The sequence below is a fragment of the Falco peregrinus genome, chromosome Z (assembly GCF_023634155.1).
Source record: "Falco peregrinus isolate bFalPer1 chromosome Z, bFalPer1.pri, whole genome shotgun sequence".
Lineage (NCBI taxonomy): Eukaryota > Metazoa > Chordata > Aves > Falconiformes > Falconidae > Falco > Falco peregrinus.
The window spans coordinates 36,703,314-36,830,182 of record NC_073739.1 but is presented as its reverse complement, the minus strand read 5'-3'; the positions used below and the strand labels follow the sequence as shown (position 1 = coordinate 36,830,182).

The window sequence follows — 126,869 nt, the reverse complement described above, 5'->3', positions numbered from 1 at the left end:
TACTTACAGAAGAGAGAGAATCATAAAAAGCAGATGTCTTTTTTTTTTTTTTTTTTTTTTTAAGTCTGACATTTAAAGGCAAATTAGTAATTTAAAGGCAGTTATTTCCGTGTGAAAACTGATCTTGAATTTCCAAACAGGCAAACCAAGTTTCTCCTTAACAAAGCTGCTGAAACATACATAACTGTAGCAACTGACATTACTTCAAAACCAAGGATGAATCTTCATATGTGGAGGAATATGGTGAAGAACATTTCTATTTATGGGTTTTTCCTCTTTCGTACATCCTTAAGATGATAACATCTGTGATGCACTGTTATCGTACTTTTTAGCATAAGAATCTGCAAAATTTGAACATGGAATGATCAATCAATAAAATACAAAAATGTTAAATGTGAATATGTAGCAGCGTTCAGATTGTAAGTTTGCAAGCCGCTTCATTCAGGACCACATTTCACTTTCTTATTCTGCCTGCAGAAAAATCAGCAATTATTGGGAATTTACTCTGCTCTAACCATGCTGATTTAAGCTCACAACCATATGCACTATAATAATGAACACACTGGACTGAGTCGTTTTACACACATGCAGTTGCTGGTCTAAAGGACTAGATTTGACTTGTTCTGTTTAACTCACTGGCTGAACACTGAAAATAGTTGGCACAGATTTTTCTCAGGAAATTCAAACTTACACAAGCAGAGGAAAAACACAGCGAATGAGATGCTGCTGTGTGCAAAAATTCAGCTTGGGTAAAACTTTAAACCCTAAAAATAAACCTTGTTTTCAGTTCTCACAAATAGGCTTTTCTATTCAACTCTGAAGGTTTAAAGCAGTTGTTAATCATGAACTGTACACAGTACTAAGCAGGAAAGCATACAGTTATTTCTGAAACACGTTATTTTGAGGCTATATTTGAATCTTCCATATTTATGTGATGAGAGTTATGTCACAAAGTTAATCATTCCCAGGATGCTAGCGTTCAGGGTAATGAAAAACTTCTTGTGCAAGCAGTCATTAATCAGTGAGTATAACATTGCATAATGCTTTCTGAAGCATGTGTTATGTGATCAGAGTACAAGGCTGCATAATACAGCAAAGTGTTTATGCCATATGCTGACCTTTTCTGAAGCAGAAACGGAGCCATGTGATGCACCACTTCTGCCAGCAGTTGCTTATTGCCAATAATTAAGTTTGATGATATGAAGAAACACAAACTTGTATTGCTTTAGAGTTCTAAAAGGAAGAAGCTTTGAAGTTTCTGGCACTGTAAAGCACAAAGATGGCCAACTTGGCTTGGATACACTACCGTTGTCCATTATAGGCACCGCCCATCAAAACTGGAATCAAGTGCCCTGCTCAAGTGGTTACTGGCATTTGTGTAAAGGAAAACATGTGCGTCGTTACAGACTGCTGTATTATCCAGAAGAGCATAAAGGTCACAGGAACAAAGCAGCCAAAAGCATGCTTGGTACCTCAAATCTCAGAACATCACAATAACATTTGCAGTTCTTGTGCAATAGTGCTAGTAAGCAGCTATTACTTAATCTCCTACCAGTATTACACAGAAGTATACTTGCGAAACACTTCAGATAAATATGCTGTAATTATATGAAATATAAAAACATGTATAAGACAAAATGTTTTTGTAACTCTAAACACACGCACCTGTGGAGATGTGGTTTTAATGAGCTATTTTAAAAATGGAAACAATGCTTTAAAAGCTTCTATGAACAACCCTGAAACTATGTGCTGCAAGTGGAGTGGACATATAGACATACATTTTATATATTATGCATATACACACACAAAGCGTAGTCAAAATTTCATCCTGTATGCAGATACTTTGTGCTTCTCGGTTGGCAGAACCAGGCTGCAGAGCTGGAATAACCAGATTCATACAAGTGCCTTAGCACAGCCAACCATCCTGTCAGCATAGCTCTGCCACTGCTGCTCTTACATCACCTCCTCCCTGGCTTGCTAGGGTTTCCTTCTGCCTCACTGAGGACAGACTGACTACTTCGGGGAGCTGGTACGGAGAGGGGCAGCCAGGTTCTCTAAGTATTACCACCTGTTAAAAACAACTCAGTTCTGTCATGGGATCTATGATACGTCACCGGTGGCTAAAGTGATTTTTGATACCCCTTGCTTACTTCAAGGAAGTATTTTCAAGCTTAACTAACAAACCTCAAGAGTAAAGCAGCACAGAAGCACAATCGCAAATGCAAACAACTCAGGCTACATTGATGCAGGGACTTTGGTGCCCAAGTCCAAAATTTAGATTCTCAATGTTCCTGTTGAGATTTTACTGCAGGAAGTCACAGTCCTGATGATATTAGGCAATGACAATTAGACAGTGCTGTAACTAAGGCTTTTCCCGATTTATGAATTAAACCTTCCACACCCTAAGGAGTCTGAGTAGGCATCTTCACACTTGGCCGACAGGACTCCACACAGTACAAAGAGGAAGCCGGGGATGAGAGGAGTGAGCAGGATTCTCATCCTTGCTACAGCATCTATTAAAAAACCCACAGTGTGATACTTCCTCTGTGAGGGACTGCAAGACAGGCCTTCTCTCTCTAAACTAACAGGCAATTAGTCACTACCTCACCATCTCAATAAATTAACTTGCAGAATAAGTAATGAAAGTAGAAAAGTTTCATCAGGAGTGACTGAGAGCGTCCAGTGACCAGGTCACTCTGGTAAGAGGGTTTGGTTGAGGTCAATGAAGTGAAAAGACAGAGCAGAAACTCAGTTGCTCTGGTATTTCATGAATCCTTCAACTACTGAGCATTAGAGAGGCTGCGGGGCTGCAGCATATCCTCTTCACTTTTTCAAAAGAGGACTGATTTCAGCTAAGATTTGTAAAAAAGCATAAGAACCCAAAATGAAGAATGGAAATTCGTTCTGCACGAAGTCAAAAAAAACACACGTCGATGTGTTCATTTATGAACTGGCAACCCTTGTCATTATGCCATTTTTGTGGCTCCTACCTCCTTTTGTATGTTACACAGATAGTCCAGGAATCAAGTTCAGATGTTATGATCTCTACTACTCTATTAGGGTATAGAACGCAGCTGCTGTCACCAACCAATACAGAAAAATCCACTTTGTGGAGCTGCTCATGAAGATATTAGAAATGACCGTGCTGAAGTGGACTGTGACTTAAAACCCACAGCCCAAACACACTTACAAACCATCTCTCCTATCCATGCTTCCCACACCCACTGCTTCTTAGAAGTGTGTTCCCTGGCTCTCTCCTCCTTTCACCACTACTTGGCAGAGGAGGCTGGCCAAGAGATGACAACTACAGGACAATATGAACCACAGATTGAACCCTGAGTGGTCACTAATGGGGATACCTAGATATATTTACAAAAATAGTTCAGTTACAGACCAGCTTCAAGCATGCAGATGTATTATTAACATTTATATGCAATGAAAATACAACTTCCACAACTCTATCCTTATAATTAAATTTCAAACTTTTTCTAAGCTGCATGGAAAAGACACATTCTTTAAAAATTTGTACAACTGGCATCAGATTTTTTAACATGCTAAAAAGAATTGAGCCAAAGATGATATCACAAAGTTCCTTATGCTTAAGGGAAAATGTTAAATCAATTAGCACTTGCTAGAATAAAGAAGCAACAATTTGATGTGTAAGTTCCTTAAAAAAATAACAAACTTTTCATGTTCTTCTGAAAGTGGTTATATTATGCAACAAGAAAACTGCAACATACTCTCATCTCTTTAATGTTACAAAAGCTTTATGAGCATATGCTTCAGAAATTAGAATCAAAGAGTAGTAGCCACTAGCCAGAACTTTGAAGTTTACACACACACGTACAGACTATGCCTTAGAGGGTTAATGTACTATTTTGAACTCAAGTACTGCACTAGGACTTAGCTTTGACACAGAACATTCACACCCTCTGTAATAAATTCTTTTGACATACTTGCATATTTCTTCCCATGTGAATGAGTGTCCTTGGAAGAATTATCTACTAGATAAAATGTAAAGATGAAACCTAAGTCTAGACTTATTTAAGGGGGGCGGAGACTGATCTTACGATCTACAACAGTTGTTGATTAATGAGCTGCTCATGATTGCTGTAGGCCTGTCCAAACTGCAGAAGCAAAAGACTATAGAACTGGGAGGAATGTGCTATCTGGATGCCACACCTCTGTTGAAACTTAGAACTCACTTTGACTTCTGCTACATTTATTCTAGTCTCAAACTACCAGATGTGCCTGACCAGATACATGATAACATACGTGTGTACCCTCACTACCTGACTGAAGCTTCTGTGGCAGAATTTCTGTGTTCTTCCACACGGTTAAGTATGGCCACTTGTAGCAGTCACGGTACATGCTCTGTGAGGTTCAAGATTTTTGCCTGTAAGTGCTCTTGCACAAACAAATGCAAAACTTCCTGGAGTAGAATAGTACTATCACATCCTGAGGGGTTTTGGTCTCACCTGACAGTATGAAGAATTTTATTTATATGTACACATATGCATGTACATGACATGTCAGTATACACACATATATATTACAATGCATAATGAATATTTGGATAAACGCAGTGCATTCTGCATAACTAAGGAAGCTTCTATTAACTCTGTTCCAAGGCTGAAACTGAATATGATTTAAATCTACAATAAAAAAGGTATGCTACTTAATCTTTGGTGATAACACAATCATTTCTGATTACAACTTTCAAAAACCTTTTAGCAAATTTTAAAAAACTTTTCTAACTTCGCTTACAAAGTATCAATTTCTTAAAGTGAAAACAACTTGTACAAATTCTTTAAAATGTTCCCTACATTTCCCTGGTGTCCAAATTCCAGGCCCAGAGAAAAGAAAAACCAAGAGGAAAAAAAGGCACAAACAGAAAAACTACTCTTTGTAATCCCTCAAAATACATAAGAGGAATTTCATTACCTTTAGCTGAACACATCTCTCCTTTTGGTTTATCTGTTTGCAATTATGCTCCTTTTTCTCATTTTGGAGGTGGTTGTCTTTCTAAAAGTGTGCAGAAAAAGAACATCTTAAAATAACCACATCATCATGATCATTATCACACCTTGAGTACACTGACTGTATCAGCCTCTCCAGACAAAGAAGCTCTGTGGCTTTTCAGCAGTGTCATTAGGTGCAAGAAGGCTAAAATCACACAAATGAGACATGAAAGTACATCTTGTTCAACGCCTACCACACAAAACACCAGTGGCTTTCAATTATATTTTTTTTAATTGTAAATAAATTCTCTAATCTCAGTGGACAACTTTTCAGAGATTGGCTTGCATGAAAAAACGATACAAAACCTAAGTTGGTGACAAATTAGTAGGTTTCAATTATTCTCGTCACTTTGCATCCATGGGTTGATTTTGGTATGTGAAGTGACACTAGTAACAAACACCTTACTTTACTCCCCAAGTCTCCCAAAACTAGATTCCAAGTAGGACGATATTCTGCCCTCTCCTGTGTTACAGAGATCTGTTGTTTTTTGTTCTGTACAACAAATCTGATTATGGTTAGATCCATCAAAGAGCAATGACTGAGGAAAATATGAAACCAATGCAACTGATGCATCCTGATGTTTACTCTAAATGCAGCTGGTTAAAAGCAGTTCTAAAAGAGCATTGATATGAACACTGGTGTAGGACTATGAGTAATTGCACAGACTGACAGCATTTCAACAATTTGGCACAAATGGCTCTGCAAATCACATCAAAATCTTCCACAGCACAACATCCTCCAAGTGCTCTTAACTGTATCATTACACAACCTTATACTACATAAAACACTGTATTTCTTCATAGCAGGTGAGCTACTCAAAAGCAGTGAACTGACTTAAGCCATTCAGACAATTCTGAAAACTTTATCCAGAAATTTGAGTAAAACTGGTAAGAACGTGAGTTACTTCAATAATACTGAAAAGAAAACAGAAATGCTTTCAGAGATTAAAGGCTAAAATGTTACATGTTATATAAGGTCACACTTCAATTTCTGCACGAAACTGAGAATTTCTAGGCAATTTAGTATACTTAAACTTGCACTTACATTGTTGAGAGGTAATCAGCTGAAGGTAATGGACCTACCTGTAGTATAACTTTTCAATATCCAACTCAGTGGAGGAGTGCAGAAGAACTCACTATCCACTTGAGCTCAGCAGGAGCAGGAGAAAGAACTGTTTATGCCTAGGGACAATGAGATAACCTTTCAGGAAACCAGCAGGGACCAGGGCTCACCTACCCATGAGGTACTGTGAATAAAAGCATGGCTTTACTAGGAACTGAAAGAGCAGAGCCTAAGCACTTGAAGGAGGATTTGCCAGATCATAACTTTTGTAAGGAAAAGTCAGCCTTTACAAGACAATTTCTGTTACAAATCATCCTCTTGTGGAAGCAGAATTCTAATATTGCTATTAATCACAAGCACTGCAGCCACTGTAACATGTCACTTGACAACAAAGACAGTACATGACTGACAGATCTTTTGCTAAAATATTGTTCCTTTAGCACTACTTCAACATCACTAGAAAGTACCTTTAAAAATTGTCCTACTGGTACTCACTTGGTAATAATATTCAAATTGTTGACTTCAAAGGGAGTCAAATTGCTATGACATGACAGTAACTTCTCCTGAGAAAAGGAATGGAGAGACCACTGTGACAGCAAAATTATATTCTGAGATCAAAACTACTAGTTAAAGGCACAAATCTACACAGTGTTATGCCACAGTATTTAAAGTTATTAGATTTTTTTAAATAGACATTCACAGAAGCTACTTAATCAGTGCTTGTTGAAAAACAGAGACAGCTCAATAACCAGACTGTGTATCAGTTATGGAACAGAAACCCATCAGCATAAACAATATTTTTTCTCCTATTAACATAATTATTTCCTACTCAGTAAAAATGAAAATGACATGTTAGCATTTCAAAAACATGAGAAAATGACCCTCTAGGCTTTATATGACTATCAAAACAAGCACCAGTACTTTATTTGCAAATTATCATGCATGAAATGATCGACTCAGCAAGTTTACCAGTCAACAAAGTGTGTGCTCTACCAGTTATAATCAATTTACATGTAATGATATGTCTAAATAGGAATTTAAATGAGTTCTTGTTATTTCATGTTGATCAGCTGCTTTATCATCATAGATATGGACAGTGACCATAGCTAATGTTGCAGAAACAGCAGAGCACGCACAAGTTTCGTGAGCCAATGGGCACCAAACACGAAGAAATTCGTTTTCATACAAAAAGACAGCCTCTGACTGCTAAGCCACATTTATTTTCCAGTCAAGTTAACAAAAATACTTTCCAAGATGTTATTTCCAGGCATTTGCTATATATGCCATGTCTACAGCAAATATACAGTAGGAATCACAACAGCTTTCTCACCTCATAACTTACTGTATATTTCTTTCAATGTATGAAAAGAACCCTGAGGCCACCACAGAATTAAAGAACATTTCAGTATCATCCCCATTGTATATAAATATACAGTATTAGGACCTGCAAAAGGAATATTCTAGAGATTAAGAGAATTCTAGTTTCTTTAACAGCGTATTAGTTGCATCCCCTGCATAACAATCTTTAATACAATCATCAAAAATGTAAAATAACTGGGGCAAGTGAAATAAAGTTCCTTCTCATCAGACAGTGCTGATCAGATGACATGTTGGAAGAATGCTAGGCAAAGCCAGGTGTAACATACAAGAATGCAGAATGAAAGGCTGGCCTCGGAAACATCTTCATTTAAAACAATTAAACGAATATAATGGCAATGACTTCATCAAAAGGACACCATTATGTACTGAAGTTCATTTCATTTTACTTAGTGTAAGTCAGATAAATAAAGCGTAACATTTTCCGAACAATAATCCTTTTCATTTCCCTTAGCTTTATTAGTAATGTACATATCCAGGTAGAATACTCAAATATAATCTTTACTGATATACAGAACCATTTTAATGCATATTTGGTACAACTTCCTATTTTTGGTGTTCAGTAGCTGCTTTTGTTTTGATAAAATGATACAGCAGATTTATACCTAACATCACATACAGGTTTTGTCTATGTAAAGAATTTACAGAGCATTTTCAATTGTGGAATGCTATGTTTCATACATATTAAATTTTTAAAATGTTGCATGAACCTATGACCTTGCAAATACACAGATCAACCTTCAGAAACTGTAATGAGCATGAGTTGTCACATATTTCTATCGGGGCCCAGTACAAGTATGGACACATTCAAGATGTAACATCAGTATGATTTGCTTTTTACTTTGGTGGTTGTGATACTCCAGGTGCGGATGCAAAGTGCACCTTAATGGTCCTCAGCAGTAATTTTATCCCCTGTATTTTAAAGGCATCAGCTTCTTTTATTCTCCCTTGTAGCGAGGAGGTCTCTTCTCCTTAAATGCAAGAAGACCTTCAATTCTATCTTTTGTTGGAATAGTCTGCAATGAGCAGAGCAGCAATTCATTATTGATACCAAAAACAATACCAAGAAAAACATTTTCACACAAACCCTATTTGTTCAATGCATCCAACATGCAAAATATAATAGAACAGAGAAATGAAAACTAAAATGCCTACTCAGATACAGGAAAGTACCAGACACTTCAATGGCACAATGTAAGGTTGAGAAACAATTCAAGAGAAGGAGTATCTTTTCTCCAAGCAGATGACTGTAAGAAAGTCTTTAGGGTTTGTTTCTGAGGTTTTGGTGTTGGGGTTTTGTGGGGTGGTCTTTTTTGGTTGGGTTGTAGTTTTTTGGGTTGTTTGGGTTTTGGTTGTTTGTTGATTTGGGGTTTTTTGGGGGGGAGGAGGGTGGCACAGGTAGGTTATTAATCAGATCACCATATTTTAAATAAGCATCTAATGCTGATGCTTCTACTTCCACAATCAAAAACTTGTCTCAAAGTCCAAGAACACACAAATCCAAATACATCATTCACATGTTTTTCTGGCAAAGGAGTTTGTCTCAGTTTTCTTTTGGTTAGCACATATGCCATTAGTGAAGTGCCCTTCACATTATTTCACATTAAACCAAAACAAACCAAAAGCAAGGTAGCTCTTGGATTAGATGCATGGTAGCGTATGACCAGCTAAGTGTATGGCTGGTGATGCTTCACTATGTTCATCCTAACTGTCTTGGTAGGGAGATATTTTTGTCCTAAACTACACCACCTTCCTTAAATTCCTTACAAAAACAGAAAAAGTAGAAGGAAGGTCTAAATCACAGAGCAATTTCTAGTTGAATTTCTGCATGTTTCATAACAGGCACCAACTTTTCTGGGGTTTTTTGCTGTAATCATAGTTACATACCTGAGCGTAACAAGCTTCCTCAATTGCTAAACCCGTTACCAAGTCGACCTGAGGAAAAGAATACAGTGTTTCTTAAAACCATATTTTTGTACCTTTATTATATATTATTTCCTGAGAGCCAACTGAAATACTGTGTTTCTACACACCACTACTAAAAGACTTTTGCAAAGTTCTTCTACACTACTTTAACAGGGAAATGTTACACTGCCATGGGGTAAGAGTGGTTAGTATTTCTGTTACAGTTTCCTTATTTGGAAATACAATTAGTATGTAATACACTGTCAAAACAATGTATGTTCTTCACTACAAATCATCTGGACTAAAACCCATTAGGTACTTGCACATTTGTAATCATTTCATTTAGTACTGGGGAAAAGATTTAATGTACTGCATGATATTTAAAAATCGTTTTGAAACAAGTTATCTTCAAAATGTCATATAAGAACACGATGCCATGCCGTAAAACAAACATATATTCAAGTTCAAAGTGATTTAAAATGAAGAAAGGAAGTCAATGGCCATCATGCAACATTACCTCATTTCAGTAACATGCTTTTCCTTTGTGAGCTGGTCCGAACAGCTGAGAAGGCTGAATTGTACCACTCACTACTACTCTGTCTGTCTTGAGCATCAGTTGCTACAGAACTTAACAGCTCTCCACATGGCCACTGAAAGGACTGTGGCAATGCACCACAAGTCATTTGTCAAGGGGAGATAAGCTATAGGATAGATTACCAAAGGAAGCTGTGAAATCTCTGCCACGGGAGGTTTGTAACAGCTTGGATGAACATTTTGCTTGATCAGTTTTGATACAGTAGGTCTTGCCTTGGGGCCTCAAGGTTGAATGACATGATCATTTAGAGGCTTTCTAATCCTACTGTCCCTAATTCTATAAACATCGTGATTTCAAACTTTCAGTCCACTATACTTGGTCACTAGATAACGTGGTTTGTAGCATTTTGAACCTTGGGTATCACTAAAAGAGATCTTGAATTACATCATTACTTGCTGTGGAAACCTAACAAATACACTCTTTGCACAACAGCATGTGAGCTTGGTTCTCAGGCCAAAATTTACTGGTCATATGCTTTGCTGAACTAAGTTATATCAGTGGTTGCTTCTGAGACTTTAAGAAGACAAGGACCATTCTTAAATTTGCCTTCTTGGATTCAGATGTTGCATGTGCTGTGCTCCCCTTGCCTTCTCCTAGGTTGAGCTATAAGGTGTCCTGGTGCAGAGCTTATGCATGTGCTTAACTTTAAATATAGATAGTCCTGCTGAGCTCAGCAAGATAATTCACAAGCCACAAGTATAACACGTGTCTAGACGTGTTCAGGGTTTCAGAGCTAGGTCAACAGTGTTCAACGAGTGGCAATCAGAATCAGCTATGAAATCAGACTCCAGATATAATTTTAACACTCACCTCTATTAAACTATTAAAAATAAATTACATGCCTTTTGGCCTTTAACTTTATTAGTTACTAAACACTGAGAGCACTGACAGACTTGACAGAATATGACTTTGAAGGTTTTTTCCACCCAGCATTTGAAATACAACTTGTTCATAGTAGTTTATGTTTACTTTCTAGTATTAATAATTAGCAGAGTGCATTACTCCTGGATAGACATGAGGTTACTAAGCCTTGTTACAGAAATCAGCATCAACACTAGTCTCAGGAGTCTGAGGCATAAAAAAAAATTCCATTTCATCTTTTAGAAAGTTTTGACCAAATAGATTTTGAAAGACTATATAATGAGAAACTAAAAGCAGTTCTAAGAAGAAAAATCACAACAGTAGACCTGTTGCCAGCCAGACTTCTGCTTACTCTTACAGGAAGTGCAGATCCTTACCTCCATTCCCTGATTGATGGCCAGTTTTGCAACTCTCATTGCTACTGGTCCCTAAAATGAAAGAAAAAGCTTGCTCACATATAATCAAAATCTACAAACTACGCAGTGAAGAGCCTGCACATCAATGTTCTTGTATTGGGATCCTCTAGACTTTGAACTTTTACTAAATTTATTGTAAACAGGTCAAATATCCTAAATTACATCCCTATAGTAGACATTTGCTTCCAAACTAATAGTTTCAATATTGAGTGCAAGTATACTGTTTTCAAAAGAACCTAATTAAAGTAGTGTGTTTGGTTTATGTTTCAAAGGTGCTGAGCATGACCACTTTTGTCAAGCTTGCTCAATTCACTTCAAAACAAGGCTCAGAACAGCCACCTTAAGAGACATCATTATAGGCCTTTGCAAAGTCGGTCTTATGTCCCTATTATCACACAATGGAGACACATCAAAAGATGTGATAATGAAATAAAACTAACCGATGCAGCTTCAAACCTAAAATATGGTACTGCAAAGCCTGCACTGGTCAAGTGATGACACTCTTCTGTTGGTTGGGATGAGGTACCCAACCAAGAGAGGGATTTCTACCCTCCTCCTCCAATGTGTCGCAGAACAGTGAGACGTTTTTGAGAACTGTCTCAGTTCTGTGCTTATCCATCAGCATCAGCTTCCGAATGCTCAGACACTGCTTTAGGGAAGTGGCTTGCTGCTCTGGGAAAAGCCGAATGCTTTCTGAGCTGGTTTCAATGCAAATTTTTAACTATAAATCAACCTTCCAGAATCATTGTATGCTAAATCTTTTACTGTATTTTTCATGCTTGCTTTTCTATAAGGGGATTCTAGACACAAATAACCAATGTTAAATGCCACATGTAATCTGTAGCATTTTTGATTTTCAATGAAAAATTCTAGCTGTTAGACGTGTGATCCAATAAAGTGGTTTATTAATTATTTTCTTCTTCTGTCTCCTATGAATTTGCTATCTGGGATCAATCACTTGAAAAGCAGGTTTATCAAAAGCTCCAAATTCACATTCCTACTCTGTATAAACAGCTTGCAGCCTACGACAACAGGGGAACAGGCAGCAATCAGCTAACACAAAGACTCCTGGAAGGGCCATACTTAAACTTCTTACTAAAATTTTCATGTTCTAAAGCACAGGAATTCAGCAAATCCCATTTCAATTCTTTCAAAAAGGACAGAGAGAGGATGTCACTTTGAATGAATGATAATAAGAGAATGATTCTTTCATCGAGCTTATACACAAAGGACACAAAGCAAAATTTCCATGAGTAAATGGGTTCTGCTTTAACACTGAAGTTACATTTAGCTTTATGTTTTCAAAACAGGAGTTAGACTGAGATACATCCGCTTTCATGTGAACCTTTTTGCCTCTCTTCTGAAGTGTTCAACAGCAACAGAATAACCTATTGAGATAATTGCTTTACTAAAAAAACCCCACATACACAGTTTTTTCATTCAAAACTTGAAAGCCATAATATGCAATACAAACACAGACCATATCATGATGATACTAAGACTGAAGGAATTTTTTTGCTTCACTATGAAGTAGTTACCAAATAACACCACTCAATACATGACAGAGAAATCTTCTAATTGCTCTCCACATACCTAGAATGGCTTTTTAATACATAACTTAATGACAGTTTTTCTTGATACACCTGGTTCTTTTTCAGTTTTAATGTCTGAAAAAAACTATAAAATAATTTGTTTTACCTGAGGTAAAAATTCTCTTGCCAGAGCTAATGCTCTTCTGTATGCAGCATCCCCTGCTTCATTCTGTTCTACCACATGACTAATCAATCCTATTGATTTTGCCTCCTCACCATCTACAATACGCGCAGAGAAAATGAGTTCTTTTGCCAAAGACACTCCAATTGTGCGAGGTAATCTCTGTGTCCCCCCTAAAGTTTGGAAAAAGAGAAAATGCAAGTATTAGTTTCCCACCCATTTATATCACAAATGCAGTTGCCTTCACTCTTCAGTTCAAATATTTTCATTTTTAATTCCATAAACAATTGTATGAACATACAGAAATTAAACTATCATACAAAGGCATTCCTAAACGCCTGCCTTAGTTCTGAAACTAAACAAATAAATTGCTGTTTTTTAGAAAGACATGTAAATAACTGAAAAGAGCAATATTAATATTCTCTTCCATTACAGACAAGTTGCCTTATTCCTACCAGCTAAAAGCTGAAGGAAAGGCACTTGCCAGTAATTACCATATTCAAAAACTCAGCTTCTTTTTAAAAAAAATTAGTGTTTTTTTATTATATTCATCACCACTTTAATATGAGCACTTCTAAAGAACTTTTTTTTTAACAAAAAAAATAACAAAGCAAAAATCAGCTCTAACAAGACTGTAATCCCTGCTAAAATTTGCATATATTAGGGACAATATTTATACGTAAGCTAAACAAGACGTCTTTAAAAAGTCGTGGCTTTGCCCTTTTTTACTTCCATATTATTGTTGAAATCTTAAAATTTGATTACAAAAACTAGAGGACAATGGCAGGTGTGGATCAGCAGAGAAAGGCACCTAAGTTTAGGTAGCTTGTCTTACTGTGTTAGAAATTTCTTTGGCAGATCAGCACTTTCAGAAGGTCAATAAGCAGTAACTACGTTAACCAGGCATGAAAAAAATGCTTAGTTGGAGTAACAATTAACTTTCCAGAACGGACAAATGACGAGAATGTAGAAATAATTATTATCAAAACTGAAGAAGTAGACTCAAATCACAGAAGCAGATGTTGTTATGAATTAAAACTCTGGAAATGGCCTTTATCCAGGAGAAAGGACTTTGAAAATATACAAGGTCTACCGTTTTGACATGGATAGGAAACGAATATTCATTTAGGACATTCATTTATATATAGGACATTCATTTATATAGACAATCTGTAAGTAAAAATCCCCTTCAAATTACTGCTTCTGAAAGAGCATGATAATAAATTCGAATACAAATATATGTATATAAGCAAGAAGAATATTTATAGGAGGTGTTCAAAGGGAGGTGGTACAACACTGGATAAACACGTCTTTAACCAATATGAAATAGATTAATTTCCACTAGATATGGCATACTAAGCCAGTATTTCATTGAAACCATTCAGTTCTCTTACCGATGTTTCCTGAAGATACTTTAAATACATCTCTGAGACAAATAAACTCACTGGAAACGAACTAAAATTTTATGATTCAATGATACAGCTTTCAACTATTGGTTTTTATGAATCACAATCTCCAGTGCTACTGTTTTCCCCCCCAAAACCTGCTTTTGAACATATTACATCACACAAAAATGCAGAAGGTTTAGGGGATTTCTGACTTACACTTTTCTAGACTATTACAGAATCATGATCTATAACCAAAGCCGAGATACATTTTCTGGGCTGAAACTGGAGGAATTAAAAAAATGCTTACACTTGTAACAGTTAAAATAAAATCAGTAGAACAACATTGGTACATACAAATAATGTGATATTGTCTACGGTCCTAACCACTCTGACAGGATTTTAGCAACACTGTCCTAATGGTCAAAGGCAACAAGCAACAGCAATAGGAACTCCTGCTGAATCAGTTCTGCTACTTGTACAACTAAGCCAATGACAGTAGGAAAATTTTGATAAAAATTTAAAGAAAGCCCCTACTCTAGGGCATTTTCATGAAAGGGGCGGGGAGAGGGGAGATTAAAAGAAAACCCTTTGTAAAATACTAGAAATCCTGAAGCCTAAGTCTTCTTATTAGCCTTGACTACATCACTGGTAAGATTCACAGAGAATGACCAAAGCTGTAGCTATCAACCTTCGTATCAGAAATACATGTCATAAAAATGTGAGCTGTGTTTTCAAGAAGTTTGTGGCTTCTGATACTGAGCTGTACTGCCATCAGCACAAACATTTACTGACTTTTTTGTTTTGAATACTAAACATGTCTTTTAATTTCTCACCCAAAGAAGGTGTCACACCCTAATCAACATCTATCCTTATACACATTTTAAGTGTACATCAGAATACAGCAATGTGTACCCTGAATCTCTTTAAGAATAGTTTAGTCATAAATTATCCCTTTCACCATAGTAATGGAATCTAGGAAAGCATCAGGTTTGGCTTCTGATTAAAGAAAACTATTTATCCAAATCATAAGACCTGAAACCATATGAAGATGAATTTACTGACTCCACATCATCTGCTTCTTCTTTCCTTGCTATGCCTAGTATTTTTTTTTCCTCGTAATTATCTCTCTTTACTGTTTTATCTCTTCCATTACTGCTTTTACCAGGAAATGTTGAAAACAAAATTTAATTGAGCAACAATATTTCATAACTTTGACCAAACAATGGATATGTTTAAGCATGAAACAGTGTTTATAGATGAGAAAAAAGTGTTCTTGCCAGTGTCTTACACAATAGTGATTAAAGGGCAAAAAAAAAGCAGACTATAGTCTATGTTGTTTGGCTGCCTCCTACACTGCAAAGCCATTAACCAGAGGAGCATATTCTTTGATTAATATTCACAGAACAGAAGCCAACAGTTCACTGCATCAATCACATATATTCAGTAGTAGGAATAAGATATATGCACGCAGAAAAGCAGTAAGACTCAATTAATCAAATGCAAACAACACACTAAAATACATCCAATGCACCAAAGTTACATCCATTTATGAAGAAAAGACAGAGAGTATGCTGCAGATAGATGTTCTGTTTTGGTAATACACAAAGAACATATAATGCCTGCCAACTACAATCAGAGCTAAAGGAAGTAACACCCAGTCTTCAAAGACATTACTTAACCAAGGCATTTCATCTAAATGTAGAGCAGAATTTGATGGAAGAATAGTTGTTTCATCTTTGCAAATTTAATGACATGTTATTTCAAGGACTAGTGATCTGGTATTACTCACTGTGTTGATAAAAGTATTTGACATACAGTTGCAATGTAAATGTGTTCTTATCTGGGATGGCACATATTCAATGTTGTAATAATTGTGAACAGCAGTTTTAGATGACACTAGTTCATGTGAAAAGAGTAAATACAAGACTGCTAAGTCCTGGTACAAAAACTGTTAAACAGCATTATTTTTATTTAAAAATTAGTTGATTTTGTATGAATATTCACTTACTGTCAGTAATTCATCAATTACAAAATATGTACCCAACTGGTTTGGATTAAGGGAATTACGTGATAAATTCCCAAGAGTATATCCAACGAGATGAAGCAACTAGCTTACTGGAAATAGATTCATCATTCTGGCAGAGAATATCTACAGTCAGTAGTTTCTCATAGCTGAAGGCTCTGTCAAAATATACTGGAAAAAATCCTGTTCTGACAAAAAATCCAAACTTTAATTCAGTAATAATCCTGTTTATCAAGTCAAGTAAAAATGAGCCCTTCTATCCTACCCTTTCTATCACGAGTTTTGTTTGATTCACGTTAGATTGATTTAACTGACAAGTTTCTAGATTTCTTTTTTTAAAGACTACTGTGCATTTCTAATGTTTTATTAATAATCAATGGTGAAATCAGAGCCTGTCAGCCACAAACTTTCTAATGACTCAAGTCAGTCAAGAAATGGCTCATATGTATCCTTTATCCTTGTGATGCCTTTGCAGAAAGCTACAAGAAGTGCATTTTCTCCTTGCCATTGAAACTCACAGAAATATGGAACGCAAAAACCTGCTGTTCGTAACACCAAACACTGAACAATATGAGCCCATAAATAAACTAACATGGATAAAGGTATTATTTTAATGTAATACTTTTCAGTCACATAAGTCATGTTTCAAAAGTCTGTATTTTCCACTTTTAAAGTACCTGCCTTCCAACGCTAAGTTAAGCATCTTTCAAAATACTGAACACTCTACCAAGACAACATTTAACACCAAGTTTCCAAGACATTATTTCCCAGATTAGCCCTTGACCCTGCAAAGTTGTACATGTTTTAGCTGACTTAAATTCAGGTACCAACCTTTATGGGCTCAGACATTCCAAATTCTTTCAGAGAGAAAAACAGGAAGAGCCCTTCACCAGCACAAATTGGACAATCGACTAACAACGGAAAGCAGCTTAAAACAGACAAGATATTAATGAAGATGCAAGTGAGGGGGTGAAAATGGGATGGAGAAGAAATGAAAGAAAACATTATCTCTACAAGGGAAAAAAGCATTGAGATGACAAATAGGAGGTGGTAGGCGAGTCCATTCTCATGTGTGGCCATATAAGTAGCTGCTTGGAGGAAGACTGGAGACCTGAGAAAAACCTAAGAAAAGCCTGAGACAATGGCCTAAGGCTGACTCAGAGGTTGCCCCCGGGTCTGTGATGACTGAGAGGGTAAGCTGTCTGAGCAAGTAGCAAGTTGCCAGAAGGCCTCATGGAAGTTTGGCTTGCCATTCAAGCTGAAGAACGCCCTGCAGGAACATCAGACACAGCCCTGCCCAAGGTCAGAGGCAGGGTGACCTGCTACCTATGCCAGCCTGGCAGTGGCAAACCCCAGCCAACTTAATTTGCAAATCAGTCCTTAATTTTCAGTTTCACTCATCTGTGTCTGTGGATTGCTTTATTTTAAAACCTATTTGAAAAACGCCAAGAATATACCAAACCACCATGCGTGGGTAGTTTGAAGGTGGCAGCTTGAATGAGAAGAATGTAGTACTTGGCCTGAAGATGTATGAACACTTAAGATGCATGACAGGAAGTGTAAATACCCTTTCAGAATTCACTAGCAGTTAAATAATCACAGCTTTTGTACAGAAAGATGAACTCTTTTGGTAATTTAGAAAAACTAATTTATTTTCAAAATAAGTAATCCTCTTGTAGACTGAGAAAGACAGAAGATGGTTTCCCAGCAGACGGCTGCATAGATGAAATGAATGAAACCAAAAAATGCATTGGGAACCTGATTTTTATAAAATGAACTCCAATTCAAAAGGGATTCTGTATCCGGTGTAAGGAGCTTACTCCACATTTCTCTCACAAGTGATATAATTAAGGTATAAAGAATCACTAACAGGCTGAAACTAAAGCAGTGGTTAACTCGACCTATTAAATACGCTCATTAAGATGTAGCAAGCTTTCTGAGACAGCTGGGATATAACAATAGACAACAGAAGTGGGGTAAGGGAGCACTGCAGTCAAAACCATGCAGCACAGAGAACAAACGAAGTTACACAAGAACAAGTAGTGCATATGTTCTCCAAGTTCAGGTGAAGTTCCCCAACTTGTCAACCACCAGGGGTCTTGAAAGACCCCAAGAAAGATCCCCAGGACTAAAGTGTGCATATACAAGTGCCTTATGCATATGTAAATAATTTCGGGAAAGTAGTTATAATACGTATTCAACTTCAAGGAAGTATGATGAATATGTATGTTTTGTTGTAATAAATTGAGGAACGCTGATAGATAGGTACCCATGATTTGAGATGCTAATCTGTGCGCCCTGTGCTGCAATGAAGAATGCCTGCCTTCTAAACTAACAAAAAGAACTCTAGAGGGTTATATTTCTGCTGGTTTTTCGGTATCACAAGCATGGTACAACCAACTGCATGGACTCCACTGTCAGACTAAACACTGCCTGGCAAGCACAGATCTGCATTACCACCTGTGGACTCCCAAGACATCAGCAATGCACACACTGACAATCTGGCTTATTTTTTTTCAAATTGAAGTATTTGAGGAAGAAAAAAGAAATGCCTAAGGCCATTAATCTACTTATTAAGTTTTACTTAAATGTAAACTAATGCAACAAGCATGAGTGCACATAGATATTTTGGTAAGGCCACATGCCTTCCTATTACTCCAGATAGGAACTTGGTCTTATTGTCGTTTGAGAATGCAATGCTGGAAAATAAATTTAAATGACATTCAAAAGTACATACACATTAAAACATAACTCATTGCTGAAGATAGAAATTAATGACCTAAGAGAAGACATTTTCCAGTTACAAAATTACACCCACACATTTATGAAGTCATTACTCAGCTGTAACAACAGGTAGGAGATTTAGACCAGTGCTGCTCTGTATAATCATACTCTACAAACGATGTGGGCTTTATGAGTAATATTAGGTAAAAAATTTAATTTACCTATTATTTTAAATAAATAATTTTATAGTCCATGTTCTTGCAGTTTTGGATTGGCTATGACAGCTAAAATTCAATTCATGTGAAAATCAGGACAAAAAAAGCCCAGACATGAGGAAAACTACTATCATTACTTAGAGCAAGTGAAATACAGAAAAATTAATTACCATACTAGTATCCTATTTTTATTTACATTTTGAATGAGATCACAGTCCCAAATTGGGACAATTACTTTAGTTTTTAATGGACAGAACTGAAATAAAGAAACAACAAGCAAAGCAAAAAACAGATTATTAAATCTGAAGTCTTCACTGCTTATGAGCAAGTGACTCGAATGTTTTCCTCACTTCAGTGCCCTCCTTGTGGAAATCTACCATTTTATTCCTCCACACAGCACAGAAATCCATCACTCTGCTAACCCCCCAGACCACTTCCTATTCCTAACCCTGTTCTTTCTCCCATCTCGACTACTATCAAATTAATCTGCTTTCAACTGTTCCAAAGTAATGGAGTTTTAAGAATTCATCTCTGAAATTATTCATCCCTGAAATTCTCTGACCTGAGCAGCACTAAAGAAAGGAGAATCAGTGGCTAACAGAATGGGAGCCCAGGGAAAACAGCAGAGCCAACGGGACTGCAGAAGGACACAACCTTGCCTGGTTCAGCTGTCAAATCCCAAGAAGCCAGAGCGCTCTCTCTACTGATAAATACATGTAAAACAAACTCATACATAGGAAGCATATTTTTCATCTTGAGTAGGATGTCCTCCCAGATAAGACAGCCACACACTACAGTGACACTGCTGTAACAAAATGTCTGTAACATTTTACAGTGCTTTGAAAACACAGACTTTACCAAAAAACCTGGCCAAATCATTCAGAGCTGCCACACATTAATTTAACAATCTGCAATGCAAAAAAGTAAACTCTTCAGTAAATAGGAACTTTATTTTGAGATACCAAGTCTGATACTCAGAAATACTCCTAAAGTTTCAGCTTGATGTTACATTTTGTAGCCCTATCTAGCAGTGCCACAATGGCATTCTGTTCTTTTTTACCTCCCAGACTGATCCTTCTATTTATTATTTTATAGTAATAGTTGACATGTGAAGAAATAATCATTGCTGTTATTAAAAATTGTCACATGAATAACTGAAATGTTATTTTTATTTGTACACATTCATTTCTATTCTAAATGTTACATTACTTACTATTCCTTGTAAGTATATTACCCATCTGCAAGAATAATTAAAACTTATATTAGAAATTTACAATTAAAATAAATTCATTACAAGTGTAAATGTAAACATGCATTCTGTCTGTGGTAGGTACTCTGTAGGGTATTCTCCATGTGCTAATTTTCATCACATGGATATCTGGATGCCTAGCTTGAAACAATGAAATGCTCAGGTTTTTCAGAGACACAGGCAGCATTAGTGACTTCAGCCTCAGGTTCTCATGCTCAACACCTCTGGACTGGCTATCAAAGCACTAAAACCAGTGAACTGACACTTAAGAAACTGCAGCTTAAATGATCTGAACACAGGAGGTTAGAAGCCTATGACACGGGCTGGGAGAGAAGCTACTTTTCCAAAGCCAGGATCCTCCTTTACAGGCTCTACACAAAACTATTCAGTACAGAAATATGTATCAGCCACTATTCAGCTATACTGAGAGCAGAAATACCCTCCAGACTATACAAAAGATTGGGTATTCAAAGTCTGAAAGGTTATAAATTCAACATAAACAAAAGCAATTAGAAGAAGATCCAAACTGCTTGCTTGTTTATGTCCTTAACAGGAAATCATCTCTCTTTACTACTTTCGAATGACCCTTGCCTGGTTCCATATATTGCTGTTTGGGATCAACTGAGAGAGGGTAGGTAGGACTAGCGCTATTTGAAGGCCAGACAACAGATGGTACATTTAAGGTGACTCTTCTTCCCTCACTGATAAATACTATTTTGTTTAATTCACATTGCTAACATTTTGAGAATCGGAGTTTTAAAAGACATTGCAGTCCAAACTCATTAAAATTTTCACTTTAATATGCATATAATTTTGTGTAAAGATATATAACAACTTTAAATGCATATAAGAGAGATTTTCTAGTAGGGCAGCTCCTGTGCAACAGTGGAGCTATCTACAGTAAGCGCAACCTGGTTTTAACATTATATCGTTTGGGATTATTTAGGTGGTTTTCCTTAGCAGGAAACTACAGCTCTTCCATCACCTTCTAGTCAATTTGTAATTCTTAAAAAAAAACCCCACAAAATAACTGTCAGGATATCTACAAAGAAAGAGATTAAATAAGTGATTATTCTCAGGTTGTAGCTGTCAGAATGTTACTACACTAAGGAAAGGAACTACATTAAAAAAACACCTTTCATATTCCTCTTACGTGCTGCTGTGACATAGCAATACAGAAGAGGAGTCACTGTTTATAGCATGCAATGCAAAATAGCTATATACAATGGAAAGTCCTTCCCCATAGATGGAGAATCTCGTGTTAAATAAATTCTTCTGTCACCTAATCCCACCTATATAAAATGGCTTTCATAGAACTTTACAGTTTTAAGGATCAAATAAATTAGATATTAATTTTATTTTCTTTACATCCTACATCCAAATTCCAGGAAGAGAGAATTTTGGACTATAGATGCAGAAAGTAATGAAGAAAGTAATCTCTATCCGTAGAACAGCTAGGTTACTGGAAACACTGCACTTACTAAAAAACTTAAAGTACCTTTTAATTTACGTAAGAACAGTTTAGAAAAAATGCTAAGGATCAACAAGGGAGGGTGCACCACTCACTTCTCCCTAGCTGGCCTCATCCTGCTCTTCAAGCTGAACCATTCTGATGTGAGCAGACCTGGTTGCTGAACCTTTTGTGCTTCCAGGTGCGGCTACAGCCTGATTGGTCCTAGTCCTGGATCTCTCAAGGCACTCCCACATGCAGATCCTTTGACCCTTCTCTGGCAGCAACCTACCTGCTTGATTAAAGAGTCAGTGCTAGAGCTCTGTTTAGGAGCATTCTACTGGAGCCTGGAGACTTCAAAAGCCCTATTTTTGCACAAGTCCTGGCAGAATACACAGCATATAAGCAAGAAACCAAAAACACTAATTTCTTTAATAAAGGACACTTTACCCTTGAAATCTGAAGAGAATCATGGAATCTTTAGAAAAAGAATAGACATGCTGAACAAAACCCTTTGTAGACTCCATTTGCCTGCAAGGCTAGGGATTTCATGAGCAGGCATAAACCTGCATCACCTTTTGGTCCCAGTCTCTTTTCCCTTTCTCACAAAAAAATAGCATTTTTTAACAGGATTCCCATCGCTTTTTCATTTTAAGCCTAAGATGTGTTTTACCCTAAGAACTGGCAGCCCCATTCCCAGCCAGCCTGTGTTGTAACATTTATTCTACATGTGAGTGGACCACTGAAACAACTCAGAAATTCAGAGCCTTTATCACACCCCTGTTGTTAACCCTAACCAAACAGGGCTATATCTTAGCATGCATGTATAATTTCAGGCCCCACAGCAAAGCTGTGGGTGTTCTGTGGATGCATCCAATGGAATACCCAAAACAGGATAAGCTTGCAATGTGTTAGCATGGCCCTTATGCTTTTTAAGTTATAAAACCTAAATATGATTTAAGACAGCCTACATTGCTGCTTCAGTGTCTCTCATTTGGTTGCTTATTCATGCATCTCTTATTTCCTTGTGGTTTTTTAAGAGTCTAAAGTATAATTGCTGGTGAAACAAAGTACTGTATTTAATATGAAACAAAACATTTTGGTTTCACCACTTGATTTTGATTGATAATTTAGTTCAGCCATTGCACTGAACCTTCAATTTTTTTAATAGTCCTTCCTACAACCTAAAAATGTCTTATTAAAGAAAATAATTTATCCTCCTTCTCCAGTCTGCTGCTTATACTCAAGCCACACACTATTTCATACCATTAAGAATTTGTGGCAAAGAAAACCCTGGTTGTTTCAATTGATAAAAATAAAATACAATCAATAAAAATGTGACCATTAATGTGATAGTGCTTATATGCTACTTGCACTGTACACACAGAGTATTCTTCAGCAGCAGCAACTTTAACTGTTTTGCACTGATAATCCCCCAGCCCCAGCAATACATACACCCTCTCCTTAGTTCATAACGGCACAGAAGGCTAGGTGCACACCTGCAAGCTCAAGCTGTGGGTTCAAATCCCACAGACAACCTCCCCCTGCTTATTAGACAAAAGACAGTCATGATTCCCCACAACATTCTGTGTTAGATCATTTTAGCTCCCTAAATATGACAGCAATAGTGGTTTCATGCAAACGTGCTGGATGGGACAGAGACGACTACTTTTCCCCCAAAGAATAAAGAAACATTTTCTGCAAGTATAAACTACATATAGCTAATGCTGAAGGCAGACAAAAAGTAAGACAGGGTATGGGGAGAACGAAATCTTTTAAGGAAAAAACACTGGGAAACTTGAGTGTAGGGAGTAAGCCTGCAGTTGCAGGGAGCAGGAACAGATGACTAATTGGAAGCAGTGTTTCCAGTGACCCTGCACAAAGCTCCTGAATTTCTTCCTTTTGTGGCAAGATCATCACTGTATTTCCTAGCAACAGGGCAAATGAAGGCTTCCTTTAGCTTGGTTCTTTTCGGAAACATCTAGAAAAAATTCTTAGGACCATCCAAATTTTGTCAGGCCAATAAATATGTTTTATCATTCTGCATAATCAATAAAGGCAAGAAACTTATTATGAGGACCTCATAGTCCCAAGCTAAAATTTCACTGTATTCATAATGAAATAACAAATAGCCATTCCTTCTGGCAGGTATTAATGATATTAGCATATTGAACTAAAAGGTCAAAATTAAACTAACTTACTTCATCTTCTTTTAGTTTTAGTAATCTCAATTGCAGCACATTCATTCATATTTCTTGATGCCCAGATGCAAAGTAGTATTTTGAAAAGGCATCTGGGCAGGCCTCTGAGAGACTGCATTCTGTATTTTTTTGCTATAAATACTCATGTCTATGTCAAGTACATCACACCTGTGTTCCTATTTTCTTTAAAATTTTGCAAAACTTCTACTGTAAGAATTATCTGTCACGAGAAAACTCAGATTAATTCAGTCGTCTGATTAACACTGGTTTATTAGATCTCAAGTTCGTATTAAAATATAAAGACCAATAATATAGAGTCGCTAGTATGAAGCTACAAAGGATTAGTAGTTTTGGGGGCAATTTTTCATACAGGCTTGTTTTCAGTTGTGCCTGAGAATCAGGGGGAAAAAGTCATTCTTGGTCATAAACTGAAAATACATGCTAAAAAATGGAGGTAAAGGAGGAAGGACAGGAATCTACTATTTCTGAAATTCAGCGATTTGTAATGCTTGGCTCAAATAAGTCTCCAGAGCCAGAAAGGTTCTGTGAAATAATTAAGGAAACAGTACTTCATAAATAATTTTGTCCAACTTATTATGTGGTGAACTAACTTCTGCAGCTGCTCTTTCAAGGCAGACTACACAATTGCCATTTCATTTGTTGAATTTTCTGGAAACTGAAGAAAAATACCAGACGTACAGTGAATTCATTACGAGTTTGGAAGCAATTTTTCTTTCTTACATAATACAGTCATAAATATATATGAAATGGAAATATTCAGACTCTACTATAATTCAATAATGATGAATCTCAAAACAGGTAATCTAGGCAATTAAAAACAGGGTTACACTATTCATACCCATATGAAGGATATATTGTTCTTTTGCTTCAATTTTAATGACTTAGAATGGATTTGATACATGGATATATGGATATATGGATACCTTGGCCTGATACCTAGATCCTACTTACTTCAAGGTCTTCAACACTGTGGCAGCTAAAAACGGGGCCACATTAAATCATAAAGCTGTGCTTCAGTTTCACAGAAGTCTCTGATGTTTTGTTCATCCTTTACACTATCCTTATTCAGAATTCAGGAGTTGAGTTTGTTGTGTTTTCCAAGAAACCCATCAGTGTTCCATAGTGCCATGATGGCAACCACACAATATAATTCAAATATTGAAGTTTGTCTTTTATATATTACAGTATAAATGATCGATGACTGTATTTTACATGAGTATCCAAAATTCAGCTACTGAACCTCTGGAAGAAATGAGTTTTATTATCTTATTGGCATAATCAATTGGCTTCGCTCATTCTTTTTAGTAGAAACAGAAGACTAATATTTCTGATCTTCTATGCCTCAAAACCCTTGAGTAATTACATTTATTTATCAGAAACACAAGTTAAGTCTAATATTTTTTATCTTTTATACCTCAAAACTCCTTTGAGTAATAAAACTTTTTAAACACAGAAAGTGTTCACTTGTAATATTCATACCTGAGTAGCTGGTGGGGATTGCTGTTTTATTTATTGACACAAAAAAGGCAAAAACTTGTATGCACTAACAAAAGCATTCCTTTTACTTGTTTCCTCCTGCTTAGTAACAGCTAATACTTTTACAGCTTCCCATGTACAAAGACAGGGATTTCTTTTGATCGAACATAAACATTTTCAAATTCACACCAACTCATCAGATCAACTGCTCCAGCAGTACAAAACAGGCTTAATATTTCCAGTCAGTTCTAACTCATTATATGCACATCTGAGAACAAGGGAAGTGAGATACCGTAGAAACTGTTTTGTAACTTCCGTGGTCCTTACTAGCCCAAGCCTGGTAACCACTACGTAACAGGCTAAATTAGCTTTTCTAATAGCAGAAGGGTGGAAGGTAAGATAATGTGCTACAGCAAAAGTGGAAGTTTCTAAATTTACTAAAACCTGATTACACCTGTTACAATTTACAAACTACACAGGAAAAGTATCTCAGTATATCATAACCAGAATATGTGATTTTCTTTAAAAAAGAAAAAAAGGGAAAGGCAGAGATTAACCACTTAACATTTTCTCTAAAAATGAAGGACAATCAGGAGATGAAGGAAGTTGTTCGCTGGATTTTTACCTTATTGATTAAACAAAGCTTTTTATACCCCTTCACAGCAGTTTTGGAAAAAAACCAGCTTTTTAACATCAGCACACCATGGGTGTCTCATAAATACTCCTGAAATTTATTTCCATAATGCTTCATCCTACAGGAGTGTTATCACCTTCAAATACACTTATATGGAAAAATGAATAATCATGTCCCCATAGCAAGGCTAAAAAATGTATAGGACATAGGGAATTATGTTAATTTAACACAACAGGAATATACAAATATATCTAAATATATAAAATGTTGAGTGCTAGCTAATTAAAGAAGAACCATCTATTCCATGGAGGAGAGTATCCATGAAAAAATGTTTTAATGCAATTTATCATGTTTCATAATTTATATGTAGAGAGGAGACAGTCATGTCACGGGGCACACTGACAGTCAAACTTGTTACAGTTTTTCTGATAATCAATGAAAAATGTGAATTCATCACAAAGTGAAGTATTTAGTATGACAATACTTGTTTTCACTGAGTGAACACAGGTGGGTTTCCCCTGAAAGCAGCTCTGTTTCCTGTTGGTAAGTGTGCATAACTCATTTAAGTCAACCAGACTCTTCAGTTTAAGGAAGCTTAGCCATGAGGAGTGTCCAGTCCCACAGATGCAGGACTGGCAAGCTTATAGCTCTGTGATAGACTGACCAAGCGAAATACATTAGGTCTAAGACTTAACGAAACACCAGGCTACCTGGTCAGTTGGCTAAAGTATACCAAGCTCTGGCCAAAGTGGATGCCAAAGGCCATTAGCCAGAGGAAAAAGCTGGCCAAGGAGCCTGGCAGATCTTCCAAGGTTCTCTTAACAGAGGCCCCAGGATCCCTGGCTGCTAGATCAGAAGCTCCAAGGCCCCATTTAAGATGATTCTTAGGCTTTAGATCTGAAGTGGGAAGCCTGCGTAAGAAGTAGGCAGGCTGGGTAAACATCTGGCCAAAAAGTCTAGAAACCCACAGCCTTCATACAATTTCTTTCAATTTGTCTTCATTTGTTTCTTACTAATTCCTGCCTCAGCTTTATGTGTCAAAAAACTTTCTATTCTTTTTAGCCATACCAGCTACCATTAAGTTCTCAGTTTTTTCAGTTGCCTTTGCTGTTCACCAAAAAAGAAATGGGTTCGGTATACCATACATAGCTTTGTTACCCTCCTGAAATTATTGTCCATTTTGTCTCTCCAATCTGACTTCATTATGGCATTAAGCTTCTCTTGTAGGTTCAGCAGGTCTAAGTTGAAGATTAATAATTTTCTTGAGTTCTGGCAATTTGTAAGAAACAGGCTGAGGCAGCATTTCACACCACACCACTCAAACTCTTCTAGAAGTCAACATGAAACCTCTATATGGCGATCAGGTAACACTAAGAGAGTCCACAAAAGAATAGATGTTAATTATCTCATGGCAGGAGGAGAAACACTAAATGCTACTTGGTTCAATTTTCGAGTACCCCCTGCAGGTTAGGAGCATTTGGCTTCAAAGTGAATGGTATATATATCCTGCCTAATTAAAATGAAAATAAGACCAAAGGTCTTTTATGTTGTTATTAATATTTAATAAAATATTTCTAAGCTTCTGCGTGAAGAGAATACCAAAGGGAGCTCTGACTGTATTTCACCCATCTCCTCAATTTCAAGAAATTATAGTATCTTGTTCACATTACCATAGTACCTACTATTAATGTTGGGATCATACTTAATAGTCTTCCTTGTTTTCACACTTCCTCCCATCCAAATCAGGTTACCCTCACCACTCAGACTCCTCTGGTCAAGAAGGTAACATGGACTGTTCCATCTAATCTAGCTACTTCAGGTACAAAGTCATCTTTTTATTGTAAATTAGGGATACAAAAACAAACATGGCATTCCATCATTTCTCTGAATGATAGTGTTATAGTTTTTATTTTTCTATGCATCATCTAACAATCTTGTACTTACTACTGTGTAATCAGTTTTTCAGTTTTCATTTCACATCTCTATTCATTTCCTTTGTATGATACAGTAGGGTAAGCGGATTGGCACAGGCCTATTTTTTTGTAAATCAAAGGCTACAAAAGTTAAAATCCATCTCAAAGTTAATCCTTAATTTAAAAAATCTTAGCACTGTGATGCATTTATATTTCTAATTACAGGCTGTGTTTGTAGTACCACCTTTATTAATATCACATAAAATTTCCCAATATAAAGTGTTATTTATATGGGAGAATAATCACTCAAGTTTTTTGATTGCTCTTCCCATGGAAAAATGTTTTGTATACTTGGGGAAGCTTCAGTCTTTAAAGCAGACTCATATAAACAGTACTACTATACATGCCCATGAAATGAAAGAATATACAGAATAATGCATAAAGAGCTGGCTTAAAACTTTGTAAGCTATACCGTGCAGTTTTGTGCCACACTCCATACAATAACAGCCAATTTTTCAGTGTTTTAGTTCTCAGTCACGTTCCTCCAAAACACTTTTTACATATGTCTGTATAATCTCCTAGATGTTGACCCTGCTCTTTTTTTTGAGGATCCATATAAGGAGCCACATAAAGTATACTTTTTGAGGAACCATATAAGGTATATTAACTTCAGCTGCAAGGTCCTGGGTTTCTTTGCTGCTAAAATATAACAGTAAAATTTTCCTATGGTAACATCAAATACCATGCTGCAGTTGGGACTGCTGACGACAGGAAAGTAATGTGACTTGCAGGATGCCTGTACAGGAACATTCTGAAATATTAGACTGATTTATATTGAAGTAGGAAAGTTCAATTTCAAAACAAATTATAACAAATCAAGTGAATTTCATTTCAACTCAGAATTATTTGCATCTACACAGGAATTAACACAGCTTAAGTAACACTGTAAACAAATTTTAAAATGACCCCCGTCTTCCACCATAGATAAGCCTTTAAAAAACACTGGCTCCATTCCCAGATCTAAGGGACTGTGTTTTAGTGGGCACAGTCATTTGTGGTATGTCCCTAACTAAACATCATCTTTTATGTTCCATCTGGACATACACACTGTGCCCTGCCCTTGTTCCCATTTGCTTGTTGATTGGTCAGCCCTGGTCCTCTCCCCAGCATTACGGCTCTTCACCAGGCTTTCCTCACTTCCTCGTTAGCTACTGGTTACTTTACATCTTGTTCTTTCAGTTCCAGGATCACCTACCAATTTTTTTCCACCTAAAAAACTAATGCAACTCCTTCCAATTCTCCATTTCCTCTCCAGTTCTGTTTCCTTCTGAAGTCCAGTTTCTTGCAGAAGAAGTCCTGAGCTATGTCTTCCTTCCTTACGCTCCCTACGAGCCATGAACCTCCACTAGGTGCTTGGGTTCTCCACAGCCGTCGACACACTGTGATGTGGTGGGCACTGCAGCAGTGTTGCTGACAGCAGAGGAAAAAGCCTAAGATTTCTGCCCTGGAGCTTGACTTCAGCCTCTCAATACAAGGAAAACACTCCTTAGGCCTGAAACAAGTAAGTGTCATTAGGAAGCTCCAGAGACATCTACACACAGTACATGGAAGACTCAAGAACTTTTTTGCCTCAGTCTTCAATGGCAACCTCTCCTCTCACACCTCTTGAGTGGATGGACCGTAAGAGGGACTGGGGGAGCAAAGTCCCTCCTACTGTAAGAAAAGATCAGATTTGTGATGATCTGAGGAACCTGAACACACAAAAGTCTATGGCACCTTATGAGATGCATCCAAGAGTCCTGAAGGAACTGGTTGATGTAGTTGCCAAGCCACTCTCCATGGTATTGGAAAAGTCATGGCAGGCAGGTGAAGTCCCCAGTGACTGGAAATAAGGAAACATTGCACCCATTTAAAAAAAAGGTAGAAAGGAGGATCCTGGGAACTACTGACCTCATCTCTCTGCCTGTGAAGATCATGGAGCAGATCCTCCTAGAAGCTATGTCAAGGCACATGGAGGACAGTCCTGTCTGACTAACCTATTGGCCTTCTGTGATGGTATGACTACCAGCAGTGGACAAGGGAAAAGCTACGGATGTCATCTACCTGGGCTTCTGGTAAGGCCTTTGACATGGTCCCCAATGATATTCTTCTCTCTAAATTGGAGAGATATGGATTGGATGGATGAACTGTTTGGCAGATGAGGAATCGGCTGGATGGTCACATCCAGAGGGTACTGGACAATGGCTCGATGTCCACATGGATTTCAGTGACAGATGGTGTCCCTCATGGGGTCCATACTAGGACCAGTACTGTGTAAGATCATCAGTGACACAGACAGTGTGATTGAGTGCACCATCAGCAAGTCTGCAGATGACACCAAGCTGAGTGGTGCAATTGCCATGCCTGAAGGATAGGATGCCACCCACAGGGACCTGGACAAACCTGAGAAGTGGGCCCATGTGAACGTCATGAGGTTCAATAAGGCCAAGTGCAAGGTCCTGCACCTGGGTCAGCACAACCCCCGGTATCAATACAGGCTGGGAGATGAAGGGACTGAGAGCAGCCCTGCCAAGACGGACTTGGGAGTAGGGCTCGATGAAAAGTTGGACATGAGCCGACAGTGTGCACCCACAGCCCAGAAAGCCATCCACAGCCTGAGCTGTATCAAAAGAAGTGTGGCCAGCAGGTAAAGGGAGGTGATTCTGTCCCTCTACTCTGGTCTGGTCAGACCCCACCTGGAGTACTGTGCCCAGCTCTGGAGCAGTCAGCACAGGAAAGACATGGACCTGTTGGAGTGGGTGCAGAGGAGGGCCGGAAAAATGAGCAGAGGGATGGAAACTCTCCTATGAAGAAAGGCTGAGAGAGTTGGGGTTGTTCAGCCTGGAGAAGAGAAGGTCTGGGGAGACTTTATTGTAGCCTTTCAGTATATAAAGGGGGCTCATGAGAAAGATGGGGACAAACTTTTAGCAGGATCTGTTGTGACAGGACAAAGGGTATTGGTTTTAAACTAAAAGAGGGTAGATTTGGACTCCATGTAAGAAAAAAAAGATTTACAATTAGGGTGGTGAGACACTGCAACAGGTTGCCCAGTGAAGTTGCTGATGCCTGGTCTTTGGAAGTGTTCAAGGTCAGACTAGGCGGGGCTTTGAGCAACCTGATCCAGTTGAAGATGTCCCTGCTTATTGCAGAGCAGTTGGACTAGATGACCTTTAAAGCTCCCTTGCAACACGAACTACTCTATGATTCCAAGGAAAATGCTTAGACAAATTTTGGATACCCAAAGGTATCTCCTTAAATATAGGGCCCTCTGTAAAGTACTGCAACCTTCCCAGACCAAAAAGCTGGTGGGTCATTTTTGTTCGGGGTTGGTTTTTGTTTGGTTGATTTTTTTAATAGCCTACATTGTAATTTAAGTTCCCACTAAAATTACCCTGAGAAAATCACTTAGCATGAAAAATCTCAGTCCAATTTACTGGAACTTGTCACTTCTACAAACCCATTCTGAAACCCTTGTCCAAGGGTCCTCAAACTATTTTTAACCAGGGGGCCGGCGTGGATGCAGTGGCAGGCAGCCATCTGTGGCTGCTTGGTTTCCCCCCCAACCACCGGCGGGGGGGGGGGGGGGGGGGCGGGCGGGGGCGGGGGGCTCTGTAAATACCGGGGGCCGGATTGAGGACCCTGGGGGGCCATATCCAGCCCGCCGGCCGTAGTTTGAGGACCCCTGCCCAACTTCTTGGGAAGCCTCAGAGAAGCAAGAGCTTTCACAAGCAGATACTGGCACTATGCACTGAATGGAAATAGTCATATATACACGCACATACATGTATGCATAGAGATGTATACACATCTATAGACACTCACAGCACTGGATCTCTACACTTACTTCATAGAAATACTAACTATCACAAGTTTTCCCATAATGTTATTTACATACTTCCAGGCCTCAACATATAACAGCCTCCACAAGATACACTTACTTAGGAATACCACTTCATGTGTTTCAAAGTGCTACAGTGATTGAAGACAAGATGACTAATTCGGTACAGTTTTTTTCTCTTAATACTACTCAATAGATGTTATAAACACAGCACACAGGTATAACTAAGATTAACAGACAGGGTAGAAACAGACAAAGATCTAGGAGTACATCTTCTGTTAAGTATAAAAAGCAGTTCCCTAGCATTTTGGTAGGCAGCATGAAAACTGCCTCACTGCAGAGATTCTTTTCCCATTAAACTGCACTTAAGCCCTTAAGCCATTGTTAAGCACCATATTAAATGAAGCCGCAGATACATGCAGCCCTGGCTGATTTTAAATGCTGAAATCCATGAGAAACCTGGTCAGATGAATTTTACATGTACAGTTCTGCACATGTCCAGCAAAGTCAGTGCCTCAGAATCAGTACACTTTCACTGTAGAGTTAGTCTGGCCATGGTGAATGAATGCAGCACAGCTGGTGCTGGACCAAACATTCACGTACAATTTAGTCACATGTACTTAGTAGCCAGTTCTCCAGAAGTTGAACATCCTGAGTTATCAAACCGCTGAAAACTATTCAGATGCCAGAAAAACAAAGGAAAAGCCATGCTCCGTACACTTTTTTGTGAGGTCAGGCTCTATATCCTGCAATACACAACACTATCTACAGAAAATACCTGTTAATCTTATCTGTACTACAACAAAAGCCACTCCAGAGCTTCAAGGAATGCCAAAACACTCACACAATTGTGTTGAAGTGAAGCTCACTCCAGCTGAATTTTGCTATACCTGTTAGTCAAAGCGGTATTGTTAACATCCCGCTGTCTCACCTGAACTTTTGTTTCCTCAAATCAGCTTACACATGCTAACCTTTAAGGCCACAGAGACACAAAACACAACACAAAAGAAATCTGACATAAACAAAATCAATAGAGGGGTTTTAAAATAGAAGATCTTTACATTTACATCACTGATCACTGCCTTGTATGAACTGCAATGCAAATTTACCTTGACAACCACATTTTCTGCTGTTTATTTTTACTTAACTAAAATCTATTTGAAATGTTAGAACCCCAAGCTGCATAAAAGAAATACAGTTTACATTACATGGTGTGTGAAATATTATCATATATTTTTCCTCCTAACTCAGAATAGCTCCCAAATGTTGTTATTTATAAATAGATAGTAATCACATTACCTTTTATAAACAATAACCAGTAAAACAATGCCCTCATCTCTTGTGTCTTGCATCTCAAGACAGATAGCAAAAGAGACTTTATGTCAATGAAACCACAAGAATGAAATTTAGATGAAATTAATTGATGGCTTATTAACTAAGAGTGCTCTGCTGAAACTTAGTGATTCTTCTCAGCATTTTATACTGGTTTGTTGCTTATTGCTTTTTTTTATTATTTAATTTTTTTTCTGTGTGATCTTCTTTAGCTTCTTATTTGCTGCATGTTATAATGCAGCAGGATATAATTTTGAACAAGTCCTGCCTGAAGACTTTTTTTTTTGCTTACTACCCAAAAAACACTGTCAGGTTGCTGCTTTCTTTTGGAACTTCTGAATTAAACTGCTAAGTTTTATTTGTATTGATCAGACATTTACAATAAGATTATTTCGTATTTATTTTTAGTTCTAAAAAAGGTGCATGTGAAGAAACACTAACATACAAATAATTAGTTCATAATGGAAGCTATATAAAATATTTAAAAGAATGGCACTGATTCCCAGCAGATGGGCTTACACTGATTTAAAGCCTCTACAGTGACATCAGCCTCATTACCTGGAGGAAATTTTGTCAGCATTTCCATTACTATCTGGTACTTTCAAGGGTATAGGAAATAAGCAGTAAATATTTACTTATACTACATTTTTTTATGTAAAACCTGAAAACTGATTTCTACATCTAATGCATATTTTTTATTAATATAGCTAATGATCTCAATATACACTGGAACAAAAGATATTCAAGCTTATTTCTAAAAACTGAAATCTGACATATAATCAGTCTGTAACATGTTTGATCACTTTTAAGATTTTTTGGGGGGGGAAACTAACCAAGGCCTCTTCTCCTTTAAGAAAAGAAATTGCAGGATGGGAAAATTCTGGAGGATAGAAAGTGACACAGAAGGCTTTGAATGGCATTAATTTGTAATTGAAGATAAGTAAGTGCAAAGCTTCCCAAGGAACCTCCTGTCCTCCTCTGAGTATCTCACAGCATCCGGAGTGAGACAAAGTCCACTCTAACTGCACTTTGTGCTTTTCCCTCATTATATAGTGGTCCTCTACCATACTGCTACACACACTGTTGCTTCTGGCAATAACCTGCCTCCTTTTTCACAGTGGAGAAACTGAACCACACCATTCTCCCTTCACCACACACAGCGCTGCAACCAGAACCAGTGTCATGGCCTAGTCTGTGAAACACCTCAACTCAATTAGAATTACTTTGTTTTATCATTTTAATACTTTCAGATACAGAAAGTTAAAACAGAGTGAATAATAAATATTTCTTTAACTCATTAAAAGTGAAACAGAGTAGTATTTCACTTGCAGTGTACTTTTCAAAATATATTTTGTAACACCAGCAGAATCTAAACATTACAAAATCAACTTTGTTTTCTAACTATATGACGTTGTATTTCCAAACTTATAAAACCACAGCTGCAACAAATATAGAACATATGCACATATCATGTACATACACATATTTTAGTAACCTTAAGATAGCATTAATGATTAGGTTTGTACAGAGCTCTTTCTGGCTTTCTGAAGATCTTTGTGCCAAAAGGAAATTGTAATTTCTGTCCTTATTCATACACAAACAGTGGGTTATGTTTAAAGCAAATTAGTGAATATTACACAGAGAAATGTAACATCATGTTTGTACTTGTTAAGGGCTATTATCCCTTGAATCTGCAAAGTACGTCAGTGTATGACATGAGATGTAACAGATGTATGGATCTACATCTCCAGGAAATCAGTTGGTACTTTACATTCAAAACAGTTACTTGCCTTAGCAATTTGCTGAATTGAAGCGTTACAATACAACAATAAAGACCAACTTTTTGTCACGACCTCTTCTTGACAGCACCATGTGTCTTGTTCAGAGAATAAGTCTGCTTCAACATGTAAGCTTTACAGATCACAAGTAACATAAAAGTTGTCAAATGAAAAAAAAGGAAATTCCAACTGGAAAACTGAAAAAATGTCAGCAAATCCTGACTACAATAGGCTATCCCTTCTCCTGAGCAGAGCAGTCCCTCAGACAGTTTCCTCAAAAACCTTAATGTACAAAAGTTTGCACTTTAATATATATATACTTGTGTCCACCTAGGTGTTTCACTTTCATTTCTGAAGCTGAGATGTAACAATATGCTCCAAGACTTTGCACTCTGATTCAAGACAAAAATAACATATGTTAACGTCACACCTAAATATATCAAGCCACTAGTACAATCTTGCCATGTATTTATGTTAAAAAGATGTATCTGCTGGTTAAGATGACCTTTCATGCCTAAGTTCTGTATATGTCATAGAACTTGTTGGCACTGGGGGCTTTCCAGTTATTTTATTATTGAAGTGAATGGAAATGGAAACTTAAAAGGGCAAGCTCAAGATAACTTTAGGCAGTGACACATGTTAACAGGAGATACTAAATATCTTCCAGAACAAGTTATACAAAGTACGTTTTCCTATTCAGTACAATCTGCGGTAACACAGTTTGATCATAAAATGTCATCCATCTGCATGCTTCTAAATGCTCCAATACCCTCCTGCACGTCAAACACCTTCTCTTCAAATTTTTAGCTTCTGTTGACACTTCATTAGAGAACATTTTGAAAATTCTTGTTTTGAAATACATGCATTCTGAAAGAGTCTCTGGAACACTTTTCACAATTCTCTTGGTTTTGGATATGAAGTTTATCTTGCATGTTCTAAGTCTAGTTTTGTACACCCAAGTAACATAAAAGCCCCCAGTGACAATTCAGCAAGCATCCTGGAGCCTTCCTAGTCTCCTATCAAGTCATATACTGATGACTGGGCTGAATTATAAGGCCTCCAAAATCCATTCCTCTGTAAAGCCTTGGCATACCGTTTTTAGGTTTGTCATGACCAAGGTGCCAAATTCATCCAAACTCCCTGCTGCAGAGCTAAGAAATCTTACAGGCTCTACTATGAATTTAAGAAGCATGTAGTCTTTAGAAGGAAAAGTTTTACACAAGCAGCTAGGGCACCTAAACAAACAATGGTGGGTATCAGCTATCGGGGGGGGGGGGGGGGGGGGGGGGCGCGCGGGGAGAAACAAGAAAAAAGAAGAAAAAAAAGGGAAGAAAAAAAGAAAGCAAAAAAATCCCTCTATGGACCAGCACCTTTGATGGTATGCTACATTTCGGTCCAATTCTGCCAGGAACACATTACTTTACTCACAGCAGCCTGGTACATTATTGCTTGTCTCAGAGCTCTGAGCTGGTTGCACAGGAAGGAGCCCCTCCGAGGCACAGTGTAGCTCAGGATGCTCAAGCTGCACACCTGAGAACGTCTGGGCCAATGTGTGGGGCAGCAGCCTTGAGGACCCAGAACTCAAGAGTTGCATTGAGAAGTCTAAAAGCTTGATGCATCTGATCCAGTACCATTTTTCAATTCTCTGTTAAATTTGCTGCAGTTTTTCCATTCCCACAGATAACTTGTGAAATCCTAATTTTAATTCTGAAACACCATGACTCTCTCCACAACCATTCAACTTCAAAATTCTTGCACTGAAGAAATACTCTTCTGACTAGTGCTACTTATGAAATTAGTTTTCTTAGTGGCTGGTAGTACAGCACTTTCTGCTTTTGATAATGCTATCTCACAGTGTACTGAATTAAATAATTTTCATTAAAATATGTCAAACTCATTTAAGAACTTCCAATAATTTATATTCTGCAAGATAACTGCAATGAGATCTTTTAAATACCAACAGAATCAGTTTCATCAGAGATACTGCACATAATTCTAAGATTTATAATAGACATACTGAATATATTCATCTATTACATACGTAAAAGTAGTTTCTACAGAAAATCAACAACTGAGAGGATGCTTTAGATAGCTGTATATTATTTGCATCCTCTACCTGTCCAAAATTTTTTTCCTGGTCATTACAATCCTTGCTGCAATATATTTGATCTCTCTGTGATTTCTAAAACTATTCTTAAAACTCACAGATGAAACTGTATTAAAAATGGATAGGTTTTTAAAAGTGTCAGGACTGCCAATGCTGAAATTGGAATTTCATAGAGGTTCATGTCAGTATTTTATCATTCATTTACCTCCTAATCCCAAAGTCGCTGACAGGTAACAGAACAGTAAAATTTTGGCCACCAGTCTCTTGCTATTTAATCTCTAAAGTTAACTTGCCAAAAAAAGACTGTTGCAGTACTTAAAAAAATCTAGTAAAAGAGGATTTTGACTGGAATATGAATAAATACATTCTAGGTTCAACCAGAAGCCACAGAATGACAACAGCGTACTGAGGTTGTTCTTTTTTTCTTCTCACACATCAAATACAATTTGCTACAATAATTACACCATGACTATGTTTTGTTCCTTTACTACCTAAAGATCACTGGGAAGGGATTTCAATAATTAGTCTAACACACATATGCTTTAACTAGATTACAGAAAGAATGCATAATTTAAAAGCCTCAAAACATAATGTTGCTTTTAATAAAAAATACAATATTTCTCAATTTGGGCAGATTATAAAGGTAAGGATAGTAATTAAAACATGAATTACCTGAATTGCAGCTACCACACAAAAGTTGTTTCACTTATTCCTACAGACTTCTCAACACGTAGCACCATCCAACAAGTCACTAAAACCGTCATACCCTGAACCACAACTGAATCATCATACACGTCTTCAGTTCTACCCTGAAGATCAAAGCTAAAATTTCACTTTGTTCAACACAGTCATCAGTTTAAAGCTCATTTTACTTCATCACATAAACCCTGAAACTATCACTGAACATCCTACATGTCTGTAAACTATTATATAAAATCATTTGAAAGCTAATATCTGTGCCTTCTAAACTGCTTTACACCAAGAAAGCAATTTGCCTTTTCAGACAAATCATCATCTCATAAGACAATATTAGGAAAATAGTTCTTTTTAGGAAGGGTATGATTAAATGGCTTTGGATGCAGTTAAACTCGTCATTTAAAAACCACTAGAGTTGCCTAATTTAAGACATTGGCAAAAAAAACTCCGTACTTTTTCTATACACCACACGAAATGAAAAGTACAGAATTATTGTACATGATAAGTGCTGCATATGAGAGAATTTTGATCAGCCCATTAAACTGGTTAGTGAGGCCTGAAGTGTGTTAAACACATATCCATTACATCTACAGGCTGCTGTAATTAAGCTTTCTGGGTTTTATTGCCATAAAATAACTCTTCATGAACACTGCAACATTTTATAAATTTCTTTCAATTAAATAAAATTAAATACACATTTGCTAATAAAGGTACTATAACAAGGATATTAACTGCAACCTTTATAAATATTCTCTGAATTACTGTTAAAAATAAATTTACTCATCACAGAATGAGTAACTGATTATAAAAAAAAAGAAAAGTTAGCTATAAACCAGGTATTCAGAACTGCCTATTTTTAATGCAATGTCTCAAATCACGAAAAAAAGAAAAGACACGGAAAACTCTTTAAATACACACTTGAAACACTTGAATGCTGCTCAGACTTGCCTTAACAATTGCTTTTGTGCATTTTAAGAACAGACCAAACAGGAAGAATCATTATAAAATCAGAAAAAGCTTCATCTCATTTTACTTTACACTTTTCTATATAGATAAGTATTACAAAGTTTTGGACTGTATTCTAGCTCTAGTATTTTATAGTATAACAGGTACAACATATTTCTAGTACAGCATTCGTGCTTGACATAGAGGAGGCTGCAATTATGGAACAGTCAAATTACTCACCAGCAGAGACTTCAGATTATTGAACTATTTGCTTAAAGCCAAGGATTTCTCCTACTGAAAGCAGATGAAATTCCAGCAGCAGTCATCATCAAATAAAAAAAATTGAGCAGAAATGGAAGTAGGAGCTGGAAGTGGAGATGAACAATAAGAGCTTCTGTATGTTACCACCAAAAATCAACCAAGGTAAGCATGTGGGTCCCTGGACAATACTGCACGAGACCAAGCGACAAATAACACAGAAAAGGTATGACAAAGGACATAGAAAGGCTAAAATATTATTCAATACCATCTTTGCCTTGCTTTTTATCGTCAAGGTCTGCTCTCAGGCCCATCAGGGTTCCTGAGCCTTATGGTAGTGTCTGCAGGACTGAAGTGCTGCCCACAGTAGAGGATGACTGGGTCAGGGACCAAATGGGCAAACTGGACCTTGCCAAGTCTTAAGGGACAAGATGATAGGCATCTGAAGGTGCTAAGGAAGCTGGCTAATGTCACTGTGATTCAAGTCTCTTCTTTGGAAGCTCATAGCAATCAAGTAAAGTACCTGATGTGAAGACTAGAAAAAGACAAATGTCACACCCCTCTTCAAGAAAGACTATCCAGGAAACTACAAGTCGTCCAGCCTATGCTAAGACTACAGTGCAAATCTTCCTGGCCGTCATTTGTATTCACATGAGATGCAGTGCATGACCAACCTGATGGTGAGATGATGGAAGAGCAAAGACTGTAAATTATCACAAATTTAGGAAGTTCTTCACAGTCTACCACAGTGTGCTTGTAGTTATCTTCAACTAGCTAAAGGACATAGAAACGACGGCAATCAACTCATCTTGGAGATGCACAGCAAAAGACTCAGAAGCAAAAGGCATAAGTTGCAGCCTGTGAAATCCTAATAAAACAGAAGGAAGCAATCTTTCCACAGAGGGTGGTCAAAACATAGGCCCTGTTGGTCAGACAGGCTGAGGAATAACTAGCCTTGAAGATACACAAAACTTGGCAGGACAAGGTCCTGAGCAACCTGATCTAACTTCAGCAGGGGACTGGAGCATATGACCTCAAAAGCACCTGTCCAACCTAAGTTACTATAACATTCTCGAACACACAAGAGAAGTTCATCTTGTACGACATTAGCTTTAGTCAATCAGACAGGTCCAGCTGTTCCAGTAAAAAAGGTTATTGCTCTTCTTTAAACACCACTCAGATTGCTTCTCCAACTGATCCCTGGACTCAGAATCAGATTTCCTTTAGTCAAAAGCATCCTGAATGGCTTAAATTGTGGGGGTTTGCTAGTCCTTTTATTTTGACTATAATAAAGAAGAGTTTGCACAAGCTGTTCTACAAGCAAATCTAAATGAGTGATGACTTCTGGCAGGAGGGCAAGACAGGCAGCTGAGAGTAGGTTAGTAAGCAGTAACCTCTTCTCAGCACAGCTGCTTGTAATACGCTGACACCCTTCCAAGTAACTATTTAAATTGTTTAACCAACCACATCAGGAAAGAGTGCATCATGACTAGGTCACCAGAACTTGCATTCAACTAAGCGACTGTTCTTTGTCAGGAAACACAGAGACTGAAATTAGCTAGTGTGAGGTAAGGAGAAAGGTCTGAGGGAGCAGAAAATCAAGAAAATGCTTGAGTTTTCTCAGCACTTCCCTTACTGCTCAGAGAATCCACAGTTGCAGACATTGGTAATGCTGTAATGATCATTTTTCAAAAACAGTACTTAGGTCATGTGAACATCACTTAACTATCAGGTCACTGTTACACGAGAATCTACAGATCCCTCTGTGCAAAATAACTCAGTGGTACAAGTACTGAAAAAAGTTTGCAACAATGCTGGGGCTTAAGGGTAGGAAAGACCAGACAAATTCATGGCAGGAAAATCCACCAGGAGTTATTAAAAATATATAAAGTACCTCCAGCTCAGAAAATCCCTGATCAAAAGCCCAGAGACTGGGAAAGTAATAAGGTAAGGTATCGTTTTATACATTTGCCCTGTGGGAGACAAGACAGGGATAGACAGACCTTTGGGGTAGGCAATACAAGCTCTTTGGTTCTAAAGTTTCACTTGCTCAGGTAAGCCCCATCTGTAAGCTGGAGAATCGTATGTGGAAAACTGCAGTCTCTATTCACTCTTGTACTAGAAGGTTTAAATTTGAGCTTATAGACTTCAATCAATCCTTAAAATTGTCTGCGTTCCAATCAACTTCTGAGGATTTTTAAGACTGTGTAAGCATCAGAAGATGGATAGTAACAATGCATTTTTAAATTTTTTTTGGTGATTTTTTTTTCTTGTTTTAATATGGAGAAAAAAAGACTATCCTATAAAATTGTGAACTAAGACTGTGTCAGGAACAGAAGAGTTCTAATAATACCTCCATCTGTGGCTTAAGGGAATCATTAAGGAATCAGAAAAAACAAGGAGGCCATGAAATGGTTCGTACAGTCACCTCAACCAGTGGAAACTACGCATGAGAGATCCACAATCCAAGATGCATTTACTTTATCAAGTGTATTTTTATTTTGTCTGTGGGCTTCCTACAATCCTTTGCCAGTTCAGAATCTTATTTCCATAGTGTATCCCCATTCAGCTTCATATGCAGCACCAACCAACCATTCTTCAAATCAAATGTTTGTCATAAAGATCAGAAGCAAGGTGTGAGAGTAGTGAATAAAGTTATTTTTTCTGCTGCTAGAATATGTTAAGAATGCCAATGGCAGTCTTTGTTAGTCCTGCCAAAAGGTACAACAGGTTTACATCATGGTGTATACTATTAGCCTTCACACCTTTGTCAATTAGAGTATAAGGATGAAACTTCAGCAAAGACTTCATTCTCTAATTGTCAAAGACAGTGTCTCTACCCTGTTTCTGATCTTGCCATCCCTCTCTGCATCTTTCGTTGACTCTAGTCTGCTTCTATTGAGTAAGAATACCAGTGTAATGTAACAGAACAGTGTAATGTAACAAAACCAGGTTTTTGTTTCACCCTGTCCCTGAAGTCTCATTCAGTACTGAAAGACTGAATCTGATCTTTGAACTACAGCAGTAATGCCAGCCTCCACCATACACTTGTCGTGTTCTGGAACAAGCACCTTTGCACCCTCTTCTGATACACCTCATACTGGAAAGCAGTCTTCTGCAGACATTTACTATCCTCTTCAAATCCAGCCTTGAATGTTCTTTTACTCTGACACTCAACAAAGACTGAAGACACCACACCTTTACCTAAAACCATTACCTAACACACAAAATAATGTGGTCTCAAGGTTTCCTTGTATTTTGAAAGCATATATTCCATCTCTTCTACATTTATACGTATACCTGTATTTGTAAGTATTTTCCATCAGGGATAATCACTTTGCTCCTATTGGCACCTTGCCTAAACAATAGGTTTCTTGTCCATAATAACCAGAGTATTTATGTTTACAATAGTAGAAATGAATAATACCAAATACTTTACAGATGACATTCTGGTTATTATGGCTTCTAGCAAATGCTCTCAATTGTTTGGTTCTATTCTTAGTGTGTTAGCTTTGCAGTTATGAATCAGAAGAAAGCCTGTCTTTTTTTTAAATGCAAAACCAACTGGAAATTTCTTTAAATATCACAGATATAAAGAACTAATATTTTTTGTCCATACATACAGAGAAATATTTTAGGTTTGGGGTGGTTTCGTTTGGTTTGTTGTGTTTTTTTCCTTTAAATCAAGTTCAAAACTGCAGTAAGTTAGTGAACTTTAAAGTAAATGGCAAACTTACAGACTGCCTTCCATTACAACATTGCAGATCAATTGTCCAGGTACAAATAGGTAACTTTTTTTCCAATATGTAACATAAAAGCTTAACTCGACTGCACCAGCTTCACGGTATGAATAATATAATACCCTAACACTGATTCATATGACTATAAAACAAGAGGCTGATGTAGACCACAGTTCAACCACTTTTTATTCCACTGAGACAATGTGATTCATGTAATAGACATTTTCTAAACGTCTGAGAAAACATTCCACACGAACTCCTCCATGAAGGAAGGATTAAAGTATGATACAAATCCTTAACTAGTCAGAAGGTTTCACATACAGAGGCATGTTAGGGTCAAAAAAGTGCTCTAACACAAAAGGTAGTAGAAATCTAAGCAGAAGTTCTGAAGTTACCACCTTATTTGTACACTTAAGTGCTGAAATAAGTTTCCTAAAAGATGTGCTATTTTGAGAAATTATATTGGTATGATACATTTTGAATTCACAGTTTATTTATTAATTCAGCTGTTTTCCAGCCACAGTGCACTTCTGTGTTTCTCTTTAAATTCTGCATTTCACAGTTCAAAACAATACCAATTTGGTTATTTCTACCCTATTCCAGCCTTCATTAAAAGCTTCTAGTCACCCTAAACAGGGTCAGATGTTCAAAATTAACACGTCATTCCATTACAACCTAAAAATTGCTCATTGCTTTCTGTAACCCCCCCCTGTGGATGAAAGACTGCCAGAACAGCTGGATCCTGCATGGACACACCAAACTCAAAAGAAGAAAGGTTCCTTTTGCATTCATCTCTTCATATTTGTGTGCACATGCCCTCTGATAATATAGTCAGGCCTTTTCTGCAGACAAAACTCAGGCTACGGTTGAGTAATGTTGTGTATAAGTGAATGGAAAACAACATTTGCAATATTTTAATATATATTTTTTCTCTCTGATTTATACTAATTCTTAATTATTTATATTATAATAACAGTTAATCCTTCTTAATTTTCTAGTGTTTGAAAATTGCAAACAACTCAACACAATCCATGCCCATGGTGGTTTTTTTCCCTTGATCTTCCCTACAGCTTTTTACTTCTGGCTTAATAAGCCTATATATGCAGAAGCAAATGTACCTGGAAGGATGTCCCAGCATGGTAATTAATCACACCTTAACATTGCTTCAGCAGATACAACGCTAGAAACTATCTCGCTATCATACAGGAAGTTCTTCTTACCAACTAGTCTGTGTTTTCACTTCTCATTCTGCCACAGTGAATGTGAAAATCAAAAGAAACTGGGTTTGAAGTAAGAGCTATTCAGGTTACACAATCGCATTGGCTATGTTCCACTGATGTCCACAACAGTGACAATGTTTCATTTTCCAGAAGCTTTACAGTAATTTTTCAGCTCCTCCAATTCAATAAACAAGGTTTCACCCATTAGATCTTCTGGAATGTGAGAAAACACTTTCTGTTGTTATCAGGCATGACTATAATTCCTTTTGAGCTTCTTCACTGATGCTCTTCAAAAATTCATATTTTCTTTTCAACATGGTAACTGTTGTGAGCTAACTGTGGTGCTATCTGTTAGGACCAGTCAACATTTCTCCCTTATATCCTCAAATATTGAATAAAACTTCTCAATCCTGAAGTTAGTGTGAAATAGTAATATCACCAGCTTAGAGTAGTGATCAGCAGCATGAGCATTTATTACAGTTCAAACGAAAACTAACAACCTATATGCTATACCAGTGGCAAATACCGCTATTCAAATCCTGCATGCAATGACAGCAATTACTTTTACTATAATTGGTAGTCCCAAAAAAAGGAAAAGGTAGAAAGATAAAGAAGGATGTTTAACCAATATCAGTAACACCTTTGCATCTATTTTTGTTTGAAATTTTAACAGGTAAATGTTTAAAAAAATAAATATATCACAACGCACTAGTCAAAACATAGACACTTTTCTAGTGTTTTAGCATGTTTAATTGTTGAGAATAAAAAAAAATCATCATTTCACATTCTTTATTGTCAAATAGAAGCTGGTCCTGGTGGCTACAGGTCTTTGATCAATAAATTCTACTTTCTTAGCAACCTGATACTTCATTTAATTTACTGCTTTCCAAAATACTTAATAAGAATTTTGGTGTCACCATGTTTATAGACTTTTCAAAACACAGTTTGACAAACTGTTTCTAAAATAAAAAATTCAAGTTAGAATTATGCCAATATCACCCAGAAAAATGCAAGTTAAAAGATAAGATAGAAAAACAGAATATCTCTTTAAAGCACCTAGTGAATTATCACTCACCTAAAAACATGAGTGAATGCACGCATGCACATATATACCACACTCTGCACAAGCTGAAAATAAGTTACTGTGAAGTGTTAATTCTTACATTTATGATTAATAAAAATGTCTGGGGTATAGTAACAAGCCTTTCAACACCATCCTTTTTTCACACTTAGAACATTATAGGACCTGTTGCAGAATACCAAGTCCAAGGGAGTAGCAAGACCTAATTTTATCCAGAGGCATTATAAATTTAAACTTTCCCATATCAAAGAAAACTATCTAAGATTTTGCAACAAACTCCACTTCCTTCAAAGTGAATATTATCTCTAACAAAACCACAATATATTACATTTTCTTTCCTGCACAAAACAACCTTATACAGTCAAGTAATTACATTTCTCTTATGCTTTCACTAAGCATTAACTGAACTACTGTTCATTGTCTCCACTTAAAGGAATTCAAAAGAGCAAGTAAAGTAAGAAACAGTCAACAGAAAAAGCCATGCACCTTAGGGCATGACCCTACGTTAGGGAACAGTTCAAGTTATAGTAGACATAAGTATCAAACCATCAAAATTATTTAGATTCACTATTATATTATGTGTTTTCTTTCATACGCTGTCTCCTAAGTCTAAATTTGGTTGGATAATATTCACAACTATGCCATCAGCTTCTACGAATTTAACCTAAGTTGCATAGCTCATTAAAATCTCAGTTCCAGATAAATGGTAGAGTCTTTAGTTGTGTGAAATTCCCTTCTAATTATTTGGAATCATTCATATTTGCCTACTATCACAGGGCAAGTTTAAGCAATCAAAATATCAGTGATACCAAGCACAGATAGACAATATGGACTTTCTATTAGGGGTATTTATCCTTGATTACCTTATCTGCAAAGTCCTATTGACAAATTGTAATAAGGCTTAAGATGTCTGCTTACTAAGAAGACTGAAAGTAGAAGACTAAAAGTACACTTCTGATACCTATTCCTAATTTCTTGTAAACATGAACTTGAGCCAAAAAAACCAAATAATCATAGGCCTTTTAAGAAGCTTCTGCATTTTCCCCAAGGCGTAGGATTTTCAAACTGATGTACTATTTCACTGGTTACTTTCTGATTCTATACTGACAGGTACAATGGTAGAGCATTCTAAAGTAGCCTTTGCAACAACACTACATTAAGTTTACCAACTGTATCAAGCCAGATGCCACTAGTTTCATATTCAACACCTGATTTCCCCACAAAAGATACACAGAAGAGAACGTGATGCGTTACTGAATCAATTTGGATTTTCCTTAACCACACATTGTAAAAGACTGACTTATTAAAGTAGAGAGGTTTGTATCTTTTTCAAATTACTCTAAGTCTTTAATACAATAAATTTGTCATTAAAAAAATAATCTTCCTAACACCTCAAGAAAATTATTTTGAAGAAATTAGTACCTTGGTTAATTCTAATTTGTCTTTAAATGTAGTAAATTTTAAGGTTTTACTTTTGACTATTATATTTATCAGCCACATACTGATTGGGAGGAAAAGAATTAAGCAAACCAGCCCTGTTCACCATTAAAAAAGCTTAGTAAATCACAGTGAAAGATGATGTAGACATAATTGCCAGGCTGACCATGAAAATAAGTGACAAACAAGCTCTGAAAATATTGGGACTCATGATAGAATAAAATGAAAAGCAGAATAAAGCATATTATTTTTATTTTTTTGTGTATGGAAATAAAACTAAGCAGGCCAATGTTCAAAAGACAGAATCACAACCAACTTCTGACAAAGAATGTCAGTGATTACTAAGAATGAAAATATCAGTCATATGGAGGTGTCTTCTATTTAGATGAAATGATATTCAAATGTATTTAGTTCTTGGAAAACATTTTCCTCCTACACACATTCTTAAAGCTGACTTTTTCATTATGGAAATGATTACTACTATTACACCACTTCCATATTTCTACACTGCCACCCCAGTGATTGATGTAATTTACTTTAATCAGACACTCAAAAATCGATGAGCTGCACTGCAGAGAGTTTATGTCCCAATACCCCACTTCTGCAGTAGTGCAGATTAGTCTGGAGTTATTTTATATTTGCAAAATAGGCAAAAATATCCCTACTCATACTTCATGTTTATCTGAAGATGGAAAATAAATCAGTAACATCTTCCATGTGAAACAAATTTTCAAATTCTTTAACAACATAAAACACTTATTGTAAACTATAATTATTTCAAACAATAACTATGTCACCATACTTTGCTAAAGCTGACACCTCACAGCTGAAATCCTTCAAAGATACTATGCTCACCTACTCAAATCTCTAAAAATCAGGAAAGTATCAGGAAGTTAAATCAACATCATCTCAACTTTTACACAGAAACCACTTCAATTTTAGTGGGCATCACTATTTTGCAGATGAAAGGGACAGGAAAGACCCTGTGCTGTGTGTACAGCCCAGGAAACTGCCAGACCCCTCTTTCAGTAGAAGTCAAAAGTCATGTTTGGTCATGTAGAGTCAGCCAACCAAACTCTACACTTGCTCCATGCTTGAAAATTCTAATATTGAATCTACTAAAAATGTATCCTTGATGTCAAACTGTACAATTTCTTAAGCCGTACACCAAAGAGTCCTTGTGAAGTATTATCCACATTTACCCTTCAGAAACACGTTATCTGATAAAGATGTTATAGGGATACTAGAATTCTTTATTATAATAAGCATTCCTTTCTCTCTGCAAGGAAAATCCACATAACCAAACACAGAAATTACGTATCTATGATTTCACAAATGCACCTCCCCTAAGCTAAATGCTTATTGAGGTGTTTATGAAAATCCCTAATGGTAACACTGTCCCTGACAAATTTAGACTATGTGCGTATAAATAAAAGAACCCAATTCCTTTAATCAAAGAAAATGTGACACTTGCGTTACGAGTTTTTTTCATATCTGTTTACTTAGGCATTCTGCATGGACTTCAGTTATAATTGTTCAGCCAATGCAGAACTTTACCTCTGTCAATGGCCGCTTCAGAAAATGATGAAAAGTCTGCAACAAGTAAACTACACCCTCTATAAGAACAAACAAATAAACCCAAAAAAGCCTCCAAACTTTTCCCTTAAGCTCCAAAGAAACTCTTCGATATTGTTTTCAAAAGATAACCTTTTAGTCAGGATCACCCCATACATTTTTTGCATTTGTAGAGGCACTAGCCATATGCATAAGAACACTGAAAGCAAGATACCTACTCTGTGTTAAGTCCTGTTTAGGAACAAAACCTCAAACAAACAACTCAATGTGACCCAGCAAAACCTGGAACAAACACCCCAATACAACCCAGTCACTGATGTCAGACACGCAAGTGTACACTAACGCTCAGCTCAGACACACACTTCCTCAGCCACGTGCAAAAGCTATGACTTTAGAAATACACCATCAGTCTCAGAATGGTTCTTATCATTACCGAAGTCCCTCTAAAGTTTGAATTGAACTTTGAAATTAACTACTGGAACAATTTAAACCTTAAATCTTCACACACCCCTAAATCAGAACTGAACATGGTACTAGAGTGCCTCCTCATTCCTTTTGTATCTCTTGTCCTGCCACCCTCTGGGCCAAGAATCACTGTAACTTGTGATTCTCTTGCTCTCTAAATGTGGCAGTTCACAATAATCCCATTTTCAATAAGAAACCGCCACTTTCAAGATAATTTCAGAACATATTTTGCATTTAGAGCATGGGAGCATGGGAAAAATCTGCAACTGAACAGGCAAATTCATCTCAATCTTAACCACAGCAGTACTATCATTTATTCTACACTTACTTGTAAGGATAATGCTACTTTCTGTTGGTCAAGCTGGCTCCCTATGTGGCAGCCTAAGGCAACCTCCCCTTGGCAGCAACCCTGTAACTCCACACTTATCTCGCATACCTTATGCTTGGTTAAGCAGGAATACAACTGAAGTTCTGAAAGAAGCCTATCACCTTCAATAAAAGAACATGAAAGCAAATTTACCATTCACACCACACAAAGTAAGAAGAAAGCAGAAATCATAAAACGGTATTTAAAAGACTAAACCACCCTTTTTTAAAAGACTAAACTACAACTCATACACATAATGAAAATTATGAAGTAGAGGTTTTGTCAGAGGTGATGATCTGAAGTCCTACAACATGGGAAACGAGACTGGAAAAGATAACAAATTAGAAAAATAGCATGAGACTGCAATAACATTTTGTTCTACAAAGAGTGTTTTCAGGAAAGTCAACAATTTTTCCATTGACCGATCATACTTCACCAGCTGTCGTTTTGTTGGTCTACTCTGAAAGTACTACTTCCTTTTTCTAGGCAGGCAGCAGGGGAGAAGGAAAAACAAACCAAACCAGATTTAGACTCACACACACATTTAACATGTTTCTTTATGTGGTGCTAGTACTAGTGCTTACAACGTGCAGCCTCACTTTACCCTGATTCTGAGAATTAAAAAAAACACAACACAATAAAACACGGTTTTCACTGGGTTTTGATACTTCAATCCACTGCCAAAATCACAGAATTGCTGAATGAAAAGAGTTGGAAGTAACCTCTGCAGATCATCTTGTCCGATTCCTGCTCAAGGAGGGTCACCTAGAAAAGGTTGTCCAGGATCAAGTCCAGATCAAGAAATTCTGAAGACCAGTTTTTTCTTATGCAGTAGCTGGCTCCTAGATGACAAGATGAGTGAATGGACATCTACACACACCTCCTAAAATGTATGTCACCTGACAAATGTGAAATTGATAAAAGTCTAACATTTACTTTATTCTGCCCAACAGAAAGAGAAATGCCTCCTCAACTGCAAAACATAGCTTCACCTGATTTTTCTTTCATTCTTCTTATTTTCAAACAAACATATATTTTCCTGCGGCAATATATTTTCGGGTTTGGGTGGGGTTTTTTAGGGGGGTATAGCAGTGTTTTTTCTCCAAAAGGAAAAAAATAGAGAGTTTTTGTGACTATTGTTTATTCCCTAAATAGATGATATATAATCATCTATTCTCTTGGAATAGGAAAACATGTAAAATGTTGCCTTTACAGTCACTGAAGCATACCAAACTAAATTTAGGTTTCCAATAAGAAAGGTATTGCAAATGTGAACTTCTAGTAAAGGTTATAATAAAGAGTTGTCTCACTAGGAGCAAAAGCAACCAGTTTTAGAGGCATTACATACCTATTGCAGGGAATTGAAGAGAATCAGAAAATCTGTAGTTAAAATGTCGCACTACATACTCTAATTTAGGACACATCTTTTACACAGAGGGGAAAGAATTTACTTGGGGTTTAACTCATTTTAAAGTGGAGAAGTGTGCTGAGCTCAGAACAGACAATGCGTCTGCCTTTTCCACTATTCGGATCTTTGACACTTCCAAGACTAAAGTAAGTGCTTCTTAATTCTCAGGGTCTTATGTTTCTCCAGGAAAAATGAGCAAGGACAACAACAGTTGCTTCCTGTGCTGCACATACTATTATTTGTGTACTCCCCGTGTTAGTTTCTTCCCCTCTATTTCTCACTCGAAGACTGAGGAAAGTAAAGTTTTTTATGGTCACAGTGCTATGCTATGGGTGACCTCCTAGTCTGTTGAATAGATGATATCCAGAAAGACAGCAGGAACTTCTAAGTAAGTGCTCAGCATGAAGACTTTTGATCACCTGCAGTAGTTATAAAGCTGCCTAGGCATAACATCCTCATGAACAACTAAAACGTCAACATTCAGTCACTCTGTTTCTGCCTCTAATAGCAAATCTTGGTGAAGCAGTGAGAAACCTTTCACTACTACGGGTCCAGTCCAATGCATCTGTGTCAAAAGCTCAGGGCAATTAGTACATGAATCTAGTGTCAAACTTTAGGAATTTCAATAAAAGATCAATAGCTACCAGCTACTTTTCAGGCAGAATTATTATAACAAAGAGCATTTGGTCTTCAAATTATCATATTTCTCTTCCATACTGACAGCAGTCAATTCTACATCAACTTTTTTCTTTTGACCTTTTTTGAAATTTTGTATAAAGTGGAGACTGAACTGGAAAGTGAAGTTTATGCTACAAAAAAAAAATAATGACCAACTACTCTGATTTTATGATTTACGACTTTACAAAAATGTTGTTCTAATCCTTCATGTGAGCTTTTATATATCAAAAATCAATGGAAATTACTGACTAAGCCCATACAACTTACACTTACTAAGTTTTATTTCTGAAGAACACTTTTTTCTCTCAGATTTTCCTTGCCATATTTATGATGTCTATGTATAGAGCTGTTGTACCTCTGTACATTTCTGTCACATTACTGTTAGGACAGTCTGTGAAATTTTGATATTGCCTACACAAATGTTCACATAATCATTTGCTGTTATTTGTTCACAGTTGTTACAGCTGCATGAGTTTGTTACCAGCACAAATTACACACACATAACTGTAAATTGTCTGCCCTTTCTAAGTAAAAAAAAAAAAAAGAAAGAAAAAACTTCTGGTTCAAAACAACAAAAAAAACCAAACAAACAAACCAAACAAAAAACCAAACAAAAAACGCAGACAGATCCCTCTGAAAGAACATAAAAACAGCAACTTACTTGTACTATGCTCTTATGTTCTGTACAGTACAAAAAACTGCCTGTAAAACCTCCTGCACTTGAACTGGCAGCACTGACATGAGGCAAGGCATTCAACTCACTTCACCTAGGCATCAAAAGCATTTTGTATGTCACAGTGTATCTACAACTACTGCACTGAGAACAAGAGAGCACAGAAGTAACCAGAGCCCCAGCCAGACACTGCAGGGCACAGGCCACCATGACTACTGAACTGAATCCCATATGCTGTCTTCTGCTTGCAAGAACAGCCTTCTAGGAACTGTCGGAAGAGCAAGGCTGGCTCCTGCTTCAAGTTACGGCAACTCAGAAACACTTGGGTCCTTGTGCTACTGTGCACCTCTGTTCTGATGATTAAGATGAATACCTAGTGTCTGGATATTTGAACTCAGAATTGTCCCATCAGTTCACAGGGCACACGGAGAGAAACTGGAATTTAAGCTTGCCTATGTTTGAATCCAGGTGTGGCAGCACTCTAAGACTCTTCCAGAAAATGGGTGGTAGAAAATGTACAGAAGTATCAGCTTTCTAATTAAAGTAGCTACCCTTCACTGATATTTCCTAAAAGGACAACTTTTCCCATGTTTATTGCTACACTGAGGCTTCCACTACCAGAAAAATGGTGGGGAAGTCTGTACTTTAAAATTAATTTACCACAAAATTTTTTCATCTGACTCAGCTAATATCCACCTGCCACCTCACGTGTTCATATATGCTAGAACAAGTGGATTGACAGATGTTTATTTTTTTTTTTTCTGTTCAGCAAACATGAATCCACTGAATTTTTCGCTGTTTTTCAGATTAAGGCAACTGAGAATGGTTTGATTTTGGAAGCTAGACTTACAAAGTCCTATAGTGTACAGTGGAAATTCCACACATAAAATGTTCAAAGCTATGAACACTTTGAAGATTTTTAATTGGTCATCATTCATCTACTTTCTACAAGACCTACTTTCATTCCAGCTCTGCTGGGAGAAGTATCACCTGCTGACCCTTTACAAGAAAGCACAGAGCCAAGAGAGATATTTTCCAAAGAAATTTCCCCAGTAAAAACAGGGGGAAAAAGTGACTTAACAACAGAAGAGGAAAACTGCACTTAGCTTATGTTCTTGGTAAGTGCAAACCTTTGGCAAAAGTCACAGAAATCCATTTGAAACAGTCAATAAAGCAGATGTTAAGCTCAGCAAAATGAAAAAAAATCTGCCACAATAACAACAAAAAAAATTGAACCCCTAGAACACTGGAGTTTTCAAGAACAACATTCACATGCATTTTTAGATGATTAAACTGCTCTGTTTTATGCTTCCTACAATATAGGTGAACTAGTGATTCAGGCTGAGGGATTTTCCAAACATGTCAGTTCAAATGTCCCAAAGCAACTATGAGTTTAGAAAGCCACCAAACATTAACACGTTTCTTTATTTCATGCTGAAACATACAAATGGGAAGAAAAAAATCTCCCCAAAACCAACCATCTGAATCATAATCACACTACTTTCTGATAACAGAATAACATAAGAACACTGTAAAACTTTCATGTGATTTCCTTATAAGTAATTTACAAATTAATACAAAGACTTCAATAGTATGTTTTAAAGAAAACCACTCATGTCCGAAACACTGGAAGGTTTATCCAAATAATTTTTATTTGGTTTGCGTGGCACAAAACCCAAAGTAAGTATGTTCTGCTTCTATTAATTTGCTAGATCAGAATGTTGTTCTAAATTGTTCATCCCCAGGTTTAGTTTTCTGTTTTATCACATATTAGAAAATGACTGACCAGGAATTTACTTTATTTTATTCTCTTTTTTATTACAAAGACTTTGGGGGACAGTCAGCAGATGCAGTGAACAGAGAACAGCTTAATTTACTGTGTCACTTGAAAGAATTTGAAAACAAAGGAGACATCAGAAGATGCAATGGGCCAAGTCATCAAAATTTGCTAGCATTCCATATGCTGGAAAGCCTGGCTATTGTACAAAACAGCCAGCCATTTTCTTGTTCCATACAGGGAAATGATATAGCTACCAGTCTGATAACATAAATATCACTAAACAGAGCAGTATGCAATAGCTACTGCCCTTTACAGAAGCCTCCATTAGAAAATGCTGGTTTTAGCAAGAGTCAATGAGAAAGTTGCTATTTTCTGTCCTGTTTTGTCCTTTTTTTGAGAAATTCTTTTTTTCATATTACATCTTAAACCAAAAAAACATCAAGTCTTAGAACTGAATTTCATAAATTCTCTTGTAGCACTGAAGAGGTGCAGGATGATACTGCTATGGACATCACAACTTCACCCCAACATAGTGTTTGGCCCCTCTAAAGAGTTCAGATACACTATATAAAGCTGGAATTTTCAAAAATACTCACTTTCAATCAGCAAGTTACTGCTAAAAAAGACTTCTAGTGCTCTTCCACCCTCAAACACTGGAAAAAATTTAAGCAAGACTCCCAAAAAATCACATTAGAAACAGAGGCAGCCATTCACTTACACTGACCTGAACCCATTATGAAGGAGGGACATGTTTTCAACTACCATTTCTCAGCCATGGAAATCCAGGCCACATGTTGCCTTCTGAAACTAAAACTTCAAGAAAAATGCTTCTGATCAAGACCAAAAAAAGTGGCAATTCTTTCCATGATTGCAATGGCAAAAATAGTAGATTAGCACTGAGCTCTGGTGAAAGCTCCATCAGAAATTCTAGTATCTCTAATACTACATGAAGTATCCTAACTCAGAAGCTCCTGAAGTGTATTAAATTAGATCACCCAAAAACCCAAAGCCACCAGACCAAGAAAACTTTTCTTATTAAGCTTTAGTCTGTGCCCAAACATCAGTTCTGCATGAGCTTAAAAAAGCCTTTTCTCATATATACCCAAGAGTAGGATTTACTACGTGCAGTGATGGTGCCTGATACTTTAATCAGAGAAAGCTTACTGCTATGGGCAAAATTTAATTTTTCTAGACAGTGGATTAAGGGCCAGGATGCTGTGCAGCTTGTACCATGGGGAATGGTAAATGAGGAAAAGAAGAACCACTCAGATCTTAAGTGAGGGAAAAGGCTCAGAGCTAGGATGCAGAACAGGGGAAGGGATCCCTTTAGAGCTAAGTCTTCTGCTTCTCTACAGCAGAAACAGAAACACTGAAAACAACAGCAGCAGCATTGCTAGGAGCAGCCAGCTGTGACACTGCACGGTAAGAACTCTTTCCTAACTCCTGAACTCTTCTTCCTCAATGGCAGCAGCAAGCCTGACTCTCCAGGGCTCTGGCATGTGTAAAGTAGAAAAGGGCTAATAGTTATTTTGCTATCCAGAGCCATCTACTGCCCCAAGTGACTGCTTGCCATGCCTGTGCCAAAAGGCAATCCTGCTTTTAGGGAGGGGTATGTGTGGGTGTGGGTGATAACAAACCTGGAACACCAGTAAATTTGAATTACTTGTATTCCTTTTACTTAACAAGTACAACAGCAATACTAGAATGTGCTTTTTCAAATAATTTTATACCATTTACACTAGATGAATACCTATACTTTTCCAAAGGTAACCAGAATGGTTCTCAGACATATTACAGTATAATGTGGTGTAAAACAACCACTTCAAATCAGTTCTTTCTCTCAAACATTCATTAATTGCAAGTATTTTCCTTTTGATTAAGTTGCTGATTTGTTTTCATTAGTAGCCTGACTCTTCTGCATGATCAAAATCAAAAAATGTTACATTGAACAGAAATCCTGTAACTAATCACCTGGTAGGGTGACCATGACTATTTCCAGAAACTTCCTCTGCCTCTGTAAACCAGTGACAGATTGCAGTTATTAACAGGTCAGTGACTAAATTAATTCCAGGGCAGTGGAAATTATGTTCATGAAATGAAAAGTGGCCTTGCTGACATTGCATCACTATTTCTAGACAGTATGCTTGAACACCAAATAAATCTCACAACTTGGATGGGTGCCAAAAACTAGTGACCTAGTTTCATTAGGGTGGGAAAAGACTAGCAACTGGTCCTGTGAGAGCAGATTACCAAAATAACTTCACGCAAAACATTCTGTAGAAAATTTTCTTTAAATCATACATTTTCCAGTCTAACTGGTCTCTAAAAACCCTCTCTCCCCCCAAAATGCCACAGTCTGAGATCCATTAAAGTTTAAAGTTAAAATGCTCTTACATTACTCATGCTGAGATTCCTATAGAACATTCCGATTAAACAGAATAAATGTTATCTTCTTTCCATCTCATTATCTCTTTCTATCTCATTCATAATAATTTAATACTGTTTTAAATCAAAACAGCTTTTGCATTTTCAGTGAAAAATGTAACACTTCAGGCTTAAACAAAGAGTTTTTACTAATAAAAGTAAGTCTATTTTTAAATATTCAGCACACAGTAATCTGTTCAGTAATCTTCCTTGATTAAAAATTCCTTGGCTTCTCTTCAAAAACACACTGAGTATGGATGAGCTCAACAGCTGTCAACATAATTTTTAGGAACTTACCAAGCATTGTTGCGTCTATACTAGCCCCCATTTATATACTCCAGCTGGTACTCCAGAGCCCCACTCCCAATTCTTCACCCCCAGTAACATCTATATTAAGATGGAAACATATTGAAGAGGGGAATCTTAATAACAATACACAGTCAAGATATTTCATCTTCTTCTCATCTTTCCAAAGCCTGTTGCTTCCTGTAAATTGTTTTCCACGCGCTCATCAAGTGAACTGCAGAAGGTAAACTGAAATACTGTACAAAAACTACTCTTGCACTGCCAAAAATCCCACAACATTATTTCATAAACCAGATTTGAACATGACATAAGTAATGCAATTCATTAATTTCACTCAGCAATCCCTGCTTACACAAGTCCTTACTAACACATGCCAATGACTAAACTGGAACTCTGCTCTGTGTGCTATGCACAGTAAGGGTCACTTGCACAGACTTAGACAAGAGGTCCAGAATTTGCAAGACTGAAACATATTGCTCATTTAATCTCCTCAAAATTTTGGGTTTTCTTTCTTCCTCCAGATTCCCTCAGGATTCATTACTACTGAAACAAATCCTAAAAGATGATCATAGGTTTTTGTAGTCTTACTCTGACAAACACTGATGTAAATGGAAATTTTGACCAAATAATGACATAAAGACTTGTAACTAAATTTTGGAAGGACATACCCATCATTAAGTTTCAAAAACACTGTGGGAGTATCTGGGAAAAAACAAACAGAACAAAAAACTAGGATAATGGATATGTTTCTAAAACTCATACTGATTCCTTTTTTCTTAATAAACTATTTCTTTAAGAGAATCAACAGGAAAGTTTCAGCATCTTACTTCTTTTTCCTCATTTATTAAAAGTAAATCCTCAGGTTTGTACCTGCAACCTGTCTTGTTCCTCTGTCAGTAACCTCTTATCAGTGTGCATATCTTTTCTCATCTTTCTCTCTTGTGCCTTTTGTCTCTGCTTCTTTGTGCAATCTCTGTAGAGAACTACAGTTTCTTGCAGACTCCATCCCAAATACAGGTACAGGCTAGACAGTAGCAGTATGATAGCTAGGTTCTGTCAACTGTAGGCTTGAAAAAAAATAAAGGGCAGGTGTGGGGAGGGAGAATACACCACAGAAAACACTTACAAAGTGGTTTATGAGATGTATGATTCCTATATATGAATGTTGCTTTCCTCAACTGTGAGAATCATGCAGGTCTTCTACATATACTTTTTATCTCAACTTCCTCAACTGAAAACCACATTCACTTACCACCTCTACAGAACTACTGAAAACTACCAAGTGGTACGTAATATGATCAGCTACATATGTCAGCGTCCAATGTCTCAGCTTCATCATCTTGTATTAAATTGTGTCTATCACTATGCAGATTAACAAGCTTCTTAACACTACAAGGAGTATTTTCACCACCTTTTCCACACATCTTATTTACGGACAAAACAAGAACAAAAATAAGGATTTTATGTTTCGTGGGCTGTCATTGAAGAGACAGCAGTGACGCACAGCAACTAAGACTTCCAAAATTGCCTTTATGGTATGAATAATCTTCTTCATTCCTGTTATTTCATTGACACTGCCCTAGTATGTTTTTCATACACACACTGCTGGTTGGTAATGATACATTCCTGCTTGATTCTATCACTAAAAGGTAAAATTTGATTTTTCCCTCACCACCTCCAGAAATAAGAAAATAAATTCCCAACCCAGATTGACTGGCTCATGCATTTTCATCTTCATTTATCACTGTTTCTTTAAGTTTAATAATTTTCTGTACTAGACTCTTACTTTCACCTGCCTGTTTTCTCTGCCTTTGCTAACACTCCCTAAGGAGTTCTTTCTCCTTACCACTTGTGTTACCATAGAGATAGGAAGAGTAGAGAAAAAGTTGTATTATTTTGCCAAGTAGAGAGCATAAGTGAAGCTACAGGAAGAAAGGGCACTATCTGAGGCAATACTTAATCTCTGACAATGAGCTGAAGTAGCAATGAGTCTCCTCAATAGAGGAACATGGAAAGGTAACCAGACAAGAAGGTAGAGAACCTTAAAATTCAGGTGCTGACTGTGGAAGAAGCTGAAACATAGAAGTTCAGGATTTTTGTTTTAGCTTCTAGTCCACTAGAAAAGGTAAGACAAATCAGTAGGTACTGAGTTTAATTTGTCTAATACTTATTTCCAAAATGTAATTTTTTTAATTAAAAAAAACCCAAACTTCAGTAAGGCAATTTTTAAAAGAAAATTGTATGCAACTGTATTTTCCATATCCAGAAGAGTTTTATTTTCCTCATGCCCCACTCTTCCTCAGAAAAATTGATTCTTACTGCTTAGTCTTCCTTTTGTTTTCACATAAGACTAAAAATGAGAAAGTGAAAGAAAATAATACAAAAACTTTACACCAAAGTGTGCAGTTGGAAGTTTTTATCATGATTTTGAGTGGACAAGAGAGCTTGAGATAGACACTACGTGCTGGTTTCAGGACATGTTTGGGGATGTAAAGGGCTGTCCTTTTACAAAGTAAAAAAAATGGTCTTACACAAAACACATCACACTTCATATAACTTTTAACATTAATTCTAAACTTTGATGAAGGGGAAAATAATTTCATCAAAGGCATTCATGAACTCTGATGGGTCCTCAGGAGTGAATACAAAACTCATTTACCTGATAAGTTGTAAGGATGTATACAGATAATTTTAAATTTTAACTGACTTTGAAAAAATAAAGGGTTCTTTACCTAGCAGCATTTTAGATCATTCTTTTCTCCATTTACTTCATGCTCTCCAGGCCCTTTCCACTTGAGAAACCCAAGTGAATATATCCTACCTTGCACCTACACATAAAATCTACTGTGAATTCCATTCACATTGTTACAATCTGCTCAACTGTGGTTTCTATTCAGTGTCATACCATTCCATTTACAGTGAGAAAACCAAGTTGCAAAAGCAAAGTTCAGGTTTGCTTTCTTTTCAAAGCTTCAGTCCTTAGTTACCATGGCACAGAAATGGCCTGGAAAAGACACAAATGTGATTGCACAACCCATGCTCACTGAAACAGTACCTGAACAGAGCTTAAATCTACATGATTTAAGGAGTATGGAAGAAAACAAACCGTTGGTTACATTTTTTCATTTTTCTGGCTGTCATTCAAAAATGAGCAATCCACCAATCTCATGAAACAATTTTCAAACTGATGAAAGCAAATACACTTATATACCTACGCGAATGAGGAAAAGAACTGATAACATTGCTCAGGATGTAAGAATGAAGTCTAGTAAAAACAGTACTCCAAAATCCAATCTTTGATATAAAGAACAATGTTTTTATACACCCAAGACATGACAAATGTCTAAAGACCATTTAATCATTGTTGTTGCTAAGGTTTGGTTTCTCCATAGGTATATTATACCAATCTCAGAACATTCATGCTTTGCTTTCCAAGACCAAGAAAATTCCCTTTCTCTCACACTTCCTCTAATGCTTGACTTGGCTTCTGGGGCTTTCTTTTGTCCTAGCTTAATTTCCTCCTTCCTCCGCAGTATCAAAGGACTAACTTTAACTAGCCACAATATGCTGGGAATGCAGTGCTGCTCCTTATGATACAGAAAATTCTCAAATGATTGTTAATCCTGATTTGTAAACAAGACATCTTCAAATTTAGGTCAGAAAGAAGTGTTCTGCAGTCTGTGCTAGCAGAAACAACTAGAATGTCAGAAATGGTGTATCCCTTACACTGAACTCGACATTTAAAACAACATTCTATAAAACTGCAGTCACTTGGGACAGTGATGGTAACTTTGGATTCCTCCTTTTTGTGTAGGAAGTACTAACTGTGTTTTGGAAAGTGTTCTATGGCTGGCATGTAAAGGGAAATGCACAGATTATTCTGTGCATCAGTCTGCAAAGGTAAGTACTGTATGCTTCATGTAGATACAGGGGATAGTTCTGACGACATGGAGTTCTCCTGTCCTCTTCTGCTGCACACTGCCACTACTTGTAAAATATTCTATTTATATAAGAGACTGTAAATAAAGTTTGCAAAACATTAGTTTTATGGATGGAGCTTTTGCGGTGTTACTATTGCATGACATGTTGAAGGTCTGCCTCAACATCATCACCATTACAACTGATCATAAAGCTAGAGAGAAAATTGATGAAAATCAGCTTATTTTTATTTAAGAGAAGGAAAACGTAAGAACTACAATTCTCCGTAACTTACAGAAGCAGAACCAATTTAGCCCCCTCTAGTAACATCTATATATTGTGTTTAATTACTTTGAGAAAAGAGTGGATGTTCAAACATCTGTTTTCTACACTATTAGTGATTTTTTACTTCAGGCCATTTATTTAACACGACACATAAAGTAAACATTACAAAATATTAAAATGCAAATAAAGCTATCTAGACTTCAGATGACTGAAGAAAAAGTAGATAGATGTTCTCATAGTAACTAATTTAGAGTTTTTACTGTACCAAATCATAATAGGATTGTAAATGATTGTAAATGCTCAAGCAGTCACGTCATTAAAAAAAAAAAAGAATTAAGGAAGGAGGGAGGGAAGGAGGTAGGAAGGAAAGGAGGGAGGGAGGGAGGGAGGGAAGGAGGGAGGGAGGGAGGGAGGGAGGGAGGGAGGGAGGGAAGGAGGGAGGGAGGGAAGAAGGGAGGGAGGGAAGGAGGGAGGGAGGGAGGGAAGGAGGGAGGGAGGGAGGGAAGGAGGGAGGGAGGGAAGGAGGATGGAGGAAGAAGTTAATCTTGGTTTTTCCACAGTAAATAAATTTTTAAATACAATATTGATGAAATGCTGAAGATGCTGATTCAGGAGCTTATTTAAAACTGTCTTCTACCAGTGTTTGATTTGGGAACTTGACAATATTAAAAAACTGACACAAGACTGGGATAAGTAAACAGAAGAATTAAGAGAAGTCACAAGAGATTTTATAGACTAACTGGAAAAAAAACAGCTCAAAGCTATCTGTTTCACTTGGAGTTTTTTTCCCAATCTGTCAGCTGCCATAGGACCAAGCACTGAACTTCAAAAACGTAAGAACACTCAGTTGCTGTCATTACGTAATGAGAAAAAAATGTATATGTAAGAACTAGGGAGACTTTATGGAAAAAGAGTAGGAGACAAGAGTAGGCTAGTGAGGGCAGGAATAAAGATGGAATAGAGAGGTATAGAATTACTCAAGTAAGATGTATAAAGTTACACAAAATAAGCAGGTTTTTCTTTCTAAATATTTCTGTAATGATGAACTATCAAGTAGCACCTACATGCAGAAAAATTGCACTAAACATGCAGAAGACTTTAAGTTCTTTAAGTCCTACCTCAGATGCTACCACAAATGGTGACACTTTAATTTCTTTAGTATCTGTCAAATGCAGTTATTCGTATTACTGTTGAAACTAATGTATAGAAATTTAAAGAGTATGTTAACAATATAATGTAAGGTGCATCAGATTTCAACTTGAAATGTCAGACATTTTATTTAACCTTCACACCTGGCGGAATTGTGTAAGTATTGCTGTTAGCAAGACCAAATTCTGTACAAGTTTTCCCCATACTCCTCATCCAAAACAGTGTGGGTTTTTCAGCTTTAAAATAAATCCTGTAGTTTCCAAAAGTGAATTACAAATACTTTAAAAGATAACAAAAATACACAATAATTACCTAAATCTAGTTTTCACGTTTATGCTCGTTTTCTTCCTATGCAAGAAAACTAATTTTTCAGTGTGTCCCTCCATCATCTTTTATAATCTTATAATCTACAAGTACCACAACTTCCCCAAATACATTTTAAAGTTTAGAAAAACAGTCAAAACAATACTGTTACCAAAGTGGAAAGAGGAAAACACAAAAATGCTGCCATTACCGCGCTCTCTTGCTATATAATATTTTAAAGACAGAGCAGTCCAGCCTGCTATGTAACAAAGCTTAACTTTCACTTTGGAAAAACATGTTCAAAGTAATTTTAACATACAGAAGGAAGATATGCTTATTTACAAAGACTTTTTTTAAAGATTTCATGGAGATTTAGTTTTTATCCTTCCTTTTTTTTTTTTAAAGCCTTTTTGGTAAAATATGCTTTTAAACTGAATGCTGTCAAGAATAGCGTGATCCCAGGGATGACGTGCTGGGTTTTTATTTTACCTTTAAACAGTGGAAGACAGATCTGTAATGAAGTATGGTGATTTTGGGGAGGAGCAGGGAAGAACAAAGGCAACATTCATTTTAATTAGTTGAATAAAGCCTTACTAATTAAAATATCTCCATAAACAAAACAAAAACAAAAAAGGAGGGACAGCTGTAAGTACGCATGCCAGTAGCTACAGTTCTGATCTAGCTGGATCAAATTATCTGCTGACACTAGTATATTAATTTCAATTATGTTCTGTTATTTTATTTTCCCTTTTTTGTGGAAACATAATTGTTGATATATACCAATATCTCAGCTTTACACATGAAACTTCCATGGAAAAAAATGCATAAAGAAAACTCAATTATTTTTTATATATGTGCCCATCTTTCCTACTTATTGTCATAGAATATTTTCCCTTGTCCAACCAATTATAACTTTCTCTTAAAGAATAAGAAAGCTTATGTATGTTGTTTACAAGAATTTTTATCTTGTAACAGATCTACTACTGTAACAGATCTAGTACACAAATAAGGTACTAACAAATAAAGGGAGACCTGCCAGCAAGGCATCATCTATCAATTACAGGCCAGTATGACATCCATTGTGAAAACCGAGAGCTAAACATCAGAAGACATGCATAGCGATAGCTTTAAAAAGTTACAAAGTAAAAAAACAAAGGACTTCAGACACAAATGCTCCAAAAGACAATTTTCGGCAATGGAGAAACTTGTCACTATGAAACACTTCCTTTGCAAGTTCAGAGACATCAAAAACTACATTAATTGGAGAGGTTTGCTTTCCTTTTACTTCAGTTTCAGAAATAACAACAAAGAGAGGGAACATGATTTTGCTGTAAAAAGGCTCTTCCTACATGATTTTGAGTTCTGTACAGAACACAGGACGACACAGAAAATAAGTTGTTTAAACAGCCTTTTGACCAAGAGATCCGAAAAATCAACTCCTTTTAGCAATGAACAACTTTGAGAAAAGCCACTATAATAACTGTAGCTGATAACGAGCATCTCATTAAACTAGAGAGATAATCAAGCCTGGTTTCCCATGAAATCCTGTCTCATATGAACTCATTGCTGTCCAGTGAGAGGCATGTCCTGACTGAAACAGACCGAAACTAAGACATCCACAAAAGCTCCCTCCTGTGCCCATTCTTTCATGTCCAAGAATAGGTTAGTTCGTGCTGAAACTTTTCATCTGAGGACAATAAAATTTTCCCTTCATCTGGCCACCTAATTCTAATAAAATTCTAAGGACTGTCTTTTTTTTGCAACCACTGCCCTGTAGCCAAACTAGACCCCAACTGGCCAGCAGACCCCAGGTTCACAGGGGGACAAAAAGTGAGGGAGAGAGGGGATGAGCAAATGAGCTGAAATACAACACAGCAGAGAGGAACCAGCCTAGGAGGCTCCTGAAGTGCGTGGAAGATAACTGCCTGACCGAGCTGATGAGGGACCCAGCTAGGGAAGGCACCCTGCTGGACCTGTTTATGAACAGAGAAGCACATGTGGGCGACGTGACGGTTGGAGGCTGTTGTGGGCATAGCGATCACTAAATGAGTTTTGATTCTTGGAGAATTAAGAAGGGTCAGCAGAACTGCTACTTGGGACTTCCAGAGGGCCTCTTTAGGAGACTGGTTGACAGACTTCCATGGGAGGCAGTCCTGAAGGGCAAAGGTGTCCACGAAAGCTGAATGTTCTTCAAGAAGGAAATCTTACTGGCACAGGAGCAGGCTGTCCCTGTGTGCCAAAAGACAAGCCAGCAGGGATGGAGATCAGCCTGGCTGAACAGACCGCTTTGGCTGGAACTCAGGAAAAAAAGGGGAGTTTATGACCTTTGGAAGAAGGGGCAGGCAACTCAGAAGGACTACAAGGATGTCGTGAGGTTATGCAGGAAGAAAATTAGAAGTACCAGAGCTCAGCTAGAACTTAATCTGGCTACTGCCATAAAAGACAATAAAAAACGTTTCTATAAATACATTAGCAACAAAAGAAGGGCCAAGGAGAATATCCATCCTTTATTGGATGCAAGGGGAAACATGCTGACAAAGGATGAGGAACTTCATGCCTTCTTTGCCTTAGCTCAGTCTTTAACAGTAAGACCACCTGTCCTTGGTAGCCAGCCCCCAGGCTGGAAGACAGGGACAAGGAGCAGAATGAAATCCCCATAATCCAAGGGGAAACAGTCAGTGACCTGCTACAGCACTTAGACACACGCAAGTCTATGGAGCTGGATGGTATCCTCCCAGGGGCACTGAGGGAGCTGGCAGAAGTGCTCATCCAGCCACTTTTAATCATCTATCAGCAGTCCTGGCTAACTGGGGAGGTCCCAGTTAACCAAAGGTTAACAAAAGTGGAACCCATCTACAAGAAGGGACAGAAGGAGTATCTGGGGAACTACAGGCCTGTCACCTTGACCTCAGTGCTGCAGAAAGTTATTGAGCAGATCATCCTGAGCGCCATCACACAGCACATACAGGACAACCAGGTGATCAGGCCCAGCCAGCACGGTTTTAGGAAAGGCAGGTCCTGCTTCACTAACATGATCTCCTTCTGTGACAAGCTGACCCAGTTAGGGGATGAGGGAAAGGCCATGGATGGTGTCTACCTAGATTTCTTTGACAAAAGCCTTTGACACCATCTCCCACAGCATTCTCCTGAGAAACTGGCTGCTCATGGCTTGGACAGGTGTACCCTTCACCGAGTTAAAAGCTGGCTGGAGGGCTGAGCCTGAAGAGTGGTGGTGAATGGAGTTACACCCAGCTGGTGGCCGGGCACAAATGGTGTTCCCCAGGGCTCAGTATCGAGGTCTGTCCTGTTTAACATCTTTATCAATGACCTGGACAAGGGGTTCGAGTGCACCCCTGGTAAGTTTGCAGATGACACCAAGTTGTGGGGGCATGGTGCTGATCTGCCTGAGGGCAGGCAGGCTCTGCAGAGGGGTCTGGACAGGGTGGACTGATGGGCCAAGGCCAACAGTATGAAGTTCAACATGAAGTGCCAGGCCCTGCCCCTGGATCACAGCAACCCCACACAGTGCTACAGGCTGGGGCAGAGTGGCTGGAAAGCTGCCTGGTGGGAAAGGGCCTGGGGGTGTTGGTTGACACCCAGATGAATGTGAGCCAGCAGTGTGCCCAGGTGGCCAGTAGCATCCTGGCTTGTATCCAAAACAGTGTAGCCAGCAGATCACTAGGGAAGTGATGGTCCTCCCATACTCAGCACTGGTGAGGCTGCACCTCAAATTCTGTGTTCAGTTTTGGGCCACTCACTACAAGACACTGAGGTGCTGGAGCGTGTCCAGAGAAGGGCTAAAACCTGGTGAAGGGTCTAGAGCACAAGCCTTATGAGAAGTGGCTGAGAAAACTGGGATTGTTCAGTCTGGAGAAAAGGAGGCTCAGTGGAGATCTTATTGCTTTCTACAACTACCTGAAAGGAGGGTTGTCAGTCTCTTCTCCCAAGTAAGAAGCAATAGGACAAGAGGCAACAGCCTTAAGTTGCACCATGGGAGGTTTAGATTGGATATTAGGAAAAAGTTCTTCACCAAAAGTTTTGTCAAGCATTGAACATGCTGCCCAGGGTAGTGGAGTCACCATCCCTGGAGGTATTTAAAAGATGTGGAGGTGTGGTTCTTTAAGGACATGGTTTAAGTGGTGGACTTGGCAGTGCTAGGTTAACAGTTGTATTCAACAATCCTAAAGGTCTTTTCCAACCTAAACAATTTATGATTCTATGATAAATGATTGTTGTGGTGGCGTAAGAGCACTTGTGCAATGAATAGGGATTGGCAGACCTTCTTCAGAAAATAAAAATCGTCAATATTAATCCTCAGGTAACTTTCCCAGCGCTGATTTTACCAAGCCATTTTCTGTCTGTTACACATTTCCCTTAGTTCTCTGAATCTTGATTTCTTTACTAGACAGTGGGATGTATTGGAAAAGGAAAAATGGAAAAATTTTTTTACTTTCCCTAGCTCACAGTCTGCCAGTTAAGGCTGTTTTCACAGTAGAGAGAATTTGATTTAAATTTCTGAAGGCAGAAGAATCAATCCTTCTGCCTCACAACCTGAGCAGCTGGTCTGTGCACAAAGCTATTGTGTAAAAGGAGGCAGTGTTGTCACCCCACTTAGTCTTGCTCTGCTGTCTGCCATGGATGAATTTTCTGAGGATACTCACCCTGCTTTCACAGTTAAGGCACACAGCCAAATGCTTATTTGGCTGAGACCCTCAACAGGCTTAGAAGGAACAATTGATTTTAGTTTATTAACCAGAATTCAACTAACTGCTGCTGGACCTTAGCCTTTAGAAGGTTACAGTACTTATGTGCATATTCAAAAGCAAAATTTCTCACACCTGGGAAATATATTTTAAAACTCGTTGGTCACTAGACAGCAGCTGACTGGGTCTTTCGATGACCACATTTCAAAATAGGATGGAATAAAACATAACATACAACAAGGTTCAAAATTTCATTGCTGATCTGCCCTGAATCTGTATTTTAATACTGTTAAATTCTACTAATATTCTTCTAACATAACCTCTTCAGAGTAACGTCCTGGGGGGTTAAAAAAGCAAAACGGAAAATAGTTTTTCATACAGCCTCAAACACTCATGCTAATTATGACCCAAGTTAGGATCTGGACATCTACCACACACTCGTGGCAGCTGATGGAACAGAAATAAAAACAGTAATAGCTTGCCATGCTGGAGGGACTTCCTTCAAAGAAGCAACACATTTTGTCAGTGTGTTTCAGTTTTATTAGATGGCCACAGAAACGTATTGAAGCCTCTCGATGGCTACAGTGCTGTTTTCAGCTCCACTGCCCAGTCCTGCTTTGGCTCACAGCAGGTTTAAGTCAGCACTAGAAGAAAATACTCCATTAACACATGAAGCCTATGGTTCCAGGAGTCGTATCTGGCTTCTCTGTCTAAATGGCATATGCAAAATTTCTTCACTCATTCTTCACCCTCTGATGACATAACACATGATCGGTTACTATGAGCCAAAAAGGGCTGAAACATCATTGCTCAGCAGATTGGTGCAAGTACAGGCTAATCAGGAAAAAGTTGTGATAAGCTTGAATACACTCAGCAAAAAGAGTCCTCAGAAAGGCTGTAAGAATAGGGAAAAAATTCATCACTGAACATACACCAAAATGTTTTAAGTTTAAACGGCATTATAAGATGGTGAAATCTGTCGTATTTTCAAGGAGCTGAAGACATATACCCAAATCGTTGTTTTAGGACAGGAAAAAAAAAAAAAAAAAAAAAAAAAAAAGATTTTTCAAACCTCAGTCTTTGAATAGGAATAAAATATTCTGAATGAAACTCATAATGAATCATTCACCTAGCATTTTAAGGTGAAAGTGTTAGAAGTTTGAAACATCTATAATTAAATGAAGACAAGCAGACATGAGATAACCTAAGCAAGTTGAATACTAAGAACATATGGAGAACTTGACCTGAATTTCTTGAACTGGAGATCATGTCTCCCATACTGTCCTGTAGAATTCCTTAGGAGAGGGTGGAGTGGGAAGATCAAGGGGGGAAATTGCCAAGAAAAACAATATCATTTTCTGTATTTTTCTTCACTAGAACTTATTGTCAAGTCATTATTTACAACACCACAAGAAGGAAACATATCCTTAAATTCATCTACATTGTTATTTTTATCCACTGCTAAAAAGAGACTGGTCACCATAACTCAGTTTTCCTTAAGTAAAATGTAGCTCTAACCACAGAGAAAAAGAGACTGGGAGAAAGTATTGACTGAAATCACAACTCAACAATAAACATAATAATAGAACATTTGAAACTGTGCAGAAATTGTATAGATTAGTGATGAGACCGGATAGTTTCTTTACACAAAGTTCATACAAGTGCTCCCATTATGGTAATCTTTACTATCCGCTCTACACAAGCTTCCATGGTGTCCCACTAAAACTGCATACAATGCTTTCAAAACAGGTTCCACCGATTAGAAATAAAATATGGGGAAAGAAAGGGTAGAAAGTTCCCCAGAAGTTCCAGATAAGAAGGTCAAAGCTAGGTGGGGGTCACAGGGATGCACTCGTTTTCAAGTTACTGCCCTTTCCCCAGAAAGGCAGACATCTTAATTCAGGTAACAATGACTTATGCATAAAATAAAAACAAAGGTTTCATAACACAAAGGTCTTCTTAAATGCTATTCATTATATAACTTTCATTCACCTTGAATCCAGAAAAAGCCAGTCAACTAGCCTTCCAAACAGAAAAGAAGCTTTTGACCCCAAAAACTGCAAAATCTGTTGGTAAGACAAAAGATCTATTCACAGCTACACTTTCAGCTTTTAAACTCTTTGCAACCAATTTACAGGCAGCATGAAAACAGAATTTTAATCTTAAAGTACCAGACATTATGTAAAAGTGGATCATTATTTAAATTACCATTTTTGTACACTCTACCTTTTTTCCTTTCTCTACTTCCAGAGTAGAGAACACTCTACCTCTGTTCCTTTGCAAAATTATTCAGTCTTCCGATCAAGACATCACATGTCATTTACAGAATCACTCAATACTGACTTGGTGAAGACTTTGATTAAAAACATCATATACAAGTGCCACTGCCTAAAAATGAGAAATCTACTTTTCTATTAATTTTTGGTAAGTAATATGAGCAATAAGCTTTAAAACATGCTGTAATTCTTAATTGAAATGTAAAAATAAGCAGAAATTCATAAACAACAATCCAAAATCAAGCACCAAGAGCATGTGGTTTTTTTAGTTATCCATGGTAACGAAAGCACAACATTCATACCTGCACCTGGAATGATTGCCAACTTTGTTTCAACTAGGCCCATTTTAGCAGAAGCAGCTAAAAAACAGAATGTAAATGAGTTCTTGCTATAATCTATAGGAAAAAAACTTTGCAAAATATGTACTTATGACCTACAAGATTGCTTACTTATTACATTTCCTTTATAAATAAATCTCTTAAAAAGCATCTGTTTATGAAAATCTAGATTCAACCGATCTGCCTTTAGTAAAAGATTCAACTACTCCCATCAAAGCGAGTCCTGTACCTTATTCATTTTCACATAACAAGCAATTACAGTGAGTAACAGAGACTTAACTGCAAAATGTAAAATACTAAAAGACTGTTATTATTTAACATTTTAAAATGGGGTGGAATTCTGTATCTGATTATTATGCATTCTTTAGATGACAGAATATTCTCTAAGGGTCAAACAGCTTTATATACCCTCAGTTACTGGCAACTGTTCAAGACCAAGTTTCCACTTACTTTCCAACAAATGGCTTTACAGTTCTGACAGCTGGATAGGTCAAGGTTCGTCTTTTCAAGTGCTGTTGTCACTTTTCTTTTAGAACAGCTTAATTGCTTGTGTAATAATACTCTCACTAACAACTTTTGCTTTTTCCCTGCAACCTGTTTCAATAAAATCAGATCTCCATCTAGAACACTTCAAATACACATAAGGAGAATACTTTTATTACTAAATAAAATATCAAACTACCAGATGGCCCTTCTGACAATACTGATAAAAACAAAGGTCATAAGAATATAAAACATGTAACAAAAACAATCCAGCTATCAGTGGTAAGTTGTTTGAAATTAAGTACTTAGACAGGTTTCTGCTAAATCCCTTTAAAATAATTGGTTATAAAAATGTCAAACAAATTAAGTTGTATAAGATTGTTGCCAACATAAGGATTATTCAAGCCATCTGCAACACTAATAATCCTATGTTCTATAAAAAGGATTCAGACCTACCTGCCACTCTTATATCACAGGCTAACGCAAGTTCTAGGCCACCACCTAATGCAGTTCCATCTATTGCAGCAATAGTAGGTACAGGCAGATTTGCTGAAAAAGAAAGTACCAGTTAATATTGGCCTCATAAAGAACACCTCTGAAACACCATTTCATTACATTTTGTTATAAGTACCATCATGCTACGGGAAAGAAGTTTCATAAAACAAAGCTGAGACAAAAACTGGTTGCTCAGCAACACTGACAATAACATTGACCCTCCTTCTAATCACACTGTGGTTGAATAGGTTTGTAAGCCTTTTTCTCTAGCTTCCATTCACTTCTGACAAAAATCTGAATAGTAAACTCCAAAAACATACATAGCAGAGATAGGTAAAGAATAAACCAGGAATACTTAAAAAAAGGCACATACACAAACAACCCCAGTTGAAATACAGATGTCTTATCATAACCGTCTGTGATGCTAGCATAGCTGGAAGCTGTGTCTTAATATTCCCAGACATGGTGTGGCCACCACTATCACCCCTTTTCTCCTGTAAAGCAGCAGTTATCAGCTTCATGGAATCTGGGGAAGTTTTCAGTGTGATAAACAGATGCACATGCTGCCAGTACACATGACAGGTAGCAGTGTCAGAGCCCTGTGTGACCGTAGCCTGGTTTGTATTTAATTTAATATCAGCATTCTGACATGGGGAAGTGATTTAAACATTCAGCTTACAGTACTGCTCTTCACCTCCAACAAATTTATGTTCTCTCCTTCCCCCTTCACCACAGACTCAAAGAAGTGTGATGAAAAATGCATCCTCTTTCTCTATGTACTTTTTCTTAGTTATATAGGAAGGTAAGAAGGGAAGGCAACTCTCACTTCCAGCAGGGCCAGGTTGTTGACCGAAACTCATAACCTTGTCACCATAATCAATTTGCCAAACAGTCTTGCAATCCAAGTTCAAGGCTGACACAGCTAGCATTTCTCTTGAAAGAATGTGACTTTGACATAGGAAAATGAAGAATAATTTGCCTGAACATGAAGGCATGGTCATTATCAGCTGTAGTTCCCAGCAGTTACTGCCTGCATGCACGTTCCATTTCTCAGAGGTTAGCAAACAGAATCTGGAGCACTACTTATACAACTTTTGCAGTACTCAAAGGCAGACTACTTTCCCTATGATAAGTAACTTCCAAATGTAGCTATAGTACAATTCAAGTAGACTATTCCACACAGAAATAAAACTTACAGAGAGAGTATTGCAAAATGGCTTGGTTTCAAGAATTACGGCCAGCACTCCTATCAAGAAATACTAAATTTTGAAAATCAAAGGGAGAAAAAGCAGTTTGATACCATGTGTAGGAATCATCACTTCCAAAGGATATTAATTTTAAAGGATCACTTGACATGGAACTTCACAATGAATCAAAGGCAAAATACAAATTCTTTACAGTAGCTCTGTGCATACCTATCAAAATAATTAAAGAAATTAATCCTTTTAATATGTTCTTGTGAAGCATCAGAAAAAGCAATACAGAGATAAACTGGCAATTGCTTTGGATCATAAGCTGAGTTTCTAAGCTACCAGAACTTGTTACCAAGGGTAAAACTTCTTGGAATATTCACGTTTTGTAGTACAAAAGACACTTGTTCATGTTTATCTGCATAGTTCTAATACACAACTTCCAAAACTGTTCAGCTCATAACAAAAACTGATATGATGTTTGACAAATTACGCCCTGTAAACTTAACTGAGTTGTATGCGCTCACATTTTAGGAACAATGAATTATATAAATTGACAGGTCAACCTCCTCAATGATTCTACATGGCAAGGCTTATTTGCAGCGAGTGATAGAAAAGGACCATTTAAAGCTTTGCCAAGAAGCCCAGTGGTTTTATTCTCTACTATTTCACATTTTTTGTCACGGTCTAAATAACAAGATATAAATTTCAAGCAATTGTACTAATAATCATTGGTGCTAGATTCTAAATCTGGTATGGGTTTATCAATGTGCAATTGTGAGCTGCATAGTGAAGTCCCCAAACAGAACTGGAAATAGATCTATAAGAAACAAAATAATTCAACTAGAGTGTACAACATACAGATAAGAGTAGACCATGTACACAGATACATGTTGTTAGAAGCAGTTAAAAAAAGACCAAGTAATAAGCAGCATTGAACTGTAGTCAAGAGAACTGCACTGAATTCTTGTAGCACATCAATGTGTGGAATACGAAGGACACTAAATAATAAGCCAGTTCACGCAATGAATTCATAAAGAATTACTTCACACATCTATTTTATAGTAAAGCATGTAGATACACTTCCATTCTGAATATAAAACAAGCGTCCCAAGCAAAAGTCAATACTCATGTCCTACTATAACATCAATGCTTAATGATATTACAGAACAGGAAGGTTCCAAGTACAGTAAAGAAAAAGAAGGGCCCATTTCAGCATATGTTAGTCCTAAATCAGCAACAAAGCCAGATACAAGACAAAAATGTATTTCTGTATTTGAGATCACAGAAGAAACAGAGTTTGGACTAGCTGAAGAAGCAAAAAAACATGAACAAGCAAATCAAAATATTTTGTATGTATTATTTGAGGAATAACCTGCTGGAACAGAAGGCAAAACAACCTGTATAAAAGGATGTTTATTGGCCATTCAAGACATGATACAGGTGGAGTGACTAACAGGTAAATGGAAGAACTAAGAAAATAAAGGTACACAAAAACTTCAATAAGAGAAACTAAACAGTAACACGATGCAGCTAATTAAGTCAAATAAACCCATAAAAAGCTCAAACAAAAGTTAGAAAATATGTTATACAACAATATAAAGAAATGGGCTTGTTTCCTACTCTGTAGTAACTGTGGATCTTCAATTCAACTTCAGAAGTGCATTCCTGGTAAATATGTTACATGTAGTTTTAGAAAAGGCTGATCAGATGCATTCTGTAGTCTTGGAATGACTCCTGCTTACCTGTGACTCTCCATTACTTAAAGACATGAAGAGTAGAGTAAGCTAAACTCTCCCACAATTTTGTCATCAGTACAGAATGTCACAGGAGGACATTGCATTTAAGCATATAAAAACACATGTAATGTGTTGGAAGTGATCTCAAAAAATCACAACTGTTTTGAAGCTGGTAATTGTTATTTCATCTTTAAGTGACTTTCTACATGAAAGTAGCTAGTGACTAACAAGGGATTTCCTTTCTGCTTAAAGATGATTATATGATGAATGAAAGACCAGTGTAAGAATACAAGCACCAGGTCTGGAGGATATGACCAAAAATAGTTTCTCAGATGTGTCACAAAGTCCACACAGCTGATTCATATACTGCGGACACCAACATTCCCCAAATAGAAAGTCAAAGTTGCCTGGATTATATTAACCTGAATTGTGTGTGACTATTTAGTCCTCTGACTAATTTAAAAGTTCTTATAAAATTACAGAAATGTAAGATATCATCTGACAGGAAACTGAATTACACTTGAGATTTTCTTAGTAACTACCAAGCAGCAGCCTTTTTCCATTCCTGCAAAACCTCACTTTCTCACTACTCACAATGAAATGGTCTGATCAACTAGGAAAAATCTACTTTCCATAGATATTGAGAAAAAAGGAAGGAAAAAGTATGAAGAACAAATAAAGAAATACAGTAAAAACAAAATGGCAACAATTTATACATGGAAGTAGCCTTGCCTTTATGAAACATTACATACAGTAGATTTTACATAACAGGCAATAAACATATTCTTTAGACAGTGTCCAAGGGGTCAAAAGACCTATCACTATTACTAGTCCCTTACTGAGAGTTCCTGAAATAAATGGGCTGAGGAAGAATAACACAGTCATCCAGAATTCCAGATTTTGTGATTTGTGTTCCTGGTCAACCTACATCAACTTGTCCAGATTGATTAACTTAAAATACATGACACTCAGAGAGAAAAAAATGTTAGTGATTTAGAACATATCAAACCAAAAAGACCGACCTCCTAAGAGTGGCTTCCTTGCTTGCTAAGTAAATTTATACCTGTAGTATTTTCTGTTAGGAACTGTACAACATACAGAAAAAGAAAAAACATTTTCAAGCTAGGCACAAAATTTTGAGATCTAGGCTGTTCACATGTCAACAAGCTTTCTATGAGAACTATGTATTTGCCTGACAGCAGTTCAATCAACCCTGAAGAACACCTGCAATATTCCTTCCTATAGCTAGGATATAGGAGTCATTATTAAAGAATTAGTCCAACAAAGTTAGATTTCAGTTTCTTTTACTTTAAGGTAAAAAGTCTGCACTGATACTGCAGCAGCAGTTGTAGTTCACAACTCCCATGAACCAGAAAACACCATGGAAGCCCATTAAGTCCTTAACAAGGCAAAATTATATATTTTATATATATATATATAAAATCCTTAGATGTACTTAGCTTCTATTTCTGATGTACTCTTTTACAGCTTAGGACAAGTATTTTCAATTCAACAAACCACGGCAGTCAGCTTGGTATTTAGGAAGATTCAAATAGAGCCCCACTTTAAAGTGTGCTTTTTCAAGCATTTGATAAGAAACAGTAAAATGAAAGACAGTCACCTTCACTCCCCCTGCTATTCCTCTGTTGTGCTCCTATACCTGGACAATGTCAAAAAAAGTCCTTATTGTTCATCTCTCTTATTACTTCAGTGACCTCCGGCAATCAATCTTCAGAAAGAACAGTTACTCAGATGTAAATCAGAAACTAGTCACTACCGCTAGTATGTACTGAACCAGATTCATAAGCCTGACTTGTCTTCAACTATCAACAGACAGCCAATGGTTTAAGAAGCATTCTTGTTTCCCACTACTGACTAAAAAGAAAGTACTGAGAGTACTCTTGCTTCCTTCAAAAAATGTGGGTCTCCAACTAAGACAGAAGGAGGAAGATAATTCAGATTTACATGACATCACAACTGAATTCCCACAAAATGGAGAAATAGATAGTCCAACCTATTTATTCTACATGTGCATTTCTGATTATTTGACAAATAAGGCTGGTTAGTGCACAGCTTACTAGGACAAGCAACTTCAGGGGGCATTTCCAGCAGCTCATTTTTTTGCTTTTCAATGATGGATTTCATAAAACATGAAGCAAGGAGATTGAATTGTTCAAAAACTCCTGCATACTGTATTATATGGATTACTGAATGAAAGTATGCTATAAATTGAGGGATATATAAAAAGTTCCACAATTCATTATCTAACTCAAGCAGGTTAAGAAAGCATGGCAAATATCTGCCTACATATGCCTACAGCACATGAGAAACCTTTAAATCACAGAACGGTCGAGGCTGGAAAAGACATCTGAAGGTTACTTTGTCCAAACCCTTTGCTCAAACAGTGTCACCTAGAACAGGCTGCTCAAGCTCATATCCACATGGCTCTCGAAGATCGCCAAGGAGGGAGACTCCACAACCTCCTTGGGTAACCTGTGTCTGTTCTATCACCCTCACAGTAGATTAAGTGTTTCCTGATGTTCAAGAGGAACCTCTTATATTCCATTTTGTGCCCATTGTCTCTGGTCCTGTCACTGGACACCACTGGAGATAGCCTAGCTGTATCTTCTTAACACCCTCCCATTCAGAGAGAGATAGGTATATTTTGGTTTATATATAGATAGACAGGTATAAAGATATATAGATACATAGATATGAGGTCACCTCCTGAGCCTTCTCTTCTCCAGGCCAAACAGTCCTAGATTGCTCAACCTTTCCTCATAAGAGAGATGCTCCAGTCCATTCATCATCTTCACGGCCCTTCGCTGGACTCTTTCCAATAGCTCCACCTTTCTCGTACTGGGGAGCCCAGAACTGTGCTCTAGCAGTGGCCTCACCAGTGCTGAGGAGAGGGGAAGGATCACCTCCCCCTACCTACTCACAACACTTCTCCTAATGCAGACCAGGTTACCATCAGCCTCCTTTGCCACAAGGGCACAGTGCTGTCTCATGTTCAACTTGGTGTCCACCAGGACCTGCAGGGCCTTTTCTGCAAAACTGCTTTCCAGATCAGCCCCCAGCATGTGCTGCTGCATGGGGTTGTTTCTACCCAGGTGCAGGATTTTGCACTTTCCTTTGTTGAACACAATGAGGTTCCTGTCAGCCTATTTCTCCAGCTTGCTGAGCTCCCTCTGAATGACGGAACAACCCTCTGGTGCATCAGCGACTCCTTCTACTTCTATATCATCAGCAAAGTGGCTGAAGGTACACTCTGTCCCGTCATCCAGATTGTTAATGAATAAGACTGAACCAGTATTGGCCCCTGGGCTACAAACTGCTGGCTAGAGGCCTCCAGGTAGACTTCATGCTGATGATGACCAGCCTCTGAAGCCATCTATTCAGCCAATTTTCAATCCAATTCCATGTCTGTTAATCCAGTCCATGCTCATCAGTTACTCTATGAGAATCTTATATGAGACATTTGTCAAAAACCTTACTGAAGTCAAGAGGGACAATACCCACTGCTCTTCCCTCACTTACCAAACAAGTCATTCCATCATAGTTATAAGGCCGGTGAAGCATAACTTCCCTTTTGTGAAACCATGCTGACTACAACTGATGACTTTCTTGTCCCTCATGTGCCCAGAAGTAGTTTCCAGGATTAGTTGTTCCAGCACCTTCCCAAGGACAATTTTATAATTTACAGGTAAGAAAGCTCTTTCTCTGTTTCTTAGTGCATTTATTTAGAAGTAGTAATATTAATGGAGCCTTCAAATTAATAAAAAGAATGGTTACATGCCCCAAAAATGTCTAAACACAACAAAACACTTATGTGTAGATTCCATAATTAATGGGTCAGCCATTAGGAAAGCAACAGAAGTCACATCATAGAGTGAAAATGTCAAATAAAGAAAATATTTTATTACAGAAAAAAGTGCTCATTTACATCCTATTTATCTTCAATGAGTATTACAACTAACAATAGCTTAAAACCACTTAATACTTGAAGTCTATGGGCAAATTACTACACCAACAATGTTGAAAGAAAGGTTCAAGACCTGTTAGTTTACAGAATTTCTTTCATAATTCAAAATCTGCAGGTTTTCTGGTTACAAGTTAGGACAGCATTTTCAAAAGGCCACGGATGTAAATAGGAATTTTGAATCAGCATTAGTAATGATTTTAAACTACATACTAGCTTGCTATAATAATTCGGAATTTATTTTTAAAAATTGGTTTTAATTAAGTTTATACCTAAATATTTGTATCTTGTAACTCAGAATAGACTTCTCTTCCACCTGTTCACTACCCATATTTTTGACCTCTCTCAGTGATGCTGCTCTTGAGCATGAAGTTAAGATTTTTCCCTTCAAAAATAAAAGGGCATAAACTATGCATCCTGAGTGGCAGGCAGAGGCAGTCCATGGGCAATTGTGATTAAAATGTTCCTAATATAAAGAATATTTGGAACATTTTAATCACAAAATCACACTCTCCTGTAGGTTAATTTCTGTCACAGGAAATCAGAAAAATAATTGCAACACAGTACTGTATCTTGATTTCAACAACTGGGATCTTTTCCTAAAGAAAAATAATAACATTAAGATGGCATATGAGCTTTGCATTGTCATTTGTGTTTCAGGCATTTACCTCATGTTGTAAAATCTGCTATCACATCAGCGACTACAGCAGTTTGCTTGCATTTTCAATTGCAAGCACTACAATCAAAAAAAGGCCTTTCTACAGGAAAAAAGCTAACAGAAACCAAACATTTCAACATGCACGTTCATCTATTCTATAACACTATGAAAACCATCCAATGTATGTAGCAACACAACAAAGTGGCTAAGAGAGACTGTCAAATATTCCTGTGTGAACTTGAAGGCAAAGAAGATTGGTCAAATCATTTTTGTGCAAGACAAGTATCTAAATGCTACAAAGCCTTTACCAGTCATAATTGCAAAAAGAATGAAAAAGTGGTTACTCAAAGTAACTTACGTATTTACATATGTTTTAAAAATATCTCCATCTGCAAAAACATCACCACACTTAGTCTGAATAGTCTACATGTGCACTTGGATACACACAATTCATGTCCACACATATGCTAGCTACAGCTGTGAAAGGCTTTTAGCTACCCTCTAATTCCTGTGCTTTGGATAAGAAGCTTAATAGACTGCTACTGTTGAAAGCTTTATTTGAACATTACTATCATTGCTTTAATACCTTCAAACTTCAGGCAGACAATCTGCAGCAAGACAGAGCTGCATGAAAAAAGTTATTTCTCAGTACTTGTAAAAAAATTTTGCTTTTTAATAAAAATGGTCACTGCACATTACTTACAGTCGTTTATTAAGCACACAATACTAGTAAAGTTTATCTTCCCTTTATTATGACTGTAGCTAAGGGGTTTTCTTAAGGCATCTCCCCCAATCCCATTAATTTCCCAGTTTCCTCCAGTGATCGCTCTTTTTTATAAATGAACAAAAAACCCCACTTTTGAATTGACAAAAAAATTACTTAATATAGGAATATTATGTTCTTAATTTTAAAATCTTCTATTTGGTACTTTATTATGGACAGTTAATAGGGACAGTGTGTTTTTTTATTCTTTATAATAGGAGCAAAAGCTAGGAAACTAATGAGAATGGAACTTTATCCCAGCTGACACCAGGACAAGGCACTTCAATCAAACCATTTAGCTACAAGGCTTCTGCAGCCAACTGTCCCATGATTCTCTTTTTGTACTACATAAAATAGTTGGGATATGTCATTCATCTTCAGTGATGCACTTCAGTTTGAAAAACAGATTCCTCAGTTTCTTCATATTTACTAATGTTTCCTCTTGTAGATTTATTCTGCCTTCAGCAAAATAACAATGAAGTAAACCCCAGATGACAGAATCTACTTTCTGTGCAAATGAAGAAAAGTTTTGGGCAGAAGAAAAATGAAAATTATTTCTTATCCTTACTAAGTATATTTAAGAACTTATTACACAAATAGCATAGCACATATTCAAGCACTGATTTTACAAAACAAAAGGAGAATGCTAAGGATAAAAGATTTCAGTTACATTTTTACATTCTAATTCTAGGTACATTTTTTTCTTTCTTAGCACACAAAATAAAACTTGAGCCGCTGCACAACTATAATCTCTAATAATTAAGATAATCCAATGGGACAAGTCTGGATTTTTTTGTATTGTCTACTTGTTTGATTTACAGTATGAAGACAACATATACTCTAGTCCACTAGCATTCTTGTTTGGCACGATACAAAGAAAATCCTACAGATTGTGACCATTTTAAATGAACATTTCTATAATTCTTCTCCTGTACTATTTTCAGCAGTATTCTGTATACCCACATTCCCCACTCTAGTGCTAAAATATCTGTATTTTGAAATTAGCTTAATATATGAAGTAATAGTTTCAGTCAGCTTATTCACTGAACACTAGAAAGGATACACACTCTAATGTTCACAGTACGCATAAATATTTTTTTATATATATAAACTAGCTCAGTAATACCCTCAAAGCACCACATACCTACACAAAAGTCATGTTCAATACAAGACTTGAACACGATATTCTGAAGTCAATGCCTAATACTGGGCCCAAGCAGTGCACTTACAATTTCTTCGATAGAAGAGCAACATAATACTTCCAGTACCATACCAGGAATCGCTGCCCTTTGAATACCAATTGGTTCTAGGAACAGAGCCAGAGACTGAAACAGGCAAAGCAAAAGAGCTAACAAACTATTCCTTCTCATTCAGGGATTGAAACATGCATTTTCAAACCTGAACAGGAAGAGGAAAGGGTAGTTTCTCAACGCATCAAACATACACAATGTGGCTTCCAGCAGCCTTCAACACCAAGTCATACTGGAGGCCTGTATTAACAGTCAATGTGCAAACCGGCTATGTTGATCTCAGTAAACCATTTGAGCAAGCAGCATGCTTGTTTTGGTAGTGGCTTTCTGCGGGAGGAAAATTAAAGAGGCACAGCCAGAGCACAGGCACTTTTCCTCATAGAACAGCATTTGGAATTGCTAACAGAAGGAAAACTGAACTACAGCTGAGGCTATGTTAATTTTTGTTAAGGCTGTACAGCAGTGCCAGAGATCAAAGTAATGAATCAGCAATGCAAACCCACCTCCCTCCCTAATCTTCGGATCTTACAACCACCTTATCCTAATATTTGAGTCCTCTGCTTCTGCACCTTTTATTGTAAGAGTTTTTAGAGAGTTATTATTATGGGGGGAAAAAGTGTATTAGCAATTATGGAAGCAATGCTGCCATACAAATAGTTAATAAGCATCTTGGTACAGAAGTTTAATGTTGCGTTCATTGCCTCTATAATGGTACAGAGTTTAGCATTGTGTTTTTTAATTAAAAACAATCCAATGCAATTTTACAAAGCCATAATTTCAGCTCTGCAAGCACTGTACTGTCTATTTAGGAAACAGACAATACTTAGTCAAAGGGTATCTTAAATTAATTCAATGTTAAGAGAAGCAGTAAATCTATTACTGGAAAACAACCAAGAGCTCAGCAACACATTCAGAATGCTAGCAGTCCTGAACTGTATTGGTTATGCTCTACACTTAACAGGCAACAACAAAACACAGCAAGCCAAAATCTCCCTTTCACAGTGTAAGCAATGTACAGAGACCACAATGCCTAAGGATGGCTGCTAAGTGTGGCACTGCTAGCTATACATTTGTCCTTTTTCAAATTTGATAGCTACCTGCAGTATTTTATTCAGCTTCTCAGTTAATGCTTTTTCAAGTTATAGCCTGTATCTGCTCTTCCCCAAGAGAGAAATCCACAGTTTTTCACAATGGATTTCCAAACTAAAGCACACTATCTTTGCTGCCCAGATTTACCTCCAGTACACACAGACTGATTTGGTCAACATTACATAAGTAGCCAATTCTCAGTGTAGTAATCAGGTCTGGAGTGTTTGTTACTAAATGAGGATTTTTAGTGTTAAACAAAGCTCCACAGAAGCACCAGAAACTCAAACAGCAAAATACAGCACTGTACTGACCTCATCAATGATCATTCTTGGCTATTTTTGGCTATTTTAAGACTTCACCATGGGAAGGTGGGGTGGCAGTTAGCAGCCCAGAAATCAAGCAAAATTTACATAAACCTGATCCCACTCTTGGGATCTCTGTGATCAAGTTTTGACAGCTTGCATCCAAAATAAATCTGTAGCGTATAATGCGGCACAACCTAAGAGTTCCCAAGGATGTATGACCTTAAATAGTCAAAAAGGAACTTTTGGGAGAAGAGACTTTTCTCCTGAAGGATGAACAAGAGCACTCTTTTAGGTAAATCAAATGTTTGGTGATGACTGAGACAAGCCAGAATGACAGAAAACTGCTAAGGAGGAAAACACCCAAAACTTCAAATATATGGTTGTATCTGCTTTGAATAAAATAAAAAGCACACAATAAAAAAAAAAAAGCGCAATGACTGCAAGGTGCTTTCATTCAGGATAACCTCATTCAAACCAGACTATGTCAAAACTAATCACATCTGTGAAAATTATGTCTAAACAAGGTTTAGTAATATCACTACTTATTAAAGTTATATCAAAACTTATGCACAGAAACTAATCAGATGTCTTAGAGTACTATAAGGTTTGTTATAATGGAACATGCCCATTAGAAAACAAGTACAACTAGCATTTCATTAAGAATTTCTTCCTCAGCTTAGTTGAGAACTAGGTTCCATCAGGTCACAAGTAAGGTGTTTTGTCTCCAAATGTGACATAAAAGTCAAACCTAACTACACTTAATTTTGATTTTTACAAGTAACCAAAAAAGCCAGTCTCCAAATTATATTTTTTCCCCAATTGTGGATTTTAGGTACTTAAACATATATACTTTGGAAAAGCTTTGCAATTTTGTTTCTCACTAATGAGGGGTTGGGGCCAAACATCACTGAGTAATTACAGGTATTTGCTCAGTTCCAGCGCTGCAGCTTCACCTTCTCTTTCTGCTAAACAAGGTGGTTTTTTTGGAGGGCAGTGGTTATTACATTCAGCTCCACATATAGCCTCAGTTTGTTTTGCAACTGAAATCACAGATTATGTACAATGATTATATCACAGCCCAGACCCCACAGCCAGTATAAAGAACAACATGGACTTAATGGGAGTCATATCATAAAATACATGCTGAAGATCTGACCCACAATGATGGCTTCCCCCCTGCCCCAAGCATCAAAAACAAGGTTTCTGGGAGTCAGTAACATTTGATTTCATTCCATCAGGCCTGTTTTGTTTTGCATGGTTGCAAGAGATCTATTAATGCCTTCTCTCCTATTTTTTTGAGGACAAAGCCAGCCTTACATCAGTAACAAAAAGCCTCAAGGCAGAACACAGTAATGGACAGGCAGTCTTACAATTCTTACTACTAAAAAAAAACCAAAAAAAACCCACACCACAAAACAACAACAAAACCAACAAAAAAAAAGTAAACAAACCCCCACATTTCTGGTGTAATTTTAGAAGAAGCAACCACTGCTAAAAATAGAGACTGTTTTGATCCCCTGCCCCCCCAACTCAAAGCATTGCAACGAATGGCTCAGTACAAATTTTCAGCTTTTTTAAATCCTTCTTTTTATACCAAGTGGTATTTACTGCAGTCTTAATACTTCACCCAAATTTAGCAAGAAGTTGTAAATTAATCTCTTAAAAACAAATGCAGTATGCTTTCAATTTCCAGAATTTCTCTTCTGTAGCCATATTCCAAAATGATACTACAGCTTTTTACACAAACCACTAGTGTAAGCGTTTTAAATGTAATGAAATTGACAGGAAATAAAGAAAACCGAAGTATGTCAATTCTAAAAAGATAAGTTTATGCAGTTGTTCAAGATTTAATTAACCTTTTTTGTATTTTATCTACAAAGATAATTTAATGGGTCTTCTTTCTGAAAATATTGCTTAAAAGAAGCATCTCCTTACTAGGTCACACACCCAAACACAAACGCAATTATCAAAACATGACCTATTTCTGAAAAGCGAAAAGTAGAACACATTTTAAATGAGATTACAGCATTAAACTTGGATACAAAAAAGAAAAAACAAAGTGGAAGATTGGAAATATTGTTCCCTGGCTATATAGCATTCTACAGTGGCAAATAATAATTTGAAAATTGTTTCCTCTCTTTAACGATCTCAGAACATTCTATTCTGGTTGTGCTGGGTAGGAAATAAATCATTATTATTTCCAACACACAGAATCATTGCAATAATCAAATGCAAATACAATGTCCCACAAGTTCTACAAAATTACATTCTGGAATGCCAGATAATTTCTTCAGAACAAAAAAAGAAGAACTGAGAATTTCTGATGCTGCAAAATTCATGTTCACTTCTATTCATAAGGTATCACACAACATGACATCATGTTCACCCATATAATCTAATCTCATTTATAAAATCCACTGTTTTATATTCTCTACTGATTCCTGATTTAGGGAACCACCTTTTAGATTGCTCTGCAAAGACCCTTCAGAAAAATGTTACATCCATCCTATAAATACATGTACTGTTAGCATAATGTGTTCAAAACCAGTATCTCAAATGTCCAAACATACACAATATGAAAACTGACCAATAATAGTAGAAGTGGTATCTCAATATTATTCTCTAATCCTGTAAAAAAAAAAAAGCCTTTAAACTGAGAGATGGTCAAGTATCAGGTAACCATTAAAGAACCTTCTAGTGACTGTTTTGTTTAGTGTTTTAAAGCAGAAATGGCAAAATGGGGACAGGGAGGGAGTAAGGATGGAGTGAGAAGGGGGAGAGAAAGAGAAAGAAGGGGGAGGGGAGAGAGACACTCATTCCACCTAAGCAAAAGTTTTGTTACAGTATCGGGTAAGGGTTACATACATTCAAATTCTTTCTCTTTTCCAACCTGCAGCATGTTTAATTGCTATTATTGCATCCCCTGACAAATGTTCCTATCAAGGTACTTCAGTGACTGTTCTGGTTTCAGCTAAAACAGAGTTAATTTTCCTCTTAGGAGCTGGTACAGTGCCGTGTTTTGGATTTGGTTTGAGAATAATGCTGATAACATACTGATGCTTTTAGTTACGGCTAAGTAATATTTATACTGAGACAAGGACTTTTCAGTTTCTCAGGCCGTGCCAGCGAGAGGGCTGGAGGGGCACAGGACATTGGGAGGGGACACAGCCAGGACAGCTGACCCGAACTAGCCAAATTCCATACCATGGGGTGTTATGCTGAGTACATAAACTGGAGGAGGAAGAGGGAAGGTGGGGACATTCAGCATTATAGTGTTTGTCTTCCCAAGTAACCGTTATGTGTGGTGGAGCCCCGCTCTCCTGGGGATGGCTGAGCACCTGCCTGCCCATGGGAAGTGGTGAATGAATTCCTTGTTCTGCTTTGCTTGCGTGTGCAGCTTTTACTTTACCTATTAAACTGTCTTTATCCCAACCCCTGAGTTTTCTCACTTTTACCCTTCCGATTGATTCTCTCCTCTATCCCACTGTGGGGGGAGTAAGCAAGCAGCTGTGTGGTGCTCAGTTGCCAGCTGGGGTTAAACCACGACAGTGACCTAGATTCTCCAATATTAATTCCACTTACTCACAATTTCATGCTTCTTTCTTAAGAAAGAGACTAGAGATCAATGAAGGAAAGCACTCACACTGGCTTCCTAACCTGCAAGTAATTCACTATTAGCATAATGATCCACTATAAACCTTTCAGATAATACTGAAAATTTGCTTACATATTCAGTAGTTAAATACTCTCACAGGAGCCTTAATGAAGTTCAAGACAATCAAACATTTGTCTTAAACTCTTTTCAACTCTGAAGGAAATCAAAGCATCAAACCACTGTGTATATTTTCCAGCTATTCTGTACAGACTGCTGAATTCAAATATTTTTTTTTTACTTCAGGAATTTTTTCACTTAAAAAAATAAAAATAATAAAATTGAAAAAAACAAAGATCTCCTGATCATAGGAAGATCTTAAAACCAGTTGCTCCTATTTAAAAGTTAAGAGCAGCTCAGAAAGCATTTTCAGTAACTTCAGTCTAAGGCTGAAAAATTTTCTCTTAGAGGTAAGGAAGCCTCTCAAAAAGCTTATGAACTAATTGAAACAACTTGTTGCCTCTTGCTTGGCATTCCAATAAAAGGACAAACACCAGCATGAACAACAGGATCAGCTGCAGGAAATTCAGTATCTATGCACTTCTAGGTATGTTCCTGATTTTATCCACTTGAAGAGCCTTGAGTCTCTGCTTCGCTTCAAAGACAAGGCATTAATTCAAGGACACAGGCATCTCCATGAAGTACCTAATCAAAGACCCATCCTTCAGTAGTCTGTCATTTATGTCCAAAAACATACTGGTTTCCACTCAACATTCTGCCCAAACCAAGATCTGACCCAATGTATTTTTAAGAAAATGCATCTAAAAACATTCTCTAAAAAATTATTCTTCAAAGTTTTGTGACAAAATTTCAAGTGATAAAATATGTTGCGTATAAAATTAAATGTATGAAGTTAATTGCTTCAAACTTGGCACACTTGACTTCTCTTTCTGACAAAACGTATCAGCAATACCCTGTTGAAAACCAATTTCATTAAAACTTATCAGCAGAATGTAGAAACATAATGATTTGATGATGAACTCATAATGTAAAATTTCTAGAGAAATAACTATACTTAAAAACTGGTATAAGTCAATTAAAATCCCAAACTAGTAACAGGTTTTACTACTTCGGAACAAGTGCAATACTAAACAAAATTTCAGAAGGCCTTAGCAGCTACCTTTCTATCAACAGCCGATGTTTAACATGTTTACAAAATGTAGTAAAGACTGCATTGATTATATGAACCACAGGAATGCAAAATTAAAAATTTAATTCTAAAGTACTTGGGTGTCACTGAACAAGCCATCCTTTATGAAAACAGCTGGGCATATCATCTCTTATTTCAGTTAAGACTCAGCCTTTTCTAGCATTCTAAAAAAAAAAGTCCAACTCAATTAGGAACATTTTACAAGAAGTAATGCACCATGATTCATATTTATCAATAGAAATCGCAGATATCCTACTACCTGTCAAGAATTAACCCTACATGTTTATTGTCATTCCTCTGATCTAAGCCTTCTCAGGTTACAGTTAAAATAACATTGTCCAGAGGAGAGGTTACATACCCATTTCATTAATAGTTGCTCTTGCTTTTGAGACAAAAGAACTAACTTCACTTGAGTGCATTTTTGCTCTTTCTTTAAGGTCAGCACCTGTAAGTCACATTTCACACATGTTAGCAAGCTGTATACAGTACTGTAAATACATTTTCAAAACTAAAATATTCCTGCATTCCAAAAAAAAAAATTAAGTCTACTTTGAGACAAGGACAGTTCAAATTAGTCATATTCATTTTCCACAGATTTCAAGGAAAACATGGACTGTTTATCAAGGAAAAACTAAAACAAAAAAACCCAAATGAACAACACCAAAAAATCAAATTACCCACCACCAGATTTTCACTAAATATATTCTTCCCAGTGACATTTCTTCTTCTCATATTAAAATAGTTTATGAACAATAACATTTATGCTATTATTTCATCAGATACTGTGTCACAAAGTCTGATAAATATGTTTTTTTCCATATTGTGCCCTTATTATTCTTTTATTGGTAGACCATAAAATACCTACAGTGCATGTTTTTTCATTAACAAACTATAGTTATCTAAATAAAAAATTCTACAGTAGACCTAGTACCATTTTTCTACTCACTTTACTGAAATGTATTTTTAAGTATGTTACATACCGTATTTTTTGTCAAATTTTAGCATTTTTGGGGAGAACAATTTTATTCTATTTCTTCATGCATACTCGAGAATAATTACGTTTCAAAAGCACACTAACTAGAGATGCTTACAAAAATGTGTTTTTAAAAATTCACTGATATGCAAAACCAACATTTTTCTCTCATGTGTAAAGAAAAATAGAAACAGATAGCAGCAGCAGTAGTAGTAGTAATAATAATAATAGCCAGGTACAGAGTAAGACAGAAAGTCCGTAATTCTTAAAATAAAAAAGACATTAAGATGACAAAATCTGCACATACACATTTATTCTCCAAAGTGCAACATTTCCACTGCAACTTCGTGTGTATTTTTTTCCATTTGCTAAACATGAACCTATTATGTTAGTCTCTTGGCATATGTCTGAAAAGCCTAAATAAGGTATATAATCAATGCAAAAAAAAGTTTTATAAATACTATGCGTTCAGGAAAATGCATTGGACTTGGGTTAAGCTAAGATTGTAACTCTGAATTTTAAAATAGGCAATTATAGGCTCCCCCTTTTACCTTTCTAGACTTAATTCACGACAGACCCTCTTGTCCCTCCTCATCAAACATAGTTTTAGATATACTTTTGTTGAAGGCATTAGCTGAAACTCACAACTCTAGATCTGTGAAAACCAGTATCTCAACGTGCTATTTTCTGATAGACATCCAGCTGCTGTTTTAAGGTAACACGCCCAATAAAGCCGCTCTACATCTCTCCTCCTACTTCCATCATAGCAAAACTCCTCATTTTACTAAGACTTTTGTTCTCCTTCTATGCATGTAAACATAAAAACAATGAGGCATCAGTTCTGATTGCATTTGCATGATTCCCACTAAATAATGTAAAGTTTAATTTACGCTATCAGACACCTTGCCAAAAGCTTCCAAACAACCTTCTAGGATATGCCTAACTGAAGAGAGTATGACAGGGCAGTTGAGCAGGCAGTACAAAACAGGAGTCACTGTGGTCAGTAACTAAATGCTGCACTGCAGCAAAAGTGCCATTGCTGCCTTACTAATTCACAATCAATACACACAGAAACCTTGCCAGGAACCTGAAAAGAAAACAAAATTGGCATCTGTAAATCTGGACAGAACTCTAAATTATACAAAACAGCAAGCAACTTTCAAAATGCATTTATGTATAGGTTTCTGTAGCTGAAGTGAGCTTTATAAAACTTAAAGACAAAACCTGCTTTAAAAGCTGTATCTCCAGGTGTGCAAATTAAAAACTATCAGTTCTCTGATACCAGTTAATGTCCAAGTGTAACTTCTACAACTCTGTCCAAGTCATTGCCTATATAATAAAAGAAGAAATGGTGTGCTTTACGAACAAGAAGACTGTGTGGCTGTGCAATCCGAGTCAAAACTTCCACACACTGAAATCCTGCTCACTGGGCATATCCTTGAAGAGTATACAGAGAAAACTCCAAAAGACAGACACCGAACTTAAAAAAATACCTCTAGTACTGCTAAGAAAATCTACTGTCAAGATAACACTAAAGCAATTTTTAGATTTTGATTTTATTCAAACTCATTAAAAAATGAACTCGACAAAGAAAAACCACAACAGAACCCAACCCTTCTAAAACAAAAATACACAAACTGCAGACTTCTTCCTTCATTTAGAATATACATTTCCTTAAAGATACTTAGAGAAACCTATTAAATTTTCAAGAAAAACTTTTGTAATAATGGATTAAAAGATAGCTGCCAATTTAAAATTAATTATCTTAGTACTGTAAAAAAATTCTAGTACAATAGCTGATCTTGGTTCCTTAACCAACTTCTGTAATCTTACATTTCCCTTTTAAACTATTTCTCCCTCATAACTGTCAAGGAAATGAAAAAATTCCTTTTCCTAATCCTTTACTACTTTAGCCCTACAAAGCATAATCACAGTAACTGAAAACTTCTTCAGAGAGAAGACTTTTAGGCAGAAACCATTCGCTGTGCTCCTAACAGAACATGCACCTTGGCATCCTCTGGTTCACAGGAGATGGAACCGCCACCAGCTTAGTGCTTTTGTTCCTGTTATAAGATTCAACCACTGATCAAAGAATTCTTTGGCCCATATAGCAGAGAACTATTCACATTTCTTCAAAATCTGTTCTCAAGTCAAAAGTAGGAAAGGTTAAGTTTCTGAAGACAGCCATGAAGGGGACTGCAGGTTCAACCAGAGACTTCTGCTCTCTCAGCTACTGAAATCAAAGATCCCTCCTCTCATCCTAAGTTTCCTACTTTAAAGTATCTGAAAATAGTATTTGCTCAACTGCCGAGAGCAACACAGTAGTTAAGCTTTTCAAACTACAAAACCTCTCACAGAATGACCCTCTGCAACTTTCCCATGGGCCACAGCTGAAATCTGCAGACGGGTTTGGCCTCTCTGCTTCCCCACATCCAGATCCAGCTGGCCCCAGGGGCTGCACGACGGGTCTGTGACCCCGCACCACAGTGGATGTGGGGCGCTCCAAGCCCTTCCACCCCAGGGTGTAAGAAAGGGGGAACCTGAGCTAATACTGAGCTGAGGCAAACTAACTGCTGCAGATCTGACTGTACACTGTAATTATGTCCCCACATCCATCTGGTTTGTACTGAAGCATGAATCATTGTTTTGTCCATATTACACTGCCTGGTTTCTCAGTGCTTTGTCCTGCTAATTGATTCTCACCCACTCAGAAACATAGCAAAATCCAGTCAAAACTAACTGTGGTTCCAGGGGTCATGGTCCCCAGTTCTCACCCAATTCTGCTCCCAGCACTTTATGAACTCCCTTTTAAAGACCACAGAGTCCCACTTTCAAAGTAATAGCTGTTGGTACAGGACAAAAAGAGAGGTGCAACAATGGAAGACTACATTGCCAGTGCATTGGCCACTTCCTCCTACAGCTACGTTGGGATCAAGGCATGTACTCCCCACCCGTGCGTAAACTCTTCTTGAATCAACTTAATTCACAGAAGCATCATTTCCAAAGTTACAAAGCAAACTGGTAGGAGAGAACTTCCCTGTACACTTCCGATGAACAGTGCTATTTGCAAAATATCAGTACGAACAGCGGTCTTTTGGAGGTCTGCTGAGCAGCAAGTACATAAACCGGTATTCACAAACCAACCCTTGAAACTACCCTGAAGAAGATTCATGCTGTTTTAAATACTGCCTACATCTACTGAGGTTTGTTAATCCAAAAGAAAATCCCTCTTTGATTCTGATCCATCACTTTCTGACTTCCCCCCTCCAATACTAGAAGAATACAGAAAAGTTAGTTAAATTTTTTACACTGCTTTCCATAGGCATAAAAACTCTGATGTAACCAATTAACTGTCTTTGCATGTTTTTTCAACATTTAGCCACTGTATACTGTCAGCCGTCTGGAGAGTTTTTTGCCGTATGTGCCCAACTAGCATTTCACAATGATGCCAGAGAAAATGTTTATTTGAGAAAGCCAAGGACAGTCTAACAAGATAGGCGTATTGCTGTTATTCACCAGAATTTTACCACCTACATGTCCATACGACAAGGATGGCTATTTATCTTAGAAAGCACACCAAAACAAATCTAGTTTTACTGTGATTACTCTGACTCCATGCCTCCTCCCCTATTTGGGTATTTTCACACACTTTCTAAACAGGATTTATACATCATTGAAAAGTTAAGTGTTGCATTTGAGAAATTTGTTTCAATATCTTTATTTAAGCCTCACTTTCCAAATACCATAAATGCCTAGAAATTTTCTTGTACAGTACCGTTCTATACTATGCTTTTAACACATTCTTAAAAAACACACCACAAAAGCTGTAAACTAAAAAGGCAGAAAATTTAATGGTTTATACATTATACTTAAAATTTTAACTTTACTCAATAAATAATTTTATTGAAAAATAAGTCTTTTAAAAATCTGACACACTAAAATTAAACAGTGAAGTTATTTTACCAAGTGCCAAAAGGTGCCCAAAGCGCCTTTTCTCTGAGGAGGAAAGGAAGTGACACATGCACAGGCATTTGAGGCAGAATAAAGCATTACATTCTTACAGTAGCAATGTTATTTTGAGCTTGCCCTTTGATCTTGCTGAGCACAGGTTGACCAATTGTGTCAGCACACCAAAATTTTAGTAAGGAAGTGACATCTGAGAGTTTCAGAAGACACTCTTTTGCATGCTCTGTTCAATTCCTCTGTATCTTGTTGGCAAGAACTAGAAACGCTGAGAACTGCAAAGCACAGAGGCACCACTTATAATATGTTTAATAACCCAAGGAATTAGGTTAAGGAATTTATGAAGGAAACTTACAAGGCTTTCAACTAGGAGTACAAAATATGCACTACCTCACCAATTAAAAAGTTAAGAACTACCATGTACCCATAACTTATTCCCACAGAAAGTAATTAAGCAGACTGTGGATTAATATCCCTCCTTCATGCACAAAAATAAGACACTTAAGATACTGAACTACAATACTGAGGCAAATGGTCAATTTTAACATATGTTACAGATTAATTTATAACTACTACTACAAAAAAACAACATCCATTAGGGTACATGTAAATATCTTTCCTCAAAGGCAGATGTGTGGATCTCCTAGAGAAGCCACTGTAAGAAAAGCCATTTTAGCAGAAATCATTAGCAGTACCCCAATCAACTTTTATGAAGCTAGGAACACCCCAAAAGGGAGCTGTACATACATATTTGTGGACAACGCTACAGCCAACTAACTTTTTTTCTCCAAATCTCCAATAATTTCAGAAACAAAGGTTTTACATCCTGAAGTCTATTCAGGACAACTTAATTTCCAATCTTGAACAGAAACTGCCATACCTCATGAAACAACTATATTTATTTAGAGATAGTGACAAGTCTAACGTGAGCAAAACTTTCTTGAAATAGAATTAGAGTTTGCTAAATATATATACCCCAGTAATAAATAAGTTACATTACTCTGCCAGCACATATATACCTCCATAACCTTAAAAATCCTTAAAAAACCATAAAAGCATAATGTAAAGTTGATTATAATAATGTCATGATATAGATTAATTATTTTTATTTTGCTTTCAACTACTATTTTTCTGTGTCTAAAGCCATACGCTTGAAAAATCACAGTACAAAACAAAGTCAACCACTACTGAATCTCTTGGTTGTGTGAAAGAAAAAACATTTTATGCTTTGCAGACAAAATACACAGGCATTCCAGTAACAATCCCATTGCACCTCCCAGCCGAGCTAGACCCAGGCTACCCAGATCATCAATCTCTACTCATCACAGCTACTACTGATTGTATTCTTGAATAAAAATGTGTCCAGTCTGATCTATTAATAACAGACAGAATGCTTCATAAATATTAACTATTCTGGACCACCTTTAATAAAGCAAAAAAAAAATCATTACTATATATCTGTCAGAATAATAGAAAAATAATAGAAAAGTCTGGACTGGAAGAAATCTCTGGAGATCACCCAGTCTAACCTTCTGTCAAATGCACGTCCCTAGATTAAGTTATCCAGGGTCCTTTTAATACTACTGGCAAGGAAAACCACTCCTGTGTTTCATTCTTAATTAATCTTCACACAATGAAGAACTTATTTATCTTATCTGTATGGAATTCTCCTAAAGCAACTTGCATCCACTGCCTCTTCTTTTGTCACCATATACCTCATTGCAAATATGAGTACATCTCTCCTGTATCCACCAGGCACATGAAGGGCAGTCACCTCTCCCCGTTCAGCAGTCTCCAACCCTCTAATCACCTTCTGCTGGTGTACTAAGTGCTGAGTAGAATAAACACATGCCTCGATCTCGATCTACTGATGGTTCTCTTCCTGGTGCAGTGCAGGACACAGTCTGCCTGCTTTACTGCCTCAGTACAATGCTAGCTCATGTTAAACTTCCTGTCCCCTAGAACCCCCAGGTCCTTTGCAGCAGAACTATACCCCTGCCAGTCTGTCCTCAGCCTGTTCTGCCACTTCAGTTATACCATTCCAGGTCCAGGACTTCATATTTATCTTTGTTAAACTTCATGCAGTTCTCGTAGGCTTGATTTTGCAGCCTGTTAAGGTCTCTGAATGGTGGCTCCTCCTTCCCACATACCTATCTTTCCACTTTGAAGTCATCTGCAAACTCAGTGAGGGTTCAATCATACCTTTAGAGTATTTTAAAAGGTATTGAATAGCACTACCAGACCCAGCATCAACCCTCAAGGAACTCCAGTTGTGACTAGCTGACAGTTTTGACTTAAACTATTAACATTACATCATCCTTTGACCTTGGCAGGTGAGCCACTTTTCACGGTCTGTATGCCCAGGTATTTTACCAACTTCTCTACCAGGATGCTAGTGGAAAACACATTAGATTCCTTGTTAAAATCAAGGTACCCAGCATCCATCTCATCTGTCATCCACTGACCAAGCCGTTTCATCACAGAAGGCAACCAGGCTGGTGAAGCGCAATCTACCCTTGGCTGAGTTTTCCCAGATACTTTTTTGTCTTTCATTTGCCTGGAAACAACTTCCACAAACACTTGTTCCATAATTTCCCTGGAGACTGAAGTGAGACGGATTGGTCTGTAGATTCCCAAATCTTCCTTTTTGCAAACGGGTATATTTGCCCTTCTCCAGTTGCTTAGGTCTTTAATGACCTTGCAAACATGATAGATGGTGGCTCTCCATTGCACCAACTCAGATACACATGAACAGGATCTGATGGGATGTATATGTCCAACCAGTATGGAAGGACTTTAGCACAGTCCTCCTTTACTCTCGGCGGTTTGCTGTTTACTTTGTTGTTGCTTCATGGCACAGAGACTTGGGAGCTAACCTTCCCCATGCAGACCAAGGCAAAGAGAAAATGGGAGCACTTCTGCCTTTTCTGTGTCATTCGTAACTAAGCTGTCAGTACCATGCAGTAGCAGACCTACATTTTCCTTGAACTGTTACTTGGTAGTAACATATCAACAGGGTGTTTCCTTGTTATTCTTGACGCCTTTTGCTAGTTTGAGCTTCAGCTGAGCTTCTTCCATCCAAAACATACCTGAGCAATATTTTTGTATTACTTTTTGGGAGTCTGTCGCATTTTTCAAGGGTAAGGTGAATAAAAAACTCCCCCAAAAATACATTAATGGATATTTGAGAGATCAAAAGACAGAAAGAAGCTGCTGCTTTTTTTTTTTTTTTTTTTTTTTTAAGAAAGGGAATGTTCAAATCTAAATGTTTAAGAGCTACAGAACACACAAAATAAAATGTACTGAATATGCTCCAGTGTATTCCTAAATATTTTCGAGATTTAATATTCTGACTATATCAATACTTACAAGGCAGTTACTAATTGAGAACATTAAGAAATGAAACATAATTTCATTAAGAATCATAGTTTTGACTCTTGAGGTATGACAGATCTGAAAGTTAAGGACCAAGAAATGGAAAAAAACATTACTACCTACTAAACAAGGAACGAGCAATTGCTTCTGAGGATAGGCTTCTATTATGGAGTACCACTGAAAAGAAAGGTCTTACTCAAAAAGCAGTACAGCTTACTCTCTGCCTTTTCTGTTCCCTGAGATTTCATATTTTAAACTTTTAATCAAGTATGTGCATGTAACAGGTAAAATTTAAATTAAAAGATCATTTCTCCAAAGATTAATCTCTAAGAGAACAATGTATTGCTGGCAAAATACGGCTTCACATAAAAGTCTTTTTTTTGTTTTGTTTCTTACTCCTTAAGGATAGATAAAAATCTGAGATTCACATTAACTTTGCCTGTGGTGTCAAGTACCTCCAAACTTTTCAATGAGGAAGGAATCCCACGACATTTAGCTTCAGTTTCCACACAGTTTTATCCAAACTCTCTTATCTTCTTATGCTTAAATTTTTCTTCATATTTATTTTTTTATTTGAAATTAAATAGACATATTCACCACTTTTACATGGCAAGTATAACTTGGATCTCTACATTTTAGTGCATTTCATACTGGGATTTTTAAAAAGATAATGGCACTTCAGCAATTTAAACAAATTAGGTAGTAAACAAAAAACACAACAGTAAAGTCAGTAACATATAACAAAATATATTTTCAGCAAGTGCTGAAAATTTTCTTTTATAAAAGGGAATAGAGAACTCCAAAAGTTATATGTAAGTGTTCAGAACTCATGTTTTTCACATGCACAAAGTTCTTGGAAAGTCAGTACACTATAAAGATCCGGACTGAACTGAAATGAATGTAATGGTACATATGCTCATGATCATTAGGAAGAATTTTAATATATAAAGTATAAGGAACCAGAAGAGTAAAACCAGTACATTACCATAGGACCCAGCCTTAAGAGTGAATGAATATACTTAAAAGGTGGTTCTGAAGTCCCGAAGAGCTATAAACAGCCATGGGCTAAAACCACAGATCATGGCCCTGTGCCTATCTAATTGGGTTGTCTCAGTTTTTGGTACTGTTAAACACACACATTAAGGAGGTTATGATAGATTTTTCATAATTGCCTGTTAAATAACATTTTGTCTAAGAAACTAGTTAGCAACATATGGTTATTACATGGTTTTTAAAGCATCAGACTTCATAATTCACCTTTCATAACTTAGGGGTTGTCACCTACTTTCTCTATTAATCATTTGCTTTATTGAACAGCAACCATGAATCCTACTGCACACTGGTATAGACACAAATTTCTGCACACACCAACTGAACTAAGAAAAATTTATTTACATGTAACTTTGGTAAAAAGCAAGGTGTATTCTAAATTTCAAAACAAAATGAGAAGGATGTTGGCTGCAGTCGTCTTAGTCAAGGGAAAAACAATTTTGCATGAAGGATGATACGTATGTTCCCTACACAAGGAAGTAAATAAAATGAATAAAATCATTTAATTTCTATGTAAGACTTTATATTCCTGAAGTTCTCTAAATATGGATATATTAAGTCAAAAATGATATTGATATTCTTCCATATAAGATTTGCTGTCATAATTTATTAGCGTGACTTGGATATCAGTACTTTTTGCGTATATCCCCTCTGAACAGAAAAGTTCCTGAGAATCCTCAAACTGTGAAGAACAAACAAAATGTCTGCAATACCTGTATATCTGAGCCTTTGGCAGGATGCCAGTCCTGAGCATGCCCTCTGGAATGATGGCAGTCTTGTAGATCCACTGCTAAAGGTTATCTCATATCTTGCAATAATTTACACCCAGATCAGCACATTTAAAGCACTAGCTGCTGAATCAGTTCCCATAAATGGGATATTTCAGAAAATACAACTTTTGGGGCTTTTTTTAAACTTTTTTTCTCTTTTATGCTTTTAAATTTCAAGCCTTCCTTAAAGTCTAAGGTGCTAATTCAGACAGGTTCCTCCTCAAACCCAGGAACCCGGAATATAAACAACCCTAACTTTATTATATAAAGTTCTACAATCCCTTTTCAATGCCTACGCAAATTCAGACCAGATAGAAATTAGTCAGCTGACTCTTTTGCCATCCTGTCTAACTCTACACCAACAATATTGTCTAACACCCAACAATATTCCGCCTGTTAACCTTTTCTGCACCAACAAAAAAAAAAAAAAGGTAGCTTATACCTTACATGCCTTTCCTGAATTCATCTTCACTTGCGGAAGGGGGCGGGGAGGGGAAGAATCATTATAAGGATCCTAATCTCACCTCTTAAAAACAAAGCCAATTTTTTCCCGAACACTAGCTGATTTTCTTTGTGACACTTCCACCATCCAACAACTGCCTTAGTCACCCCCTAGCCTCTTACAAAGCCAAAATATTGGGAAACTTATCACAACAGGGCTTCCTTTAGTTTCCTCCATGGCACATGAAAGAACACCAGTACTGGTGAAAGAACAAGAACAGGACAGCTACGTGTTTCTGAAGAGTAAGTTAAGACAGTATTAACTTTGATTCTGTGCTATGCTTCACTTCTAGTGACTTCTGCCAGGCTAACAAATCAGGACTAGCAGAGGACACAGTCATAAAGACATTATCCCCGTCTCTCAGACAGATACAGAGTTAGTGGAGAAGATCCAAAAGACGGTGGTGGCAGCAGTGAAGGCCACCTGGTAAGTGGCTAGGAACCACAAATACAGACTTGTCGAGCAATCAAACCACGACAAACCTGTTTGTGCTGATCTTCAAACACTCGCCCATACAACAGCACAACTACTTAAACATGGCAAGACTGTAAGTTTACATCTCACATCACGGTAATGATAAATACTGTAGTTTAATAAAAAGCAATGTATGTTTCAATTATTATTCAATACAGAGGGGTGTTTTAACAAAAAAAAAAGGTAATGCTACTTCCTATACCACTTGTATTTCTATGTTATTTCCACAATAAGCATTACAGAAGTACTTCTTTAATCCAGTCATTCTGCTAGTCTGAACATCCAACTTCCTCAAACCACTTTCCATTTTCAAATTCAACCTTCACTAAGAGAACTTCTCATCATGCCTATAACATGATGTGCATTTACTTTCTGGTAATGACACATGACTGAATTCTTATATAGAACAACAAAGGTCAAATGAGACAAGCATAAAAGCGGCATTTTTTACCCTACTATTTACCTCCAAACTAATGGTGGAATCATTAATTGTGATTTCTATGCATTATAAATCTTTCATTAAGAATATCCTCTGAAGAGATCAGCACCAGAGCCTTGGTTTTTAAACAAAGAACTAAAAGTAACTTCAACAGAATAGAACATATGCCTATTTTAACACCACTACTACCAAAAAAAAATAGCATTAATGTAGCATCACATTTCATTTGTATCAGGTGCAACAGCTTTGCTGTTGCAAATACCTAATCCCTATGATGACAAAGTAATACACAATATTCTATCTTTTGATTAATAAGCAGGCATTCCTAAAACTTGCTAGTGGTGAGATTCTTCATCCTTCTTCTTCAATCTTAAATGAATAGTGACACTCAGACTGAACAATCTCAATAAATAGTACTAAGCCTCTCAACTCAAAGAAATACAAACACACAGAATTTTGAGCAACCAGATGTTTGTTCCACTTTGATTTCTAATAAATTAAGTAATCAGAAAAAAAGGGACATCTTTCATTGCACTTTTACAGATGACTGACTCAAAACTTTTGCATATACCATATATCTGACCACTGCACATATGGGGCTTTTTATGTTAAAAGGAATTGAAAGTGCTGGGTTACCTATTTTGATTAGTAATAATTACAAAAATAGTTACCTAACTGTACACCCAGTTTCATGAGCTGTAAATAAAAAAGGAGGAAGTGTGTTATGTGGTAAAAAAGAGAAAGTCACAATCTCTTCTAAAGAAGTCGTGAAGTCAGTATTCAGGCATAAATACTATTAAAGAAAGGAGAGTTTTTCCTAAGAAAAACCACAATTTGATCTCTTGTATCACCTGAATGTAGTTGAAGGCATCAGTGAAAGCCCCTTCTGCTTTTTCATTACCCTCCATCCCATCCCTTAACGTGAAAGGCACCACCCAGTATCTCTAGCTCCCTTTTCTTCAATGATCAGTATTAGTCATATCGATATATTCATGGGAAACTTCCAGCAAGATTCAATGACAGTGGACTCTGTGCTGCTATGCAGGAAGTGATACTTTCAGTGGAACATCTAAAGAAGCCGGTAAATAATCCATGTAGCATATGAAAATAAACACACCTTGTGAAAAATATCTGTAACAATAATCATGACTTGTTGCCTCCCAATTACAAGATGATCACTCTCTGCATACAGCAGACTACAGACAAACTTGAGTACAGATTCTGAAGTAATGGCCTTAGAAAGATTAGAACAGGTTACTGAGGTTGACTGAGAGTCTTTTCAAGCTATAGCAGGTGAGAAGAACAAGGACTTCTGTAAGAAAACTCAAAAACGAGAAGAAAAGCCTTCAAAGTAAAAGATATGAGCTCAGCTTTGGCCATCTTAAATCTACTCAGAAAGCTCAAATCTTGAACTTAAAAAAAAAATAAATTTAAAAAAAGCATTAAATTCACTGGCATTCCTGTACAAACATCTCTGGCTCATATTAATACTGGGCCAGCACTCAAGGCCAAGGTCTTGACGTTCCACACAATGCTGTGTGAAAGTAAGGACAAGCATTTGAGTCATGAGCAGGAACATCTCTTAATAATGCTTTGTTCACACAGAAGTCAGACAGGAAAACAGCAACTGCAATTCCGTTTCTCATAAACACCAAGTTAAGTAGCTCACAAGCAGTACTTTCCCTTATTCCCAGTGTTCCAAAAGGCTTCAGACTTAGAAAAATAAATTAAATGCTTTGCAAATAGCGAAGTTTCCCAACTATTGAACATGTTTCAGCATCAATGTTGCAAACTCATTTCTATTTCCTAAGGATTTGTTATTTTAAAATACTTCTGAGATATTTGATCTCTTCTATTTTTAAAAGACCATTCAATAGATTTGTCACCAAATTGCTTCAGAAAAAGAAAGGAGGTCTGACATCGGAATATTACCTGCCATCTGGAGGGGCTTCAGAAATCATACAGATTAGTGGTATCTGAGCCCATCCACATGCAGTCAGGAAGTTCCAGCTGGTGACAGGAACTCCACAAAGAAATGTTAAAATATGAACAAGAGATTATTCTAGACCTAAATTCCTCATATTCTACAAAAAACTGCTGTTGCACTACTAACATGAACTACTGACATTAAGCTGGAGAACACTGATAGGCATCGTAGACAACTACAAATCTGCAAGTTTTTATCATTAAGTAGCTTTTGTTTTTTGCCTAAAACAGGCAGGATCTGACACAAAGAATTACAGCATTTCTTCTACTTACCTTTTAAATTTCTTTCAATGTAAGACAATAAAAGAGTTGCCTGATCTATATAAACAGAAGCACATGTGTATTTCCATTTATTAAAGCACAGATACGGGATCAGCATTTAAACAGGAAAAAAGAAAAATCTATATAAAGAGAAAATGATCTAAAGAGACACTTCAGAATTTCTTCATTTTCATATTACTTGTATTAATTTTACAAAGGAAAACACTTTGAAAGACGCAAAACAAATCTCTCCTGCCTGCGTATGAAAAAACTGCATACAAGATTCATACTATTTTTGCTATGGCCAGGTCTCCACCTTTTTCTACATCACTGCATGAACATATTATAACTGTGAATATATAAACAACTCCATACTACATTTATGTGGATTCTTGTTATTTTTTTCTCCTCTGGCTTTCAAGAGCTGCACATTCAATCTAGATGCTGCAAAAAACCAATCTTTTACTGTACTAAACCTATAACAAAGGTGCCCTTAAAGAAAACCAATGTATGCGGCAGGCAAAGACAACAGAAAAGTAAAAAATGTTAATTATTAGAAGGTTTTGTTCATATTTGTGTCAATTATGTATACATAATTGCATTGTGTGTTATTCTATGTCATTTATAAAAGGAAACAGATAAGAAACTAACTGTTGTAAATTGTTTTAAGATGAAAATGCCACAGATTCAGATATGTCTACATACCTCTGCTACATGATCATTTTATTCTTTTCAAAAGCAACTGGAAAATCATTCTTTACCATGCAATATCTATTTTTGCCACGTATTGCGCACATGTATTCTATTTCCAGCACACATTACCACCAAACACATGAGATCAGATTATTTTTGCCAGCAGGTTTTCTAAGCTAAGGATATAAATGGCAAAGCAGGCTCAGTTCCCTCAGCAATAAAGAAATCAGGTGCCATAGGCACTTAGTACACCAGGGTAAAGCTCATACAGAGTTAGTTAGCTCATACAGTGTGCTGTGGCAACCTACCTCAGAGAACAGGAAAGAAAACCAGCAGCCTTTCTTCACAAATCAAGATGTCAAACACCCATAGATGTGACATGAGTATTTCAAATGATGGCAACTATTCAATCTGACTTAATAGTTATGGAAGAGATCTGGACCTCAGACACCACAGAGAAAAGTCAAATGCTCAGAGGTACAAAATACAAGTAAAAAAGAATTAAGGTCCTCATCTAAGCACAAACACATTTACAAGTGGTATGCTACATAGCAGGGGCCTAGCCAAAATACTAATTCAATAAGGATAAGTTAACAGCCCTAATTAATAATCTGTATATCTGTATCTTTCTGTCAAAGTGGTCTTCATCTGGTTTTAGCCACTTTAAAATCACACAGTTTTTAACCATTCTATATGGAACATAGACAAGAGGGTGTAACTTCAGGTGTGGAGCATCCATATGCATGCCCTGAAACTGTAGCAAAGGCTCTAGCCAACATCTGAAACTAAGCTTGCAGCTTTTGAGAAGATGTAGGAGAGTCTATGAAATGACATGGAATTCACACATAATACAGATTTGATTGCTTTCTTTTAACCATGATTTAAAGATGATGAAAACAGTGAGAATTACACGAACTAAAATAGCTACCCTCTATGATAATCATGTTAAAATGGGTCTGGTATCATAGAGTCAACCAAATTGCTCAACACCCCTACTGACCTGTTATCATCACTGAACCATGAACAAATTGGGATTACTGAAAGACAGAATTCTGTCTAATAAACTCCTCTGTTTCCTGTGCAATAAATAAAATTGCATTTCAAAATTAGGCAAAGCTGTCTTAGTTATCTACAATGTATTCATTACAGGGATGTACAAGCAGCTTGGAAACAGATGAAGTTCCTGAATTGTCTTAATGCAGGATAGGATACTTACCCAGCTTTCAAAAGATTAAAAAAAATTAATAAATTAAATGTCTTCACTCTTACATACAGAGAACTTTTTCTCTATCCCAAGATTTGAAATGAAAGACTTAAAGCAAAAGCATATTGCTGATGCAGGCCTATAAATACAGACAGCCAAACAACATTTTGTAATTTAGGAATATATCTCAAACTGTTTATCTAATACCTGATACTCTAAGGTGCTCCAATTCCAGACTGCAACTGTCCACAGGCAAAGTAGTCAGAATAACAATCCCAATAAGGCACCTCTGAAAGTTTGTGCAAACTGCCAACCATGACAGGCTAGAAGTACCGAAAGAATCTTTTTCCAAAACCTGCGTTTCTACCTGAAGAGTGCTAAAAATACTTTTGGATTAAAACCAGCTAAAGAGCAACTCCGTAAATACTAAGTTCTCAAGAGTTCAACACTGCACTATGAAAACAGAATAGTAAAAAAGAACCACCCTCTAGAGCCGCAACACCTGTTAGAACAGGCTTAAAGTGACTTCAAGCATCCCACTAGCAAAGTTAAAAAGGAATATAGTAACATTATAGTAATGTTAGTATTCGTTACCATACAGGGCATTTCTGGGGCTACCCCAGCTAGTGACTTAAGATTTCATCGTTGTGGCCACACAGAACTACAGTTTTATACTAGGTTTGACTCCAGCTAGCAGATAAGCCTCCACCCAGTCACTTGCTCACTCCCCAGCAGCCGGATGGAGAAGCAAAATGCAACAACAAAAGCAGGGGGACACACAACAGCCACCACTACCACCCAGTTTGTGGACTGAGATTAAGGCAGTTTAATAAGTACAGGGGGGCGGAGGGAAGAAGAAAAAAAATTATGCAAAAGCAACCCTCTACGACCAGCAACCGATGCCTTGTGAGTCCTGAGCAAGGTCTGCTTTGGAAAAACAACTCCCCAGTTTTACTGCTAAGCATGACATCATATATTACGGAATATTCCCCTGCTCAATTCAAGCCAGCTGTGCCTGCTGTGTCCCCTCCCTGCCACTTGCACACCCTCATCACACTCAGTTGACATTGTTTTGGTCATCAATCTAACACAGAGCACCATAAGGCTGCTATAAAGAAAATTAACCCCATCCCAGCCATGCCTGTACAAGTTTTTAAGATAAGACCACTAGTACTCAAACAAGAATTTGTTAGCATATAGGTCAACGACAGACGAAACACAAATACTTCAAAACACCTGCAGAGACCTACAGAAAACCAATCCATACAAGAGTACCAGAGGACTCACCTGAACCGCCTTGTGACTTCAAAGAGCCTAAAGATACCAGTGAAGACTGCATAGATATTCCTGTAGCTTTAGATATTAAATCAACAGTTACTGAGCTCTAATATATCTGCAGGAAATCTGCACAGGCTACAGTTTGATTAAAGATGAAAAATTACACCATATTAAGTATTTTTCTGAACAGGAGAATCTCAAGCATACCAAGAAGACTTTGCTCACTTCCACAGAAACAAAGGCAGTTCTGTACCCTCTTCACTCATCTACCAAATTGAAGACTTCAGCAGTGCTGAATCTCGCAGCCCTCAGGCTTTGATACACGCACAAGAGACACCAGAACTGCTTTGCTGATGGTTATTGAATCATAGAATCATTTAGGTTGGAAAAGACTTTTGAGATCATCAAGTCCAACCATTAACCTAGCACTGCTATTATGTCCACTGCTAAACTATGTAAATCACTCTAGGGCTCCAGACAGTCAACAGACAGAAATACACTTCAAGAAGGCAGTTCATCTGATCTCCACTTTGCAGAAAGCCATCTTTAGCAGAAAATCCAAAGTCACCTGCTTTTGCCAACCCTAACATGCAAGTTTTCAGCTAGAACTTTTTTACTACTGTCAACTTTACCTGCACATCTCTATATTACATATATAGGTAACTATAAAAATTTCTTACATGGTGTCATGGACACGGACAGTCATCTAACTGCAAGTTTCAGTGATATGGGATAGAAAAGGAAAAGAAGGTGTGATGCGTTTAAGCAAATACCTGTACACAAAGTTCAACACAAGTTCTAAGCAGTCCTAAGCAGTGCCACCAGGACTATATTTCAAAAGTCAAATCCCACCATAACAAGCACATGGAATGTAGGAAGTCATCTATACATGTAAACCTAGAAAAGGTGGATTTGTATAAACCTGATAGAAATACTAAAGAACACATTTTAAAAACCAAAATTAAATGCATTACAGTTACAACAGATACATAATATAGCTATTGAACATGCATTTCCAGTTCACACAAGCTGCAATAAGCCGGTTACTTCACCAAAGACATCTGTGGATCAAACCTTAGAGAAGCATATTTTAAAAAGCTGACAAATACAGACCAAAACTATTTCTGGTAATTCTCTAAATACTGAAATAAAAAACACGATATATTTTATATCCAGAAAGCAGAGTCTCTTTACAAAAGGAACTGGGAAAACACATTGTCCGATTACCTAAGGACATCCATTGCAGAACATTGTTTTCCCAATATAAAATGTTCTGCATCCATCTGGTATCTTTTCCATTTTAATTTAGTCTGTTCTAGTAAAATCCACTCCAGAGAAGACTTCATTATTTTAAAATTAATTAAAGCACTTCAGCTAAGCTCTGCATACACATTTCACTGTTCTAGGTACTCAAGTGAGGTGTCTTTCACTGCTTCATAATCATCTTGACAAGATGTCACTTTCATTTAAATTCTAGGACATACTTGAAGATGCTTCTCCATAGCTCCTGCTTGTGTCAAGTCTGCACACCAAGCCACCAGGAATTTCTACTCAGAAGACTTCTGTATGATTTCTGTAACCAACACAAACATCTTGAGCATTGTGTCAGTTTCAAACGTCTCACAAAACTGTAGAAGTTCTCCAGCTCTTCAGGATCCTATTTAACTTACTTATTCACAAGCTATATGGTTATACTTACTCTCATTAATGAAACAGCATTCAGCCATTTGCTTGTAATAGTCTTAGCTCTAAAGTTAGGGTCAAACCTTTTATTTTCCTTTAAAAAAACAAGCTGCACTCATTTTTTTTCACTCAACTTAGTATAAACTACATGAACTAAGGGAACTCAAAACAGCCAAGTGTATCCTTCAGACATCTGTCTCCCTGGGCTTTCTGTACAGCTACTCAAAAGACAGGATAACCTCAACAACTCTGACTGCCATACTCAGAATCCAAACAAATAAATTTCTCTTTCCATCAGTATATTTATGCTTTGTGACTACTTCTCCAGAACATTTTAATAATTTTAGACATACAATTTGATACATTTTCCCCATGCTTTTATATATATTTTTAAAGGATTTTGGGGAAGTCAGTCCTGTTTCCTGTTACCCTTCTCTGGTTAAACTAAAGAACTAACCAAATTCCACTCTCTCAGAAATATTTCCTTTACCTAGAATGTAGTAGTTTTAGATGGTTTTCATTAAAAAATTTCTTCCAGAAAAAAATCACATTATTTGCATACATTTGTTCTAATGGATTAAAAGCCTAAGACAATTCATTAAACAGAGTAAACTAAAAAAATCAAGATTACTAGCAATTAAAACTTACCCCAACCTCACCACGTTCTACAACAGTTAAATATACAGTTTTATACTTTACAGCACACATAAGCCAGCTGAATGACACCTAGTATAGACCACTGTTGCTCAAAATTAGTTTTAAAGACAGATATCTATCACGTAAAATAATCCCACACTTTAAATAACTGAAGTAGGTGTTGGTTTGTAGTTCCATGTGACTGTGTTAGAGAGTCCAGCCTTAGATAAGTCTTACACTAGTAAAGCACTACTAGCTTGATCATTCCTATTAAGTCATTGTCCACAAAAATTATGATTCTGCTTGGCAAGAATCACCACATAACTAGAGGACCAAATCAGACAGATTCGTTTACTTAGGTAAGTCTCAAGTAATAGCATGAATCTCAGATTCAAGACAGCTTCAATTCTAATGGGAAAGGAGAAAGAAGAATGATTATATTACTGGTATAAACAAACATTTTACATTTCCATTTTTTAATCAGATATCACAATCCACAGAAAAGAAGGAATGGTCAGATGGTCTGTTTCATCAGCTTGAAAAGGCAAATCTCAAAATTACATCAATCAAGGGAAAATACTGCTAAAATGGTGTCTCTTGTAATTTATCCTTCACTAATGGCCTGGTCTTAAATTTGTTATTCATCAGCTTTGTACTCACAAATCACAGTGAGCTATAGTCTACAGCTCATTCAAGACCAAAAAAGGAAGAAAAATTGCATGGAAATATCCACAACTAGCATCCCAGCTGAATACACCCAATTACCAGAAACTTTTTTTGAAAGTTTTATGCTGTGGTAATAAATGAATAAAGTTGTTTCTGCTTCCACTAAAGCCTATGAAAAACTTTTGATATTGGAGACGGATACACTGTGGTTGAAAGTACTTTCATTTCAAATAGTCTTCAATCAGTGGAAGAACATAGTCTTTCTCAAGACTCCTGGCACTAAGTAACTAACTAAAGTTATCATTAGAGAACTTTAAAACTAGAGGAAAGGGACACAAAACATTTTATACAGAAGTTTTATACAGAAGAGTACACAATGTAGGAAGACAGACATCTAAACAGATGTCCTGCTGAATCCTGATGAAAAGAATCTTGCATGTCAAGTAAGGGATGGCAGAAAGAACAAAGCAGCCGCAGGTTTAGTCCCTTCTTTTGAGGTTAATCCACTTAGCTTCTGTGCAGTACCGATTACCAAGTACTGGTCACTACTTCAACTGGAGAGAAAGCTTCCCAACTACTTTTATTTAACCCATTTTTTACACAAGTTCCTCTGAGACTTTGTATGACCAGTCCATACTCAATTTCACAGTTCCTCAAGAATAAAAAGATCTTGGATAGTGAGAAACAGAAACAAAACTAAAAACACCTTCCCCTATCCTTCCTTCTTTCCTAGTTCAACTTCACTACTAACTCTTCTACCTCTTTCCCCACTGAGCAGCACACGGGGGATGAGGGTTACAGTAAGACTATAAGACTTCATCTCTGCCACTCCTTTCTCCTCACACTTTTCCCCTGCTCCAGCATAGGGTCCCTCCCACACAAACTGCTTTACCATGGATCCTTCCCATGGACCACAGTTCTTCAAGAATTGCTTCAGCATGGGTCCTTTCCTCAGGGTACAGTATTTCAGAAACACTTCTCCAGTGTAGGTCCCCCATGAGTTGCACCTGCCAGTAAATATGCTCCTGCACAGGCTAGCCAGGAACCTGCTCCTGATAGGGCTCTTCATGGGCTGCAGCTTCCTTCAGGGCACCCAGAGTTGTGTTCTCCATGGGCCGTACTGTGGATATCTGCTCCACAGTGGTACTCCATGAGCTGCAAGGAGACAACTTGCAAAGCTTTTTTTTGAAAAAAAAAAAAAAAAAAGACAACTTTTGCTGCAAGGGAATCCCTGCTCTGGCGCTTGGAGCAACTCCTTCACTTCCTTCTTACTAACCTTTGTGTCTGCAGGGCTGTTTCTCTCATGTTTTCCTCACTCCTCTCTGTCACAGCTCCTGCGAATGTTTTTTTACCATTTCTTAAATATGCTATCACAGAAGTGCCACCAGCACCTCTGGCAGGCTCAGCTTTGGGCAGCCATGGGTCTGTTTTGGAGCTGGGTGGATCCCACTGTGTCCAATACAGGGACAGCTCCTGCTCTGTTCTCACAGGGACTACCACCAGGTAAACCCAATACACTGGTTTAAAAGCTCTGTTCCCAGCTACAGAATAACTTTAAGTAAAGCGACTGGGGGGCACGGGGGTAGGAACAAACAAAAAAATTTCCTGTAATTTTCTCAAATCAGGCGCTGTAATCACTAATAAGAAGGCAGCCAAGTGATACTTAGCTGAAAGTTTCACAGATAAGTAGAACTGACTGCACTGTTGCTGACAGTCCCATCCAGCTTCCTACCCCATTTGTTGTGCCTGCCCCCTCACAGGAATGGATCACTCTTCTGGATTCCAGAAAATTAACACGGTCATATTCTCATACTCTTACTGAAAGACTTCCTGGAAACCTTCCATTTGCATTTTTTATGCAGCTAAAAGGTGGATGCACATTTATCTATTTTTTCAGCCTAAACTACGCATGCAGCTATTTACTGTGCCACTATGTGCTGCATTAACTACAAGCAATTTTTGTTTTCTAATTTCCCTTGTTCTACAATTAGCACAAGGTTAAGGTAAACATGGGCAGAATAACATGCGTCAAGTAACATGCTGAACCTACCTGAACTACGTTCCAATACTAGAATCATGTAAGTGATCGATTAGGAACATGGCAGCTCTGCCATACTTAACGCCAAGAACAAACTTTTGTTTAAGATGAACTTTTCTAGCTCTCAAAAATCCAGTCATTCTAATTTCTTCTGAAATGCAGTATGGCTCCTCAGGGTAGCAGGTAGAGGAGCAACTGGAGTTATTTGGCTGAGATATTTCCAAAAGAAAGGCATTTAAACCAGTTTTTCTTATTGGGTTTTGGGGGTTTGTGTATAGAATAGGGGATTAAACCACAATCCTGACTGCACTCTTTATTGGCTCCGTTGTTCAGCATTTGCTCCAGAAAATCATGACGTCTATTAGTTCCTTCAGAAAAACAACAGCAGAAATAAAATTAAGAAGTTAAATCACCAATGTTGGGCAAATGCAAGCTGTGGCCTCCAAACTCAACAGATAACTCCGCACATACTCACAAGACACAGCTGTCATATGGCTGACGAACCTGCCAGATTTTGCATAACTCACGTTGCTGTAGGGGAAACAACTGTCATTGAGCCTAGCAGTCTACAAGCAGCTAGCATCAGTCTGAATCTGAACTTTGGTGAAAGTCTGCAATAAATTAAAAAAAAAAAAAAAAAAAAAAAAAGAACCTTGCTACAGTCTACCTCTGAAGGCATTTATTTTGGGGAATGAAATGTATGTACAGCAACAAAAATATTCAAAAGACACTGAAATATTTTCGTGCATGATCTGAAGCCTCAGTAGGGAACACTGGATTAACAAACAAACTCTTTCCTCGATTCCTGTGCAGGAGGTGCAATCTGGAACACCAAATTATGACCTGGAAAAATATAACCTCTGTTCTTGCTTACTTAACACAGACTGGAGGGAAAAAGGAGACTACATCCATGTAATACTCCCCTACTACTCTTGCTAGTTCAACAAAAATAAGAGTAGGTCAAGTATTTGAGAGCTATTATGGAACTCCTCTCCTCCTCCAGATCAAAAACCCATAAATGAAGACTTCAAAGATCTGCTCTACCAGGCTTGTCTGCTTCATAAACTTCTGCCAGAAAAACTACACCAGCTGGAAATGGCAGCCGGGAACCACACACCATACAGCCAACTCAGCTGTGCTGGAAACAAAATTCTGATGTAGACAAGTTATGCCAACAGGAAAAGCATTTGTGCTGGCTTTACTCACACCACAGACCCAAACTATGAATTTTTGCTGGCAGAAAGATTACTTCTCCTTTTCCAAGAAGGGGATTTTTTGGCCAAGCTGCAGTGACTTTTAGGGCAAAGTGGTTTGAAAAGCTCCAATACTCAAATATTTCAAATTATCCTGAAAACCAGTTACAACAAAAAATAAGTTAATTATCTACTGTATTCTGATATGTCTCAAAGATTTCTGAAATAAGGTCTCCAAAGAACAATTTTTTCTCAAATCTGTCCACTAAAAATTGCCTCAAAGCTCACCTTCTATGTGTGTACACATACAGAAGGCAAAGAACACACCCATCTCACAATCTCTATTTCATTTAATGCAGTTCACTTTACAGAAGCAGTGCTGAAGAGCCTGTTCTTTAACAGTTATACTCTAAACACACTCACCAAAAAAATCTCAAGAAGCTAGAGATTCTTGACCCTGAAAGCTCTCCTAACTCTCCCATGCAAAAAGAAATCCAGAAGTGGTCAGTTCCTCTAGGGAATCATGGCATTTCATTATCCCCCCATATGAAATATCAGAATTTTGCTGTGTACCAACAGAGGGTGAATGGATGCAGGGAAACTGACAACTCCTCACATGTGGACCTTCACGAAAGAAACAATCTCTGATTGTACTAGGCCAGTCAGGGTTAAGCAACTGTCCTGGCTGGCCAGGCACCAGAGAAAGGAAAACAAAACAGTAACCACTCTGAACTGTAAAACAGCAGCATGGCATTTTGTTTATTTGTATGAGCTGTAAACTGAACCAATGGACTATGGGCCAGTAAGCTACTGCCTGAGACAAACACATAAAGAATAATTTTTTTAAATGCCTAAGTGCCTTCTTGACAGGAGATGAAAGGAGGCCTGGAGGAACAGGACAGTCCTATGGGAACCAATAGTACATGAAATAGCAGGTGGACAGGAGGAAAGAAAACAGCATTAAAGGAGTCTGTTTCTTTAACTATTGTAACCATCAACAAATAAAACTGCTTACAAAGAGAATTACATTACCTGATCTCAAATATCCATAGTTTGTAATTGCAAAATGTAACATAATCCCCATTTCACATCACCTAACACATAGACAAGAGTGGGAGAGAGGGGAAAAAAACAAAAAAAGGAAGAGAGAAGACTTGGAATCACACAACAGGCTTTAGTCTGCCAAAACAACACTTCCAAATGCAAAATTCTGTAATAACTAAAAGTTCTACAAATATTATTTTGGCTTTTATTCAAAGCCTGAGGAAACGGAACAACAAAAGCTTAAGGTGCAACATTAGGTTGTTCAACTCTTCAGACCACAAACATTATCAAACGCTATCTGAAAACAAAAAAAGTAGATCTTGGGTCATGTATTTTATTTGTATCTTCTTTCAGATCTCATGTAGTTAAGATCAGAAGAAGCTGTAAGATTGCCTCCAGAATACACTGCCACTCCAAATTAAGGTTTTGCAACAAGCTGTGGACAGTCCTTTTTCCCTTCCTCACACTGTGCACAGAGTTACACTTCCAGAAGTTTTATGAAGATGAAAAATCCTGAAAATCTGCTCACAAAACTACCTTAGCAATATTACTAATATATATATATGTTAATATTACATTAATAATGCAAAATTTAGCTATTTGAACTGCCTATGTCAACGTAATTCAGTCCCTTGTGTGAACACACCACAGCTCTTAATTACTTGATCACAAACTTTTGACACCTTCCTTGCAGGCTGTGCCCTCCTCAAGGATGGAACACTGCCACCAGCAAATAAAAAGAATCCTGCACACTCGCCTGTCTTGGCCACAGAACTGGGCAGGCACACAGTGTAGACTTACATAGGCCAGAACTGGTCATACGTGTTCTATCCAGAAAGGCCAATATTTTATTTATTTGGCTTTAGACAGAGAAAGGGGCCAGGAACTAACTCTGAGACAGAGCACTTCTGATGGAAGCACAAGGAAGCCTCCTAGACATAATGCACCCTTAACCCCAGACAAGCTGCTCTTTGACTTCCAGGTGTTCCTTTTGATCAATGCTAGAATATTAATGAGGAACTTCCTGCACTAATGGATGTATAGATCATAAGAAAGAAGATACAAAGAAAACAGTAGTAAAAGATTCAAAGCGAATCTCTGTGCAGAAATGAAAAGATATGACTGCCTGGCACAATCTCTGTATTTTATGGAATTTTCACATGGTGAAATACTTTGTTTTCCCCTTCCCATTTCACCATGTGAAAATTCCATGATTTGGAATCATACTCAAATCCACATCAGTCATCAACAAAGTTTAAATCTTTTAATCACCCACACTGTCATTTTGGGAATAACAATTGGATGTCATGTTTTGTGGACCAGCCCTTAGAAGGAAACAAGACACTTGGCTTGTGGCTTTCACAGATTTTTGTTGATAGCTGAGGAATGGCAAGATTTAAAGACCTTGGATTTCATTCCACACATAAAAGGGAATTACATTCTAGGACAAAGTTTCTCAATCTGCGGTCTGTAAAACATCAGATGGTGGTCCAAAAAATCACCATAAAAAATGTATTTTTAGAAACATACATTCCCACGCATGCAAGCAAGAAAATATAATTGAGGAAATAGAAAAACTAAAACAAATATTCAAATTTTAGCCTAGTTGAATTACACTATAACACATAAGAAAATGTGACATTTCACAAGATGATACTTGCATTTTTTTAAGGAAATTGTCCTTGAAACAGCACATTGTCCTTTGACATTTAAGTTTGAAAACGCTTTCTTCTGTTCTACTGAATTTCCTAAGTCCCCTTCAGAAAATGCTTTGTTACCTGTTTCCTCCATGTCCCACTATGCTTTGTCTAGTTTCATTCTCTTTACAGACACCCCTTAAAGTCATCTATAAAAGCAACCCATCCAGCCACTGAGCTCTTTACGCCTATTTTCATTGACAAACTGTCTCACATTTTCTCATTCATCCTGAAATTCAGTTGCCACTGTTGGAACACTATTTATTTCACTCGTTCAGCTGCAGGAGTTTCCTTTTCTAGGACTCTCATATTACCAGCCACTTTTTTTAAAAAAATTACATACACCTAGTCCACACTCTACCCCTAACTCCCGGCTTCAAGACCTGGATATAGCTATCCAGGCCTAGTCTTTCACACTCCTCTTCTCAGGGCTAATTGCCCTTCCTGATGTCCACACACAAACATCCTTGTACCTTGTCTACAGTCAGCTGTGTATACATACTCACAGGCAACAATGACTACACTAAATCTTAGTACCAAAACAGCTCTGCAAAGTCAATGAGCAAAGAATACCAGAGAATTACTTGGAGCTCATAAATACAGTATTAATAGCATACCTAATTTTGAGGGAGAAGATCTCAGTATTTCTGCTCTCATATTTCCTGTATAACACTACCACAAAATTCATGTCTATTAGATTAAAAAATTAGTTGAAAAACCTCAAAAGAGTTAACAAATCTCAACTAATGGCCACCTTTTTATATGAAGTACATAACACCTAACTTGAAACTCCATTTGCATGTGTTGCTGTAATGCTGCATTATTCATCAGTTTAAAAACCACAGCTTTTAAACTTTTCCCCTAAGATTAGTAACTGATCTTTAAAATTTGTTTTAAAACAAGGTACAACATTTAAATTAAATATGCTAATTAATGCACACATATTTAACCTATTTATATATATTACTAAATGCTGAATTGATTACTTTCTTTTTTAAGACAATTCTTTTCATAAGTCTTACAGTGACAAACTGTATCTGGATGTAAACAGACATTAAAAGCACATAAAAATTTTAAACTCAACTAATAGCACTTAGGTAAAAAAAACTGGGAAAACTGTTTTCCATTTTAAACTGAATTAATTATGTTATGTGTGGCTAGCAAGCTTCATGACTGCATAAATGATCAGAAAAGAAAGATTTTAGAACTAATCTCCTCCTCTTTCCTGACAGTTCAATTTGTATATTAGAAAGCAGAAAACAACTTCTGTTTTCAGTTTCAAATGTTCTTAAATTAATTTTGAACAAAGAACTGGACGGGACATAGGAAAATAAGGAGACTATTCACTTGATATCCACAAAATACACGGTTGCTTCAATTGATTTTGACATGTTGACAAATTCTGTTTCTCAGTGTTTGGTAGTTGAGAGCTTTCATTTTCCTGAGCACTTTTGCAAGACACATGTGCTGCTTGGTAAGTGGGTTGGAGGGTGTGCTTTTTATTTCGTTTGGGGTTTTTTTATTTGCAAATACACTCAGCCTGCAGTAACAGTCACATTCATAATGAATTTTAAGTTTGATTCTTTAAATAAAAGTTAATTTTAATGTATGGAAAATATGGGTTTGATACAGATTTCTACACAACGTTTTACATGGCCTCTAGCATTATGTGGTCCTCATTCTGAAGCACATGCAAGACTTTCCAGGAGCTCAATTAAATGATTTTCCATCACCGTGAATAAACTTACATATTTTTAAATACTTTATGACACAGAAAGAATAAAACCAATATTAAGTTCTTGTTAGCAATTAAGGAAAATAATTTTTAAAATGTTTTGTTTGCTACTGAGATGAATATATACAAAAGACATGTTTCCTTGGAATCCGGGCTTTTGTTGTGCAATATGAGATAGAGATTTCCAGCTTCTCAGGAAAATTAAGTTTGCATACCAGCACAGAATATCCCTGGGACTTCACTCCGGAATATAACAGTTCGTACTTTCTTATCAGATTTCAAAGCATCCACAGCTTTTGACATCTACAGAGAAAAGGAGGAAGGGGAATAACCACATACTTTTTAAAGTGCTTAATTCTAATACTTCACCTTTACACTAAAAACTATCCTTTTCACTTACCATTTTTAGAAGATTTTTGTTAAGTGCATTCTTGGCATGCGATCTGTTTAATCCAAGCACCACAATTCCTGGAGGGGGAGAAAAATTATATCATTGTTACAATATAGTGAAATACATACTATCTATGTGAATTATCATTTTGAAATTACAGGAAAAGCATCACTGAGAACTGCAAAAATCTACTAGTGTAATCACTTACCTGGTGAGTTTTTGAAAGAAAATAAATTGACTTACCGTTTCCCATGTTAAACATTTCAATGTTCAACAGTAATTACATTTATTTTAAGAATTAAAATATGGCCCTAACACCTTCATGCGGAAATAGTGCTTACAAAGGCTGATGTACAATTACACGATTGTATGCACAAATTTCATGTTTGTGTGTGAAGTGCCGCCATGCAACCAGTAAAGATACTTAATTATAAAGCACGTTTCCATATTTAGACAGCCTGCCTTTCGAAACTTCTTAAAGCAAGTGCTACAACAGCTAAAACTAGCAACTCTGATACAGATAAAAGGAAGTTACAAACACAGAAAGAATGCTACCAACAGGAAACCTGAACTTTTTGTTCAAAAAGGAAAAAAATAATAGAAAAATTCTCCCACAAAAACTATGCTTAGTGCTTGGTACACAGCTCCAGTCACACATTCACAGCTTTCTTAGTCCAGTTAGAGATCAGTTGTCTCATTGACTGATTACATGTTCATGGGTTTGAACTTTGCAACAGCAACAGCATTTGTTTGTCCTTATTTCAACCCCCCTCATTTACCAGGTATGATTAGCAAAAGGGATGCCTATGTTTACCAAGCAATGTTTTAGACAATCACTTCCTGAACACACCACAACTCCCTGAATTCTAAATACTAGCACACACTCCTATTTAATCGACCAAGCCCTGGTAAGCTTTTATCAATCAAGATTATTTTTTGTTGTTGTTGTTATTTGAAGAATGCAGGAGTAAGGGGAGAAAGGTAAAGGACTAGGACAGGAACCAGGAACGAAAGACAAAATGGGAGCTTTCTATCTCAAACAAAAATGCCCACAGTATTACCATTAATCTACAAGATTAACAAAGACATTCCAGAAATAGCATTTTCTCAGATATTTCCTCACCACTCATCTTTGCACGTATAATCATAAAATCATTTAAGTTAGAAAAAAAACTTTTAAGATCATCAAATCCAATCAAAACCTAGCTCTGCTGAGTCCACCACTAAACTATGCCCCTAAGCACCACATCTACACATCTTTTAAATGCCTCCAGGGATGGTGACTCCACCACTTCCCTGGGCAGGCTGTTCCAATACTTGACAATCCTTTCAGTGAAGAAATTTTCTATGATATCTAATCTAAACCTCCCCTGGTGCAACTTCAGGCCATTTCCTCTTGTCCTATTGCTTGCTGCTTGTGGAAAGATACTGACACCTACCTCGCTATGTCCTCTCAGTTATCTATACATAAGGCTCTTGTAGCCTCCACAGGGTGCTGGTCTTGTCATCTCAGTGCATAGTACTTCTTCTATTTCAGGGAAACGCATCCTCCCAAATGACTGACCCATTTGTGCTTGAGCCCACTCCCTTTCCCCTTCTTCCTCCTGCATGTATGTCTTTACACAAGACAACATTAAAGACAGCTCCTGCTCCTTCTGTAGTTACCAATTTGCAAAGTCCTCCACTCACCAGCTACCACTCAAGATTCAAATAAGAATGGTTAAACACAAGTAACAGAGAATACATTATTCTTGCTTGTTTCCACTGTACAATAAATTTCTATGTATAGACACCTCCTAAAAGTGGGTAGGAGCCTGGCTAGCCCAAATGACCTTCACACCCTTCTTCTGTAAGCCTACATTCCCACTTTTTCATCCCCATGGTTGGAGGTATTCACCTAGGACCTCCTGCAAGGACCCTTATTCAGCACTTACAAGGGAATCTGTTTATATTTTGTTAAGCAAACGGGAGTACTGCTTCTTCTACAGTCACAACTCATTCTTCAGGTAGATTACTCCAAATACAAATATTTCATGTTCAATGCAAGTAGATTTGGCATAAGGCAAAAGCAGCACCACATGTTAAAGCAGCAAAGAGACACTTGACCAGGCTTTGATTTTGAATTCTAAGGCACACTGCAAATCTGATGTTTGACTGAAATAGAGATGCTATCACCCCAAACTGTTCTTCAGTTAAGAAATAGTCCTTTCCAGAAACATTTTTTTGTCAACAGCAATGACACTTTTGAATTGCACTTCTATTTTTCTTCTCTTCATTAGAGCCTAAAGACTGCAGCTTCACCACCAATATTAGTGTCTTTAGAAGGAAGTTTAATTTAGCATTAAAGCTCTTTTAATAATTTTTCCTGTGAAGGGATGATCCTTGAAGACAAATCACACAGGTTGGTTCTTCTTAGTGGTCTACCAAGTCATAAACCTACCACTTCTGCCAGCCTCTCCAGAAAAATAAGAGGTAAATACAGATCACAGCCACAACGCTGTTCTATTTGTTAATTAAGAAAAAAAAATAATAAAGCAAGAACTGCAGCAGGAAAAGCATGGAAGACCTACAAGAGAAAATTATATATTGCAGTGGTGTATACAGAAAGACATCCCCTGAATTCTCATTTGAGTGAGTTTTGTTCTAATATGCCACTACTATAGTACCTGGGCATCTATAAAACAAATGCTTAGGCTTTTTAATACTGCAGTAAGATTTGGGAAGTTTTCCCTATGTATTAATCAGTGACCAAACGACAGGCAGATTAAGTCCCTGCTCAAAGTCACAAAACAGAAATTGAAAAACAGAATTCCTGATTTACAGCTCAGAACTTGATCCTTCTCCCTTTCCTAGTCCACCCCTTAAGGAGCTCCTGGCAAAAACTATTTAAGGCAAGTCTTCCCCATTTTGCACATTCAGCAAGATTTAAAACCCTGGCCACATGGGTACATCAATTTTAGACAGGATAAATTTCCCTAACCAGGGTGAAAAGGAATAATCAGGCTCATATAACACTGCAAAGCCCCACCAACCCAATTATAAAGAAGAAGAAAAAAAGCAAAATGTTCAGACAATACTGCCATGCAGGTAAACATCCTGACAAATATCGTCAGTCATGCAGAAATTCTGATTATTTTTAAATACCTGTTACAATGTCATACTTACCCTCTAGGTGTGCTTTCCAAAACATTTTTCTAAAAATTGTTTGAAAATCTATTCATAAAAGAAAAAAATAACTTGGAAGTCATCATTACATTCATCAACAAATATGAATAGAAATAATAAAAGTAATAAAATTCCAGTATCTATATGGTGTCAAAGTGGCAGCAGATAAACTAAGAAGGAATAAACATTCACATAATGCTAACTCAATATTAATTCTACAGGTTTTCCTGGGAGTCATCTCTACATTATTTCAGAATGTTCTGCAGCAAATAATATGCATCTATTAAAAATTATATCCACATAATAAAAACTAACTTCTACCCTGTTAGCTAGGCTCTCCAATGGACTACGATGACTCCTGATGCTGTCTAATGTAAGCAGCCATATCGCTGTGTACTGCTTGCCTAGCTAACTATCAGAGGAAAAACATATCCAGATGTACAATATGTTCTCTACTTACAAGTTACCTTTGTCAAATTAGAAAGCTGCCTGTGATATAATTCTTCATGTTTAAAAGAAAACTCTATGAAAGTCATATATAAAATATACGATGCTATCGTTATTTAAAACTGCTGGGAGAAGATCGTATTTCCTTCTATACTGCACAAAACAGGTTGATCAATTTAAGTGAAATTATTGGGTCATGGTTTAACTGCAGTTTATATCAGCACACAGGAAATGTTACTTTAAATAATGATGTTTGTTTATCTTGTGCTTTTTAGTTTTCAAAAATATTCATCCTCCATGTTTGGCAGGAACAGATTTAACAGTTGCTTAGAAATAAATCCTGTCTTTACACTTATATTAGTAATTTTATCTGAGTTAGGAAGATTCACTACATATGTATAAAAAGTACTTATAGAAAGACATTTATTTGTATTAGCATACACATACAAATGATCAAACGTACTTTTTAATAGTTAAAAAAAATATCTGAATTATGCACTGAAAAATGGAGGAAGGATCAATGACAGCTAAGTTATTTTTAAGCTTGCCTCACTTAACTACTCAGATAAACCAAAGCACACAAGTTGACTAAGGTGTTTATTATTCTAGAGTAGTTTCTTAAGCAAAACAAGAACCTATGGTGAGCATATCATGCATAATTCTGGTGGTTTCCATTGATCACCTTATCAAGAAGTATTCAAGTGCAAAACCATACAGATGTGTACTAGGCGGTATTTTTTAAAAACACCAAAACATTTTCAAAATTCCGTATCCGCACACTTTTTATCTCTAAACACCACTTTAAAATCTTTCCTTCACTTCTTTGATTAATACATCTCATCTGCTCAGTCCGGCTTTATTTAAACAAAGCAAAAGAAGGGAGAACGCTTCCGATTCATCAGCTAGCTATCACTTTTAAACCTCTGAACAAACAATTTTAAGACCACATTTATTCTGCACATTTCATGTACGTTAAAATTCTAATTTATGAGGACAAAAAGCTGTCTTACATACTGAAACTCAACTAAAACCAGCTGGAAAATAGAAGCACAAAGAGTTGTTCTAGTGTAAAAATCTAAACTTTACAAATATTTATATCTCATTCCAGCAAGTGACACTGTAACACTTGATTCAAGACTACAGACATATTTCTCCTAATTCCGTCCATAACTTTAAGAGCAAAAGCCATAAGTTCATTAAAATTTGTAATAGGATCACTAACGCAACTTGGCTTAAAGTTCTGAAATCTCAACAGTTGTAATACATTTCAACCCTAGTAATAACTAAGTAGAATCTCATACAAAGTAAAAGACATCTATTTAATTAAAACATACTAATGCACTGGCATTCACCTATACTCATAGAAAGCTGACACTAAAAGCTTCACCAGTTGCAACATGCTCAGAATACATGGGCATTTTACAAATCACTTTCTTCAGAAATCTCACATCTTTTCTATTGTAGTTCAGTTCAAAGTTGGGAGTTAACATTTCAGCAACTGCCCCTTTCAAATATAGTCTCATTTCAGTTTGTCTAACAGCTTCCCAAAAATGATGCTATACAAATCACCTGGAAGTGTTACGAAGCAGGATGGTTTGCTACTTTGTCTGCAAGGAAAGATTCATCTAGAGCTACAATCTGCCTGTATGTGAGGCAGTTAAGTCTGCGCCCCTGCCTCCCCAGCATCCTCAGCTGTAAAAGCCCTTCAGACAACACATCCTTCTCCAAGGAGCACAGAAAGACTGGGCATGGACAAGAGCATAACCACACCACAAACCAGCACGTGTGCGCTGTAAAAGCTTGTCAGAGGGACAAGGTCTGTCCCTGCATGTAGCCAAGAAGCATGTAATGGAAGAATATGGTGAGGAAACAGCATGAGGAGGGTCCCACCATGAACTGATGGAAAAAGGAATGGTAGGTTAAAGAAGAGCAATAAAGACCACAGGGACTTACATGGAGTTAGTGTCATAATGCGGCAGGGGTATTACATGCTGTAAGCAGATAAAGATTGATCAACTTGATACACAAAGCGAGAAGAAAGATATGCAGTGGCAGCACAAGGAGGAAGCAGAAATGTTTCTTTTACAGAAACGTGGTCTGCTCTTTGTGCTGCTGAAGGAGGCATATGAAGCTTAGGTCTCCTTCTGGTTTATTTCTAGACTCTTGTTCTTATACTTATTAACCACTACTTGTTTCTGTGTCCTTCTGAAAGGCAATCCCAAAGAAAAACCCTTCTCCTGAAGAGAATTCATGAATTAAAAACACATTGATTGAATCCTTCCTTATGATAGCCACAGTTGATTCAACACCGCAAAAGCTATCTCCATGTTCTGGGGCATTTTTAATGCCACATTTAACAAAGACGTATATTCTGAGAAGGAAAGAAAAGTCAACTTCAAGAAGACTTTTTTCAACAGAAAAAATAAAAACAAGTGGGCTGTTGAAATGCAAAACTTTCACTGTCTCTGCACCTTTTCTTCAACAACCTCCTTCAATTCTCTGCACAATCAAACTTAAAAGAGTATCTGCACCAAAAACATTCAGCAATGAACTTGGGATAGACACACAGTATTAAAAAACTTTGGAACATTACAAAAACAAAGACTCCTAGCTGATTCAATAGCTGCAACACAACGCTTAATCTTACCGCTTGCTGTGTAATAGCAGATATAAAAATCATGATCTTAAGTAGTACTCAGGTATCTTCTATCATTTGTTGGAAAAGCACAAAACAAACAAGCAAAAGCTCTCCTCCAACAACTCAAACTCTCCTTTGCTCTTGTCTAACCTCTTCCTCAATTTCAAACAACCTTAAAAAGCTAAAATGGATGTTTAAAACTACTTCTGAGTTCCACAGTTGGTTGAGAAAACAGGACTAAAGAAGTACATCTTAAAGGAACTGGAAAGGGTTGGGAACAGACAAGTCACCAAGACAGAAGTGGATTTCAGGATCACCAACTTTACTGACACTCAACGGTGACAAAAAACCTGCCCTCAGATGAAAGCAGAGCCTCAGTTAATCCTTTGAAAAAGAATCATTTTCTAAGGCTCACAATAAAATTACCGCTCTATATATGCATACAAATCTATATATATGCATACCCAACCCACAGGTGTTTGCCTGAATTTGCAACAAGTCTGAAATAACTGAGGTAACATGCTAAATGATGTAAACAGACTTGTGCATCTCAACATATGGTTATTCCAGGACACACAATCCACATAAAGACATTCATGCACGGCAGATGAATAGAACTCTGCACTACGGCCTCCTCCATGAAAATATGTATAACATAATGGCTCTAAAAATAATTCCTCAGGAAAGCAGCTTGCCCTTACTGTTTCTCCACCATTCCTAGCCTGGCTGCACCCAAATGGGATGGAAGTGACAGACACAAAAGGAGGTGAAGCACCTCCAGAGCAAGAACACCTCCAAAATCTGGTGAGCACGACCCCATAAGAGGAAGTACAAACTGCCTGTGTTATGATGCACTGGCTCCAGATCACTCTGGAGCACAGATTTCCTTTCATTTAACCAGGTGGGTTAAAACAATACGCTTGGTATAGCTGAGCAGAACAAGGTCAGCAGCAGCTGGCTGCACTACAAGCAAGGAGGAGGGTGAGATGGTTACTAGGAAAGCAGCATGAGATGAGCAAGTGTGCTGAAGCCACACTTTCCCGAACAGAGAACAGAGATAAGAGTTCTGCGTCCTTGCCTGCCTCAGCACGCAAGCACATAACAGCTGTGGGAAGCAGCAGCCTGCAGTAGTTTGCCACTGCACTTCATTCTCTCCCACCGAAGTGGCCAACAGATGCCAGCCCGCAGAGGTGCACCTCGCACAGGCGGTACGCACAGCGTTGCACGCTGGGAAAGAGAAGCCGAGAGAGGCCAAGCCGGCCCCGCTCCGCACCGCCACACCGGCGGCCCCCTCCACGCTGCGACGAAGCCACCGGCCGAGGTGCCAAGGAGGAGGAGCCGCCACTCGCTTCCCGCCCCCGGCCGCCAGGCAGCTCCCCCGGGACCTCCCGCCCTGGGCCGCCGTGGGAGCCACCCCACAGTGCCGCGGCGGCGCGCAGGGGTCAGCGCGGCCCGCCGGCCCAGGCGGGGTCGGGGCCGCGGGGCAGGGCCGCCCCGCCGCCGCCTTCCCCGCGTTACCTTTGTGCTCGTCGTCCAGGTACCGGACCCGCAGCTCCTCCTCTTCCTTCGCCTCGGAACCGTAGCTCCTCCCGGCCGAGAGGAGAGCGGCGGCGCCGCCTCCCCACACCGGGGCCCGGCGGCCGGGCCGGCCAAGGGAGGAGGTCGCGGCGGCTGCGGCTGCCAGCCTGACTCGGCCTTGCAGGAGGCCCAGGCCGCCCAGCGCCGCCGCCATGCTGCTGCCTGCGCCGCCAGCGCCGCCTCAGCCTCTCGCGACCGCCGGCCCCGGTCCCGCGGCCCACGTGACCGGCTGCGGCACGCACGGGGCGCCGCCGCCCCCCCACCCCCCCCCGCTGCCGCTGCCGCCGCCGCCGCCGCCGCCGCCGAGGCGCGAGGACCCTGCGCGCTGGCGCTCAGTGTTCCGCCCGGCCTTGGGGCGCCGCCGGCCGCAGCGCTGTGGCAGCCGCGTCGGGCGGGCCGGCCCCGGCGGTGGGGGGGGACCTGTTAGCCGAAGGGGCCTGAGGTGGTCGGTGCACAGCCCGAAATCCCGCGCTGCCGGGAAGCGGTTCTTCATCGATGAACATCGCCATTGGGCCTCGCTGGGAGTTCCTGGTGGCGGGAGGTTACGCTGTGCATGTGTTTGTGGTGAAGTTGCCAGGAGGCTGCGTTAAAGGCAACGTGCTCGGGCCTTGCTGCGCAGTGTGAGGCAGCACCGGGATGAACATGCGGCAAGCCTTGGGCGCTTGCTTCTTTTCAAGCGCAGCCATGCCTGGTGCTGCTGGTGGCATTGGCACGGGTGGTGGCATCGGCACAACATGGGTAGCGCCTGGTTCCACACACCGAGGCTGAAGGCTGCTGGCGCTGGTTTCCCCTCTCGCTCTGCCCCCATCCTCCTCTTTAGGGGGCACACAGAATTGCCGTTGCTTCACAAAAGTAAGGATCAAATTAATACAACTTGGTATTCAGACCTGGGTTTAGTTGTGTAAGCAGCACTGATGTGGTGCCTGTTTGCCCACCATGCACGCTGACGGGCATACCGGCATGAAGCCAGTCAAAAGATATAAGCGACAAGGCAGGTGGGAGATAGTTACCACCTTCAGTTGCAAACTCATGTTGCACTACAACTATGACCTGTTTCGAAAGGACAGTCAAATTTCACTGATCCATGTGTCAAGACCATAACATTTAGTTGGGCCAGACTGTATATCTCTATATATGTATATATAGATATATATGTATTAGATATAAATAACTAAGTTGATTTCTTACACAGGACTTGGGAAAGGTTGCTGTAGCTGCAGTTAATCCAGGATAGTAGTGAGTCACCTAAAGCTGTGAAGTTTGTCTGCTTCAGATTTATTTACTCCAGAGAATTAGGCCTTGAGGACAGAAAACATGCCTCTGAGCCCCCCGCCCACCTCCCTGTCACTTTCAAACCTCAGTGTTACTTAATCAGAGGGATAAAGCTGTACCACTTCTAAGCAGAGGCTCAGATGGAGCCATTTTGGTTGTCGTTTGGGAAAACTAGCTACTGCATTTCCTCTCCCTCATGCAGTTGCTCAGCAGCTCCTCCACTGCCTTCCTTCTGGAGAAATGAAAGTCTAAAAATAATGTTCTATTTGTTCTTGTAGAGCACCATGAAGGGCAAATGTTGGGGGAGGAACAGGCAGACTATCACCTTGCATTTATTATGTTTTACTATTTAAACAGGACTATAGCTTGTGATTAACAACCTGTTCCAGTAGTGCCTGTAGTATGCTAAAGACTTTTCTAGCAGAAAGGAATAAAGAATGCCTGTCCTGGAAATTTTGTTCACAGTTGAAGAACATTTTGTTTTATGAGAACAAATTCTGAAACATCATGTCAATAGAAACACCGAGAGAGCACCATTCTAGAAGACACAGGATAAGGTAAAAAGACATTTGAAGCTAGGTTCACTACAATACCATCATGTTGCCTTGAAGCTGGAGGCAGATGTGTAGTCATTTGCGATGGTTCCCAGACTCAAGGATTAGAGAACACTTTCCTGAGCAGAGGTCAGCATATGGAATCAAGCCCAACAGCCTCAAATACCCACAATCATGGTCAAAGCTGAAGCAATTTTAGGAGTACAAGTTTCTTTTACACTGTCACTGTTTGATTTTACTTTCGTAGCATAATTTCTATTCACTTTTTCTGCGGTTTCCCACATCTACATTTCTAAGGCATGTTTATACCTAGATAAAAAGTTTTATTTCCAATGACCCCTTCAGTGTTTTTTAAAAACGGTGCTTGTGAGGAGCGGTAACATAGCTATCATTGTAACATAATGAAGTTAAAGGTCTTGAGATTTTTTGCAGTCTACAGAGTAAATGTTTTGTTTAAAAATGAAATTTCAGATTTTTGGCAACAAGACATAAAGATGCCTGCTATAGTGGCTTATTCTGTTCTTTGAACTGTTTCTCTCCATTATTACTTAAAACTGATACTCATAAAAAGTGTCATTTATTTTGGTAATTTAATACTACAGTGCATTTTGTAGTACTGTATATTCAGTTCCTCCCATTGTACTGACGTTCAAGCATGAATCAGGACTCTTGAATGAAAGCAGTTTTCCGTGTTCTTTTGTTCCCTGTGGTTTTTCACTGTGGTTTACTTCTAACAACAGAGCTTTAAAGTCAAAGTATTTAGTTACAGAGGGAAAGTATATTGACATGCAGATTATTATTTAAACATATACCATAATAAGAAAAAATAATGGAGGAACTGGAGCAAAACTGTTAAGTAACTCCTTAAATAACATATGACATCATTTGGTAACGTGCTTGCTGTCGCACACAAAAATCCAGATATTGATACTTGGTGATAGGTGAAATAAATTGATTTAGCACAACTGTATAAATCTTGACTCAGCCTTCCTTATGCCCAGAGAAGCAATGTTAACATGAATGAAGATAGAATGAGTGTACATGGAGAATAGCTCAGCAATTCTCTGCACTCAGCTGTAACTTTTAATATGGTCACTCAATCATAATCTAATCCAATAAAAAAACTTGAAGGTCCTTCACTGTAGTTAATTTTACATTTGGAATTACCCTGGAAAGCCCGTTCACATCAGGTTGCAGGTTCTTGCAGTGTACAGGACTGTAACTGAAAAAGGAAATGTGCATCACATTCCTTAGCATTTCAAGGCTTTTGTTTGAAAATATAGTCAGAAGGGAGGGGAATTTGGGGCTTGAGGTGGAGGGGTCTTCTTTCTTTTTCTGTGTTTTTAATGCAGTACTGTTGCAACTTAGGCAGCACAGTGTGCAGGTGCAGAACTGGGAGACCACCTCTGTGGTTAGTGAAGAGGATTTTCTTCCCGACATTATTCAACATGCTTCAGTGCAGGGCACCTTCTATGATTCCCTTTCTAGAGGAACAATCTCACAGTTAAGTATAATGGGGAAGTGTGGCCTCTAGGGACCTAAAACCACGGAGTGTGGAAGTACTTGTGGATGTTCCATTCGGCTTCTAATATTTTTAAAAATACTAATAAAACATGTGAAATGAGTTTATAATTGCATGTGTGTTTATGCTAACATGCGACTTTACAGGTAACAATGAGAAAGTGCAGATAGTACGTACAGTGAAGCAGGAATAAGGACAAGAAGGAATCTCACCTAGTTCTAAGTTGTTTTTTCTTACGTTGTACATGTAGATGAAGTGTAACAAATAGTTTCATTTTCCCTGGATGAGCGTATCAGTGGCAGTGTAAAACTAAGGTGAAAAGGGAACACATTTTAGGGTAGAAATAGAACACACAGTTTTGGCTTTTGGAGCTGAATCACTTGTGTTTCTTGCAAGTTGGAAATTAATTGTTGCTGTAAAATGACTGCTGATATTTGAGAGTGAGATCCACAAGCTACCTGTTCTCTAAGTTAATTTATAAAGTTTGTTTCAATTTCACACCACCCTCCAGGAGCTTTTCTCTCTTCTAACTTTCACATACTTACTTTTTATTAATGGCAGAATTTTACTTATTATTATGCTATCCAGTTAGCACATGTGCATTTCAAATCTTGATTGTTAACTTTTTTTAAAGTCTTTTTTTTATCTTTTCACACTGATACTGCTGAAGAAAAGTCCCTTAGTTATTATTAAGAACCACGTAGTATAAACAGCATGTTCCCGTTCTGGCAGCATGCCTATTTAATATGTTTTGCAGGCAGCTGTTTCCTTAAGTTGTCTATTTTCTTTCTGCTCAGTGCAGCTTTAGGATTATAATGCTAAGCTAGATGATGTTTTTACAGCTTACTTTTTCTCTTTAGAAATTTTTCTTACTAAAGTCAGTCTACTTGGGTATGCTTACAGATCTGCTTGCAAGGCACTTGTTACTTGTTTCCAACATGTATTGTTGAAAAATGTATCTGTGTGTCACTCGCCTCAGAGCACAGGACAGATTTTGTCTTTGCATTCATGTCAACCCCATTTATTTGTATATATACTCTTGCATCTTGAAAATGGAGAGAAATACATTGGATTGATTTAGCGGACAAGTGCCTGGCATGTGTGAGCCAATTACACAAAGGACTTCTTAAAAGCCTACTTCCCAAACACGGAGGGTAGAAACAACCAAATTGTCTGCCTGTTCTCTGCAGATCACAAACAAGGCAGAATGCTGAAACATTTACAGGAACATAACCATGCTGCTGTGCAAGGCCTCATGCATGGGTAAATTACCACAAAGCTGCAACCATGTAATACTGGAATCAGAGCCTAAAGAGGGCCATAGCTACTTTACAACAGAACCTGGGAAGATATTTAGTAAAGAAAATCTGGAATGTTTTCTTTTGGGACAGGGCACACAGTTTATCTCAAAAAGGCATGAAATAAAGGCATTTATTTCCACGAGGCTACATACAAGCAAAGATAGTGGAAACAGAGAGTTGACCAACAGTGGAGATCCCTAAAAACTAAGATATTTGTATCT

The 126,869-nt window shown here is 37.5% G+C and overlaps 1 protein-coding gene across 6 annotated transcripts; it reads right to left on the bottom strand.

Moving 5' to 3' along the window:
• Window positions 1–7,284: 7,284 nt before the first annotated feature.
• AUH (AU RNA binding methylglutaconyl-CoA hydratase) lies at window positions 7,285–122,222 on the bottom strand. Of its 6 annotated transcripts, XM_055790500.1 has the most exons (10): window positions 121,940–122,217; window positions 114,181–114,248; window positions 113,996–114,083; window positions 86,479–86,565; window positions 70,304–70,396; window positions 69,329–69,385; window positions 12,937–13,124; window positions 11,200–11,250; window positions 9,349–9,396; window positions 7,285–8,477 (listed from the first exon to the last, which is right to left on the bottom strand). In XM_055790500.1, the coding sequence occupies exons 1-10, from the start codon at window positions 122,151–122,153 to the stop codon at window positions 8,400–8,402; spliced, it is 972 nt and encodes a 323-aa protein (XP_055646475.1). In that variant the 5' UTR covers window positions 122,154–122,217; the 3' UTR covers window positions 7,285–8,399. The 6 variants fall into 6 exon arrangements, with proteins under 6 accessions (XP_055646475.1, XP_055646477.1, XP_055646476.1 ...); XM_055790502.1 differs by lacking the exon at window positions 69,329–69,385 and having other exon boundaries at window positions 121,940–122,220; XM_055790501.1 differs by lacking the exon at window positions 11,200–11,250 and having other exon boundaries at window positions 121,940–122,219.
• Between the last annotated feature and the right edge of the window lie 4,647 nt (window positions 122,223–126,869).

Excerpts from the sequence above, each read along its gene's own strand:
- AUH (XM_055790500.1), bottom strand. The coding sequence starts at position 122,153 with ATGGCGGCGGCGCTGGGCGGCCTGGGCCTCCTGCAAGGCCGAGTCAGG. Across the intron at positions 69,386-70,303 it reads CTGTGATATAAGAGTGGCAG|CTGCTTCTGCTAAAATGGGC; the intron begins GTAGGTCTGAAT and ends TCTGTTTTTTAG. Across the intron at positions 9,397-11,199 it reads CCATCAATCAGGGAATGGAG|GTCGACTTGGTAACGGGTTT; the intron begins GTAAGGATCTGC and ends TCTTTTCCTCAG.